At 39.0% G+C, this 144,179-nt stretch overlaps 2 protein-coding genes, 1 long non-coding RNA gene and 2 pseudogenes across 3 annotated transcripts; 2 read left to right on the forward strand and 3 right to left on the reverse strand.

The window, feature by feature from the left end:
- Positions 1-37,823: 37,823 nt before the first annotated feature.
- On the reverse strand, positions 37,824-67,801 carry LOC131824491 (uncharacterized). The gene is made up of 3 exons (XR_009350878.1): positions 67,375-67,801; positions 64,134-64,228; positions 37,824-38,513 (listed from the first exon to the last, which is right to left on the reverse strand). It is a non-coding gene; the product is annotated as an uncharacterized LOC131824491 (long non-coding RNA).
- LOC131824485 (small ribosomal subunit protein eS4-like) lies at positions 60,861-61,720 on the forward strand. Its single transcript, XM_059162487.1, has one exon. The coding sequence runs from the start codon at positions 60,879-60,881 to the stop codon at positions 61,668-61,670; it is 792 nt and encodes a 263-aa protein (XP_059018470.1). The 5' UTR covers positions 60,861-60,878; the 3' UTR covers positions 61,671-61,720.
- A 2,969-nt stretch (positions 67,802-70,770) lies between the features above and the next one.
- Positions 70,771-100,157, reverse strand: NR1D2 (nuclear receptor subfamily 1 group D member 2). The gene is made up of 8 exons (XM_059162486.1): positions 99,838-100,157; positions 91,057-91,323; positions 90,104-90,192; positions 87,815-87,959; positions 84,750-85,369; positions 82,866-83,051; positions 80,684-80,894; positions 70,771-74,142 (listed from the first exon to the last, which is right to left on the reverse strand). Exons 1-8 carry the CDS (start codon positions 99,851-99,853, stop codon positions 73,946-73,948), a joined length of 1,731 nt encoding a protein of 576 aa, XP_059018469.1. The 5' UTR covers positions 99,854-100,157; the 3' UTR covers positions 70,771-73,945.
- An 8,111-nt stretch (positions 100,158-108,268) lies between these two features.
- Positions 108,269-108,576, reverse strand: LOC131825556 (small nuclear ribonucleoprotein E-like; annotated as a pseudogene).
- A 6,490-nt stretch (positions 108,577-115,066) lies between these two features.
- Positions 115,067-115,141, forward strand: LOC131826093 (U4 spliceosomal RNA; annotated as a pseudogene).
- The last annotated feature ends 29,038 nt before the right edge of the window (positions 115,142-144,179 follow it).

Here is a 144,179-nt window from a genome sequence, read left to right on the forward strand (position 1 = left end):
CTCAGGTTTATACTCTACAAATGCTGTTCATTCAACACATCAGTTAACAAACTGGGATGTAAGGGGAAGTAGATGGTTTGGTGGCAAAAAAAGAAAAATGATGGTAAACATGGGTTGGCATCTCAGAAACAAGACTGAGGCCAATAACAAATTTAAGGGTAATCTGCTTAGAAGTACTAGTTGATGCTGCAGAGTCATAGGCACTGGAGAGAGAATGTTGAAAAAGGTCAAGACAAAGTTTTAAATGATAACTGGAAAAATCAGAAAAAGTTTGTAAAAGCCACTGGGGATAATGCAACATGACATCAAGAAGATGTTACAGCAAGCTCCCCTAAGCACAGAAAGTAAACACTTATGGCGCAACCCATCTGTATGTCTCATACCTTTTTCCAGCAAAGCCAGCAATGGAGGGACCCAGAACTGGGCACTGCGTCATCAGTGAAATGGCTGACTTGGTATGGTGGTAGGAAAGATAATGGTCTAATAAAGCAGGGAAGATCCGAAGATAAAGAAATGACAATAAGGATGCAAACAAAAGCCAGTAGAAGTGAAGGAAGTGAAAAGTAAACCATGGCTAAGAAAAAAATGTCAAGTTTTAGATCCTAGGAGTGAATCCATTTCAAGTGATGATGAGATTGGCCTTCAGAGTATAGGGATAGAGGTCATAGATTTGAGGCTTCATGGTAAAAATGGTCATCAAAAAGAATACCCAAATCACCAAAGTTTACGTCAAGAAGTTGGGCAAGGAGAAAGATTATTTTTGGTTCATAAACTGACGCCTGTATTCAGAAAGCAAGGAGAGACAAAACAAAGAGGCAAGCCAATTCACCTTGGTAGGTGGCAGATTTAATAAGCAAGGAAAGTTACATAAAATACTTGTCTTGGGCAGCTGTAAGATAAGTAGATCTCCACACCTACTTGCTAGAATCTTAAACGTTTACACTGAAGCCGTAACTGGTTTTCGTCATGTATATTATTTAGATGGTCTCAATAACACCTTACTCTCTCAAGACTGCATCCTTGAAACAGCTCCCACTGTGGGAATGGTGGGTAGAATGTACGTTCCCAGGATGGGGCGGGGGACAAGGAACCTCTCATAGTCTAGATCCAGCTCACAAATGGTCACATCCTCTTGGTGACCTCCCCAAACAAGCATGAACTTCTTTGATCTAAAGTCAACCAATTTGCCTGATACTTCATTCATTCTGCTTAAGAAAGCATATTTTTTTAAGATTTTTATTTCTTTAAAGTGTATACATTTCAATCAGAGGCATTAAAAGGATTAAGCTTCCATCATCTGCTAAACTAATGTTTCCTCCACTTCCTGGATGATATTGGATAATATAAGCATTACTGGAAATTTAACCCATTTTTTGAAAATCATCTGAATTTACAGATGATCTCATAAAATATGAACAAATCAAAACTCTAAGCATCTCCCTTTGGTGAGTGCTGTGAAGTGTGTAAACCTGGTGATTCACAGACCTGTACCCCTGGGGATAAAAATATATGTTTATAAAAAATAAAAAATTATATTAAAAAAAAAAACTCTAAGCATCTCTGATCATGACAAATTAAAACCACTGAAAGCACAACCTGATCCTATATTGGCTTCACATTTCAGATGATCTTTAGTGATCTGTAATGGCTCATCCCAGAGGCTAAAATTGTTTATTGAGGTCTTACTATGTGCCAGGAATTGTGGATATAAACAAGAGTAATCCTTAAGAAGAAAGAGTTTAGCTACTCAGGTCCCACAGGGATTTAAGTCTAGGCTGAGGTTGCCAGGGTTAGCAAATAAAAATACAGGATGCCCAGTTAAATTTGAACTCAGATAAACAAAGAAAAAATTTTTAGTATACGTATGTCCCAAATATTGCATGGAACATTTATACTACAAAAAGTATTCATTGTTTGTCTGAAATTTAAATTTAACTGGCCATCCTGTATTTTATCTGGCAACCCTAATTCCAGTTTTTCATTTCATTTTTCTTTTCTTTTTTTTTTTTTTTTTTTTTGGTCTCTAAGAAAAGGGCTTTAGCAAGAGGACATCTTTAAGGCAAACAGGAAAAGAAATAATTACAAACTATGCTCTGCTTATTCTGCTGACTCTTTTTATTTGTTTCCATTAGAGAACAGAAACTGCTCATCCTAACTAACCCTTAATCTAGTAGCCTTCTTTGTTATATGCTTATATAGCACACTATACTTTTTTTTAATTAATTTTATTTTTTAGAGCAGTTTTAGGTTCACACCAAAATTGAACAGAAGTTAGAAGGATTTCCCATATATCTTCTGCTCCCACATATATTATCTCTTTTACTATCAACATTCTCCCCCAAAGTTGTACCTTTGTTATAACTGATCAACCTATATTGACATTATCATTATCACCCAGAGTTTATAGTATACATTATGGTTCATTCTTGGTGTTATAACTACTCTTGATTTAAACAAATGTCTAATGATATATATCTATCATTATAGTATCTTACAAAATAGTTTCACTGCCCTTAAAATCCACCATCTACTTATTCCCCCACTTATCTCTTTGCTCTCGCCACAGTTTTGCCTTTTCCAGCATGTCTTATAGGTGGAATGTTACCTATTGGTATGATTCAATCATAGGCTTTTCAGATTGGCTCCTTTCACTTAGTAATATGCATTTAAATTTCCTTCATGTCTTTTCATGGCTTGATAACTCATTTCTTTTTAGCACTGAAGACTATTCCGTTGTCTGAATATGCCATGATTTATCTACTTACCTACTAAAGGACATCTTGGTTGCTTCCAAGTTTTGGCAATTATGTATAAAGCTGCTATAAACATCTGTAGGCAGGTTTGCGTGTGGACATAAGTTTTCAGCTCCTTTGCATAAATACCAAACATGGTTGCTGGATCATATGGTAAAAAGTATATTTAGTTTTATAAGAAACCACCAAATTATCTTCCAAAGAGGTTGTACCATTTTTTATTCCCACCAGCAATGAATAGGAATTCCTATTGCACAAAATTCTCACCAGCATTTGGTGTTGTCAGTGTTCTGGGCTTTGGCCATTCTAATAGATGTATAGTGGTATCTCACTGTTGTTTCACACTATACTTTGTCATATGAGTACTGCTGTATTAGCTTAGGGTAAAAGTTTATCTGTCATAATAACAATAGAGGGGAAAAAACTGGCAAGGTTATCCTTTAGGGATAACTTCCATCTCTAAGTCCAAGGTACTACTCAGATTGTTACCATTCACCTGCCAGTGGGCCAACAGAAGGAGGGGAAGAAAGGTATAGGGTAACAAAATTTCATTTCAAGGATGAGACATGGAAGTGACATCCATCATTTTTATTAACATGAACTGACATCCAGTTCTTGCTTCGCCACTCGTAACTGCAAGGGAGGATGGGAAATGTAGTTTATAGCACCATGCATGCTTCCACTCCAGGAGACTCCGTTACTAAAAAGAAGAGGAGAATAGATGGGGAGGGGACAATTAGAAATCTCTGCCAAAACTTATTCTATGGTAATTAGGTAATTATTTGTCTAATTATTAATTTAATGGCTCTGCCTCACCCATCTAGTCTGTAAGCTTCATGAGGGCAAAGATGTCCAGCTAGTTCATCACTCTTATCTCTGGAGTCTAGGACACCATATCAAGTATTCCATAATAGAAGAGACTGAAGAAGAATGGAGAGTTACTCCCCCAAGGTCTCTGCCCTCCAGCCTCCGTGTTTCTTCCCCTAACCAAATGCTCTGTGGGGCCCTCCTCACTCATGTCCACTGACTGTCCTCCTCTGAGGATCTGGCTCTCCTCTCCTTTCTTCTCTGCCTGGGCCCATCTATCTCTGAGTTCTGCAGAACAGCATCTGCCCTCAGCCATGTAGCCCCCAGAAATATCTTCTGTGGTTCCATCTGTCCACTTGGCATATCTGTTCATCTGTTCACATGGGTACTTGGCATAGCTCAAACTAAACAGGCCAACGACCAGTCTACACCTTTGCTATAGGGTCCTCCTCCTAAAATGATCACATCTTTATCACATTTGCTCACATAGAGGAGTCACAATAACTCCCACCCTCCTCCCAGTACCATACAAGATTCTAATTTTGTCTTGGGCTATCTGAGTAATAAAGTTCAGATTCCCATCTCCAGATAAGGGACTGAACCCTCGCCAAAGAACACTGCCCTACCTGAGGACAAAGGATCATATCCTCAAATGAATGCTTCTTGTTTTAAAGAGATTGACCATATACCTAAAGTGACACTTCACGTGCTAACATTCCAGAATGGGTAGAACTATCCAGTTGCCTAGAACATCTGCAATGGTTGAGATTTGAAGTAAAGTTTGACTTTAAAACACTGTGCAACTTACCAGAGACACAAGACACTTAGAGACAGACAGTTTAGGTTCACATCCCATCTCAGACACTTACTAGCTGTGTGATCTAGGGCAAATGACTTACCTCCCTGAACCTAGATTTCCATACCTGTAAAACATGAATAATAATAGTACCTACTTCATAGGGGTTTTGTAAGGATTACAATATATATTTAATGTCTCGTATTTTTGTAAGTGTGTTGGGTTGTTATTTCTTTGTTAATGGCTACAAATTCCTTCCGACTACTCCTACCAAGAATTGAAATACGTGTCCTCGTCCACTGAGTTTGGGTGGACTTGTGACTGCTTTGACCAATAGAGTTCGGTGGACTAGATCTCCACGGCTAAGCCAGGAAAAGCCATATATGTGTTGCCTGGTTCTCTTGGGGTATTTGCTCTGGGAAAGGTTAGCTCCCATGTAAGAAGTCTGACTAGCCTAAGTTCATCATGATGGAGAGGTAGCAGCATCAGCTGAGCTCCCCCTGGACAGCTAACAAACTGCTAACCACATGAGTGAGCCAGCAAGGACATCTAGCCCAGTAAAACCTCCAGATAAAGAACATTTGACTTTAACCTACACAAGAGCCACCAGCTGAGCCCTTTCCAGATTCCTGACCCACAAAACCAAGAGCAAAATAAAAGTTTATACTATGACATATTCGGGTTGTTTGTTATACAACAATCATAACCAGAACAAAGAACAATAGTAAATGGTAGCAGATATTAATATTAATGCTGCTTCTCAGTACATAAGCCCTAGAACAGGGCCTCTGGTTTCCAACGTGTGAATACCAAGGGGTTTCACAGCTCAGACTCCTTCTGCCTACACTTAGAGTTCCCTCTCTTCAGAGCTTGGTTTCTTTCCATTTTCTGCTAGGTTTCTGTCTAACTTCTAGATCAAGAAAGTCTGGATAAACTTCGGATAAACACTTTAAAATTATTTCCTGGAAACTCACCAAACTGAACATGTGAATCCTCCCCAGTCTGCACAACTGAAAACAAGTTATATAATTTCTGTTTCTCGGGGCGGAAAGGGCTGTGCAAGACAGAGAACACTGGGACTGTTGCCTGTCGTCTGGAATCACATTTTAAATAAATAGACAAAGTGAACTGCACAGAAATGATGAATAATGAAATGGTAGAAATAGAAATTAGAGAGCAGTGGGGACTACAGAAGCTATTTCTGTCTCTCACTGAGAATTCCTAATGGCTTAGGTTAGGTGTTTATTTCTAAGGGAGTAGATTATTTTTAATGTCTTTGAACATCACGCCTCCATGACATCCATTATTTTCAAATGACTGCAATGTACTTCTCACATGTAAACATCACCAAAGGATTGAGGAACAGCTTGAGGTTTATACTGAATGTGTATCTTTTTCCTTCAGCTATTGAAAATGTTCCATTGGTTATCTCAATTATTTATGAAATTCATTCTCTGATTAGGAAGTGATTTTCTGTAGAGACTGGAATTATTTTAAGTGAATGTTTTACTCCTTTCTGCTTTTTTCACTGGTCAACACTCTCCAGTCCATCCATTTAGGATGGTATCATCTGGGATAGCATTAGAATCTTCCTGAAGATGGAAAATAAGTGGAGATCAGATTTGAACTGTATAGATACTACATTCATGGCCGCATCTTCTCCCCCTACTCCATACTTTCAGGATGTCCTGTGGCATGTTTTAGAAACAAATGCAAATGTGCAACTATTTTTAAAACATTCAGGATTCTGGAATCATTATGGCAATCATTATTTTTCTAAAATTCATGTAAACATCTAAAAGATTTCAATTATATTGTTGGTGCCAGGGTGTTTTGTTCCCCCAAACTTGCCTGATCATCAAAACCACCAAGGGATTTTGTAAAAATGCAGATTACTGGATTTTGCCTCAGAAAAAAATCGGAGTCAGAGTCTCTTTAAAAAGGGACTCAAGAAATCATGTGTATATAATAATCTTTCTGGTGATTTGATGGGCTGCCAGCTTTGATAGTCTCAGCCCAACTGTATCCACACCCCACTAGAAAGCATCAATAGAAAGGAACTTTAAGCAAGCAGGTAACACGTGAGCAATAGGAGGAAGCTTCATCCAGAAACTTCCCAGGCCAGGAGAGGACAAAGAAAACTCCCTTCCAGTTTCTCAATTAACAAGTAAACATCTTTTAAGGATCAAGTATGAATAAATGATGAGATGGAAGGAAACTGAAGAATATCACTTATTCTCTATCATCAAGAAACTCAGAACTATTCATTCTTTCATTCATTTATTCAACAAATATTTATTGAGCACCGGCCATGTGATAGGTAATATTCCAAACACTGGTGATACATTGCCAAACAGACATAGTTCCTGTCTTCATGAATATGGTATTGAACATTACATTACTTTTTTAGGAAGGTAAGCAAGTAACATATGAACTTGGCTCTGACAATTGCATCAGGCAGTTCACTAGGCAGCAGTAGTAAAACACTTATCAAACCCCAGAATCTCTTTACATTCTGCACCCCAGATACTCCATTTGCCTCACTCTAGTCCCAATCATGAGGTTCCGAGGTATTCTAGATGGGTTCAGTGTATGTGTAAAGGCAAGAAAATGCCAAAGATTATTCATAAAATGATGAATAATCTAGTGTGGCTTAAGTACAGAATACACAGGTAGGGAGAAGGGTTGGAGATTTTCTGTGGATGAGATAAGACTTCCCACCTGCTATCAACAAACAATTTAGAAGTTCCATGAATGCCAAATGTTTCTACTCTGTATGTATAAAAATCATATTCTCCATTTTATTTTTTTGAAAGTTCACTCTGATGGTAGGATAAAAATAAAAAGGGGGAAAAGTCTTGGAGACCAAGAAACAAAGTCGCTATTATAGTATTGCCAGAAAAAGGTAATAAATATTTGAATTGAAGCAATGGTCTAAGTGGAAAGGAAGTTTTGGTAGTCAGGGCTATAGGGAAGTAGACACGAGAGGAAAATTCTAGGGCCACCCAAGCTGAAGAGTCTAACTATGCACTTCAGAGGAAGAGTAAATGAAACATAAACAAAAAGAAGAAAGTAAACTTGCCTCTTCCATCCTTAGCACTGCCCAAAAGGGCAAGGTATTTGTTTTGTTTTGTTTTTAATTTTTTAAATCCACTACCACAGAACAGCTCTCACATAGGTTTGTGGTCCAAATTCATGACAACTACATGATAAATACACATACACACACACCCTCAAGTATAGAATTTAATTTAAAGCTAGGCTTGGGTTAGAAATATGCCAAGGTAAATGGCAGAAGCAAACAAAAATCCTCATTGGAGTAATACCATCATCCGAGGCCTCAGAAAATTTTCATAGATAAAGTTCCAAGGGCAACAAACTGTTCACAGTATAAAAGTACAAAACACAGAGAATCAATGTATGCTGAGTGAGAGCCAGGAAAACAATCCCACAAAGACTTCAGATACTGGAACTGTACAATACAAAATGAAAAATAGCCATGTTCTATGTGTTTAAAGGAAAAGACAACTTTGAAAATATGACCCAGAATGTATCCCAGAGAGGCAAAGAAACAGAAAATAGAAGTTTGAAGGCATAGAGAATAATTTAAGAGAGTCCAAGTTGTGTCCAAATGGAATTTAGAAGGAAACAATAAAGGAAGGAGGAAGAGGCACTCTTCAAAAAAACCATGGCTGATAATTTCCCACAATTGGTGAAAGATAGCAATCTTCATATCAAGACGATTTCCTTAAGAAATTCTCCCTAAGACCAATTAGGAAACTCAGAACACAAAAGAAAAAGAGAAAATCATGAAAAGGGAGAAACAAGATCATCTTCATAGAAATGACAATTACAGCTGAAATCAAAGAAGCAAAAATGAGAGTCAAAAGACTGAGGCAATATCTATAATGTTCATAAAGAAAATAACTGTCATCTTAGATGTGTATATCCAAAGAAACTTCTTTCAAGAACAATGAATAATTAAAGTCAATTTCTTGAAAGAATTAAAAAAATTGAACGAATTTTCCACCAATAAAACTCTGATAAAGTAAATTCTAAAGGATATACTTCAGAAATAAAGGAAAATAACCAGGATAAAAGGTCTAGATTCAAGAAAGGTAGGGGTCAAAGATATTAGTAAATATATGAGGAAATCTAAGCAAATATCAACTGTTTAAAACAATAATTAGTGGTTTAAGAGTCCAAGATGGTGGAGGAGTAGGAAACTTTTGTTTCATCTGGTCCCAGGAATTCACCTAGAGAGCTATCAAATCATTCTGAACACCTGTGAACACAACCAGAGATCAAAGAAAAGAATAGCTGCAACTCTACAAATAGAAAAGTGACCACTTTCTGCAACGTAGGCAGTGCAGAGAAGTGAATCTGAAGAAATAAAAAGGGAAGATAAGCCACGGGGGAGCCTCCTTAAGCTGGCTACAGATAAGTAATATAGCAGTGGAGTGCAGAATAGGAACTTTAGGAAGTCTGCTCTGGTGAGGCACCAGCCAACCTGAAAGGCACTCCGGTTGCTAAGTGGGGGCAGAACTCTAGGTGGGACAGGGTGGTCTCAGGATCCCCGGGGTTACAGGAAGACAGGGGGTGCCTGAGTGTGGCAGAGCTCCCAGGCATCAACCCCGGGGAAGCCAGCTACGAACAGTGTATCCAGGAATGAGCGCTCATCTAGGGACAGCCAGAAACTGTGAACCACAGCACAGTCAGGTAACTGCTCTATGAGCAGGAGCCCAACAAGTGGAAGAACCAGAAGACTCACTCCTCCAGGGTTTTGAGACTCCAAATGGGAGCTCAGTCACAGGCCAGGCCAGGTGAGCGCAGAGTCTGACTGGACACCAGAGAGACAGAGTGATTGACTGTTTTTCCCTGAGGACACACTGAGGAGTTGGGGGGTGAGAGCTTTCAGGTTCCCGGCTGGATATTGGGAGGCCACCATTTTGATTCTCATCCTCTAAAGCTGTGCCTTCAGGAAACAAAAGCTACAAAGAGCAAACCAGAGCAGAAGACTTAGCCTAGCCCCCTGGCAAGGGCAGTGCAATTCTGCCTGGAGCAAAGACACTTGAGAATCAATGCAATATGCCCCTCCCCCAGAAGATCAGCAAGAACATCCAGCCAAGACCAAGTTTATCCATCAAAGAGAACTACAAAACTCCAGCACTTAGGAAATACAGCATGTAGAATTCATGGCTTTTTCCCCATGATTCTTTAGTCTTTCAACTTTAAAATTTTTAATTTTTTTCTTTCCTTTTTCAACCAACTTATTTTATCAACTCTTTTCTTAAATCAGTTTTTTAAAAGATTTTATTTATTTATTTGACAGAGATATAGAGAACACAAATAGGCAGAGCAGCAGGCAAAGGGAGACAATAGCAGGCTCTCAGCTGAGGAGAGAGCCCAATGCTGGGCTTGATCTCAGGACCCTGGAGTCATGACCTGAGCCAAAGGCAGCTGCTTAATCAACTGAACCACCCAGGCACCCTATTTTAAATCATTTTTCATTTTCATTTTTACAGTTACATTCTACTCCCCTTCTTGTATTTAATTTCATTTTTGTATATATATCTATATATAGATCTATATATATATTTCTTTACAATTTTGGGTCTTCTAAAAGACCAAAATACACCCAAAACTTAGTGTATGGCTGTGTGATCATAGTCTTTTTTTGTTTTTTTCTTTTTTTAGTCTTCCTTTTTTTTGGGGGGGGGGGGTTGCTTTGTTTTGTTAAAGTCTTCTTTAATTTTCATCTTTACACTTATATTATCCTTTCAATGTATTTAATTTTATTTTTTGTATTTATAAATTTTTCTTTCTTTACAATTTTGAGATGTATTTTCACAAACTGAGCAAAATACACTCAGGAGATAGTGTATTGCTCTGTTCTGATCACCTGTCTGTTCATATGCCTTCCTATCTGGTTGTTGTTTTTTCCTCTTTTGTTTTTTCTTGTCTTCTAATTTTCATTTTTACAGTCACATTCTATCCTTCCACTGTATTTAATTTTATTTTTGTATATATAGAAGTTTTTGCTTTCTTTACAGTTTTGGGATCCAATTTTCTAAAAAACAGACCAAAATACACACAGAATCCCATGTATTGCTCTGTTTTGTTCACCTGTCTGATTATATTATTTTTTTACTTTTTTTAACTTTTTTTCATTTTCAGGTCTCTTTTAATTTAAGTGTCTATTTCTCTAGGTTCATTACTGCCATATTAGTATTTTGTTCTCTCATTCATCTATTCTTCTCTGGACAGAATGACAAGATGGAAAAACTCAAAAAAGAGAACAAGAGGTAGTACAGACTGCCACAAACCTAATCAGTATGGGTATAAGTAAGATGTTGGAACTAGAGTTCAGAATAATGATTATAAAGCACTGGCTGGGCTTGAAAAAGCATTGAAGACACTAGAGAATCCCCTTCTGGAGAAATAAAAGAACAAAAATCAAAACAATTGAAATCAAAAAGGCTATGAATGAGATGCAATAAAAAATGGAGGCTCTAGAGCACATATGGAACCTTCTTCAGAATAGAATACACACTGGTTCACAAATCAAGTCTCAACTGGTACCAAAAAATTGGGATCGTTCCCTGCATATTTTCAGACCACAGTGCTTTGAAACTATAACTCAACCACAAGAGGAAATTTGGAAAGAACTAAAACACATGGAGGCTAAAGAGCATCCTATTAAAGAATGAATGGATCAACAAGAAAATTGATGAAGAATTTAAAAAATTCATGAAAACACAACTATTCAAAATCTTTGAGATGTAGCAAAGGTGGTCCTAAGAAGAAAGTATATACCAATACAAGCCTTTCTCAAGAAACCAGAAAGTTCTCAAATATACAACCTAATCTTATACCTAAAGGAACTGGAGAAATAACAGCAAACAAATCCTAAACCAGCAGGAGAAGAGAACTGATAAAGATTAGAGATAAATGAAATAGAAACCAAAAGAATAGTACAACAGATCAATGAAACTAGAAGCCAGTTCTTTGAAAGAATTAATAAGATTGATAAACCCCCAGCCAGACTTATCAAAAAGAAAAGAAAAAGGACCTATATTAATACAATCATGAATGAAAGAGGAGAGATCACAACCAACACCAAAAAAATACAACTATAAGAACATATTATGAGCAACTATATGCCAACAAATTAGCCAATCTAGAAGAAATGGATGCATTCCTAGAGACATATCAACTACCAAAACTGAAACAGGAAGAAATAAAAAACCTGAACAGACCCATAACCAGCAAGGAAATTGAAGCAGTCATCAAAAAATCGTCCAAAAAACAAGAGTCTAGGGCTGGATGGCTTCCCATGGTAATTCTACCAAACATTTAAAGAATTAATACCTATTTTTCTGAAGCTTTTTCAAAAAAATAGAAATGGAAGGAAAACTTCCAAACTCATTCTATGAGGCAAGCATTACCTTGATCCCAAAACCAGACAAAGACCCCATCAAAAAGGAGAATTACAGACCAATATCCCTAAAGAACATTTTCACCATAATACTAGCCAATAGGGGGCGCCTGGGTGGCTCAGTGGGTTAAGCCGCTGCCTTCGGCTCAGGTCATGATCTCAGGGTCCTGGGATCGAGTCCCGCGTCGGGCTCTCTGCTCAGCAGGGAGCCTGCTTCCCTATCTCTCTCTCTCTGCCTGCCTCTCCATCTACTTGTAATTTCTCTCTGTCAAATTAATAAATAAAATCTTTAAAAAAAAAAAAAAAATACTAGCCAATAGGACCCAACAGTACCTTAAAAGGATTATTCACCATGACCAAGTGGGATTTATTCCTGGGCTTCAAAGGTGGTCCAACATCCACAAATTAATCAATGTGATACACAACATTAATAAAAGGAAGGACAAGAACCATATGATCCTCTCATTCAATACAGAATAAAAACATTTGACAAAGTACAGCATCCTTTCTTGTTCAAAAATCTTCACACTGTAGGGATAGAAGGAACATACCTCAATATCATAAAAGCCATATACAAAAAGCCCACAATGATTATCATTCTCACTGGTGAAAAACTAAGAACTTTTCCCCTAAGGTCAGGAACATGGCAGGAATGTCCACTATCATCACTGTTGTTCAACATAGTACTAGAAGTCCCAGCTTCAGCAATCAGACAACAAAAAGAAATAAAATGCATCCGAATTGGCAAAGAAGTAGTCAAACTCTCACTCTTTGCTGATGATATGATTCTCTATGTGGAAAACCCAAAAGACTTTACCCCAAAATTTCTAGAACTCCTGCAGGTATTCAGCAATATGGCAGGATATAAAATCAATGCACAAAAATCAGTTGCATTTCTACATACTAAAAATAGAAGAAAGAGAAATTAAGAAGTTGATCCCATTTATAATGTACCAAAACCAGAAGATCCCTAGGGAAAAAACCTAACCAAAGAGGAAAGGATCTGTACTCAGAAAACTATAGAATATTTATGAAAGAAATTGAGGAAGACACAAAGAAATGGAAAAAAGTTCCATGCTCATGGATTAGAAGAACAAATATTGTAAAAATGTCTATGCTATGTGAAACAATCTACACATACAATGCAATCCCTATCAAGATCCCATCAACTTTTTTCATAAAGCAAGAACAAATAATCCCAAAATTTGTATGGAATCAGAAAAGATCCTGAAGCCAAAAAAATGTTAAAAAAGAAAATCAGAACTAGTAGCATCACAATTCCATACTTCAAGCTCTATTACAAAGCTGTAATCATCAAATCAGCATGGTACTGACACAAAAACAGACACACAGATCAATGGAACAGAATAGAGAACCCACAAAGGGACCTTCAACTCTATGGTCAACTACTCTTCGACAAAGCAGGAAAGAATATCCGATGGAAAAAACAGTCTCTTCAACAAATGATGTTGGGAAAATTGGACAGCCACATGCAGAAGAATGAAACTGGACTTTTTCCTTGCACCATACACAAAAATAGACTCAAAATGGATCAAAGACATCAAAATCCTGGAAGGGGATATAGGCAGCAACCTCTGTGACCTCGGCCACAGAAACTTCCTGCTATACAATTCTCCAAAAGCAAGGGAAATATACAACCTAACCTTTTACCTAAAGGAACTGGAGAAATAACAGCAAACAAATCCTAAACCAACAGGAGAAGAGAACTGACAAAGATTAGAGATAAATGAAATAGAAACCAAAAGAATAGTACAACAGATCAATGAAACTAGAAGCCGGTTCTTTGAAAGAATTAATAAGATTGATAAAGGCAAAAATGAACTATTGGGACTTTATCAAGATAAAAAGCTTTTGCACAGCAAAAGAAACAAAACTGAAAGATAACTGACAGAATGGGAGAAGATATTGACAAATGACTTATCAGATAAAGGACTAATACCCAAAATCTATAAAGAACTTATCAACTCAACATCCAAAGAACAAATAATCCAATCAAGAAATGGGCAAAAGAGAGGCACCTGGGGGGCTCAGTGGGCTAAAGCCTCTGCCTCTCAGCTCAGGTCATGATCCCAGTGTCCTGGGATCGAGCCCCACATCGGGCTCTCTGCTCAGGGAGCCTGCTTCCTCCTCTCTCTCTCTCTGCCTGCCTCTCTGCCTACTTGTGATCTCTGTCTGTCAAGTAAGTAAATTTAAAAAAGAAAATCTTAAAAAAAAAAGTTAAAAAAAAATGAAATGGGCAGAAGACATAAACAGACATTTCTCCAAAGACATCCAAATGGCCAAAAGAAACATGAAAAAATGCTCCACATCATTTGGCATCCTAGAACTACAAATCAAAACCACAATGAGGGACCACCTCACATAAGTCAGAATGGCTAAAATTAACAAGCCAGGAAACGACAGATGTTGGCAAGGATACAGAGAAAGGGGAACCCTCCTATACTATTGGTGGGAATTTCAGCTGGAGCAGCCACTCTGGAAAACAGTATGGAGGTTCCTCAAAAAGTTGAAAAATAGAGCCATCTTACAGCCCAGCAATTGCACTACTGGGTATTTACCCCAAAAATACAACTGTAGTGATCCAAAGGGACACCATCTGCACCCCAATGTTTATAGCAGCAGTGTCCACAATAGCCAATGATGGAAAGAGCCCAGATGTCCATCAACAAAGTAATGGATAAAGAACATGTAATACACACACACACACACACTGGAATATTAAAAAGCCATCAAAAAAATGAACTCTTGTCATTTACAATGACATGGATGGAAGTACAGTATTATGCCAAGTGAAATAACTCAAACAGAGAAATAATTATCATAGGATCACACTATATGTAAAATTTAAGAAACAAAACAGGATCATAGTGGACAAGAAGAAAAATAAAATAAGACAAAACTAGAGAGGGAGACAAACCATAAGAGACTCTTGTTTTTTTAAGATTTTATTTATTTATTTGACAGAGAGAAAGATAGAGAGAAAGTGAGAGAGGGAATACAAGCAGGAAGAGTGGGAGAGGGAGAAACAGGCCCTCCCACTGAGCAGGGAGTCTGATGCAGGGCTCAATCCCAGAACCCTGGGACCATGACCCAAGCCAAAGACAGATGCTTAACAACTGAGCCAACCAGCCACCAGAGACTCTTAATCATAGGAGACAAACTAAGGGTTGCTGGAGGAGTGGAGGTGAGGGGATGGGGTAAATGGATGATGGACATTAAGGAGGGCATGTGATGGTGTGAACACTCGGTATTCTATAAGACTGATGAATCACTGATCTTTACCTCTGAAATCAATAATACATTGTATGCTAATTAATTAAATTTAAATGTTAAATAATATAAAAAACAAAAAAGAAAGAAAGGAAGGAAGAAGAAAACAATAATAAGTAATGGGAGGAAAGTCAGGATAGAACTAAAATACAAAAAAACAGTAACATAAAATAAGAGAGGACGGTCAGAAGTATAATAGTCTATGGTCAAAGTACTGTTATGAAGGAAGCCGAACATATGTATAAACTTTAGACTTTGTTAAACAGACATGTTAAAATATAAATGAGAGCCACCAAAATAACAGATATAAAATACAGGACCTCTAAACAGAGGGTAGGTTAGTTTTGATAAGAGCTAGAAACCCTAGAAGATTCCCCCAATAAACCTATTTTTTTTAATTTCCTATTAAGAAAATATCAGACAAATTCTTATATTTTAAGGAACAGGTCACTGAAATCTTAGGTAAACTATTGAAGAAAGGAGAAAAAGAGGAAGTTCTCCACAACCCATTTTTCAGAGACATGTATATCCTTGATACAGAAATCTGATAAGGACCAAAAAAAAGAAAAAAACTGTTGAAATAGATACTAAAATCGTACATGAAATATTAATAATTTAAATTCAACAGGGTACAAGAAAGATAATTTACAATGACTGAATTGAATATATCCCAGGATGCAAAGTTGGTTTAACATTAGAAAATCAAATTAAGGGGCCCCTGGGTGGCTCAGTCATTAAGCATCTGCCTTGGGCTCAGGTCCTGATCCCGGGGTCCTCAGATGGAGCCCCGCATGGGCTTCTCCAAGGGAAGCCTGCTTCTCCCTCTCCCACTCCCCCTGCTTGTGTTCCTCCCTAGCGAGCTCTTTCTTTGTCAAATAAAGAAATAAAATCTTTTAAAAAAAGAAAATCAAATTAACAGAACTTGCCATGCTACAATATAAAAGAAGAAAAACTACATGCTTATCTCAATAGAGGCATAAAAAATATACGAATAAATGAAACAAGATGGGATTGGGAGGGAGACAAACCATAAGTGACTCTTAATCTCACAAAACAAACTGAGGGTTGCCGGGGGGAGGGGGTTGGGGAGAAGGGGGTGGGATTATGGACATTGGGGAGGGTATGTGATTTGGTGAGTGCTGTGAAGTGTGTAAACCTGGTGATTCACAGACCTGGGGATAAAAATATATGTTTATAAAAAATATATGTTTATAAAAAATAAAAAATTAAAAAAAAAAAATATATACGAAATCATCCAGTGAAATTTGACTTCCATCTACTTCTAAACTGTTCAAATTATAATAGCAAATAGGCATTACCTAAAGTCAGTGTAATAGAAAATGTGTATGGTTTTTATCCCTGGAAGGAAGGGATACAGAAGGAAGACTACAAATAGACACATGCAGGTCAGTGGATAAAGAATGAATTATTCTAGTTCCATCCATGTTGTCGCAAATGGCAAGATTTCGTTTCTTTTGATGGCTGCATAGTATTCTAATAAATGTTGCTGGAAATAAATTCAAATAAACAAAGTGAAATCCGGTTACTAACTCACAATGTACATAAAAATCAATTCTAGTTCAATTAAAGACTTTAGTGATAAAAACAACACTATAAAACATAAAGAAGACGCATGGAAAAATAAGCTTACAACTTCAGATACAGAAAGATATCTTAAATAAGACACAAAATCTGCTAACTGTACTGGATAAATTTTATAAATTTGACTATAAAAATTAAGAATTTCTGTGTTTAGGATTTGCACTGATTTTCTCCAAAACCTCCACAGCACTAAAGATGTGTGTCGACACATCTCGACACACAACACATGTCTACTGCTTTCCAAAACTGACTCTTCCAGCAGCCTACCAGATTCCATTCCCTAAGTTACCTCGCTCCAATTCCTACCTTCAGGCTCTCTTTCCAATGGCTTCTTTCCAATGTTGAGTCATTTCCCCTCTGTTACAAGATAACCTTCCCTTAACCTTGGGACCCTCAGCTACTGATTTGTTTCTCTTGAAAAAGTAATTTAGGATTACAGTCTCCATCCATGTCCACTGCTGAACTCCCTGAAGCCCGGCTTCTGTAAAAATTAATAATAAAATAAACCCTTGCATACCCAAAACTCAGCTTAAAAAAATAAAATATTAAGGATATTCTGTGTGTACTACCCTGATTCAATGACCCTCCCTCCTGCTCCATACCTCCCCTGATTAGGGTCTACCAGTTAGGGCCTACCATTCAGAATTTCTTTGTTTCTCCTATTTTTACCACTTATGTATTCCTAAACAAAGCATCCTTGTTTCTTAGCTTCACAAGTCCACAGATAGAGAAGGGAACAAAATTGCCACTGACCAAGCATCTAATATGTAGGTACTACCATAAGGAAAAAGGGACTGGGAAGGGGTAAGAAAAGGAACTCTGAATTTACCACCTTTACATCTGAAATGTCAGAGAAATCACTTCAGTGTTTGAGAAAAGAAAAACTGGTGAATCTCAAGTTTGGTGAGACAGACGCTCAAAGTTGAGATAAAATTGAGTTTTTTTTAAATGTTGCTTATTTTCACTTTCCTGAGTACATGGCTAAATATTTGTTAACTGCTAAAACTATATCATTAATTTCCTTACATGTCAATAAATATAGATTTGCAATAATTATGTGATTTATTATTTTTTATTATGTTACATAAGTATTTCATTTGTTTTTGAAATAGTGTTCCAAGATTCGTTGCTTATGTTAAGACCCAGTGCTCCCTGCAATACGTCTCCTCCTTAATACCCATCTCTGGGCCAACCCATCCTCCCACCCTCTCCCCTCTCAAACCCTCAGTTTGTTTCTTGGAGTCCCCAGTCTCTCATGGTTCATCTTCTCCTCTGATTTCCACCCCCTCATCTTTCCCTTCCTTCTCTTAATGTCCTCCATGCTATTCCTTAGGTTCCACAAGTAAGTAAAACCATATGATAACTGACTTTCTCTGCCTGACTTATTTCACTCAGCATAATCTCCTCCAGTCCCATTCATGTTGATGTAAAAGTTGGGGTTTCATCATTTCTGATGGCTGAGTAATATTCCATTATTTATATAGACCACATCTTCTTTATCCATTTGTCTGTTGAAGGGCATCTTGGCTCTTTCCACAGTTTGGCTATTGTGGACATTGCTTCTATGAACATTGGGGTACATATGGCCCTTCTTTTGACTACATCTGTATCTTTGGGGTAAATACCCAGTAGTGCAATTGGCAGGTCATAGAGTAGCTCTATTTTTAATTTTTTGAGGAAACTTAACATTGTTTTCCAAAGTGACTGCACCACCTTGTATTCCCACCAACAGTATAAAAGTGTTTCCCTTTCTCCACATCCTCTCCATCATATTATTATTATGTTGTTTCTTGCCTTGTTAATTTTTGCCATTCTAACCGGTATAAATGTGGTTTTGATTCGACACAGGTAGAAGCAGTTATCCTGGGACAGTTTACTCTATTTGAAAAGCATTTTTGAGAAGCAGATGGAACTACAGTTTAAAACAAAAGCTGTATTCTACAAATACAGTAAAAATTCACAATTTGCACATCTGAAGCAACTTTTGGGACCCAAGGCTGATTCAATAACCTTGCTGCTATATTGGTTTTATATGGGTTTATCTCCAAAATCACACATTGGAAAACAGCTGTTTCAACAAAAATAAATATATATATTAAAAGAAAAGTGAGATTTTTTAAAAAATAAGTGAGGAAAGCTCCGAAAAGAGTAATAAGGTATGATTTGAATTTCCCTGATGGCTAATGATGATGAACACTTTTTCATGTGTCTGTTAGCCACTTATATGTCTTCTTTGGAGAAGTGTCTGTTCATGTCTTCTGCCCATTTTTTGACTTAATTCTTTGGTTTTGGTGCCTTGAGTTTCAGAAGTTCTTTCTAGATCTTGGATATCAGCCCTTTCTCTATAGTGTTATCTGCAAATATATTTTCCCATTCCATAGGTTGTTTCTTTGTTTTGTTGACTGTTTCCTTTGCTATGCAGAAGCTTTTTATCTTGATGAAGTCCCAAAAGTTCATTTTCGCTTTTGTTTCCTTTGCCTTTGGAGACGTGTCTTGAAAGAAGTCGGTGTGGCCGATGTGGAAGAAGTTACTGCCTATGTTCTCCTCTAGGATTTTAATGGATTCCTGTCTCTCATTGAGGTCTTTCATTCATTTTAGTTTATCTTTGTGTATAGTATAAAAGAATGGTCGAATTTCATTCTTCTGTATATAGCTGTCCAGTTTTCCCAGGACGATTTATTGAAGAGACTGTCTTTTTTCCATTGGATATTTTTTCCTACTTTGTCAAAGATTATTTGACCACAGAGTTGAGGGTCCATATCTTGGCTCTCTACTCTGTTCCATTGGTCTATGTGTCTGTTTTTGTGCCAGTACCATGCTGTCTTGGTGATCACAACTTTGTACTAAAGCATGAAATCAGACAACATGATGCCTCTAGCTTTTTCTTTTTCAACATTTCCTTGGTGATTCAGGATCTTTTCTGGTTCCATACAAATTTTAGGATTGTTTGTTCCAGCACTTTGAAAAATGCCAGTAGTATTTTGATTGGAATGGCATTAAAAGTAAAGATTGCTCTGTGCAGCATAGACATTTTAACAATGTTTATTCTTATGATCCATGAGCATGAGTATGAGCATGAGTATAGATCCTTTATGTCTTTGGTTAGGCTTATGCAATAACATTTAAATGTTGTCCCGTACCCTATTATAATGAGACAAGTATAATATATTGAAGTAATCTTAGCTTGTTAAAAATTTAGTTTGTTCCCATTCTTCTATCATTGTAAACATACATATGTACTTACATATATCTTTGTATCTTTTTGCACTTATTTAAATACTTAGGAGAAATTTCTAAAGGTGGAATACTGGACTAAAAGGGATGTACATATTAATACAAAGCTGAGCTCCAGAAAGTGTTATCATGAAGTACATTTCTATATGCAGGGTATTAAAGAGTCTATTTCTCCACATCTTCACCAATGCTGTTCTCATTATTTTTTTTATTTCAAACCATCATCTCATAACAGACACTCAGTTCAAGATTCTATTCCCCTCATGAATCCTGTTCACTAATCAGAAGTAGAAGAGCTTCTGGGACCTCCACCTGGTCTTTCCCAGCTGCCTCCTCAGTTCATGGTCAGGAATAGAATCAGAAGCCACAGAGAACAGTGTCCAGGAGGAGTCACTCTTCTAAAAGAGTTCCCCATCTGACCATGACTGCCCTACCTTCTCTCACATAAACACCTGCAGACAGACTTGTTGCTTCCATAAACAGAGATACACACAACATTTTCACTCCCAAAAGCAGTATGATTTGATCATAACTGGTAATTCATAGACTCTTAAAATTTAACATTGGATGGGATGTCTGAAATCACCTGAGAGTGGAAGGGACTCACCTAACCTAACTCAACAGTTTTCATTCTAGGCCAAATGTGTACCCAGACTCTGGTACCTACAGTAGTTTTTTTCCCCTTTTAGAGACATAACATATTGAAAAAAACACTGAAAAATTTTTTAAAATACCACCTCACGCCTGTCAGAATGGCTAAAATTAACACACAGGAAACAACAGACATTGGTGACAATGCAAAGAAAGGGGGACCCTCTTACACTGTTGGTGGGAATGCAAACTGGTACAGCCACTCTGGAAAATAGTATGGAGTTTCCACAAAAAGGTTTAAATAGAACTGTCCTACAACTCAACAGTTGCACTACTTAGGTATTTACCCAAAGGATACAAAAATATAGATTTGAAGGGCCACGTGTACCCCAACATTTATAACAGCATCATCAACAATAGTCAAATTATGTAAAGAGCCTAAATGCCCTTCAACTGATGAATGGATAAACAAGATGTGGCACATATATACAATGGAATATTACTCACCCATCAAAAAATGAAATCTTGCTATTTGCTACAACGTGGATGCAACTAGAGGGTGTTATGCTATGCAAAGTAAGTCAGTCAAAGAAAGATAAATACCATATGATTTCACTCATATGTGTAATTTTGGAAACAAAACAGAACATTTGGGAAGCAGGGAAAAAAGAGAGTGAAACAAACCATAAGAGATTCTTAATGATAGAAAACTGAGGGTTGATGGAGGTAGAAGGATAGGGGATGGGCTAAATGAGTGGAGGATTTTAAGAAGGGCACCTGTTATGATGAGCACTAGATGCTATATAAGTGATTAATCACTAAATTCTACTCCCAAAACCAATATAATGCTATGTATTGGCTAACTAAAATTTAAATAAAAATTTGAAATAAAGGAAAAAATTTTGAAAAAAATAGTACAGAAATAGAAAAATAAAGGCAATCCTAATGACTTCTACCATATATTTAGTGCAAACTCTGCTCCAGGCATCATACAAGGAGCTTGACTTCCATTAATTCTAATCTTTAAAAAAGACTTCAAGCTTAACCAAATAGGTAAAAGATCCATACTCTGAAAACTATAAGACAAAGTGTAGGGATAGAGGGCACATACCTCAATATCATCAAAGCCATCTATGAAAAACCCACCGCAAATATCATTCTCAATGGAGGAAAAACTGAAAGCTTTTCCGCTAAGGTCAGGAACACGGCAGGGATGTCCATTATCACCACTGCTTTTCAACATCGTACTAGAGGTCCTAGCCTCAGCAATCAGACAACAAAAGGAAATTAAAGGCATCCAAATCGGCAAAGAAGAAGTCAAATTATCACTCTTCGCAGATGATATGATACTATATGTGGAAAACCCAAAAGACTCCACTCCAAAACTGCTAGAACTTATACAGGAATTCAGTAAAGTGTCAGGATATAAAATCAATGCACAGAAATCAGTTGCATTTCTCTACACCAACAGCAAGACAGAAGAAAGAGATATTAAGGAGTCAATCCCATTTACAATTGCATCCAAAACCATAAGATACCTAGGAATAAACCTAACCAAAGAGACACAGAATCTATACTCAGAAAACTATAAAGTACTCAGGAAAGAAATTGAGGAAGACACCAAGAAATGGAAAAATGTTCCATGCTCCTGGATTGGAAGAATAAATATTGTGAAAATGTCTATGCTACCTAAAGCAATCTACACATTTAATGCAATTCCTATCAAAGTACCATCCATCTTTTTCAAAGAAATGGAACAAATAATGCTAAAATTTATATGGAACCAGAAAAGACCTCGAATAGCCAAAGGGATATTGAAAAAGAAAGCCAACGTTGGTGGCATCACAATTCCGGACTTCAGGCTCTATTACAAAGCTGTCATCATCAAGACAGCATGGTACTGGCACAAAAACAGACACATAGATCAATGGAACAGAATAGAGAGCCCAGAAATAGACCCTCAAATCTATGGTCAACTAATCTTCGACAAAGCAGGAAAGAATGTCCAATGGAAAAAAGACAGCCTTTTCAATAAATGGTGCTGGGAAAATTGGACAGCCACATGCAGAAAAATGAAATTGGACCATTCCCTTACACCACACACAAAAATAGACTCAAAATGGATGAAGGACCTCAATGTACGAAAGGAATCCATCAAAATCCTTGAGGAGAACACGGGCAGCAACCTCTTCGACCTCTGCCGCAGCAACATCTTCCTAGGAACAACGCAAAAGGCAAGGGAAGCAAGGGAAAAAATGAACTACTGGGATTTCATCAAGATCAAAAGCTTTTGCACAGCAAAGGAAACAGTTAACAAAATCAAAAGACAACTGACAGAATGGGAGAAGATATTTGCAAACGACATATCAGATAAAGGACTAGTGTCCAGAATCTATAAAGAACTTAGCAAACTCAACACCCAAAGAACAAATAATCCAATCAAGAAATGGGCAGAGGACATGAACAGACATTTCTGCAAAGAAGACATCCAGATGGCGAACAGACACATGAAAAAGTGCTCCATATCACTCGGCATTAGGGAAATACAAATCAAAACCACAATGAGATATCACCTCACACCAGTCAGAATGGCTAAAATCAACAAGTCAGGAAATGACAGATGCTGGCGAGGATGCGGAGAAAGGGGAACCCTCCTACACTGTTGGTGGGAATGCAAGCTGGTGCAGCCACTCTGGAAAACAGCATGGAGGTTCCTCAAAATGTTGAAAATAGAACTGCCCTATGACCCAGCAATTGCACTATTGGGTATTTACCCTAAATATACAAATGTAGTGATCCAAAGGGGCACATGCACCCGAATGTTTATAGCAGCAATGTCCACAATAGCCAAACTATGGAAAGAACCTAGATGCCCATCAACAGATGAATGGATCAAGAAGATGTGGTATATATACACAATGGAATACTATGCAGCCATCAAAAGAAATGAAATCTTGCCATTTGCAACAACATGGATGGAACTAGAGCGTATCATGCTTAGCGAAATAAGTCAAGCGGAGAAAGACAACTATCATATGATCTCCCTGATATGAGGAAGTGGTGATACAACATGGAGGCTTAAGTGGGTAGAAGAAGAATAAATGAAACAAGATGGGATTGGGAGGGAGACAAACCATAAGTGACTCTTAATCTCACAAAACAAACTGAGGGTTGCCGGGGGGAGGGGGTTTGGGAGAAGGGGGTGGGATTATGGACATTGGGGAGGGTATGTGATTTGGTGAGTGCTGTGAAGTGTGTAAACCTGGTGATTCACAGACCTGTACCCCTGGGGATAAAAATATATGTTTATAAAAAATAAAAAATTAAAAAAAAAAAATTAAGATGACACAAAGGAATAGAAAGATATTCCATGCCCATGAATAGGAAGAACAAATATTGCTAAAATGTCTATACTACCCAAAGCAATCTACACATTTAATGCAATCCCTATCAAAATATAAGCAACACTTTTCACAGAACTGGAACAAACAATCTTAAAATTTGTATGGAACCATAACAGACGCCAAATAGCCAAAAACTATCCTGGAAAAAAAAAAAAAAACAGAAGTATCACAACTGCAGACTTCAAGTTATATTACAGAGCTCTAGTAATTAAAATACTATGGTACTGGCACAAAAATAGACACATAGATCAACAGAACAGAATAGAAAGTCCAGAAATAAACCCACAGTTATATGCTCAATTAATATTCAACAATGGAGTCAAGAACATGCAAGGGGGGAAAAACAGTCTTTCCAAGAAACTGTGTTGGAAAAACTAGACAGCTACATACAAAAGAATGTATTCTTTCTTACACCATACACAAAAATAAATTCAAAAAGGATTCAGGGCCTAAATATGAGAACCGAAATTATAAAAATCCTAAAAGAGAGCATAGGGAGAAATTTTTCTGGTATCAGCCATAACAACATCTTTCTAGATATGTCTCCTGAGGTAAGAAAAACAAAAGCAAAAATAAACTATTGAAACTACATCAAAATAAAAAGCTTCTTCGCAGAAAAGGAAATAGTCAACAAAACCAAAAGATGAGCTATTGAATGGGAGTAGATATTTGCAAATGACATAGCCAGTAAAGGCTTAGTATCCAAAATATATAAAGAATATATACAACCCAACACCCAAAAACCAAATAATCCAATATAAAAATGGACAGAAAATATTAACAGACTTTTCACAAATGTACAGATGGCCAGTAACACATGAAAAGATGCTCAACATCATTCATATCAGAGAAATGCTAATCAAAACCACAATGAGATATCACCTCATTATCTGTCAGAATAGTTAAAATCAAAAACACAGGAAACAAGTGTTGCCAAGGATATGGAAAAACTGGAACCTTTAGTACTGTTGGTGAGAATGCAAACTGATACAGCCACTGTGGAAAGTCCCTCAATAAATTAAAAATAAATCTACTAGGGGTGCCTGGGTGGTTCAGTGGATTAAAACCTCTGCCTTCAGCTCAGGTCATGATCCCAGGGTCCTGGGATTGAGCGCTGCATCGGGCTCTCTGCTCAGCAGAAAGCCTGCTTCCCCCCCTCCCCCCGCCACTCTGTCTGCCTCTTTGCCTACTTGTGATCTCTGTCTGTCAAATAAATAAATAAAATCTTTTTAAAAATAGATTTACTGTATGATCTAATAACTGCACTACTGGGTATTTACCTAAAGAATACAAAAATTCTAATTCAAAGAAATACATGCACCCCTATGTTTACTGCAGCATTATTTATAATAGCCAAATTATGGAAGCAACCCAAGCATCCATTGATTGATGAATGAGTAAAGAAGATATGCATATATAAACAATGGACTATTACTCAGCCATAGAAAAGAATGAAATCTTTCCATCTGCAACAACATGAATGGAGCTAGGGAGTATTATGCTAAGTAAAATAAGTCAGTCAAAGACAAAATACCGTATGATTTCACTCATATGTGGCATTTAAGAAACAAAACACATGAGCAAAGGGAAAGAAAAGAGACAAACCAAAAGCAGATTCTTTACTATAGAGAACAAACAGACAGTTACAAGATGGGAGGTGGGTGGTGGGGATGGGTGAAATAGGTGAAGATTAAGAGTACACTTAACCACGATGAGCACTGAATAAGACACGGACTTATTGAATCACCTGAAATGAATATAACATTGTATGTTAACTATACTGAAACTAAATTTACACACACACACACACACACACACAATTATTTATTTATTTATTTATTTATTCTTTATATATATAATTTTTTAAAAAATTTTAAATAAAACAAGGCTCCAAGGTTGCCATTATTATCATCTTATTGTAAAAGAGTAAACCAAAGCTCAAGGAGGTTAAGTAAACCTCTTAGGATCACACAGCTACTAAATATCAGAAACAGCATTTAAAGCCAAGTGTGTTAATTCCAAAGTCCACACATGGGCCACTATACTTTGAGCTCAAAGCAAATCATGAAAAATGTGACTGCAGGCTGGAGATGCTTTGAGTGTTAAGAAATGGGTGGACTCAGTACAGCCTAGGACTTCTGGGGAAATTTTCAAAGGGCCAAGGGAGACTTCCTCATCTCTAAATGCTGCCTGGTTTATTAAAAGCTCATTAAGTACAATACTCCTAATGTAAAAGCTACTGGAGATTCCAGCATGACAGATTCTGAGGTCAATATTAAGGCAATGGGTCCAAACTAAAGTCTTACACAAAAGAGCATTAATGCTAATTCCTACACAAATAAAAAGGCTTTGCTCTAAGGACAAAACACTTTGTAAATATTTTCCATCAATTCCCACAGGTACCTTTATCAGTTGTAAAAATGTGCTTCAGACAAAGTTTAAAACAGCAAAAATCAGCTTCTTAAACATCAACTGTCCAAACAATACTTAGTTTAAATTTCCTTGATTCGAAATACATCATTCAATCTACCCATTAGCTTCTAGGAAATAAAACTGAATAAAATAATCACTACAAAAACAACATTAGGGGCACCTGGGTGGCTCAAGTGTCTGCCTTTGGCTCAGGTCATGATCCCAGCGTCCTGAGATGGAGCCCCATATCGGGCTCTCTGTGCAGCGGGGACCCTACTTCTCCCTCTCCAGCTCCCCTGTGTTTGTGTTCTCTCTCTCCCTATCTTTCTGTGTCATCAATAAATAAAATCTTTAAAAAAAATAAAAATTCCAACCAGAAATGAACATATGCAAGATTCAAAATGTGTTTTTTCTATCCCTACATATAAGGAAAATTGAAATCAATTTCCTCTCCTCTCCTTTGTCTTCTTCTTTTATCATCTAATCATCATCTCTCCTAAACTAGTGATGAATAGTCTTCTGAGTATATTTCACCAACTTTTTACAATATCATTCTGGCTTGAAATAACAAGCTAGAAATGGGACAGTCTGTGGCAGCTTAATTCACATGGATAAAATAGTGCAATCATGAAATCCAAATCAGGCATGTCACCTCATATAAATACAGTACCTAGAAAAAAGCAGAAACCAATGAATGACAGCAAGATTAACAGGTACACTCACTACCATGGACAGGTGTCTTATTAATTTGGTTTCTGGCAGACATGCTTTTGAGTCTTGGAAGGTGGGGCAGGGATAGAGGTTGTAGATTATATGTAGGGATTGAAAAGGAGGAGAGAAAACCTATATATCATCCACTCCTAGTAACAGAGAAATGCCCTAGCTAGTGTATAACAGTGTGGAAAAAAAAAATTGGGAAAATAGAGAAGGAGGATGTCCCCATTTTCCAACACTTGAAGATTACTGCTTTGAATAATGTGGGAAACATAAGGTATTTCTGATTTTGATGACACTAGATGATAATATCACAGTACCTGGCCGTAGTAAACAAGTGGAAACCAAGTGCTTTCCATTTATCATCTCACTTGAACCATCCTGCAAAGTGAGTATTAACATGCCATCATCATATCCCTGTCATCTCGTGAGTGGAGATGCAGCCTGCTAGGTAGCAGGTTAACTTTTTTGTGCCATGGCCCATTTTGGCACTCTTGTGAAGCCTACAAATACCTTCTTAGAATTATGTTTTTTAAATGCATAAAATAAAGGAAATCAATTGTCCTAAATCACACTTCTACCCATGGATTCCACTGAACATGTAAAGAATTCCTTGGTAGAGACTGAGCTGGTTCCACACAGAACAGGTGCTGGAGATGGAAAGGCCATTTACTATATAGTCACCCTGGCCCTGCTGGGCTACGTTGGGGGAAATGGCTGTATGTGAGAGAGAAACAGAGAAAGAGAACTCCACAAGTTGAGTAACTATAGTAGGACCAAGTCTGCATCATTAATGCTCACTTGACATCCAAGGGCCAAAGACCAACACAGATAAAATGCCTACAGTTAGTCTTGTCCCTAAGTGGCATTTGTGTTCTCCCACCTGTGGCTAAAGTCCTATGTGGAGGTGACCACACCACAGGCAATGACTAGACTCACAGCAGGCTCTAAGTGAGCAGGAACTAGAAGGGGATTAGATGCAATTCTGAATAGATCAACAGGGAGTAAACTAAAAGGAAGGCACAGGCCACCAGCCTTCCCCTGTTTCAGCAGCAATACCCACCCAATGGCAGCAACAGCAGCCAAAACTGGCTCATTGAGCAAGCAATACCAAGCAGGACTGACATCCAGAATTGAGAATGTATTCCTAAGGGGCTTAGGGAACTGCAGGGAGACAGCCTTGTGTTGGCCAGTCCCCTAGCAGAAAGCTAACAGCCCCTCAAATGGGATAACTGAGGAGAGCTTAATAAAGGCTCTAGTTATAAAGATGGAGGTAGGTTTAAGGGAAACCAAGAAAAGTCTGGAAGCCTAGATTAGCTGGAGACATTTACCTTCACCACCCCTAAAGAAACAAGGGAAGAAAGCGGTTACCAGAATCCAGAGAGAAGAGCAGAATAAATATCCTGACCTCACTCCATTCCACCTTGCAAATCTCCCTGATGCTTCCCATTGGCTGAATGTAACCGAAGCCCCAAGTTCCTAAATTCCTTCAGGGTCAGTCCTATAGCACAGAGCAGGGAGGAGGTGAATGAAGAGTCCACCTAGAAAGGCAAATAGGAACTATCCGAGAAACGTTTCACAAGGAGGGGGAAAGGTGTTAAAAGCCATTTGATCTGTGAAATTATTTTTACCTCATGATAAAACATAGATCAACAAAACCAACAGGAGGTATCAGTCACATCCCTTTTTGAGCCTTGGGAGGAAAAATGACTTCGTAAAGACTAATAAAAAAATAATTAGCAAAAATGAGATTCAAACTCAAGTCTTCTTAACAAGAGCCCACACTTTTAGCCACTCTGATACAATGCCTCCAAGAGTTATATTTTAAAACTTGAATTCTCAGACTGCAACAGGACTTGGACATAACCCATTCTCATCTCACTGTTCAAAATATTTTTTTTTCTAAAACTATAACATATGGGCATTTTCATGTAAAACCATCTTCTATGAGAGAATTATAAACTCTTTATATGAGGACAAGCAGTACAGAAAGTGGTCTATGTTTGGAAATAGTCAACCCAAAATAAGAAATAAATTATTGTTTGAAAGAGTAGGTTTGCTTGTCTCAGTCTGGGCAAAGCTTCAGTTTTCAAAAATCCATAAAGATTAAAATGAGGTCTCAGAAGAAGCCAACATTACTGATTGTATGAAAGTTTAGAAATCAAGGCTGATTAGGCAAAATTCCATTCTGCAGACTTTATACTCAGTGAGCAAAAGAGAGGGTTCTTGTCTTTCCTTAGTAACTTTTTTTAAAAGGAATGCATTCAGTAGCTACCTGATACCAAGGAAACGGTCTAGTTCCAAAAGCATAACCACTTCTTCTGTTTTACCAGATTAACAACAGTATATTCTCTTCTCAAGTATTTTCCTGTTCTCCTAATCCAGTAAAGGTTAATTAACATCCAATTCCTTTTCACACTCATAGCCAAGAATCTCCATACATTTCTACATTCATTCTATATGTATATATTTCTAGGCAAGTTCAGGTCTTTTTAGAGTCTGTAATAGGGAGGATTCTAGAAAGATGTTTAGCAGACCACCAGGTCAGACACCACAGCCTGAAAAAGAAGCACCTCAGCTCAACAGAATCAAACAGAAAAAGAGGATAACCTCTTCTCCACCATCTTGGTGTAGACAGATGGAAGCCAAGAACAGCAATCATGCCAGAAATAAGGAAAAGAGAAAAAATGTAAAGCAAAAAAGAAGACCAGGGTCTCCTGGATGGCTCAGCCTCTGCCTTCGGCTCAGATCATGATCTCAGGGTCCTGGGAATCGAGCCCCATATCAGGCTCCCTGCTCAGCGGGAAGCCTCCTTCCTCCTCTCTCTCAGCCTGCCTCTCTGCTTACTTGTGATCACTCTCTCCGTCAAATAAATAAATAAAATCTTAAAAAAAAAAAAAAAGTAAGACCAGAAATCCAAAGTCACTTGCCACTTATTTTCTTAGACTAAGTTTCAAAGTTAACTTCTTTAAAAAAAAAAAAAAAAAAAAAAAAAGGCTCTGTAACATTTAAGAGATCCTGTTGCATCATTGAACATGTCTTCAAAGCCCGTAGAAACAGATCAGGTTCTAATCCAGGCCCTAATACTTAGTCCCAGTTGTGTGTCCAGTTTGGCAAATTTAGTCTCTCTGGAGCCTCAATTGTCCAACTATATAAAGGAGGAGTCACAATGCCCAAATCGCAGGGCTACTGTGAGAGTTGCATGAGATTTCCTGCCTCTTTTTTAACAAACCTAAAAGCTTTATGAATAAAATCTAATTTTCTCTAAGTTCAACTTTGCCTAAGACAGGCTCTAGAAATACTGAAAATTTACTTGAGGGAGTCTAAGAACACCTATGGGAAAAATTAAGATACCAGCACTAAAATACAGACCCTCCATTGTATTACAAATATTTGCTTCCAGTTGATGATGGAAACAAAATTAGTCTATTTGTTCTACATAGGCTTCCAGAATACATCTCACCAATCATATCACATTTCTCTGTCTAGTTTCCTCTTAGACTGCACATATCTAGAGGCAAGCACTTTATCTTTTACTTCTACAATCCCAACACACAGTGTAAGAGTTGGCACATCCAGTATGCCCAATAAGTATTTATTGAATGGATAGACAGATGGATGGACACATGAATTATTGCCCTCCAGCCTGTCACAGGAATGTTTTAGAAAGCAAAGGAAATATGTATGTGGAAGTACTTTGGATATTAAAAAGGATTTCAAAAGAGTTCAGTGAGCTGTCTTGGTTTTCTCAGTCCATAAGAAGAAGATGGCAAGTGTTTTTCAAGGCAGGAAAGAAGATGACTTACACACTAACGTTAAGGGAAAGAGGTAAAATTGAACTGCAATGCTGCTGCTCATCAATGTGCAACCCTGGCCATGTTTCTAAGTCATTCACAAAAGTAAAGTTATAAATTTGTCAGTCATGATTTTGTTCAGGAAACCAGAAATCATTTGAGGCATTCTGAACAAGAAGGGATTTAATACTAGAAATTAGAACCTTACAAAACACTGGAGGGACTGAGGGAATAAAGGTAAGGGAGAGCTGCCACTACAATTCAGGAAATTAGGAAGTGCAGAAATTGCAGAAAAGTACTGTCCGTGATCTCAACTGCAAAAGAAAGGAAAGGAAAGGGAAAGAAAAAGAGTTATGTACACAAGCTTCTCCTTCAGAGGGCAAGCCAGTGCACTTTATGTATATAAATTCCCCTATACTTTTTAGCAAGTTGTTGCCTCTCAGAACCAAATTTACTATTCTTGTCTGCTCTATGAAAATGAATCTGGGCCTTTAAATATTTTTCCTTAGCCTACTGACTAGATGTTAAGTTTTGTCAGTAGGGGCACTGGAGAGATTGCAGGAAGAAGTTTGCACCCTGGTTTGGTATATTCTCTTGCCAGATCCAGCACCCAGTTCCTCCTGCAGGAGCAGCTTTTCCAGCATTAAAAATCTAGCTTTTATAGTATAAATGATTTCCTCAACTCCCAGCTCCCATAGTGTAGATTACCTACAGCACCAGCATCCAGCTTCCCCTGGTACCCCCTAGGCAGTTTTGTAGCTGTGCACCTTCTGTGAGACTCCTCTCCATGAACAGATTTCCCTGAAACCCTAGAGGGCATATTTCCTGCAAATTTGACCAGATGGGTCCCATAGCAACCTCTCAATTATTCGGCAACCCATGGCCACACCTTCTCCAACAAGGATCTGGAGCTCAGTGTTGAAAGGGATGAGCTCATCCTCAGGCACCAGACCTCAACCACAGGGGTGGTGACTCATTTGTATATTATTTAGAGATCGCTCTACTTCTTACCAATTCTTCATTACACAATCCTCTGTTATAGTTAATAATTCTTTATATTAAACTTTCCCTATACAAATTGCTATATGATTTCTTTCCCTTTTTTGAATCAGACCATTTTATCCTTCAATAATGTTTTAGTATATCAGTATGTAAAATAATTCATTATATGCAATGACTCACTTCCCTCTCTATCCTCACCACTCTTATCATTACTATTTAACATAGTACTAGAAGTCTTAGCCTCAGATCAGACAACAAAAGGGAATAAAAGGCATCCAAATTGGCAAGGAAGTCAAACTTACACAATTTGCAGATGACATAATTCTCTATGGAGAAAACCCAAGAGACTTCAACAAAAAATTTACAACTCATACATGAATTCAGCAAAGTTACAGGACATTAAGTCAATGTGAAGAAATCATTTGCATTTCTATATACCAATAATAAAGCATCAGAACAAGAAATCAAGGAATCCATCCCATTTGCAATTGCACCAAAATCAATAAAATACCTAGAAATAAACCTAACTAAAGAGGTAGAAGATCTGTACTCTAGAAACTATAGAACACTTAAGGAAAAAATTGAAGAGGGCGCAAAGAAATGGAAAAGCATTCTATGCTCATGGATTAGAAGAACAAACATTGTTAAAATGTCTATACTACCTAAAGCAATTTTCACATTTAATGCAATGCCTATCACAATACCACCAGCACTTTTCAGAGTTAGAACAAACAATCCTAAAATTTGTATGGAACCACAAAAGACCCCAAATAGCCAAAGCAATCTTGAAAAAGAAAAAACTAGAGGCATCACAATTCTGGATCTCAAGCTATTATTACAAAACTGTGATCATCAAGGCAGTATGGTACTGGCACAGAAACAGACACAGACACAGACACATAGATCAATGGAACAGGATAGAAAACCCAGATTTGGACGCGCAACTGTATGGTCAGCTAATCTTTGACAATACTGGAAAGAATAGCCAATGGAAAAAAGATGGTCTCTTCAACAAATGGTGTTAGGAAAACTGGATAGCCACACGCAGAAGGAAACTGGACCACTTTCTTATACCATACGCAAAAATAAATTCCAAATGGATGAAAGACCCGGGGCACGTGGGCAGCTAAATCAGTTAAGCAGCCAACTCTTGATTTTGGTTCAAGTCATGATCTCAGGGTGGTGTGCAGAATATGCCTAAGATTCTGTCTCTTCCTCTCCCTCTGCCCCTTCCGACCCCAACTCATGCCCTCTCTCTTAAAAAAAAAAAAAATGATGAAAGATCTAAAAGTGAGACAGGAAACCTCCAAAATCCCAGAGGAAAACATAGGGAGAAACCTCTTTGACCTCAGCCACAGCAACTTCTTGCTAGACAAGTTGCCAGAAGGAGGCAGGGGAAACAAAAGCAAAAAATGAACGACTGGGACTTAGATATGCAAACATATCTGATAAAGTGTTAGTACCAAAATCTATAAAGAACCTAACAAACACAACACCCAAAAACCAAATAATCCAGTTAAGAAATGGACAGAAGACATGAACAGACACTTTCCCAAAGAAGATATCCAGATGGCTAACAGACACATGAAAAGATGCACAACGTCACTCATCATCAGGGAAATCAAAACCACAATATTACCTCACACCTGTAGGAGTAGCTAAAATCAGCCACACAAGAAACAAGTGTTGACAAGGATGTGAAGAAAGAGGAATGAACCCTCTTACACTGTTGGTGGGAACGTAAACTGGTGCAGCCACTCTGGAGAACAGTATGGAGGTTCCTCAAAAAGTTAAAAACAGAACCCTATGATCCATTAATTACACTACTAGTTATGGACCCAAAGGATACAAAAATAAGATTTGAAGGGGCATATGCACCTCAACATTGATAGCAGCATTATCAACAATAGCCAAACTATGGAAAGAGCCCAAGTGATGAGTGGATAAAGAAGATGTTGGGGGGGGGGGGTATGGAATACTACTCAGCCATGAAAAACAATGGAATCCTGGGATGCCTAGGCAGCTCAGTCATTTAAGTACCCAACTCTTGGTTTCATTTCAGGTCATGAGCTCAGGGTTGTGACATTGCCCTCCACACTCAGTGCAGAGTCTGCTTGTCCCTCTCCTCCCCCTCTCCCCTCCCCCTACTCATGCTCACTCTCTCACACTCCCTCTCTCTCTCTAAAATAAATACAATCTTGTTTTAAAAAGAATAAAATCTTGCCCTTTGCAATGATGTGGATGGAACTAGTGTGTATTACGTTAAGTGAAGTAAGTTAGTCACAGAAAGACTAATGTCATATGATCTTGCTCATGTGGAATTTAAGAAAAAAAACAGATGAACATATGGGAAAGGGGGAAAATGGAGAGAAGGAAACAAACCATAAGACTCTTAGAGAACAAACCGAGGGTTGATGAAGGGAGGTGAGGGATGGGCTAGATGGGTGATGTATATTGAAGAGGGCACTTGTTATGAGTACTGGGTATTATATATAAGTGATGAATCACTGAATTCTACTCCAAAAACCAATATTGCATTGTATGTTAACTATTTAAAATTTAGATTAAAATAAAGAAGTACAACCAGTTCATTGAATAGTATGAATCAAACAGAGTGCAAGATAACATGGTTTTCTTTTTTTCCAAATACTCTCTCCATTTGTGTTATATTGTATCATTCTTTCCCATCACAACTTCTCAGGCATATCCTGTAGCTTTCTATCACTTTTAGCTATTAAAATTCCATTTTTAAACTTTGGAATAAATTTTACTGTTACCTCTTCTCCTCTAGGTCAGGCTATATCATGAGTAGAAGAGTACAGTAGTATGGTCTGCTTCTGGAGTACCTTTAATCTCTCTCCCTCCTGTGTGCAGGGATGGGGGGGATGAAGAAAGAGAAAAATATTGCTTATAACTGATGTTCAATGACTCATAAATCACATGGGGCACATCCTTTAGGAGCCCTGAAAGGGCCTCTACGTTGGAGGGTTCCTGACAGGAGGTCCAGCCCTACTCAACTTCTTTCAGATGCCCCCTTAGCTCTTGCTCCCGATTGTGCTCCCACAGCAGCTTCCTGCTGGAGTCCCACTGTCCATCAGGCACTCCTTTTGCCCTGGATATCAGCAAGCTGCTTTAAGTCACACCATCATCTCTCTCTAGTTTTCCTTTGCCCTGCCCAGGTAGGCCCAGTGTCCACCACCAAATCCTAATCCACTGCCTTAGCACTCCTCCATCTGAGGAATGGGATGCCCAACTCCCATTCTTGCAGATGCCTCCAATTCCTGAATTTAAATCTTTTCTAGTTGCACCTTCACTTGGCTTAGGGAAAAAAGAGAGCAAACATGGGAGAGCCACAGCATTCCCTACCAGGCCGACAACCTACAATTCCAAAAATGAACCCCTTCTACTCTTCCAAGTCATTTAGTCCCTAGAGCCATGTGTTTGGGGATAACATTTCCAAGTCAACTCTTCCTCAGAAGGTCCTGGAGTAGCTATTAGGCCCAACTGTTGGCAGCTCTTCTTTTAAAAAAGAGAGAGGGGGGCACCTAGGTGGCTCAGTGGATTAGGGCCTCTGCCTTTGGCTCAGGTCATGATCCAGGGTCCTGGGATCGAGCCCCACAATGGGATCTCTGCTTGGTGGGGAGCCTTCCTCCTCTGTCTCTCTCTCTCTCTGTCTGCCTCTCAGTCTACTTGTGATCTCTGTCTGGTCAAATAAATGTCAAATAAAATCTTTTAAAAATAAATAAAAATAAATAAAAATTTAAAAGAGAGATTTTATTTATTTGAGAGAGAGATAGCAAGAGAGAGGGGGAGAGGGAGAAGCAGGTTCCACATTGAGTAGGGAGCCTGACATAGGGCTCCATCCCAGGATTCTGGGATCATGACCTGAGCCAAAGGCAGATGCTTAACTGATTGAGCCACCTAGGTGCCCCGGCATTTCTTATACTGTGAAAGACTTACCATCACTTTCAACCCCAAATGGATCCTATTGATAATTCTAGAGAGGAAGTCCCTGTCAACCTCCTGATACTCAAGGAAATGCCAATTAAAATACAGCATCACATTTTTTAAAGGTTTTATTTATTTATTTATTTGTCAGAGAGAGACGGAGAGTGCATAAGAGGGGGAGTGGCAGGCAGAGATAGACGCAGGCTCCTGCTGAGCAAGGAGCCCAATATGGGACTCAATCCCAGGACCCTGAGATCATGACCTGAGCCAAAGCCAGATGCTTAGCTGATGCTTAGCGGATCCAGGTGTTCCTAGAATACAGCATGATTAGCACCACAGTAGCAATGCTCTATGGGTACCTAACTCAGGCTTGAGACAGTTTTTACGGAGTAGGTAATATCCAAGTTGAGTCCTACAAGCCGTGTAGGTTTATCTAAACACCAAGTATGGGGAGAAGGTACCCAAAAGAGAGAAGAACTCATATGGAAGTCTGGAGGATAGAGAGGCTTTCCCCCCAGGAATTGCAAGTTTTTCCTGCAACAAGTATTACCAGCATCTACAGTGTACCAGGTATTGTGCTGAGCGATGGAGTAGTATAGTAGAAAGCAAAACACCACAAAAATCCTGACCTTATAATGCTTATTATACTGGTGGAAGGGAGAGGGCAAGATAGGGAGCAGAGATAAATGAAGTTTCAGGGGAAAGGGGGAGAGATACAAAGGGCCTTAAAGCCTAGTCAAGAAATTTTGGCTTATCTGAGAGCATGGGAATACCACTGATTTTAAGCAGAGGAGAAATGTGATAGGTTTGCATTATATCACTCTGTTTCAGAGTATTTTCCTTTGTATTTCCCATAAAAATTCTCACATTCATTTTTCTTTTTTTTTTTAATAAGACTTTATTTATTTATTTATTTGTTTGTTTGTTTATTTATTTGACAGACAGAGACCACAAGTAGGCAGAGAGGCAGGCAAAGAGAGAGGGGAAGCAGGCTTCCTGCCGAGCAGAGAGCCCAATTCAGGGCTCGATCCCAGGACCCCGGGATCATGACCCTAGCTGAAGGCAGAGGCCCCAACCCACTGAGCCACCCAGGCGCCCTCTACATTCATATTTCAAGACTAGCACAATCCTCTTGGTATACCTGATAAAAGTAACATAGGAAAGAATCTCAATTACAAATGCAGGCACAAAAATCCTAATGACACTGCAGCAGTTAGTTATAAATTCAGCAAAGAATACAGATAGGAGCTCATATTATAGATAAGTAAAAATAAATTTCAAGTCAATAAGAAGTCTCAATAATAATGAACTATAAAAACACTGGAAGGAAATATAGAAGGATATTTTATAATCCTAAAGGGGGAAGACTTTTTAAAAGATTTTATTTATTTATTTGACAGACAGAGACCACAAGTAGGCAGAGAGGCAGGCAGAGAGAGAGGAGGAGGAAGCAGGCTCCCCGCTAAGCAGAGAGCCCGATAGAGGGCTCAATCCCAGGACCCTGGGATCAGGACCCGAGCCAAAAGCAGAGGCCTTAACCCACTGAGCCACCCGGGCGCCCCAAGGGGGAAGACATTTTTAAAATGTAACACAAATATTGATTTGATTACTATTCAAATCATTAAGCATGTAAGAGGCAAAATTTTACATGAAATTTGGTATCACAACTAGGAAAATAATTACGATGTATGTGACTACAAATGGGCAATTACATATAAAGCTCTCACAAATCAACATAAAAAAGTTTAATTTCACTCTCAATAAAATAAGGGCAGTGTAAGGGCCTGGTTAGCCAGAGGAACTTAGTTGTAAACCCCGGATATAGGGGCGGGCCAGGCCTGATGAAGACATCCAATCAGTGGGGCACGCATATATTTACTGTGGTGAGTTGAAATCCCATTGGCCACCTGTGTGCGGCCAGGCTCAACCACCTACATAAAGGTTAGTCTGTGAGGCTGAGTAGGAGGAGTTAGAATAGCCGTTGGAATAGCCCTTAGGGTGATCTTCAGGAGAGTCGGAGCATTGTGGTCATCATGGTCGTCCTGGTCATCGTAGTCATAGGCAGCAACGCCCCGGCCAACAGCCTCACCACCAGCAGCCTTGCCACCAGCAGCCTCACTGGAGCGGCACCATTCTGGGGAGCGGCCCCATCCAGGGAGTGGCCTTGTCGGAGCAACCTCATTCCCGGGAGCGGCCCTGTCTGGGGAGCGGCCTCGTAGGCAGCGGCCTCATCTGGAGCGGCCTCGTCAGGAGCAGCATCATGGGGAGTAGAGTCTGAGTCATCAGGGCTATCGTCCTCGTTGTCGTCGTCTCTGCGTCATCAGGGTTGTCGTCCTCGTCATCGTTGCCTTTTCGTCGTTGGGGGTGGCCTCATCCAGAGCAGCCTCATCAGCGAGCGGCCTCATCCAGAGTGGCCTTGTTGGGGTCGTCGTCACCTTTTCGAGTGGCCTCGTCTGGGGAGCTGCCTCGTTGGCCAGCGGCCTTGTCCTGGGAGCAGCCTTGTCCTGGGAGCAGCCTCGTCCAGAGTGGCCTCATCTGCAGAGTGGCCTCGTCCTGAGCAGCCTCATCCAGAGCGGCCTTCTTGGGAGTGGCCTTGTCGGGGTCATCGTCTTCGTCTCTTCGTAAGAGATGGCCCCTACCAGTCAGTTTGATTTTCGATGCTTGGCGCAAAATAAAGCTTTGTTTGATTTTCGCTTTGTGTCAGTCTGGTTCCTTTGACCACGGACCCTAACAGGCAGAAGATATAAACAAACATTCTTAGTGAAAGAAATATAAATCAATATTATGAAAGACTTATAAAAGATGTTTCACATTTAAAAGTAAAACCTAAAATTGCATTACAATCTTTTTTTTTTTTTTTTCAGCTTTATCGAGATATAGTTTTCTCGGGTTTTTTGCTTCACTGTTGCTGAAATTTCTTAAGGGGCCACTTGATCTCTCCCAGAACTGTATTTGTTCACAGATAGCTGTCTAATTGTTGATCTTTTGGGGGGACAGAGGCAGGGGTCTTCTACCTCACCATCTTAGGATGTCTTACACTGTCTTTTTTAGTAATCACATTTACAGACTTATATCACACCCTTTAATGTTTGTCATGAACCAAATGCTCTAGGACTTTTTTTTTCACAAATTAATACCAAACTGGGTTTTCCTCCATTCTATGCTGGTGTGTTTGCTCTTTTGAAGCTAAATTCCAGGTCTTTATTTCAATTACACTCAAATTTCAAAATGATCTTAATAGGTCTGAATTCTGGGCTAAATTGAACAATCATAATTTCCTATCTGTCATGCCAGTTCTCAATTCCAGGTTATTTTGTATTCCGAGTCATTTTTCTTAAAGATGATTATCTCAGGAACAAAGATAGAAAACAGATACATTTAGATCAAAGGAGGAAACCACAGCACAATCTGTGGATGGGAGAGGGCTTCTGTGAAGGTGGGAACTGCCCCCAAGAGAGGCCCAAGCTTTGAGATGGCCAAAAAGGGTACACAAAGGAAAGGCAATCAACCACATGCCAGGTGACATTAACAGGTAATACCCCAGGTGGTTCATCCCACACCACCTATGCCAAGCAGAATGGAGCAGATGGATGGCAGCTTGGGTAAAAGAGGCCATACATTGTCTGGGGTGGCAGGAGAAACCTAGAACACCATCAGATAAGTGAATCCTAGAATCCTACCAACATCACATCTTAACTCTCTCTCCATTAGAGGCAATAAGATATACAACAGGAAATCTCAACTATCCAGGTGAGTACAGAATCAATAATATTCTAATATTTATAGGAAGCTGACAGCAGGAAAAGGAGATATTAAACTCAACAAACAGAACTAACACCCAAAGAGAAAAAGTTAATGGAAAGCCAGGCAGAAACATTAAAAGAATTATTGGGGAAAGAACCAATTAGAGATCTTTGGAAATAATAAAAATAAATAGCAATTATTATCTATAAAATAGATGTAGCTGAGGAGCAATTAATAAGCCAAGAAATTCAGAATGCAGCCCAATTTTTCAAGGGAATTAAAAATATGAAATAAAAGTCAGTGTCATTGGGGCGCCTGGGTGGCTCAGTGGTTTGGGCTGCTGCCTTCGGCTCGGGTCGTGATCTCGGGGTCCTGGGATCGAGCCCCGCGTCGGGCTCCCTGCTCCGCGGGAAGCCTGCTTCCCTCTCTCTCTCTCTCTCTGCCTGCCTCTCTGCCTACTTGTGATCTCTGTCTTTCAAATAAATAAATAAAATCTTTAAAAAAAAAAAAAAAGTCAGTGTCATTTATGCTGCATTCTCTTGATAAGAAATGAATCTCAGGTTGGTTAACCAGCCCAGATTCAAGGGGAGGGGACCACACAAAACTGGAAGGGATGACTCATTGGGAGCATCATTGTGACAACCATTCCCCAAGCTTTCCCATAACTCTGTGTCTCTATTATCACCTGTCATGTGATGTTACAATTCAGTTGTCAGCCTCCCCATTAGACTATGAACGTCATAAGGGAAGAACCATCTCACTCATCTTTCATAGCCACAGTAGCTGCCTCAAGTCCTAGCACATAGCCGGTGCTTACTAAAGGTTTGTGGAATTAAATTATTCCGTTGCAATCGTCCAGAGTACATAGAGTCAGAGTACCTAGTTCTAAAGATAGTTCTGGACCATGTGGGCTGTATCTCTAAAGAAAGTAAATTAAATCAATTACTGTCGATGTAAAGGTAACCAACAGAAGAACTAAAGGAGAACGTGTAATTTCCAAGACATTACAGGGAAGGGGGAAACAGAAAACGTAATCAATTTAACAAAAGCCTTTTACATATCTCACTCAGAAATTTACATATAGACAAAACATGGTAATATAACATGGTTATATTATTTATATCTGCCATCAGACTTGAACTGAAGATATAAAAAGAGAACTTTGCAGTCAACAATTTGTGAGCAAACACATGTCATTTTTACAAAAACTATGTATCAGGCCACACCAAAAAAACCCTGAAAATTTTCAAAATGCAAACATCATCTAGATCATATTATAACATAATTTAAAATTCATAAAACAAAACAATTGATAGTCACTTCCCACCCACTCCTCAACCAAAGAATCTAACATAAAATGTGAAATCTTAAAAAATGTCTGGGTACACGTGAAAAGATGCACATCACTCATCATCAAGGAATAGAAATCAAAACCACAATAATATATCACCTCAACCTGTCAGAATGTCTAAAGTTAACAACACAAGAAATAAGAGGTGTTGGCAAGGTTGCAGAGAAAGGGGAACCCTCTTTCATTCTTGGTAGGAATGCAAACTGGCACAGTCACTGGAGAACAGTATGGAGGTTCCTCAAAAAGTTAAAAATAGAGCTATCCTACAATTTACCCAAAGGATACAAAAATACAGATTCAAGGGATACATGTACCCCAATGTATATAGCAGCATTATCAACAATAGCCAAATTATGGAGAGAGTGCAAATGTCCATTGACTAATGAATGGATAAAGAAGATGTGGGGTGTGTGTGTGTGTATACAGAGAGAGAGAGAGAGAGAGAGAGAGAGAGAGAGAATGGAATATTACTCAGCCATCAAAAATGAAATTTTGCCATTTGCAAGGATGTGCATGGAGCTAGTGTATATTATGCTAAGTGAAATACATCAGTCAGAGAAAGATAAATACCATATGATTTCACTCATGTGATTTTGTGAAACAAAATAATGTGGATTATGTGGATTTGGGAAACAAAACAGATGAAAGTGTGAGAAGGGGGAGAAAAAAGAGAGGAAAGAAGGGGAGGCAAACCATAAAAGACTCTTAATGATAAACAACAATCAGAGGGTTGATGGAGGGAGGTCAGTGGGGAGCAGGCTAGATGGATGATGAGTATGAAAGAGGACACTTGTTATGATGAACACTGTGTGTTGTATGTAAGTGATGAATCACTGAATTCTGCTCCAGAAACCAATATTGCACTGTATGTTAACTACCTAAAATATAAATAAAAAATAAAGTTCAGTAAAAAAATTTTTTAATGTCAGTAAAAGAAGAAATAAATTAGAAATTAGAAACCTAAGTAGAACACTAACCATAAAAAATATAAATTAAAAAATCTAATTGTATCGGGTCCATTTGATTTTATAGGTGTTCTGTCAAGCTTTCAAGGTCATAATTTCCAAGCTACATAAACAATTCCAGATCACAGATAAGGGTGAAAAGATTTTTAATTAGTATTATGAAGTTAGCATAATGCTGATATCAAAACCAGAAAAAGAGGGGCACCTGGGTGGCTCAGTCAGTTAAGAGTACAACTCTTAATCTCAGCCCAGGTCTCAATCTCCAAGTCATGAGTTCAAGCTCTGCACTGGGCTCCATGCTGGGTGTGGAGCCTACTTTAAAAACACACAGAGGGGCACCTAGGTGGCTCAGTGGGTTAAGGCCTCTGCCTTCGGCTCAGGTCGTGATCCCAGTGTCCTGGGATCAAGCCCCACATCTGGCTCTCTGCTCTGAAGCAAGCCTGCTTCCTCCTCTTTCTGTCTACTTGTGATCTTTGTCTGTCAAATAAAAAAATAAAATCTTTAAAAAATAAAAATAAAAACATACAGAAAAAGAATACACATGTATGAATATATAGGCAGAATGTTTACATAAGAGAATATATAAATATATATATATTTATAAATATATAAATATAAATATATATATATATATATAAATATATAAATAATGGAAAATTACTACTGATTCCAAGAAGTCAATGTTAGGTCACATTTTTAAAATTTTACATACTGAATGACATTAATAGATCAAAAAAGAAAACACACATAAACATTTCAAAAGATGATAGAGGGGCACCTGGGTGGCTCAGTTGGTTAAATAGTCTGCCCTCAGCTCAGGTTGTGATCTCCAAATGATGAGATCTGCTCATCAGGAAGTCTGCTTCTCTCTCTCTCTCTCTCTCTCTCTCTCTCTCTCCCCCTCTATTTCTACACCCCCAAAACAAAATTTTTTTAAAGTGGTGAATTTAGTAAAATTCTGTCTCTTGAATGGTGAGAGTTCTTCCCAGTTCTCTTTCCCAGCCAAACTCCCAGAACTCCCATAATAATGGAGAAACCTCCAAAGCACAGGACAGACAGATTCGTCTCAGGAGAAATCGCACAGGCCCAGAGAAAGGACATCCAGTTACTAAAATCTCAGGATCTCCCAGGGAAAAAGCCAGCTCACCACTCAATCACCATATGATGGAGTCCAGCAATGAACGAGCCTGACCCCCACCCAACACACACACAGGTCTGCCAGTTTTCAGCACCTCATTCTTCATTCTTACAGACCCATGTCTCAGTAATACTTGACATTTAAAGGAAGCCTTGAACATAAAACAGAGGGCAAAACAAATAAATAGGAAAAGGAACTGGAAGAAACTGAGCTATGCACAACATTAAAAAAAACAATTTGTAGAAAAACACTTAAAATGAATAGACACAGAGTCATAGGAGACATTGTCACATCCACAAACCAAATACAGGCTGCTATTTTTAAAAAGCAAGAACAAGAAAGAGAAAGAGCCCTTGGAAACTACAACTGTGATAGTGACAATTGAAATTTAATAGGAAGTTCAGAAAAGTCAACAAAAGAGATACCCCAGATGATAAATAAAAGGAAAGGACATAAAATAATCAAAAAGCAGAGAAGAGAGTAAGAGAATTAGAGGTTCAATCTGTGAGATTCACTATCCAAATACAAGGAGTTCCAGATATAAGGATGGGACTGGAGGGGAGGAAAGTGGGTAATGGGAAAAAGAACTATACAAAATAAAAGAAGAAAACCTTCAGAATTGGAACATGTGACTCTCTGGATAGAAACAGCCATGTATTGGCTAAAACTAACATTCAAGAAACAACAGATGTTCACAAGGATTTGGGAAAAGGGGAATCCTCTCACACTGCTGGTGGGAACACAAACTGCTGCAGCCACTCTGGAGAGCAGTATGGAGGTTCCTCAAAAAGTTAAAAATGGAGCTACCCTATGACCAAGGGATTGCACTACTAGGTATTTATCCAAAGGATACAGATTCGAAGGGGCACATGCACCACAACAGTTATAGCAGCATTATGAACAACAGCCAAACTATACAAAGAGCCCAAAGTGTTCAACTGGTGGATAAAGAAGATGTGGCACACATATACAATGGAATACCACTCAGCCATCAAAAAGAATGAAATCTTGCCATTTTCAAAGATATGGTTGGAGCCAGACTGTATTATGTTAAGTGAAGTCAGTCAGTCAAAGACAAATACCATATGATTTCACTCATATGTGGAATTTAAGAAAGAAAATAGAGAAACATATAGGAAGGGAAGGAAAAATAAAATAAGATAAAAACAGAGAGGGAGGCAAACCATAAGAGGCTCTTAAATATAGAGAATAAACTGAGGGTTGCTGGAGGGGTGTGGGTGGCGGATAGGCTAGACGGGCGATGGGCATTAAGGAGGGCACTCATCGTTGAGTACCAAGTGTTACCTGAAATTGATGAATAACTAAATTCTACTTCTGAAACCAATACTACCCCACATGTTAACTAACTTGAATTTAAATAAAATCTCAGAAGAAAAAAAAAAGAAAGAAAGAAAACAGCCATTTATAAAATTTAAAAGACCACCACAATAAAATTTAAAAGACACACGCCACAATAAATAGATCATTGTGGAATTTCAGAACACCAGGAATAGCTTCCAGAGAGAAATGGAGGAAAATATTCAAAGCAGAGGAATGCACAGAATCCAGGAAACAGAGAACCCAAAAGAAAAGAGAGGAGGAAAGACTTCTAGGAGGATAAGTAGTCCCAGGAGGACAGCAAGCCCAGGAGCACAGAGTCCAGATTTGGGCAGAAAAGTGGACTCCAGGAAGGAGGTCTTGAGAGGTAAGGGAGTAGGATTAGTAAATTATCTGCTGGAGGGTGTGGAATAGATTCACAATAGGTACAAAGAAAACTAAGCAAAATAAATGGATGCAATTAACAACTCTGAGAGAAGTAAAACTAGAAGGAACTATGATCTTAGTGCAGTACTTGGTTCCAAATGAACAATCTGTACATGTAAACAACATCCATACAGGTGCTGAAATGGGGCAAATGCAACAGGACACACTGGATGAGGTATGTCTGATCCTGGGTTCTTGTCTCCCCCAATTGCTACCATCCTCTAGTTGTCATATTAGTCCAGGTTTTGTAGGAATTCACAAGTAGCTGATTTGTTGACTGTGTAAATATAATATGTTAGTCTTCTCCATGTTCTTTTGGGGTTTTATTGTTTACAAACTTCTTTTTGTATTGAGAAAAGGAACCAGAACATCACTGACCAAAGTTCTTGCACCAGGCAAAAGAATCTGGAGCATAGCTCAGTGAGCCCTCTTCTTGAAGTGTGAGGGTCTTAAACCATCCTTTCTTCTCTGTTCCCCTTTCCCTGTTTTCTGTATTGGGCCAGATCTAATGCCCTAAAAACTTGACTCTCATCCTATTCCCACTTCTCTCTCCCCCCAAAAAAGCTCCCACACATACATATTTAATTTGTGGGTATTGTCCACAACTCTTAAATGATTTGTGCAAAAGTCTTGAAGAAGCTAAGAACACTCCATCCCCGTTTCTCAATCTCGTGTCAAGACCATTCTTTGATGAGATTCATACTAATACAGTTGCATTTGGAAGGATCAAACCTACTTTTATCTCTAATCCTAGAGTAAAGAGAAGCAAAAGCAGTGATGGGGGCCTTCCATGTAGAAAGCAGGGTCGGGAGACACCTGCGTGGCCCAGTTGGTTAAGCATCTGCCTTTGGCTCAGGTCATGATCCTGGGGTCCTGGAATTGAGCCCCACATTAAGCTCCCTGCTCAGAAGAAAGCCTGGTTTTCACTCTCCCTCTGCTGCTCTCCCCACCTCCACCCCATCTTTAGTTCTCTCTCACTCTCTCTCTCAAATAATAAATAAAACCAAGAAAGAAAGAAAGAAGAAAAGAAAGAAAGGAAGGAAACGAAATGAAGCAGGTTCAGAAGACCAAGAAAGGGAAGACAAATGTATATCCAAGTCACTCAGGAACTTTTATACAGGTATAAGAAACATGTCAAAGGGGGCCACAAGATTGTTTAATAAGAAATGGACAAATGTAGCTCCATGCATGTTTACTAATAGAAACCAAAGCTTCTGGTGAAATCTTGAATTTATGGGGTGGAGGGGTCTGGAAAGGAAGGTAGACAAGTATGGACCTCTCTCTTCTTTCCCTGACCCCTTCCCCTCATTTCTGAACTGAGCCCTCTTGGACTTCTGTGACCCCTCATAGGGGAATGTTTAGGTACTTCCTTTCCCATTTTGCTAACATTTTGTAACACACATACAGACCTTTTTCCCTTCTCTTTACCCTAGAAAAATACAGTGAATAAATAAAAACTTACTGGTACTGAAAAAAAAATTCTATTCACTATAGCAACAAAAATTATAAAATGCCTAAGAACACACTTGAAAATAAATGTACAGGGGAGCCTGGATGGCTCAGAGGGTTAAGTGTCTGCCTTCAGCTCAGGTCATGATCTCCAGGTCCTGGGACTGAGCCGCGCTCGTACATGCTAGTGCGTGCACGTGCGCTCGCTCTCTCTCTCTCTCAAATGAATAAAATCTTTAAAAAAAAGAAATATATAAAACTTATATGAATAAAATTATAAAAATATTCTCCAGATGATAAAATGTGATTTGAGTAAAGGGAGAGAGAGATAGTCCATGCCCTTGGGTATGAAAGACTCATTATTGTAAAACTCATTATTTCCTTCCTACATTAACCCATAAATTCTCAATGCAAACACACCAAATTCCAATATGATTCCTTAGTGAAATTTGACAAACTAATTATAAGTACCCTCTGAATGAGGAAATATTCAAGACTAGTCAAGCAATGCTTTAAAAATAAGAACCAAATATCAAAAGATTTTTAAGGTGTTATTGGTGCAATAACAGACAAAGAGAGAGATGAAAAAGAATAAGAAATTGTAAAAGAGACTCATTACAGATCAGAATACATTTAGATAAAAATAGTATTTAAAACCAGTAGGGAGAGGCACCCAGTGGTACAGTCTGTTAAGCATCTGATTCTTGGTTTACGCTCAGATTGTGACCTCAGAGTTGTGGGATCCAGCCCCACATGCAGCTCCACACTCAGTGCACAGCCTTCTTGTGACTTTCTCCCTCTTCCTCTGTCCCTTCCCCTGCCCCAAAAATAAATAAATAAATAAATCTTAAAAAAAAAAAATAGTAGGGAAAGAAAGGATTATTTAAGAAATGTTTTAGGGGGGGTGCCTGGGTGGCTCGGCTGGTTAAGTGTCTGCCTTTGGCTCAGGTCATGATTCCTAGGTCCTGGGATCAACATCGGACTGAGCTTCCTGCTCAGTGAGGAGCCTGCTTCTCCCTCTCCCTCTCCCACCAACCTCACTCATGTTCTCACTCGCTCTGCTCTCTTTCAAATAAATACATTAAAAATCTTGAAGGAAGGAAGGAAGGAAGGAAGGAAGGAAGGAAGGAAGGAAGGAAGGAAAGAAAGAAAAAGAAAGAAAGAAAGAAAGAAAGAAAGAAAGAAAGAAAGAAAGAAAGAAAGAAAGAAAGGGAAAGAAATGTTTTAGGGACAACTGGACACTCATTTAGAAAATATTTAAGTTGGATCCCTACCTGACAACAAATACTTATTTAAGATCTAGTCATAAGAACAAAAAGAAATATTTTCTGTTGCTGTAGAGCTAACAGGTAAAAAATATATATATTAAATCAAAGAACCATGCAAATGAATAAAAATTACTATTGTTGCAAGGGCTACAAAAAAAAAAAAGTGCTACTACCTGTTATGAAAACTCAAAAGAGTAGGAATTAGATTAGGAAAGTCAAGATATGCTTCCCTGAAAAGGAAGTGACTGAACTTAGTTCTGAGATCTGAAGAAAGAACAAGGATCTGCTCAGCTAAGAGTTGGAAGGCAATACCCAGGGAAGGACACAGCTGCACAAAGTCTTGTGGAGAATATATAGAACATTCAAAGAAGTGGAGGAGGGCCAGTAGACCTAAAATTCAGAAAAGAGAAGGGAGCACGAGGCCAGATCCTGGCAGGGCTTTGGAGGTCACATTAAAGATTCTGATCCCTATCGTAAGAGCAATGGAATCCCTTGACAGTGACAAAAGGAGATTTTGAAAAGATCACCTCTGGCTGAGAAAAGTAGAAAAATGGGTTGGCCAAGAGACTATATTGGGTCAGGGGATAAACAGAATATAGGCAGCAGCAGCAGTCCATACAAAAGATATTAACTAGAGGAGAGCGGTAGCAATGAAAATAAAAGAGGTGGGCTGGTTAAAGATGTATTTAAAAGGTGAGATGTACATGAGCTGATGGTGGATTGGATACTGAAGAAAGGTGTCAAGAATGGGTAGATGGTTATACCACTCACTGAAATAAAGGGCACAGGACCAGTTTGATTGCTAGGGAAATCACAAATTCAGGCTTGGACATGCAGAGTTTGAGGCATCTTGAGATATGTCACAGAAGCTACCAAGCAGGCAGGGTAGAACCTCAGGGAAAACATTCCCATGTCATTCTTTCAAGAGAACATGAAATAGAACAATATTAACTGCTGTAGCAAACCAACCCCACAGACCAACTGACTCACCACAGCTGAAGTTCCTTGCTCACTCACAAAGCAGTCCAAAGCAGGATGTGAGCAGCTCCCCTTCATATGCAATGCAGGGACAACCATTTCACCCCAACTTGTGCCCTGCTCCTCCCCTCAGGCACCCAAAGCCTCTGCATTCAGGCAGAAGGGGAGAGTGGAAAACACACACTTTAACCACCTGGCAGTGACACACACCAGGCATTACCTCACATCGCACTATGGTCCACTGGTGAGAATAGAGCCCCCAACTGAGCAGCTACTTCCCAGCGCAGTGCTGCCAGATAAAATACAGGATGCATAGTTATTTGAATTTTTGGAGGAAAAAAAGAACCATTTTTAATATGTCCAAAATATTGAACCTGAAATTCAAATTTAACTAGGTGTCTTGCTTTTCGCAGTTGCTTGCTTGTCTGCTTGTTAAATACAGCAGTCCTATCCCAGGGACAATCCTATCTATGACAGAGGATCACACATTTTGATGAAGAGTTAGTCATTTCTGCCATAGGCTACAAATGACATGAAGGAGATTCCCCATATTTTGGGCAAGCCATGGGTGGTTTATAGCAACTTGTTCTTGAGTGTGAAAGACCAGGGAAGGGACGCCTGGGTGGTTCAATCACTTAAGCATCTGCCTTCAGATCAGGTCATGATCCCAGGGCACTGGGAGATGGAGCTCCAGGTTGGGATCCCTGCTCAGCAGGGAGCCTGCTTCTCCCTCTCCTTCTGCCTGCCACTACCCCTGCTTGTGCTTGTACTTGCTCTCTCTCTCTCTCTCTGACAAATAAAAAAAATCTTTTAAAAAATTAAATTTAAATTATGTTTTTTAAAAAATAAATAAAAGACAGACCAGGGAAGAGGAGCCTTTGAAACAGGGGATGAATGAGGAACACTCTTAGTAAACCTTAAAGTCAAAAAATACAAATCAATGTAATATACCCATTTAGCCAGTGAGCATTTATTAAGCACTTACTATATTCTAAGTGCCGCGGTAGTGGCTAAAAATAATTTATAATCCATGCCCTAAAAAGCTCACAGCCTTGAAAGAGTTGGGAGTGGGGGACATAAATAAGCAGAAGAAAGTGCAGCACTTAAGTCAAACTGGTAAGAATCCAAAAGGTTTCCCAAGGGAGATGGTGGCTGACCCAAGCCTTAGAAATATGACAAATAGGAATCCACCAAAAGAAGGTGTGCAGATTGTTACATCTACCCATGAAGTAATAAGTGGTATAAGACATACCCTCACACTGTAAACAACTAGAAAACTGGACAAAATACATGAAACGGTTGACATCAACCACAACAAGACTGTAATCTCTGAGAGAAAGTAAATAAACAAGGTGAACCCCCCCCCACAATTGACCTGGTTTTCTCTCTGGAGGCACTTTCTGGACTTTGGCACAGGGAAGAGAACCCAGACAGAACCTGGCAGACTCACTGGAGTTAAGGATATAAATATAGGCCCCTGGGGAGGCTAAAATATTTGGAATTTATATGCAGAAAAAGTTTTCAAGAAATCTGCAGAGGGGTCTCCTCAAATCTTCAACTGAATACTAGTCTGTAAATACTTCGATAAAGCTCCACAAAGCCAAAATCAGGACAACGGCCAGGTAGCTCTCAGTTGAATAATTCCCACAGTCCATTTAGGGCAAGGAGATTTTTGATCCACCACCACCCCACCCCACCCCCCAGCAAGAGCAGAGAGGTATCACTGAATACAAGGGCATTCAAAGCAACTCCAAAAGTGTCATGCCTTAGTAGCAGAATAAATGGTACTCTAGACCCATCCTAACAAAGCTTAAAAACAAGCATAGAAAGGATCATCTGAGGGCACCTGAGTGGCTCAGTTGGGTAAGCATTCGACTCTTGATTTCAGCTCAGGTCATGATCTCTGGGACGTGCAATCAAGCCCTGTGTTGGGGTCTGTGCTCAGCACAGAGTCAGCTTGAGATTCATTCTCTCTCTCTCTCTCTCTCCTCCTTCTGCTCCTCTCCCCTGCTCATGCTCATGCATGCTCCATCTCTCTAAATAAATAAATAAAATCTTTTTTTTTAAAAGAGGATAAACTGATCTGCAAGTAAGCTGACTGCCTACCAAAACAAATACTGACATTCTATTTAAACAACAAATCTGAACATCAAAAAAAGTATCATTTATAATGCCAACATCTAAAAAATTACTAGACATGGAAAGAAGCAGGAAAAAATGGCCCACATCCAGGAGAAAGAGTAGTCGAAAGAAACAGACCCCAAAATAACAAGGATAATGGAATTATCAAGGGAAGGTATGCGGGTAAGGGATGGAATTCCAAACCAAGAGAGTAGTTAGATACACAGAGCTTCTGGACAATTCACCTGGAGAATGTCTAGTTCTTTTTGGTTCCACATGAGAACAGATTATTTGTGACAGACCCCCACTATGTTTAGAGGAACTGGGTGACCTGAAGCAAATGTAGAGCTAGGCTCCACCTGGAGAAATCTAGAAGATCCATGTCAGTCTTGCCTACTGTCAAACAGAATTGCTGTCTTCCCTCCCCACTAAGGCATTCCAAATTAAGTTCCCAGGGACAAGCTGGAATCTGAGTGTCTCTATTCTAGTCATAGTTTTCTCACTCAAAGATGAACTTGGATTAAATACCTGCATCTTTAAAGAAAGGAAAGGGAGTTCAGCTTAAAAGAGCACTTACTATGTGCCAGATACTATATTAGGCCCTCCAATATATATTATTTCACTTAATCCTTATATTAGCCTGTGAGACAGATACTTATCTCCTTAGAAATTGAAACACTTAGGTCCAGAAATTAAGAAGTTTGCTTGTGGTCAATTATGTAAAGGCCAGTTTGAACTGAAATCTGCGAAAATTCAATAAATCAAACATCAATGAATGCTTTGAAGTCCTCTTGTGTAATAAAGTCTTTGTAGTCAAGCACAACCTGAGTCCAAATTCCAGTTCTGCCACTTGCTAGCTGGCTGCCTTCAGAAAGTTCCCCAGCTCTTCAAGACTCAGGTTCTACGTTATGTTAACTGGGAAGAGCAAATCATACTTTTTGTGATCATAGGGAAGATTAAGTGAGAAGATTAAAAATGAAAAGAACTCAGAATAGAGCCAGGTACATAGTAGGTATTCAACAAACAGCTACACAGTCTATCCTCTCCTGTTAATTAAATATCTGATCTGCGCTTATAGCATGTTGGGGGGATGGGGGACCAAAGTTAAGATGTTAACCAAAGTTAACAAGATCAAATTTAAAAACTTTCAGCAAATGTATAAGACAGTGGTTCTCAAAATGAGGTCCCTTGACCAGGAGGATCAATATCACCTGGAATTTGTTAGAAATTCCCATTTTCTAACCCCACTCCAGCCCTAATACTAAATCAGAAATTCCAAGTAGGGCTCCTTAAAATACAGACAGATAGTGGGACCTACTCACCAGAGTTTCTGATTCAGTATTAGGGCTGGAGTGGGGTTAGAAAATGGGAATTTCTAACAAATTCCAGGTGATATTGATCCTCCTGGTCAAGGGACCTGTCTGTATTTTAAGGAGCCCTCAGGTGATGTGGATGCACACTGAAGTTTCAGAACGACGTGTGTTAGAGTTTTGCCATGGCATTAATTTAACTCAAATATTGCAAAGACTGTGGTTAGATCCTAATAATCTGACGATCACTGTCCTTTAGTTTTTATGCATTTTTTTTCAGATTACTCTAATGTACTGTGCTGATTAAACCTTGCTACAGGAAAGAGTAAGCCAAGTGAGGGGCCCCTGGGTGGCTCAGATGGTTGGTCGTCTGCCTTCATCTCAGATCATGTTCTCCAGGTCCTTGAATCAAGCCCCATGTCAGGCTCCCAGTTCAGCAGGGAGTCTGCTTCTCTCTCTCTATGCCTCTCCCACTGCTTGTGCCCTCTGTCTCTCTCTCAAATGAATAAATAAAATCTTTACCAAAAAAAAAAAAAAAAAAAGTAAACCAAGTGAAATGATGTTGCATTAAACACCTTACAAGAAGGAATTCAATATAAAAAGATAAATGTCGAGAAGTTCTTAAGAAAAGTCATTTAAATGGCCAAATGGAAGATGGGAAGACTAAATTGGGAGCGTCTTTCCTAATCTTAGGAAGAGGTAAGCGCAGATGACACCTCAGAAATCCAACCAATTTCACAGTGAATTATTTTCCTGTTCAATTAAGCTATTCCTTCCCCAATCCCTTTCACAAAAACTGGGTTCCAAACTCACCTATTATGTTTTCACAACTTGAAAATCTGGAAAACAACAAAGCAATATCAATCCAGAAATCACATACTTGTCATTAGGTGCAAAAGTTTATGTGCTTGAAGACCTCAAAACATTGAATGCTACAGAACAAGAACGGGCTGTGAGCTGTGGGCTGGGCAGCTGAAACCAATTATGCAGGAAATTTGGCATCTAAAGTAAATGGTACATCTGAATACTTAGAATGACTCTCAATTATATTAAAGTAGTTTTAATTTTTTCCAATTGCTACACTACGCCGCCACATCCCTCTCCCAAGGCTCTACTCTTCCATGCTTGCTTGCAGCTGATTTCAATTGTTTTCTATTTTCTTAATCTTCCCTATTATCTCCGCTGGTTTCTTTCCCTTCATCATCATGATTTTTTTTTTCTTACAAGGCACTCACGCAGCATCTGATGCTTCTACAAACGAAGAGATTTTTCTTCCTATCCTTGAAGCGACAGCTTGTCTTTCCCCTGAAGTGTCTTTGTCGCAATGCTTGATAAACTGTTTATTTTTCCTAACAGCTTTCCTTTTTTGTCTGAAAAACAAACATTAACCAAAAAAGTCCTTGTTTCCCTAAATTGATACTTTTTATGCAATCCCTGGTGCTAGAGCGCCGCCTACTGAGAAAATGGGGATTAGCAGATCACACGGCTTTTGGTTTTGTAGAGGATAAAATAATTTGAGTTGCCATTTTCTCATCCTAGGTACAGATTCTTCAGGAACAAGTGTAATATTCTTAAGAATCCTTCCACTCACTATCCAGCAGAAGTCAATAGACATTACCCCTAACAGAACTTCACCACAGTATAATAAAACTATTTTTTACCACCATCTACCAAAGACTTAACAAAATACCCTGTGTAGAAGAGAATTGCCAGCCAGTGAGGTAGGGCCTTTCTCTGAATCAGCTAACGATAGAACTGGTGACCTCATATGGCAGGCTATTCTGCCCACTACAGAGAGCCCAAATTATTGCAGAGGCCTTATACTAAACTGAAGTCAGCTTTCTATAATCCTCATAGCTTTTATCTGCAATTCCCAAATCTTCTGAGACACTACAAAATTTAATCACTTTTCTGCAAGTGAGCCCTTTAATATTGGAAATATGCTACCATATCCCCCCCTAAACATTCAAAATACCGCTCACTCCCCAAAAACTATAACCCAGAAAAATCTGATTTTGTGTGCAACTTGTTATGGACTAATGTTTGTGTCCCTCAAAATTCATATGTTGAAATCATGGCTCCCAAGGTGATATTTCAAGGTGGGGACTTTGGGAGGTAATTGGGTTTAGATGAGGCCATAAGGAGGGGGTCCTCACAATGGGATTAGTGCCCTTATAAGAAGCAGTAAGAGAGCTTTCTCTTCACTCCTTCCTACCTTTCTCTCAATCTTGCCCACTCCCCAGCAAGAAGGCAGAATCTGCAAGCCAGGAAGAGAGCCCTCACCACAACTCAACCATGCTACACCCTGACCTCAGATTTAACAGCCTCTAGACTGTGAGAAATAAACTTCTGTTGGTCAAACAACCCAGTCAATGGCATTTTGTTATGAAGTGATCCCACTCTACACACATACCACGGTTATACCTTGCAATAATCCATAGTATATTCTATACCCTATAGATTTTATATTCAAGGAGTTACATTTTCAAGTGAGCTAACTGGATGTCCCTATTCTACAACTGAGACACTGAAGCAAAATTTTATACACACACACACACACACAAATGTGTTCACATATACACATATATGCCACAGCAAGTTTTTGCCACAATCAGTTTTGTAAAAAGATCCTCACCAACTGCTAACCTGCCATCTCAGCTGAACTCAGAATTCTAATTTTCAGGGCTTCTCTCTTACTCCAAAACATTCATAGTGCCTGGTTTCTCAGAAACTTACATTTTCAACAGTCACCTGAGAAATTTTCTTGCTAGTTGGCCCATTCGCGAAAAATACAAATCCAGTGTGGTAGATTGAAAAAATGACCACAAATTCTTTTCCTCCTTCTACCTATGCCCTAGCAATGTTAGAGTCTTTTTCTCCACTTCTGGTCTGGCCCTGAGATTTTCTCTAATAGAAATGATATTGTATGAGCTCAAACCCTATGTCTCAAGAGGCTTTGTATGTTCCTAATTTCACTCTTGGAACCCTGAGTTGCCATATGAATGAACCTAAAATAGCATGCTGAAAGATAATACATGGAGAAAGGTCTCAGTCATATGAGCCATCCAAGCTGAATCCACTATAGGCCTAACTCAGAGATAGTGCAGGTTTGGTTCCAGACCACCACAACAAAGCAGATAGTACAATAAAGCAAATCAAACTGATTTTTTTGTGTCCCAGTGCATATAAAAGTTATGTTTACACTGCACTATATTCTATTAAGTCCACAGTAACACTATGTCTAAAACAAAATATTTGTACATTAATTTAAAAATACTTTATTGCTAAAAAAATGGTAACTATCATCTGAGCTCTCAGCAAGTCATAATTTTTCTGCTGACAGAGAGTCATGCCTCAGTGTTGATGGTTGCTGACTGATCAGGGTGACGGTTGCCAAAAATTAGGCAATTTCTTAAAACACAACAAAAATGAAATTTGTCACATCAACTGACTCTTCTTTTCACTTGAAACTTAGATGTCATTGTAGGGTTATTAAGTGGCCTAACTTCAACATTGTTGTGTCTCAGGGAATAGGGAGGCCAGAGGAGAGGGAGAAAGATAATATTAATCTATTAGGTTCATCCTTATTATACGGGTGCAGTTCGTGGAACCCCAAAACAATTACAAAATAACACCAAAGATCACTGATCACAGATCACCAACACATAATGCTGAAAAAGTATAAAATATTTCAAGAATTCCCAAAATGGGACATAGAGACACAGAGTGACCAAATCCTGTTAGAAAAATGGCACTAATTGGGGCACCTGGGTGGCTTAGAGGGTTAAAGCCTCTGCCTTCGGCTCAGGTCATGGTCCCAGGGTCCTGGGATTGAGCCCCACATCGGGCTCTCTGCTCAGCAGGGAGCCTGCTTCCCCCTCTTCTCTCTGCCTGCCTCTCTGCCTACTTGTGATCTCCGTCTGTCAAAGAAAGAAAGATGCACTAAACAGCATTTGCTTGACCCAGATTGGCACAGACCTCCAATCTGTAAAAAATGCAATATTTGCAAAGCACAATAAAATGAGGTGTATCTGTATAAGCCAATCAAACCAGTCAAACCACCAACTGACCAGCTACCTGAGTAAATCCAGCCAAGATCAACCAAGCCTAGCCTAAACTAAACCTTCCCAGCTGAGCCCAGCCTATACTGAAGAATGACCTTCAGAATTACAAGCTAAAAAGCTATGAAGCTATATGAAACTGCAACATCACCTATAGTGCATTGTAGCCATAAATAATTAACTCGCATCTAATCAAGTCTTTAGTTGTAATTTCTAGTTCATAGAACTACACAGGATAAAGGAACAAGCTAACTTCTATTTGACAATGAGGCAAGTATATATAAATAAGCACACACGTATGCACACTCTACTTACAATCAATTTACAATATTTAGTTTTTTAAGTTAGAGAATGCCCTGAAAACTTTGCAAGCACATTTCTCCAGCAGTTCTCCTTACTGTGCCTAAAACCTAAATTAGTCCCAACACTGATTACAGTGTTCTGTAAACAGAAGATATAAGGCTGCATCTCAGGGATCCTAAGGAAAGTTGAGGTCCGGTAGCTTTAGAACCTATGACAAAGATTTATCTATATGCAGTCTCTGAATTGATCACTTCTCAGTTAAATTTTTTTGGGACCATTTTAATAGTCAGTCTCTGAAACCCAGCCACACAATCTCTATGACTCACACAGAGTCAGGGAAAACCATCAGACTGACCTTTTTTTTTTTTTTTTTTTTTTAGATTTTATTTGTTTATTTGACAGACAGAGACCACAAGTAGGCAGAAAGGCAGGCAGAGAGAGGAGGAAGCAGGCTCCCTGCTGAGCAGAGAGCCCGACTCGGGGCTCGATCCCAGGCCCCTGGGATCATGACCCAAGCCGAAGGCAGAGGCCCCAACCCACCGAGCCACCCAGGCGCCCCAGACCAACCATTTTTTATCTCAAAATTTTTATTCTCCTTGACAAAAAGAAGGACTATTATCAACTTCAGGTTGATTATTATCAACAGCAAGTAATAAAGCAGTCTAGGTGTTTGAACTACAAATGGATAAATATGATAGGAGTTTGGGTTCATCTGGTGTAAGGAACAGTTTAGAGTTTTGAAATTCTTTTTAACTAATATTACATATTTAAAAAAACAGAATTATATTTTCTTTAACCCACTGAGCCACCCAGGTGCCCCTTCAGAATCATATTTTCTTAAGGCTTTTCTCCTTCATTTCTAAATCCAAGTATATTATCGAGGAAACTGGAATCCATGTGCTGTGGAATGTATTTACACTCCATTCATTACAGTGTATTATACTGTACAACACTGACATTCTCTTTTATAGGAGTTATTTCAAGGTTCATATGATTCTAAGGCTAAAATTTCAGAGGACTTTCTTCTCCCAGGCCCTCAAAGAGTCCCAAAATTTGTAAACCATACTCTTGACTGGAACATCAAGTTCTTTTTTCTTTTTTTCAGATTGTATTTATTTATTTGAGAAAGAGAGCATGCACAGGCAAAGGGAGAAGGAGAAAGAGAGCACGCACAGGCAGAGGGAAAAGGAGAAGCAGGCTTCCTGCTGAGGAGGGAGCCTAATGTGGGGCCTAATCCCAGGACCCTGGGATCATAACCTGAGCCAAAGGCAAATGCTTAACCAACTGAGCCATCCAGGCGCCCCTGACATATCAAGTTCTTAAGACATTTTGTCCAAATTTAGTATTCACAAGATGGAAAGATTTCCAGATTAGTTAGACAAATCATTCCCCTTCTTTCCTTTGTCCTTGATTCTAACTGCTTTGGATAAAGAGAATGAAAGTCTTGTCTATGAAGCAACAGTTAGTACAATCTTGCAACTGAATAGAATAGGGTAACACTGGAGAATTCCAAAGTAAGGAAAGAGAAGGCACAGTATGGGTGCAAGTTACTAACAGACTCTTCACAAAGCCCTTTCCGAATACTATCTCCCAGTGCTGCAGCATCCCCAGACAGCAGATGGGGAACTGCTAACAGCACAGCTGGGGGGAAATATGCTAATGTGAGCTCAGGTGGATATTTTTACCTCCCTGAGCTTCCAGTGACTTCTCTGAAAAACAGCAAAAGGTGTTATGTGAGAATTTCCTCGATACCTCCAGTTTCCTGGTAAGTGCTCTAGTTACTATTATTGCATAACAAAGTAGTTCAAATGTGAAAGTGTAAAACAATCATTTTCTTTTCCTCATAGATTCTGTGAATTAGGAATTCAGAAAGCGCTTGACTGGACAGTTCTCCCTGGGGGGTTGCAGTCAGATAGTGGCCGAGGCTGCAGATATCTGAAGTTTCAACTAAGCTAGACATCCTAGATGGTTCACTCACGTGGCTGGTAACTGATTGGAAGCCATTGCCTGGGAACTCAGCTGGGGCTGCTGACAACACATGGCCTCTGCACCATGGCAATCTCACATAGCAGATCAAAGCTCCAAATGCAAGTCCCAGCAACAAAGGTGGAATCCGCATGGCTTTTTATGACCTAACCTTCGAAGTCACATAGATCATTTTTATCATATCCTGTTGGTCAAAGCACTCCCAAGCCTACCTATATTCAAGAGAAAAAAGCAATAGATTCCCATCTCTGAATGGGAAGTGTGTCAAGAATTTGTAGATGAGATTTTAAAACCACCATAATTACCATGGATACTCACAAAAAGTAAGACTGACACTACTGCTGCCCTGGCCCATGTCTGAAGTCACCTACAACTGCAGATAACATTTCCTGTGATTGTTGACAGTGGCAACTGCAGGGGACCCGGTCTTTGTTTCTCAGCCCAAGAGCTTTTTCTCTGTGTAAGAAGGAGCTAAGCCCTCAGAGGTAACCCTCAACCAATAACAGAGTCAGTGGATAAATACTCAACTTCCTTATCCCTTGGCAGGCCAGTTCTGAGGTAAAGTCAGGTGACTTTTTTGACAGAGAGCCACTTGGCCTAAGCAGCCTCCAGCTCATTAATACCCTCTGTACTGGCTTTCCTCCCTTCTCCCTCCAGCACTCCCTCCCTCATCTTTGCTTTCTGGCATCAATTCCAGCACCTGACTTCCTGTCCTCCAGTCTGCTTTTGGAGACCCAAACTAAAACACCCATTACGTGTGTCCTGATTAGAGAAGTCTGGGAACTGTTGCAACCGGTGACCTCCCCAGTTTAAATTCCTGCAATCATTATAAACCATAACAGAAATGCGGTTAACTGGGAAGGTCTGGGATTACCCTGGGTGCTCAAAGAAGTCCTAGGGTAAAGCCAAAACTGCTCCAGTACCTGGGTGGGTAACTGTTTCATTAATGGATCCCACTTTCCCCATGAAATAAAGTACTTTCTACAGCAAAAAAAGGAGATTCCTCCTTGGTCCCTTAAAAGGAGTCATAAAAGGGCACTTGGGTGGGTCAGTCAGTGAAGTGTTCAACTCTTGATTTTGGTTCAGGTCAGGATCTCAAGGTTGTGAAACTGAGCCCCACACTGGGCTCTGTGCTGGGCATGGAGCCTGCTTAAGATATTCTCTCCCCTTCTTCCTCTGCCTCTCTCCTCTTTCTCTCTTTCTCTCTCCCTCTCTCTCTCTCCCCAACCCTGCCAAAAAATAATTAATTTTTTTTAAAAATTTTTTTAAAAGGTAGCCATAAAAAATCAGCATCACACTGAATAATGGCCTACAGCCTGAAAAGAAATTAAGCAAGATTGAAAATAAATACATCTGAGTAAAATCTAAACTTTCAGAGCCAGCAAACTTCTGCCAAGTGGAAGGTTTTTTTTATTCTTTAACTTCTCAATCATGCCTACTGGAAGTACTACAACCCAAGCTCAAGGTATGCTCTCAAATTAGCTTATCAGATGAATCAGCCTTCCCCTGGCTCTCAAGATCTTTTATAATTAGCTTTGTAACATAATGCACATGGGCAAAGCTCAGAGGAACGAGAAAATTCATTTAGAGAAGTTGCCAGAGTTCCAGTGTTTTCTCAAGCTTAGCCAGTTAATTCTACTTCTGGGCATAACCAAGAATGGGTCCCAGGGTCTGCCAGGCTTTTCTGGCTTCCTTTAAGTTGGAAATGTCTGGACAACCAGTCTTCAGTTTCTTTGGAGTGTTCTTTTGATATCCCACCTGAATGAACGAAGTGCAGTTGCAGAAATGACAGACGTCCATCATTCATCAAACCTTGTACTGAAGTGGGAATTTAACTACATATATGCCAAACCTCCTTAACCCATAATTTGTTACTAACAAAGGTAACAAAACTGCATAGGACACAGCAACGTGGTTGTTTTCTTGAAAGAACTCCAGAGACCAAATTATACAATTTCTAACACTGGGCTATTCAGGGGCCTGGTAAACACAGAAACCACAAGAGGGGAGGGAAGGGAAAGAAGTGGGGGCAGGATGTCTGCTCTAATTCCTCATTCACTCTGCTTTGCTCTGTTTCATAACAATGTCAGCTCTATGGAATAAAACCAAATGTGGTTTCTGTGTCTTTAAGGCCCAAGCAACTTGGGCAATGGATAGGTTGTCATGGCAACTTGTAATTCTACTGTCTACTAAATTGAAAAGCAACAATAGAAAATCCTTAGCAAATAAAGTCGGATACCTCTTAACGACAATTATCTGTTTATCATAGTCTGGTTTTGAGTTCTTCAAATACAAATACCTAGAATCCTTTGCTCTGTTTGATTAAAGAAGGGCTAATTTTTTTCCTTTTTTTTTTCTTTTCAAAAGCTCTCAAGCAGGAAAGAAGAAAACAAACAAACAAGTTTCTGAGGGAGTTTAGATGTCAAGCGTCTTCTATGGCCCCAGAAGAATGCTCCCACTATAGACACACACAAAAGGAGGAAGCGGGATTAAGCAACTCAAAAATCTATAGCAACATGAGGTAGAAAAACCTCAGTCAGTGTCTCACATCAGATAGCCTTGAAAAAGGCCTGAGACCATAAGCTTTGAGACATGTGCTTTTCACATATACATACAAAAAAGTGTTTTAAGCTCTTTTTGTTCCTAGCGCAGCTATGGCTCGTGGTCCCAAGAAACATCTGAAGCATGTAGCAGCTCCAAAGCATTGGATGCTGGATAAACTGACTGGTGTGTTCGCTCCTCGCCCATCTACTGGTCCCCATAAGCTGAGAGAGTGTCTCCCTCTCATCATTTTCTTAAGGAACAGACTTAAGTATGCCCTAACAGGAGATGAAGTAAAGAAGATCTGTATGCAGCATTTTATTAAGATTGATGGCAAGGTCCGAAATGATATAACATACCCTGCTGGTTTTATGGATGTCATCAGCATTGACAAGACCGGAAAGAATTTCCATCTGATCTATGATACCAAGGGTTGCTTTGCTGTTCATCGGATTACACTCAAGGAGGCCAAGTACAAGTTGTGCAAAGTGATAAAGATCTTTGTGCAGACAAAAGGAATCCCCCACCCGGTGACTCAAGATGCTCGCACCATCTGCTATCCTGATCCCCTCATCAAGGTCAATGACACCATTCAGATTGATTTGGAAACCGGAAAGATTACTGATTTCATCAAGTTTGACACTGGTAATCTATGTATGGTGACTAGGGGTGCTAACCTGGGAAGAATTGGTGTGATCACCAACACAGAGACACACGCTGGTTCGTTTGATGTGGTTCACCTGAAAGATGCCAATGGCAACAGCTTTGCCACCCGACTCTCCAACATTTTTGTTATTGGCAAAGGCAACAAATCATGGATTTCTCTTCCCCGTGGAAAGGGTATCCACTTCACCATTGCTGAAGAGAGAGACAAGAGACTGGCGGCCAAACAGAGCAGTGGGTAGAATGGTCCCTAGGTGACGTGATTGGAATTCTTTATACCTAATTAAAGGTCATACAGCACGAAAAAAAAAAAGTGTTTTAAGATTATAACCCCAATAAAACATCAAAAACTTCTACCATCCACTGTCTATTTAAATGTATTAAAAAACCACTAGGCATCTTGTAAGAAACTGGAGCTAAAAAAAAAAAAAAAAAACAAGGAAGACCCAGTCTCTGACATCTAAGAAGCTCATAGTGGCACATAAGTTTTTTTAAAGATTTTATTTATTTATTTGACAGAGAGAGAGAGAGATCACAAGTAGGCAGAGAGGCAGGCAGAGGGAGAAGCAGGATCCCGCTGAGCAGAGAGCCCAATGTGGGACTCGATCCCAGAACCCTGAGATCATGACCTGAGCCAAAGGCAGAGGCTTAACCCACTCAGCCACCCAGGCACCCTGGCACATAAATTATATGACTGGTTTTCCCAAGTATTATGGTTTGAATTGCATCCTCCAAAGAATCTGTATGTTTTAGTCCTAACACACAGTACCTCAGAATGTAACCATATTTGGAGATAGGGTCTATAAAGAGGTCATTAAATTAAAGCAAGGTCATTAGGGTCAGCACTAATTAAATCAGAATACTGTCCTTATAAGAGGAAATTTGGACACAGACATGCACAAAGGGAAGATGATGTGAAGACACAGGAAGAACACAAGCATCTACAACCAAGGAGAGAGAAGCCTTCTCCTGTGGCCATCAGAAAGACCGAACCCTGCCAATACTTTGATCTCAGACTCCCAGCCTCCAAAAGGGTGAGAAGTAAATTTCTGTTGTTTGCCACCCGGCCTGTGGCTCTCTGTTATAACAGCCCTAGCAAATGAGTATGCTGAAGCTATATTCTAGAGTAGTGGTTCTCAATCTTTTGGCTGCATCAGACTTCCCTGGAGGACTTATTAAGACACTGTTGGACCCATGCCCAGAGTTTTCTGATCCAGGAGATCTGGGGAGTGACCACAGAATCTACATTTCTAGTAAGTTCTCAAGTAATGCTAATGCTGCTACTCTAAGCACTTCCTGTTGAGAACTACTGTTCTAAGAGATACAAATTATATCAAATCCTAACAGATTCAAGTCAAGAGGCCTCTTTCTCCCTCCTTCCTGAATCTAAAATGGAAAGGATTCTTACCGATTCTGACCTGAGCTTCACACCCAGGTACAGTCACAGGTGAGCTTGCCCCATATACTGCAATCATGAAAGCTACATCTTGCAGAGATCCTAAACTTTAAGACACAATAACCCTGTCCACTACTAAAACATAGCCCATGAATGGATTCTGATAAATTAGACCAGCAATTCTCCCTTCATCAAGAAATTAGGCAGGTATATGAGGGAAGGAAGGGTTTTCTTCCATTTAGTCAAAGGCGGAAGATGGGGGAAAGTGGACAAAACTATTTCCCTCTCTTGCCCACACTACAACCCAGGCTACTGGCCCCCTGCCCTGGAGTCACATTTAAGAAGTTCCAAGTCTAAAGCTATGCCCCTCTCCTCAGGCCAAGTATGCCCAGAATCCATACCCCACTCCAGATGATGCTCCAGTACCTGAATTCCCTACCCAAATGACTCTAGGCCTGCTTTCAAGGCCTGAAGAAGGTTCCTTCCTTGACTTCCCACAGTCAGACCACATTGCCAATATGCACAAAACTCGGCCCAAGGGACAGATGATAAAAGAGAGGGCATGAATAGAGCTTGGACCAGGGAGCTGGAGTGTCCATGAACTTGTGTGAAAGGCTCAGCAGCACATTGGTACTTGGGGTGGAAAGAGTCCTAATATGTAGTATTTACCAATTTCCATAGTATGAATATTCCCACTGGTAGCCAATTTCAAGATACCAATATGAAGTCAACTGGCTCACAAAAATTCCTGGAAAAAACAAACAAACAAACAACAACCAAAAAAAACAGTCCTTCACACTAGGGGACAAAGGCAGGAGTGGGGAAAAAAAACAAGGGCAAGCTGGTGATCTTCATTTGTATTTTTTTTAAGATTTTATTTATTTATTTGACAGAGATCAAAAGTAGGCAGAGAGGCAGGCCAAGAGAGAGGGGGGGAAGCAGGCTTTCTGCTGAGCAGAGAGCCCGATGTGGGGCTCAATCCCAGGACCCTGGGATCATGACCTGAGCCAAAGGCAGAGGCTTTAACCTACTAAGCCACCCAGGCACCCCTCTTCATTTGTATTCTCGCCCTAACGCTGCCTATATTAAAGGTAAGCCAAGGGCATCATCCCTGTATCAACCAAGATTTGCTCTGGTCATCATTTATAGTGGCCAAAAATGCTGAGCTAACAAAGAAGGACCCTTCCTCCCTAACAGTAGTCCATTCAAGATAACATCGTTGGTTTGTTCCCCAAAAGCCATTCCCAAACCCCTTGTTCTCTCCAGAAGAGTCTGATGCTCTCTACAGAGGTCGAAAAATGGTACATACTTGCTTTCCAAGCTCTCTTGTAGCAAGATACACATTCTGGCCAACAGGAGCTGAGAGGGGGAAGTCTGCTTGGGCCTCCTGAGAAAAGTTTCTCCCTAAAAAACAAGAGGAATGGCCTCTCTTATTCTCTGGACATACTCCTTCTGCTGTGATGCCTGACAGTGGCACCCACCATCTTGTAATCATGAGAGAAAACATTACAAATATGCACAAGATGACAAAGAAGGATCAGAAGCTACTGGGTTTTTTTATTTTAATTAATTATAGTAAAATACATATAACATGGAAATTTACCACCTTAACAATTTTTAAGTGTACAGTTTTGTAGTGTTTAAATACATCACACTATTGTGCAACAAATCTCCAAAACTCTTTCATCTTGCAAAACTGAAACTCTGAAACATTCCTCCCCTCCCCCACCAGCCCTAAGCAACTACCACTCTCTCCACTCTATTTTCTACGAATGTGACTACTCTAGGTACTTCATATAAGTGGAATCACATCGTATTTTTCTTTTTGTGACTGGCATATTTCACTTAGCATAAGGTTTATCTATGTTGTAGCATGTGTCAGAATTTCCTTTCTTTTTAAGTTTGAATAATATGTCACTGTGTACATACCACATGCTGCGTATCCATCAGTGGACACCTGGGTTGCTTCCATCATTTGGCCATTATGAATAATGCTGCTATAATGTGGATATACAAATTTCTCTTCAAGAACCTACTTTCAATTCCTTTGGGTATATATATCTGGAAGTGGAATTGCTGGATCATATGGTGATTCCATTTTAAATTTTCTTTTCTATTTTTAATTGTTTAAAGAAGCACCATACTGTTCTCCACAAAACTGCACCACTTCACATTCCCAACAAGAGTGCACAATTGTTTGAATTTTTCCACACCCTCACCAACACCTGTTATTTTCCTTTGTTTTGTTTTTTGTTTGTTCACTTGATAATGGCCAATCTAATGTATATGAGGTGAGCTCCTGGATTCTTCAATGGCATCTGGAGCTATTGAACCAGGCTGGAATTGCCCTGCCTCCAGAAGTCTTAGGCAGGAAATAAGTAATAAATATCCTTACTGCTGAACTCCCTTTTAGATAGGCTTTAAGCATTTTCTAACTGATGAGCTGTTTTTGTCTATAAGAACTCTAAGCAGAAAGAACTAAATTTAATGCTCTGTTTTTCATGCTTTCCACTATATGCTGTTTCTTGTACTCACAGAACTAACAAATTCTACCCCAAGGTCAAGTCATGATATACTATAACACCAAATACAATGGAGTATTCATAATTGTTTTATCCATAATAAACAAAAACTGGAAATAACCCAGGTATCCACTGACAGGATAAACAAACTATGGTATATCCATATGAAGGAATACCGTTTAGCAATAAAAATAATAAAATTATGATGGATAAATCTCAAAAACACTATGCTGAGTGAAGAAGTCTTATACAAGAGAGTATATATGGCAATGATACCATTTATATAAGTTATAGAACAGGTTAATCTAATCTATAGTGGAAAAAAATCAGAACAATAGCTATGACCTCTGAGGGGTGGGGATTGCCTAGAAAGGGGCATGAGAAAACTTTCTACGATCATGGTAATGGTCTATATCTCAACTGGTTTTTGGGTTACACAGTGAGAATGCATTTGTGAAAATAAAGTGGCAGATATACCCTAAAGACTTGTACATTTCATTATCTATAAACTGTATATCAAAAGAACAGAGTATAAATTAGTATTTAACTCTTGTAAATTATATGCAAGACAAAAAATTTAAGGGGCAGTTTATTGAGGACTGCAATTTACTTTAAAATACACTTTTAAAAATGCCAAGATAAGGACTGATAGATGGAAGGACAGATAGCTGTGTAATTCACAAGTATAATAAAATGTTAATGGTGGAGGGGTCAGGATGTTCAAAATGAAATTCTTTTGATTTTGCTAGCTAAGAGCGCTGGAAAGTAACAATAGGTACAAGTTTTGGTTTTATATGGTAAAAGTTTTCCTGACTACCTTGAGGGTTGGAATAAAATTAAAAAGACTTAGGAAAAAGACAAGAGAATCATCAACTACAAAAAAATTTTACACTTTTTCACTTCAACTACAAAATTTTATATTTTTGTAACGATCAAAAACTGGGAAGTGCTGCCATGCAGGAAAGGGCTCAGCTTGAACAGTGAGTGCTGCCACAGGTCTTAGGGCTTCCTAATGTTCCTTCCTTGTGCTTTCTGCATCCAGCTTCAGTTGCCCCTTCCATTAGGCATTGGGAACCTTGGGGGACATGAAATTCCTAGAGTGACCCCTCTTCCCCCAGCATACTTCCTGTCCCTGACCTTAACAGCTGACTTTGAGCTAAAGGTATTGTGAACACTTAGCAGTGAGGCAGGCACGAGGGAGCAGGGAGTCACACCACAAGGAGAGGGGACAGATGGCCAGCAGGGTGCAATGTCACACCAGGGTAAGGCAAGTATGATCAATCAACCTTTAGCTGCAGGAACCACATTTCTTTGTCTCCCCTCACCGCACCTCCAACAAAACAAATTTTTCACCCTTTTTTTTTTCTTTTTTAAAAGCCACTCTCTAGTTCTTTTTTTGTGTTTGTTTAGTTTGGGGGGGGGGGGGTGTTTGTTTGTTTGTTTTACAGACTATCATATCACAAATGTTAGCCCTGGAAGAGATGAGGGAGGGCTTACAGTTAAATTCCTTCATTTTACAGAAGGGAGCTGAACCCAATGATAAAGGGATCTTCTCAAGATCACTGAAGAGCAGAATCACAACTAGAAAGGTATCCTCAATCCTCCATAAATGGTGAGAACATCCAAAACTCAGACATGAAAGTTCTTCCTACCCTTCCAAGGGTATTTTTATTATTTTTCCTAGGAAGGAACACTGAGCCCATTATCCCTGCCCCTTGTGACGGATGTACACCTTGAACAATAATAGCATCCCGTGGAATACTAATGACCTTCCTCATACATAGCCGTGTCCCCCTGGCTGCAGGGGGATACATTCCAAGACCCCCAGTGGATGCCTGATTCCCGGAAGTACCGAAGCCTAGATACATGATTTCTTTTCCTATACATACAAACCTATGATGAAGCTTAACTTCTAAATTAGGCGCAGTACGAGATTAACAATAATAAAAAAAGAATGACGTAACAATATACTGTGATAGAAGTTATGTAAATGGCCGCTCTCAAAACACCTTAAGGCGCTGTACTCACCCTTCTCCGTGTGAGGACGGCAGAAAGAAAATGCCTACGTGGGATGAGGTAAGGCGAACGTCGCCACGCTCTGACGCAGCGTGGGGCTCTTGCTTCCGGGCGCAATCAAGGCTGAGGGTAGGTCATTGGAACTCCAAAAAGCCCATCTGCGGGACAGGGGAACTACTGTATTCTGGTCTGAGGGCTTGGGAATGGGAGGCGGACCGGGTCATCTTTTGTCACTTAGCTAGCTTCTCCTGGAGACGTTACTGGAAATCAGAAGTATCCGAAGGTTGCGGTCATCACAGTCAACTGTCAGAGCAGTTCCCCGCTGAAAACGCCTAAATGGGGAACTGCCAGCTCACTTCAGCCCCGACGTGCCTGTGAGAGGCCAAGCCACACAGGCCAGCCCAGGGAGAGCCTCCTCAGAGGCCCTGCGCCCACTCCTCCCGCCCCCCACCCCCAGACTCTCCTTTCTCTTCCTCTTTATGTCATTTCCTAAGGAAAGACAATTACCTCATGTCTGTAGAGGACATTGCTGCAGAGTTTTTAAATACTTCTCATTTAGTCTTGTAATCACTCGAAGTAGCTTACACTTCCTACAGATAAGAGAAAAAGTTATGTGGGGGTTGGAGGATAACATTAAACTCATATTATGTACTGAATCCTGACTAAAGAGCTTCCTCTTACCCGTCACCAAACAATTCCACATGTATGAACTCTACATACGTATAAATCAGAGTACACCTTTAATTTGTATTATTAACAATGTCTCCATCACTTCCTTAAAGCTAGATGACCAGCAAAATAAATCAAGCCTGAATCATAGCATTTGCGGCTTTGCATAGTATAAATAATCCTACTGCCGCCAATTTTGAGCTACCAGTGGGCCATCACTTAGGGAGTTGAGAAGAGATGTGCAGGAACACCATGACAAAGTATTGCTACCATACCCATAAAAATAAAGGTACTGAGCCTCAAAAGCATAAATAAGAGTAAAATGTAATTAGGAAGTGAGGAGTTTTAAGTATCTTCTCAAATATAATTCAAATGTAAGCTTATGTAATTTAACTTTTAATAATGGCTGTTTTAATAACCAGCTCCATAAATTTCCGGAAGTGTAACAGTGAGACCTCAAGAGACCTTACAAGCTGCTCCAGCACACCACAGCTAGAACAGCATTTACTGGCAATTAATGCTTAAGATGCTGTGAATGGTGGCCATTTGCTTCATGTGCACACAACTTCCACAACACTGTCTGGATTAGTGCCCTGGATTTTCAAGGAAACTCATTTGCATTTGGATAAAAAGAGAAATTCTTGAGCCATACATGTATGTTCAATAAATATGTAATGAGTAACTAAAGCATCAGTTTATTCCTCCAAAGCCCTTTAGATAAAACAGCTTAGAACGAGAGCAGCCTATGGGGCACCTGGGTGGCTCAGTGGGTTAAGCCTCTGCTTTCGGCTCAGGTCATGATCTCAGGGTCCTGGGATCAAACCGTGCATTAGGCTCTCTGCTCAGCAGGGAGCCTGCTTCCCCCCCCCCTCTCTCTCTCTGCCTGCCTCTCTGCCTACCTGTGATCTTTCTGTCAAATAAATAAATAAAATCTTAAAGAAAAGAAAAAGAGCAGCCTAACTGTAGGGAGCAAGATGATCAAGAGAGAATGAAAGTGTAGGTGCTTTCCACTTTGGAAATTACCCTACTTGCATTTTACTGCAGAACCTGAACAGGAAATGAAATGGCTGTTGGGGGGGGGGGGGGGAATAGATGAAAATTTACAAGCAAAGCAACAAAGTATTGGGGAGGGGGGTGGGTGGAGGGAACTGCTGGGGTTATGGATAAGGAGAATTCAGAGAAAAATGAACCTATAGAACAGAAAAAACACAGAACTTACCTTAGAGACTTCTCAGAAGATCATTCTCAATTCTGTGGTTACCAGTAGGAAAACAGAGGGGGAAAAAACATTTGAAAACATCACTTTCATCCCAGGTATTTGAGTCTTCTTTAAAACACTGGTCTCACCCTCTTTAGTAATTTTTATTGCAATGTAGGAGAAATGCTAATTTCGAGACCATGTTTCTGTTCTTGCGACCGTGCCCCCATAGAAAGCATTCTGGAGAGGTTGAGTTCCTCCAAGATTGTCCTTATAATTCGTCCACCAATTTTGGCATTGTGAAGAGCAACTCTAACGTGGCTACTAGAATACAGGCCATAATTGGTGCTAAACCTTTAGATAGACCAAGAATTAAGAAAAGCAAATGTGACAGATTTTAAGAGGCCCAAATGAGTTTTTGTAAAACTAAAACCAGATCCATGAATTGACTGTATTTATTCACATGCAGCACTTCCAAAATTCAAAAGGAATTTAATCTACTTTTTCATTAACTATTTATTCAGAGCTTAATATTTATTATACCGTGCAAAAAAGGGACAAAATACAAATTTATAGAGTAATCCACAGAATATGATCAGTATCCTGACCAACAACCAAAGTGGGTTAACATGTTTTTCTCCTGAAATCACACCTTCCAAGGAGTCCCAACAAGTGCTCAACACAGAAAAAAAGGAGAAGGGGGCGCTACGTGGCAGAAGAAGTTTGAAAAAGACTATGTCCTACTGAAAACTTCCTTAAAGAATTCACAATACACACTTGCTCATTAGAGAATGGGACTCACATAAAGACATCTCAGTAACCTTGTTAACCCAGCATTTCCAAGCTATTTGATCAAGGAGCCCATTTCTCCTACCCAACATCAATTATCATCCACAGAAAAGTAGCGGGTATGGGATGCCTGGGTGGCTCAGTCAGTTAAGCAGCTGCCTTCCGCTCAGGTCATGATTCCAGGGTCCTAGAATCAAGTCCCACATCAGGCTCCTTGCTCAGCAGGGAGCCTGCTTCTCTCTGCCTCTGCCTGCTTGTGCCCTCTCCCTCTCTCTTTCTCTGATAAATAAATAAATTCTTTAAAAAAAAAAAAAGTAATGGGTATCACTGATCTAGGTAACAACTGTAGTGAGTGTAGATTGAAGTAATGGCTTCAACTTTGCTGGCATGGTACAGCCCCTAGAAAAGGCGAAAGGAGGTGGTGGTCTTGCTGAGGCATCTTATGCCGTTTATAGCCAGGCTCAGTCTTGGCTAGATCAAGCACCCCGTTCTTCTCTCACCATCCCCCTCTAAGACAGATTACAAGATACAGCGAGTCTCTGAATCTCTGATTCAGCTGTCATTCCAGAAAACATCAAAGGCCTTTGCTGGACTCTCTAAACAAACTAAAATCAAAAGAGTCCTTCATATATACATTCCACCACGCTGAATCAGAGATTTAGGTTAAGATGTATTGCTATGCTCAGGGGAAAGTAGGAAGTTAAATTAGAGTCTTACAAAAACATCGAGATAAAAAGATACCAAAACCACACTTGGTTAGAAATAATATTTATTATCCCCTCCCCCCATGTACACATTACTTTTCAGAAACATGAAGATATTGTCCATGTCCTCATCAATAAGTTTGTAGAAAATAAACTTAATTCATATCTTGACAATATATTTCTATCACTTTTTTAAAACAATAGCCATTTTATTTTTCCACATTAGTTCAAGAATAGCTTCAAGTTTTATGTTTTGAATCAAATCAAGACAATCTTTGTTTATAGGCAATTTCCTGACAGATCCCATCCCCCCCAACCCCTAAAAAAAAATCTATATCCTAAGTGATAAACTCTTCTTGTACATTCAGCAAACTTTATATTGGAAAAGAAAAAGAATAATTGAGATAGGTACTTACTCTCGTGCACAGTAATAAATCTAGCTGAGCTTCTACACCTTGCTTTGCAATGATGTTTACATAAAATAAATCATTTCTTATCAAGTTACAATGGTAATTTCTTGAAATGTAGGTACAAAAGCTATACACTTAATCCACTGAAATTGCCTTCTAATTTTTTTTAATCTGTAATTAATCCACTGCCCTAAGGAAAAGCTTCAACTCAAGAAGATGCTTCCCCTTTCCCTCAGCTATATCTGTCTAAAGCTTGAATCCTCTCTCAGATCATGTAGAGATACATTAAAAGCACAGGAAAAAAATGTTTTAGCTTGCTGACATAATGCCCTTAAGTTTGCTGACATAATGCCCATATTTTAACTTAAAATGTAAAATCAGAGTTAAAGCATCACTTAATTCATACAGTACATTATCAATTAATCAACAGTGTCCCACTGACCCAGAAGTTTCCCAAACTGGTTGTCTTCTCCACATTTAGTAAGTTTATACCCAATGACTCAATCAAAGAATGTGCTTATAATAGGCTGCTGGTTTAATTTTAGTAGTTTTAATATTGGGCTATTTTCAAATATAGAGATGCTACAAGTGGCATATGAACTATTAATTTTGTTTCCCATTACCTACAGGAAGAATTGTTCAAATAAAATTTTACAAGACAAAATGCAACCCTACATATCTATATATAGATGTATACATGTATATATTGAACCTAACTAAAGTTGTATAAGCAATACTAACATAGTTTTGGTTACACACTAAGACAGTAACTGTTTTAAAGATAACATATTATAAAGAGGCTTAGGCAAAAGGCAAAAATTAAGAACAAACATGATCTTTGAGGTTTTCAGGATTACTTCAAAAAGCCATTTCTATCCCCCATAGAAGAAAACTATGCATTTATCTTAGGAAAAAAAATTATAAAAAGTTAATGCTATCATGTAAAGAATTCACAAAAACTATACTGTATATCCCATAAAAGTCTTACCTATGTAAGGTAAATCACAATTATGGTTTATAATGTATTACAGACATCACCATCACCTTTCCTCTTTAATAATGAGAGGATTTAACTTCTTTTTTTCACTTACTTAACAAGTGCCACAGAAATTCAAGTCCCAGTAGCAACAAGTTAAACAAGATTACAAAATAAGGCATTCTGCTCATGTATCATTAAAGTAACAGGCTGAGTATAGTAAAGCAGGCTCTTTCCATTCTTACAGTTTTATATAATCCAAAAATTATACAGAAGGCAATCTTTTCAAAAAAAATTCCAATTAATTGCTGTTTTTCCAGGGAAACAGAAAAACATACATAAAATCCTCAACTTTGGTTATTTCTCCCAGTGCCATAAATAGAGGCTGATTTTCTCTATTTAATAAAGCCCAATATTAGATATGTGGAGGAAATGTCTCTGTACCACTTCTAAGCCTGTAGGTCACACACACTAAATGATTTTTCAAATTATAGAGTAAATCTAATTGGACAAAATCCCTGTAGTGTTATCTAGGAAAAAAAAAGTGGACTCAAAACACACTTGCACACAAACGCATACACACACATGCACACATATGCACATGGGGCCAACACATTAAACAGTTTTCTTAAAACATTGATTGGTTCTCCAAAAAGAATCAAAATATTTATCATTGGGCTGCAGCATGTGTATAAGGGGCAGCAATGTAACCTTTCTCAGTACAAGGTAAGAAATCTAGTACCCTGAACCAAAGATTTAAACAAAGATGAACTCAAAATACATATTTTTTGAAATCTGGACTCAACTGCCTGTTGTACTTTTACATTTAGTGCTGCTTAAATAAAAATAGAGCCTAAGTTCAATAACATACTATCTAAACATTTAAAGCAATGGTTATATCAATAGGTAAAATGCACCTAATTTGAGTCTTTGACACCACTTGTTTTAAGTTTATTGTATGATAAAAGTTCTTCACAGTTTAAAATATTGTGAAGAAATGTGTTTATGTATAACTATATTCACACAGATATTATGTACACATACTTTGTATTTGATGTACCCATAAACTTTGAATATATGTGTGCCAGGAGGATACCCCACACATATGCAGGAACCCTGAATAATAGGTTGGTGTGGACTGTGAAATGAATTCTCAGAAATAAGGAAAGAATATTATTATGAATAATTATAGTAACAAAAAGTTTATCTTATTTACATAGTGCCTATCTCCCAAGAGGTAAATATGCTTTATAGACATTTTTTAGTATCTGTGAGGTGGGGCATTAAGAACACTATCAATTTTCATTTTCCACAACCAACTAACCTGCCCAGGATCGTACAGTTTAATAAGTGGCAGAACAAAATACAGACATCAAGATCTTCTAATTTGCAATGTCTCCAATTACCAGATCAAATGGTCTTGTGGTGAAATCAAGTCTTCATCAGACAACAGCATTTCTACCACGAAGGATTAATTTTTAAGTCTTCACGTACTTGTGATTGTGCGTTATATTTATACCACAGGGAGATCAAAATGATTTTTGGTTTTGGCAGATGAAAAAGTCTAACATTCAGTGTGACTATAATTCAGTGTAACTTCTCCAGTTTAAGTGCGACACAGCTGATTGGTCTATAGGGGAAATGCGGTCAATGTCTAACCATGGCTGAAGAAACCTCAATCCAAACAGCTACTGCATAATTACAGAGATAGCCTACAATCTTGTATTGTCTTAAAGGTCTTTTCTATCTCCACATATGGTATACACATATAAATAAGCATTTTAGCACAAAATGTACAGTTAGCATGAATCAGTTCGTGTTTAAATAAACAAAGGCCTTAGGGGTGAACTTTAAAGGCCAAAAGCTCCTCAGAGTGCATGTTGTTTAAAGATCGAAGATCTGGCAACTTTAGAAGAAGTTTTGTAAAAATAGAGGCCTCATTTGGATGGTTTTTCATTATTAAGGTCCTTAGTGCGCGGATGAGAGTTTCCTGCAAAGCCTCCACAGAGTTGACGTTTTCTATTCCAGATCGATCTAACAGAGAGTAAGGAATAGACAGATAGGAATAAGAGGACGTTATAAACATTAAATATAAATACCAATTAAGAGAAAACATTAAATAGAAATTAAATTCTTTTTCATCAATCTCATTAATGGGTCTACAACAAGGTTTTATATATTGGAATAAAGGCAAAAGACAGTTGTCAACATTTAAATCCCAATGGCAAATTTCTGTACCTATTTATTATATTATAAAAAGACACATTACACAGTATACTTGATAAATCAAGATTTGGTATTTAGTATTTTGTTCACAAAACTAGAGGTTCTAATTTTTAAAATTAGATGCCATCTACTAATTTCAACTCTCCTGTCAAAATAAAATAGTGTAGTTTACAAATATATTTTTTTTCTTCATACAGAATATATCCACAGTTGTATGTTACCATGTATGGCAGGCAACCTCTAAAATGGCCCCCTCACCCTGGTATCCACACCCTTGTGTATCCCTTTCCCCTTCAGTATGCTAGACTTACTGACTCACTACTGATGAATAAAATACTACCAAAAAAAAAAAAGGCTTCCATCTTCAGCAAACTCATACTCACCTCCTCTGAGTAAAGCCAGATGCCAAGTGCCATGTTGTGAGCTGCCTATGAAGTAGCCCTTATGCTAAGGAACTGACGGTGGTCTCTGACCAGCATCCAGCAAAGAACTGAGGTACTCAGCCCAACATCTTGCAAGGAAAGGACTCCTACCACAACCATATGAATAATCCTCGAAGCAGATCCTTCCCTAGTTGAGCCTTCATAGCCAACCACAGCCCTACTCACAGTCTGACTACAGTCTCCCAAGAAACCTCAAGCCAGAAGCACCTATCTAAGCCATACCCATATTCCTAATCCTCAGAAACTGTGAGATAATAAATGTATATCTTTTCAAGCCACTAAGTTTTAAGGTAATTTGTTACGCAGTAAACAGGTAACTAATACACTGTGTACCTTTATTACCTAGTTACATTAACCTGCATTCACTTCCATTTAGCATACTGTGTTTATTAAGCTCATCATACAAAATGTTAATAAACTAATGATTTAGTATAATCCAACAATAAAGCAAAGTATCTTAAAATTAGCAAAATCTATACTGTTTACCCATGGACTTTTTTTTTTTAGTCATCATCAACGACTATTTCTTCCCTTTACAATAGGAGGCAGTAGAGCCTAAGAAATACTCAATGGCTCCCAGTATAGGGAATTTTAATTAATAAGAAAGATACTGCCAAGGAAGCAAAAATCTCTGGCCATTCACACCCTTTTTAATTCATTGTTCACAAGGGTATTTACGCTCTGCATTGTAGCTGGTAGCTAAAAAGGCCACTTGCAATGCAAAGACTAAAATTTCATAGTCAAGGGGGAAGTCTGATTAACTCTAAATGCAGAAAAAAATGATGAAAACAGGTTTATCTTACATTTAATAAAGTGTGGATTATTACTGAACTATGTGCTAATTATTATGGAAAAAGAAACAATTTGAATGCTGACTACTGGATTGGGAGAGTCATATGTTTTCAGATAAAACTGTTATATGGAGAAAAGATCTCTTAACATACAACTTTGATCATACAATCATAATGGCCATATAAAACTACGTAAAGCCTTCAATGATGCTTCCAAGTGTCTCTCCTGCCTTTAATATTCAAGTAACTGTTTTCTTCAATATCCTTGCAACTTAGTAATTCCCTCACCAAGCACTTACTGAATGTATATGGCTACTGGATAGGTGCTTAGGGAATTAGCAGTCAACGTAACAAACCAAAATTCCTTCCCTGAGAGACCTCTTAGAGCAGAAAAAAATACCTAGTTTGCATCACATCAGTAATTTACAATACCAACAACTGGGAAAAGAATGACTGTGAGCCCTACAAACAAAATAATCTAGATAGGCAGAGAAGGATACTTGAGTTAGAACAACTAATATTATGAGTCTTTCAGTGAATACTCTGTTGGAAAGACTTATGCTTCCTCCTTACAACTCAGAACTTCAGGAAAATGGATTCCTACACCTAAAAATGTGAACTGCATTAAATCTTTCTAAAATTGCATTTCTAAAACCATGATTTCATGATTTCAAGGCCAAATAACCTACCTAAAAATCTAGCTGGATCATAAACAATAATCCTCTAGAAATTAAAACAATACAATGCACAGACTGAAATAAAAATTGATTTTCTAAATGATGTACTAAATGCTACACTACCTACCTCATAGTTTACAGTATAGTTTAATTCACGATATACCTGTCCTCTACTTCCTTAAACTCAGAGAGGTTCTTCATCGCTCAACACCAAATCTCACCAAAATCTTCTGTGGATAATCACTTCCTACAAGATGAAAGTCAAATTCCTTCCACAAAAACCTCCATAGGACAACTAAAATCCACATTCAGATTGTTCTCACACCTATATGCCCATCCCTCATCTTCAACTGCAATGACTGCTGCCATTTCACACAATCTCAAGAACAATCTACCTTCCAGGTATAATTCCCTTTTTCTCCATGGCATCAAGAGTCTTCTAAGAGGATAGGCAAATATCGTGTTTTAGATTTCTCTCTCTCTTAGCAGCTAGAATTATTCTGTTAACAAGCAGTGTAACAGAAAGGCTTTGAAGCTAGGCCAACAGTAGTCCAAATGCATGCTCAGCCAATTTTTTAAAATTCATGACCTTGGACAATTTAACCCTTCTGTTCCTCAAAGTTCTTGCCTATATTTGAAAATAACATATCCTAGCTCACATCAGAGGTCTGCTGTATGGATAAAATTATATAATGAGGTCTAGAAACTAGCACTTTATCTGACAACAACCAAAACAAAACCCAGATGGCAACTGTAGATTCCAAGAAAAACAAAAAGCTATTTTAAATATAAAGCAAATTCTAAGCAATTAATAGAGAATATAAATGATCCATTTGTTATTTGATACTTGGAACATTCCCCCCTTGGGAGGCACAGGTTTAGGGCAAGATTTATATTGCCTCCAGAAGCCTTGATGGCTCAGTCAGTTAGGTGTTTGACTTCAGCATTGTAAGGCTCCTCACTCAGCAGGAAGTCTGCTTGTCCCTCTCACTCTCCCTCTGCCACTCCCCATGTTCATGCTTCTCTCTCTCAAATAAATAAAATCTTAAAATCTGTATTGCCTCATCTACCAATTCAACCCCGCTATGTGAACACTATAGGTACTATTTACATAATCCTAATACTCTAAATGTAGATTTTTTTACTTTTCAATATTTATTCAATATTAGAAAATATCATATTTTCAATATTTACTTTTCAATATTTAGAAAATATTCAATATTTAATATTCAATATTTCAAATATTTTTTACTTTTCAATATTTTTTTACTTTTCAATATTTTTTACTTTTCAATATTTACTTTTCAATATTTAAAAAATGTAGTATTTTTTTACTTTTCAATATTTACTTTTCAATATTTACTATTCAATATTTCAATATTCAATATTTTTTACTTTTCAATATTTTTTACTTTTGAATATTTAGAAAATGTAGATTTTTTTACTTTTCAATATTTACTTTTCAATATTTAGTAAAAAAATATTTTTTACTTTTCAATATTTTCAGTATCTTTTTCCATCAAATAAAGCATGGAATCTAATCACACCTATAGAACAAAATATAAATATTTTCATTCTTGATAATGTAAAATAAAAAAAAAAAAAGGTATAGCAAAAGAAGCCAGGATATGGAAGGACGATGATACTGTCTTCCTAAGGAGAAGATTCTTTCTCTATTCTATCTGAGAGATTATGTAAAAGTGAATGGTCAAAGAATGTGAGCATATTCTAATTATATATAAAACAAAGTAACTGTAAAAATAAAAGTTATAAAGAGAAGACACTTTTGTCAGTTGTATCTACTCAATTTAAAAAAAGCTATAAGCATAATATTTAGAATTGAGTGGGCAACTCCCAGAACAATTAAGAAAGATAGATAGAATTCTAGTTCTCTGGAGAGTAGGCTGGGAGAAGGAAGGAGAGACTTATCTTCTGTAGTTTCTGAATTTTATTTTCTTGTATAGATACTGCTTTAAAAATAATAATAGTCTTTTCTTCGTGGTAAAGATTTAAGTTAGACATCAACACTATCATATGTTTAAGTGAAAGCAAATTATTTTAAAATGCAAGAAATTGTGTCTGTGTATGTGTTGCTTATGTACCTTCATTTAGACAGAACAAAAATAAGAATGCACTACATTCTTTTTTTATAAGTCTTTTCCACTCGGTATGTCACATATTTTTTTATGTACCATAATAATCAAGCAAATGGTACATGGATGGACAGGTGAACAGACAGAGAAAGATTCCCTAATGTTGACAGTGATCTTTTTTGGTAGCAATATTATCATCTTTATGTTCATCTTAGTATTTTCTACTTTTGCAAAGGACCCATATTATTGTTATGACCAGTAAACAAAACAAGGCTTTTTCAAAAGGAGATTAAAACAAAATAAAAATTATGTTCACTTGGTAGAAAATGTAAGTAAATGGCATATTTCCTGGTAGAGAGCTCCCGTTATCCCCTGCCACTGTTTCTTCCTTTCCACCATCTCTGAGACAGTCCCTCCTGCTTCACCTCCTCTACTACACCTATCTCAGGAAAGTTCACTCCACTGCCTCCTACCTGAAGTTATTTCAACAGCCTCTCAACCTGACCCTCCAGCTCCAATGACTCACTTTTCTAACCTACCCAAGATAAACATGCAGAACTATGTCAAACCATGACTCTGTCCATGCCTCATCATTCTCCTACACTGACTTTCCACTGCCCCATTTTTTCAGTTAAAACTTCTCTGCTTAGTTCTCCTTGTGGTCATTCCATAATCCAGTGTCCCTTTAACTCCCAAGCCTTCCATCCCTTTCCTCCTTGATGTACACATAGGGCTTTGGCCACCTGCCCCTGCCTTACCTCATGTTCTCCAAAGCCGCTTCATCACTGTTTTGATGGGAAAATCTACTAACCCATCCTTCAAATTCAAAGCTTTCCCCACAAAGCTTTCTCAGGTAACTTCATCTTCCTTCCTAGACCCCTACTTTCTCAGTCAGAACCACACAGCTTAATACCATAAAGCTTTTTGTGTTAGTTCTCTCTCTCAAATAACACATAGATGCTTGGAGAGTAAGCGTGTATCTTAATGCTTGTTCTGTCTCCCCTGTCCACATACTGATTAGATAAAGAAATTACAAAGTATGGATTACCTTTAGTTTCACAATACATTAATCAGATGTCAACTCAAACCATTAATAATTACTTATCAAGAGACTGCAGGATGGTAGGTGAAGTGCAAGAAGCATTAACTACAAGGTTACTTGTAAGAAAATAAGTTATCTCTTATTAACCTGTTACTGTAATACTATTCCATATCATAAGTGCATTTTTTAGCCACCTAGGTAGAGCTGATCAGAATAGGTAGCTAAATTATGCTTCCAAATGACATAACTCTTTATTTACACTCTTATTTACATATAGAGCTATTTACCTAACTCTTATTTACACCACTAATGTACACACCCTTTAAGATATACCAAGAACCTCCTCATTAGGAGTTACTGATTAACAGTTTACCACATAAGCAGGGGCTATAACTTACACTTTATAACCCCCACAGCACCTGGTACAATGGCTTTTACACAGTAAGAAGCAAATACAAAACTTGAAGTAAGTCATATCAAAATACTGTACAATTCTCAATGTTTTAAAATAAAGTTAGTGATACCTAAAAATGGCTGGTACTTACTTATATATCCCCAGGAAAGTCAGTGTTTCAATTTCCCATTTGCTATTATCTTAATAGCTATTATCTAAATTGAAATACTTTGCTCAGAAATAATATAATTTAAATGCAAGGTGGCAGGGAAACTGGAAAACATCATCAGTGACTCATATAAATAAACATTAAGTGTGAGGACTCAAAAATCTTGGTCACTCATTCAAACAGAAACGAAGTACCTATTCTGTGCCAGACCCCAGGTTGGCTCACATGGTACAATCCTTTCCTTCCACAAGGAAACTGAGACCCAAAAGAATAGAATTATTTATGCAAATCACACAGAAAATTCAGTGGCAAAGCTAGGTAAAAGCCTACTCGTAATTCACCAAGTTTTGGAACAGACCTCACTAATGTACCTTGATAATTTTAACATTCTCAAGTAATACACACTTTAATTAAAACTTAAATTCGTATCAGAACCACCTATGTTCCCAAAGTTAAATCCACAAAAGCAACAATTTAGAGTTGTAAAAATTACAGGCAAAAGTTAAAGACTAAGACTTGTGGTCAATTTGAGGCCTATATCTAAACATCATTTTATTATCATACAGCACTTTTGAATTTTTGCTATCTGATTTCTCAAAAACAACAGATTATTCATGCACTTTAGCATCTGCCTCAGGCTCTCTTGCCATATAGACAGCTTGCTGGAACATAGTTCCATCTTCTTTCCACTTGGTTACTTATATTCTGGATGTAGCACAATTTTGCACCAGCCTGCTTACCTGCAGATACCAGGACAACAGCTGTAAACAAACTCATCTCTTCATCACTAAGTTGGAGGGCATTTAGCTTCTCACTAAATTCAAACATAGAGTTTAGCAGATCCCCTGCTCCCATTGAGTGTAAATCATCAACACTGTATTTCTTCCCACTTAAAAAGGTGACCGTACGCTCCTTTGCATCAAACAATGATGCAAACCGTACCATTAAAACCTGGAAAAAGAAAAATGTATTTGAAGGAGTTCAGTACTAATACTAAGAAATAATTCAGTATTCAAGCCAGTTAAGAAACATCCTACATATAAAAGAAAGTTGTAAAAGAAAAATTGAGTTTATTTTTACCCAGAACCATTTCCTTAAGGCAAATTCTCTACCAAAGCAATAAATATCTGTGGAGTGAACATCAGAAAAATTCCAGCCACTAGTGGCAAAAATACTTGAGTCCTATGATATTCTGCAACTCTATTAATAAAGATTCTGAAATGCAAATATAAAATTAAAGCAGGCATTAATGCCAAGAAATATGAAACTAGGCCTTGGCCAAAGGCATTAAAGAAACTCTTTAAGCTACCAAGTATATCACATGGTCTCTAAATCCTAAGTAAAAAGAGCAGTATTTCAATGCAACAACACTTAGAGACATCAAAACACCAAATAAAGCCAAGACAAATGCATGGATAAACCTAAATTAGACTATTTTAAGAAACCATAACCCAAAGAGACAATACACAAAGAAAACTATTACAGCAGAAGTGTTCCAGACACCGAGTTGTAATTCAAATCCAAACCAAATCAGCAACTACTTATCTATGGCACTCCCTCCCCTATAGTAAAGGGTAACACCTATGTCACATATTTCTTTCATAACCAAAGGAATACTGAACAAATAGCTCCCCTTTGCAATTTTCCCAAAGACTTGTTTTACTCAAGACAATCCAAAATAGTGTATTCTATGGCACTAACTAGAACACAGCAATCCCAAGTCATATCACAAGGGGGAAAGAACACAAGTCCTGGAGTCTGGGATTTGTGTTATGGTGCTGTGTTAGAAATGTATTGGTAATTTCAGAAAAATCTCTCCACCTCTGTGGGCCACAATTACTTAACCTCAAAAAATGAATGAACTGAACTTTGAACTTGATCACTGACACCCCTTTAAGATTCAGGTTTAAATCTTAACTCTAATGTTTTCCTTTACATTGAAAATCCTAACCTAACAGTTTTACTTCTAAATTATACCACAGCTATTTTGTTTATGAACATGGCTCCTTTTCCATTCTGGGCCAGGTCTCCTAAAAACAGAACATAAGGCCAAAGTTTACACGGAATGTGTACTACCATACATGAAAACAGGTTTGAGGAAAAAGGAAATGAGATGACAGGGATGACAGCAATTATCAGCAAATACCAGAGGATGCATTAATGAGCAGGCCGCCACTCAGTATCATTCACAACTGAGAGCTCAGTCTGTGGGACCAGCAGGGGAAAATGAAAATATATTCCCCAGATCCCGTCCCCCATGGATCAAAGAAGTGGACCACCAGACACCAACTTTCCACCCACCACCCTGCATTTCAGAATAATATTTAAGTGAGCTCTGAGCAAGTCCTGAGGCTCCTCACACTTCAGCAGCACTTAGAAGCCATAGGTGGGAGGCACCTAACATAGCACTTGTCCCACTCAAGTTGGCAAAAGCAGCTGTCCCCTAAGTCCAGGCAGAATACATCACAGCAAGGGAAGCCAGAGAAGAAAAGGTAGCAAGGATTCTGGATGAGATGAGGCCAAGAAAGTCCACGGTAACACAGAAGACACATCTCACATAACCCTGAAACATTCTACAATTTCCTAAAAGAGAAAACCACATTCTATTTACCCTTTGTACTCTATACTAGAACACCAATATAGAATTTCAGTGGGTGTCAAATGCTCTGCAGACCCTGCCTGAAGCCCATCCCTGGAAGTAAATACTACAACCTGGAGGAAATCTATATGCTGAGGATACAGAGAAGTTGTATTTCAAGCCTTAAGAAACTCTGGATTTGTCACATCTCTTGCCAAGATTCTGATATGGTTATTCTTTTGCTGGTAATTTTAGCCTCCGGACTATAAGCACTCATTTAGAAAAGAATGAAAATAAAATACTACACACACTGTGCATCGATATTCTAGATAAATAAAACCTACCTCAAAAGTCCCAGCCTTCAAAAGGTTGACCTGGTCATGCTGAGAGAGATCTCTGAATCCAGGAATACGCTTTGCAAATTCCACCACTTCTTTCACTGCTGGAGTGAAGCTCATTGAAAATTCTTCCCAGATTTCATGCCCAGATTTATGAGGATCCACATATGGAGACTTACTCATTGGACAAACCTAGCATGCACAAAACAGAAAAACTATTAAATTATGAGAGATGGTAAAGAAACTTCGAGAGTAGCATCTCAAATCATTGGAAACCCCAATGTGAAAATAACTCTCACACACAGGTAAAATCTACTAATAATAATACTTTCTCTTCTTCTACTTGCCTCGTGTTAGAAAGCCTCGTGGCAACCTACTCTGACAGCAATTCGTGCATCACAAAAGAGGCGGCCTAAGCTATTTCAAAAACCTGGGTTTAAGAGTTTATTTTTTAGTACTGCTGCCACCTTATGCTGGTTTTATGATTTTCAAACAAATTCATACAAACTTTATTAGCAGTCCTATTCATTAGTCACGGTAGATATTATAATTACTATTTCTTAGAGGAAATGAGATTCTAAGAAGTTTAGTTAATTTCTCTAAATATAGCTAGAGTCACAGGCCTAGAACCCAATATTTAGTTAATATTTCAAAACTCACTTTTTTCCAAAAGGCACAATTACAGTATTATAATTTCAAGGAAGGAAAGATAGTGAGATGCCTCACTTTTCTAAAAAGGTCATTGACCATTTATTTCATAAACAGTGCTCTGACCACTGGCTTCCACTTGTTCAATTAGAGAATAATGATGGGAGATACAAGGGCACCTTCTGTATAAGGATTGGTGGGGAAAAAGTAGGAAGCCAAACAAGGTATAAGAACACTAGAAAGATGATGAACATTCACTGTATACTCTGTTAGTAAAATCAGCCTTTAAATTTTCACTAAATCCATAGGAGATGCAGGAATGGGATGATTCTATAACCATGGAGAATATCACAAAATGAGAATCTAAATGCTTGTAAATTTTTCCCTCCTTAAGGTAGCCATTAAGTCTAATATGATATAAGATCACCTTTCTGACCCATGCAATCGAATACTTGCAAGTGACAAGAAAAATCTAACAAAAAGAATTGGAGTAGTCTCAGCTATTTTGAAAATGAAAAAAAGAAGACTTTAATTACCTGGCTGTAGAAAATACCAAGCACTATCAAAGGACCTCATGGTTTATACTGGAAATGATGTGGTACTGCTGTTTTTTGATGAAAATTTGGCTGAATATAAACACTGTACTTTCATGTAGATTGTTGCAGTTGATTAAAAAAAAAACTTGAATAATATGAATAACATTAACTCATCTCATAAGACAAAGTCTGAGAAAATCCTTAGAAACTAGTGTATTAAATTATTTCTAAAATTCTCAAACAGTAAAATACCTAACCATGTTCTACATTCAAGGACCTTTTTGTACTATAATGGTTAAAGAACCCTCTCCATAGAAATTAAAGGATTACTAACTGTAGCAAGCTAAATGATCAGCCCTTTGAGAAAATCCCAAAGCTAGTAAGACAGTGATTAATCAGAATGCTTAAATTTTGAAAGGGATTTCAAAGAATCAATTCTACATGATCCATATTTTATTTAAAATCTTAATCCCAATCATAGTATCAATCAAATCACATGCTGTACCTAGTTCTGTGTGAAATTGGGTCAATCAACAAATGATGTTATCAGTATTTGACCTAAAATATCACACAATACTGATTCTGTAAGTCTCATGTTTTCTGATACCACCCCTGCCCCTGAAGTGTGTATACTCCCCACAAAGAAAAAAAACCTTCAAAAGCTTTCCTTGATGCAAGTTGAGTAAAAAAATTGATTTCACTATACCAGATGCATTCTCCCTCCAGTGTTGCACAGGTAACTATTCTTGTTCTCATTCTGAGAAAATCCATCTATCGAAACTCTATCACATACTCGTTGAGTATAAGCATTGGAGAAGTTCATACAATGTCCATTTGCAATACAAATGGCATGCCCATTTGGGTAATGCATTATGTTCCTCCCTTTGTACTGTCCATTGAGGTGCTGCTGGCTCTCACTACATGGAAAATGGCTGCTAAGCCCACTGCCACAATGGTCATGATTTAAATTATACTGCTCCATGCCCTTGGGAATCCGTTCTCTCTGAGGCTGCATGGTCTCTGCTGAGTTTTCTCGCTGCTCCTGATTATACAGAAAAGTATCCTTGTGCGCCCTGGTCACCATGCCAATCACTTCATCCTTTGCAAAATCAGAAGAGGGAGAAGAGCTTTTGATGTTTTCTTGTTCCAGCTGGGGCTTGGGTCGCAGCTGTTCCTGGGCTGGTAAGGCTGTCTGTTCATGATGTTCCAAAGTGTCATTCTGCAAATGACCACTGAACTGGCTGTTCATCATAGTCTTCATTGCACTCTGCATTTCAATTAGCATCCTCTGTTTTTCACGCTTAGGAATACGACCAAACCGCACAGCTATTAAAGAAAAAAATATTTAACGTCTATATTCTAAATTAGATCTGTTCATACAAACGACTAACACCAAATTACCTGTTAGCTATGGCCTCTAGTGATACAAATAAAAAATATCTGCATGTTTCTGACCCAAATTATTCTAAATTTGCTGGTTATATTTTTAATGTTACCAGAGGAAGTGGAAAGGAAAAAAATTTTTCATTTTTCTTCCAAAAAAGAACTAAGAGAAGATCTATGTCTTGGGTTTTTAGGAGCAAAACTTTAAAAATTTGAAATTAACTAATAAAAATCACAGTTTGAAGCAGATCGGCATTACTACGCAGCACCTATTAACAAGGCTGAAGGCTGTGTTCTTAAGAAGGCAAATGGGATTCAGCTACCCCCAGCCATTAATGTTAATGGAACCTAGTAGGTACAAGTAGTCCCTGAACATCTAACCTTTGTCAATTCATTTTTATAACCCTATTCTCAAACCCAACTATTAAATATCTGCTCTTGGGGTACCTGAGTGGCACAGTCATTAAGCATCTGCCTTCAGCTCAAGTCGTGATCCCAGAGTTCTGGGATCCCCACATCAGGATTCCCATATCAGGCTCCCTGCTCAGCGGGAGGCCTGCTTCTCCTCCCACTCCCCCTGCTTGGGTTCCCTCTCTCACTAGCTCGCTCTCTCTCCCCCCCCCCCAAATAAATAAATAATCTTTAAAAAAAAAAAAAAAAAAAAAGATTTGCTCTCTTCTTTTCCAGCTTTTTTAAAAGAGAAACTGTTTTTAAAAATTTTTTTTAATTAAAAAAAAAAAAATAGCCACTAGAAATGCAATTTTTGGAAAATTTGCTGGATTTTAAATAAAATCAATGGAACAAAAATTAAATCATTCATCTTCCCCTTTTTGGGGGTCACGTTTTAGAATGTGTTCTGTCTCCAACATTCTTATCCCTGAGGGACAGAAAAGAAAAGCTTTCTAATCTAATATTCATATGGAGATAATAAATACCCACCCAGCAAGAACTCCTTACTAATCTAATTGTAGCCTGTGACATTATTGCTATCATGGACAATTTTATCATGTTTCACTCTACCTCTACTCCCTCCTTCATAAATGACTGCCATTTCTGTTCTTTTGGGGAAATCACAATATCACCAACTTTGGATCAGTATTTCCAGTAATATTAAAAAAAAAATGTTCAGGCAAATGAAATCTAAAACATCAACTGCTGAAATCCATTACTCAAGAAGCTCTATTACAAACAGTATTTGTGTAATATATTTAGAGTAACTTAAGGGACTGATTAAGTGATGCTTCCCTAGATAAATATCAGGTTCATTCTTAGCAATTTTTAATTAATCCTACTAAACTAATCCCTCTGAAAACCTCATACTCTTCTGTAATGTTACTTAGAACTGAATGAGACCATCCAAAAGTGATTTTCGTAAGCATAATAGAAGAGTCAAATGTTCCAGTGATGTCATCCACAGAAAACACTAATAGTCCCACAAATTAACTTTTATTTTTTATGGGAATGGATCATGCCAGAATTTAGCAATCACCTCCACTCCAGACCCTACTGTTCCTTTCAGTTTTGTATCTTCTTTCAGTGTATTCAGAACCTATGCCCTAAAAGCACATTACTGTCTCAGTGCTAACAAAGTCACAGAGGTAATTCACATAGGAGAAATGGATTCCTCAGAAATGCTAAGAAATCAAGGAGAAAGAGCCAAGGATTCCTATATTTAAAAAAAAAAAAAAAAAGAGGGGTGCCTGGGTGGTTCAGTTAAGCCTCCAACTCTTGATTTCAGCTCAGGTCGTGATCTGCAGGTCGTGGGATCAAGCTCTGTGTTGGGCTCCACACTGGGCATGGAGCCTGCTTGAGATTCTCTTTCTCTCTCTCTCTCTCTCTCTCTCTCTCAAAAAAAAAAAAAAAAAAAAAAAAGAGAGAGAGAGAGAGAGAGAAAATGAATTCTGTTTTTAGGAAATAAAGTATTTATCATTATTAAAGGGGGGGAGGTTACAAGAAGTCCCAAAGAGAGCCAAAAGCTGTTTTTCCAGGGTGATAACACTAAAATTTAACTTTAAAGAATTTAGCATCCTACAAGGCATCAAAATGTGTTTTCTAGGGCGCCTGGGTGGCTCAGTGGGTTAAGCCGCTGCCTTCGGCTCAGGTCATGATCTCAGGGTCCTGGGATCGAGTCCCGCATCGGGCTCTCTGCTCAGCAGGGAGCCTGCTTCCTCCTCTCTCTCTCTCTGCCTGCCTCTCTGCCTACTCATGATCTGTCTGTCAAATAAATAAATAAAATCTTTAAAAAAAAAAAATGTGTTTTCTAAAATACATTTCACTCTAAGCACAAGAAGGCCACTGGTAAGTTGCCTATAGGTCTGGTTTATGCTAAGGAATAAAAGCCTAGTTCCATATGTTTTAAGAAGAGTACTCGTTAAAGTGGGAACATACCATCTCTCGACATTCCAACAGACAGACACTTTTTGAAGCGACACTGCTGACATCTGTTTCTATTCATTCTCATTATAGAACAGTTTTCATTCTTCAGGCACTTCTTGTACTGAATGTTTTGCTGAATGCTTCTCCGAAAGAAACCCTAAGAACAAAGGAAGCCATTTAAAAACATCCAGATGAAATCCTTGTAAGCACTCCCCCCACAACTATCGAGTATTTTACTAGCTACCTAGAAGTAATTCTGGCTTAGAATACAGGGATACATAACACTGACAAACAGAATTTAACTGGATTCTTACTGTTATTAGTAAGCACCTATGCCTACTAGCCAACCAAAACTCTCCTTCCCCTTCTTCCCTTTGGAGAATCTTGGAGCTTGCCAAGCACCTCTTCACCACATTTTACCCTATTACTGGCCTCTGCCTGAAGCCACATTTTCCAGTCCAAACTTTAATCACACACAAATTCTAAAACTCTTGAAATATGAATGATTTTTAAAGAGCTGACAGAGAAATGTATTCCATAGCTGTAATTCCCTCACTAGAACCAGGACTCCATCAGAAGAGCTTGGTCTTTCCCAGATCATTACCTGCTAATACCAGCAAGGTCTACTTGCATGTGCCAGATGTTCCTGGCTACTTGTAAGCAACAGGTACATGTGACACCACACACCCACAGAGCTGCTAGTGATCCCAGCCTGATGGCTACAAATAACTGCCTTTACTACACTAACAATTTAAGAATATGTTCTGGGGGCACCTGGGTAGCTCAGTGGGTTAAGCCTCTGCCTTTGGCTCAGGTCATGATCTCAGGGTCCTGGGATCAAGCCCCACACCAGGCTCTCTCCTCAGCAGGGAGCCTGAGCTTCTCACTCTCTCTCTGACTGCCTCTCTGCCTACTTGTGGTGTCTCTCTCTCTCTCTCTCTCTGTCAAATAAGTAAATAAAATCCTTAAAAAAAAAAAAAAGTATGTTCTGTGATGGGTCTTCAAAGAGCTCCAGCTCCATGGTCTCAGGAAGAACACAGAAATCAAGAACACAGCTACCAAACTTTCAAGTTGCAGTTTCCTTTAATATCATAACTAACCACACATTTCAAGAATCTGTATAATTTTGAAATACAACATTTTAAAATTTTATTATTGCAACGTTATATGTGGACACTAAAATATCTGAACTAGACTCCTCTCTAAGAGGCTATAGAACAATTAGGTGTATATATCAAGGACACACAATTAGAATCCTTTGCTTGTGCTTTTTTTTGTTTGTTTCTTTAGCAATACAGTGAAAATGACGCCTGCTCTACAGTTACTTCACATTTTTATTTAAAAAAAAAAAAGAAAAGAAAAGAAAGACTAAACAGTATATAGAGAATTTTTTTAAACAGTGGAAAAGTACTAGTTCTGTATTGAATACTGACTAGTCTTGTGAAGTGACCCAGCCATTAAGAGCTACAAAATTCACAATTTATTCAGGCCTACCACAAAATTCACAATTTATTCAGGGCTACCCTAGAAAATATTTCTTCTTCCATCACGTATATTCTTCATCTTGCTCACCCATCTTATCTTGCCAAACTGGCTTTCAGTCAGAAAACAGCAAGAGCGAATGTCTTGATGATATTAATTTCTGATGCTCAGTACAAACAGTTGTGTCAGATTTTTAAAAAAGAGACAGAGATTCCCTGGATGTAAGTAGGAGGTATAGACTATCTCACTTGGAATTAGCTGACCCCCCACCTAAGAAACAGTCAACAAACCTTAAAAATAAAATGAGGTTTCTCAAGTGTTCAATTTATATTCAAGATTCTTTTACTCATTTGGCATTACTTCTGAAGATCTACATTTTTACAAGTATGTGGGAATTATTCCCAGCTCCTAATACCTGATATATCAGAATGTCAACATATCCGAGGAGACCTATTCAAAGTTTGGTTTAAACTAAGCCAACAAGGCAGCAGTGCCTTGTCTGTTTTGCTCCCTGCTATTTCCCCACTACCTGGAATAGTGCCTAATGCATTAATGAATAAGCATCTGTGCACTTGGTTTCATACCATAATTAAGTTTGAGCAAGATAGCAAATTGATTTTGATCAAAATCTTAAAAGAAAAAAAAATACTTTAACTGTATTAAAAATACATTTTTCAAAACAAGTTACCTTTATATACTACATAAAATATTTAAAACTTTAAGAGTAGCTGTTAACTTCTCTCATCCTCCCAGGTAATCAATTATGGAAACTGGCCAAGGCTAACTCCAATTTCTTTAATCCCAGAACCAGTAGCTTACCTTACAGCCTTCACAAGCATGAACTCCATAGTGGAATCCTGACGCCACATCCCCACAGACTTTACACAGTAGAACCATGCCACTAAATTCTAAGACACAAACAGACATAAAAGTATAAAGCTGGAAGAAAAACTTCAACTGTTTGTTTTCTTTCCAACTAATTCCAATTTATTTTATTCAACTTGTAAGTACTTTCGAAAGATATCAATCTACTTTAACAATGCAAAGAAAAATCTTTACACCAAATTAACAAATCCAAAGAAATCTTAATTTTCTTTTAAACACAGTTTATGGGACTGCCAAATACATCTCTGAGAGCCTGATGATTTTAAACATACACTGAAATTCTATGACTCTAGAGTTACTTTACACCATATATATGCAACCAGAATTAAAAACAGTTCTCCTCAGACAGAAGAGTCAATTGACAGAGGTGTGAACACGTCTCCACAGGCTGCTGCTATACAATACACAATTCAATTCACCTAACAGGCACCATTCCTCCCCTGTATCAGCCCATCTTACCTCCACATTCACTTAGGGGTCCAAATTCCACCACTCATTTAGTTAACCCAACGCTGCTTTATTTTCTAATCCCCAATGTTCCTAGCTCCAACTTCATGAAAGCAAACCCCTTCCCATAACAAGTACTCTGTTCTAGAAACCAGATTCAGTACGCAGAGTTCAGAAGAAAGGCAACTGTGAAAATGTGGTAGCAGGGGATACCCTAGAGGAAACACGGTCAGGCACAGTGCAGGTCACATTTCTTGCTTTGTGGCAAGAACCAATCTGACAACCCCCAGGCTGTAACTTTTAAAATCATCGCTGTTTCTTACCTAACTACTAAACTATGATTACCCAAAATGGGGTGAAATGACACCCAAATGAAAAACTGATAAAATAAACCCCACCTGCATTAATGGCACCAACCTTTGAAAATTAAAGTAACTTACTCGTCACTCCACTATGACTCTTTGTCATCCCAGGTGCACTCGATTTGCTTGTTTTCATAGAACAATCTATTCGATCATTCTTCAGGATGCCTTCAATATTGGAGAGATCACCATTTTTGGGATTACCATTGTTATCAGAATTTGAGCTATTTGGAGAAGATGGAACAGAGGAGGAGGAGGACTGGAAACTGTTCTCAGAACCCTCACTGTGACAAGAGGCAGGGCTAGAGGCTGAGCTTGAAGAACTGATATAGGCGATCACACCTCCTAGAAAAAGGAAGAATTCACATAATTAGATACATGCCAATATATGTTTTCTATTTTTCCAAATCTTAACAGTAAAGTCACTAACTTTAGAAACAGGTTGCTGACTAATTATCCACTTACCCTAAAAGAAGAAAATAACTTACTTCCTTATTTCCTATTTTTCCTGCTTCCACAAGGCTCGAAGCACAGATCATTTCCATGGATTCAAAAAATAAGAAGGTTCTCACTGGCTTAATTATTCTGAGCATACAAAGATCCAAACCTAAAGCTTTTCCTTCCCTGGGTTTTTTTGGGGGTTTTTTGTTTGTTTGTTTGTTTTTACCTAAAAGGAATGAGAAACTTTCCTGACTGACTACAGAGCTTAGAGTAAGCAAACTGTTTTTGCCATGAAGAAGTCTGCTTCTGGTCCTCTCTCTGCCTCCTTCATTACAGTGACACAATCCTAGAAACAAAGAGTTTGTTTGCCTCCACCAGCACTTGGCTAAAACATAGGTTAACCAGGAACAGATGTAACATTTGGAACTCCAGATAATTTATGTCAAAATGGGGAATCTTTCATAGCAGCTGCTCCCCGAATCTTTCCTGAAAGATCCCTGAAAACTTCTGTGACTACCCACTAATCACCAGTTCTACGATCCCCCTTCTCCACCCACTTCCGCCACTGGCCTTGCAGACACACTTACCCGTAAACAGCTCTTAAAGAATCCAGACTCACCACCTGTTTTCTGACTTGCTATTTACAGTAAATTGTTAAAAGAGGCTGAAAGAATGCATGCTCTAAGAGAATAACATTAAGGCTGACACTAGTTCTTTCTCCATAGAGCTACTCTTAAAACACTACTCAGGACCTCACCAATATAACCTCCACAACCCTACTAAAAACTGGTCTTGGCCTCTTTAAGAGACTATAAACCTCCCAGGTTAAGAAATAGTATTTAAAAGAATATAATTTCAAACATCTTCCCTCGAAGACATAAAATGCTGCAAGAGTTATCCCATAGCCAAATACATTATTTTTCCAAATACAGGCCAAACAACTAACTCTCAACTTTTCTGCCAAGATCTACTGTGGTTTCTTTTCCTCTTTCTTCTATCATCAACAAACATTTACAGGCCTTTTCAATGTGATACAAAGGTAAAATTATCTCTCTCACTGTCCTGAGTTCTTGTTTAAATCTACAATTTACCTGTTTCCATCTCTTTCTCACTAGACAATAAGCACCTAAGTGCACAGTGTCTCCTAATTTTCTATACATGCTTTACAAGTAATAAGCCTGCCATAAATATTTTTAAGACCTACTTCCCTGCCTTTGTGAAGCCCACATTTAATTACACAAACACATCCCAAATATCATAAAACATTGCTAGGAAGTCACAAAACAGGGCATTTCTGAAAACAATGTGGGTAACTATACAGAGTAGTAAGTGAAGAGTTCTCCACATTCCCTAAGTGATAACTGCAATTTAAGCATTCACTCTGAAATAAACTTCTCTGCTATTGAGAAATGATTCCCCAATCTTTTTTTAGATAAAAGCCACACTTCCCACACTTTATAAGTCAACACACATGCACACGCATGCACGTACACACACACACACACACACACACACACACACACAGCAAAATGCTAAGGCCAAAACAATTCCAAAGAACAGAAAGACACTTACACAGAAGAAAAAAAATGGGCAGAGGAATTTTAGGTCACTTTTAGTCTGTTGTGTTGAAATAAGGTACCAGACACGCATTTAAGTACCAACTATACAAATGAAGGATGGGAAATTCCTGAGAAGTAAAGTGAAACCATAACTCTCAGGGATTTTTGGTCACAACCTAAAATCGAAGTTAAAACAGCACTACCATGTCAAGAAAAATACAACAGTATTCATCATACACAAATATGCATAAATGCAACTAAATGTACCTGAATTCTGAAGACAAAAAATACAATGTGGAGAATTCCATCCACTTTTCCATTCATTAAGCATACACCTGTTATTAGCATCGAAGTTGGAGGTGTGACTCTGTCTTTCTAGACTAACCCACTTCCCAAATGTTCTCTTGGCATGTGCTTATCATCTTCCCAAAGCAAAACCAGAGCTTCATGATTAATATTAGACCTGTGTGCTCCCCACCTATAAACCAGTCATTCTCAAAGTGTGGTCCCTAGATCAAGAGCTTCAGCATCACCTGCAAATCTGTTAAAAATCTAAATTCTCAAGCCCCACTCCAGATCTACTGAATCAGAAACTTTTATCAACCTCTTGGTGAAACTGATACACAATAAAGTAGTTACACAGTAAAACCGGGACTGTCACAAGCCAATGTCTTTATCTGTGTTCAATGGAAGAAAATGTGACCAAGGGTAATTTTTTTAAGATTTTAATTATCTATTTGAGAGAGACAGAAACAGAGAGAGCATTGCGGGGGTGGGTGGGGAGAGGGAGGGAGGGAGGTGACCAGAGGGAGAGGTGACCAGAGGCTCCTTCCCTCTGAGAAGGGAGCCAGATGCTGGGCTTGATCACAGGACTCTGGGATCATGACCTGAGCCGAGGGTAGATAGATGCTCAACCGATGGAGCCACCCAGGCACCCCAGTGACCAAGGGTAATTTTGATAATAGGAATGTCATCTACTGCTGATTTTGAAAGCTCCTAAAACTCCAAACACAAGGAGGAAAAATTTCCTAAGTCTGAGTTTATTCTCATCATCCAGAGAAATTATGTAAAATATGTATCATAAGAACCACCTGGTACTTTTTGAAAGTACATGTTTTCAAGGCTCTACCCAGACTAGAGAAGGCCCCTTAGGAATGATCTTTTTTTTTTTTTAAGATTTTATTTATTTATTTGTCAGAGAGAGAGCGAGCGAGAGCGAGCACAGGCAGACAGAGTGGAAGGCAGAGTCAGAGGGAGAAGCAGGCTCCCTGCGGAGCAAGGAGCCCGATGTGGGACTCGATCCCAGGACACTGGGATCATGACCTGAGCCAAAGGCAGCTGCTTAACCAACTGAGCCACCCAGGCGTCCCAGGAATGATCATTTTTAATTTTTAACAAGTTCCCCAGGCAATTCTTTGCACACTGAAGTTTAAGAATAGCTACAATCACTGAATTAAAGCACAAACTGGTTCATAATTTTAAAAGTTGATGTTTTCATTGACATAACTGCCTGAATACCCTTAATATACTGTGAATCCAAAGATAAACAATTTAATTTGAAAGGCCAGCAAATGTCATGTTACCAGCTAAAACCACTGTGCCATCTGTTTTCATAAAATTTTAGAGATCTGAAGTTCACATTAGAAATTCCAGGTGTTAGCAAACTGCTACTTTTTTCACATGTCTACACACTCAGAATAGAATGCAAAGGAAAGTATTATCCTTTGTCTTCAATAAACTCCGAAAGGAACATCTCACAGCTATTTATCTTACCTAAAGTACTACCACGTTAGGTGGTAAATTCACTTCCTTACATCTCAAAATAGTAAAAGATGAGAAGTGATGGTTTTCCTTAAAAGTATGGTTTTCTTAGGGCCAGCGTTTGAGAGAGCCATTTGTGTTTACAAGGTCTTCTGACTACCTCACCTTAGAAATAAACTTGCAGAAATCAGAGCTATCCCAATGGCTTAATAACTGTTTTAAAACACAACTGGCCAATGGAAGGTATTGTTATTAACTACCCAAAAGCACCTTCCTTTCAAAACCTCCAAAATCAAACCAAAGAAAAATTACTGAGCTACTATCAATCCAGTTAATATCCAATTCCTACCTTTACAGAGCTTAACAAACCTTTTCGGCAAGCATTTGTGCCAAGAACCATGGTATCAAAGATGACCCACCTAGAAGCAGCTACATTCTCCTAGCAAGACCTTCAACACTGATTTAGTTGTCTTAGCAGCCACTCTTGCTACCAGACACCAATCTACTGACCTGATGGTTAGTGACCCAAACGGTTACATTTTAATTTCCTAGAAAGTTAAGAAGTACATCTAATAGTTCCTCAACCCACTGAAGAAAGGGAAGTGAAAACTAGAAGTCCTCAATTACCTACTGAATACCAAGAACAAAGTGACACAACTCCATATCACATTTTGACCTCACAAGCATTTACTTCCATTATCCCTTTTTTCACAGGAGGAACTCAGAGCTCAGAGAGGTTTAAGTGGCAGGTCCAGGGTTGAAGGCCAAGGCCAGAGTATAGACTATTATCTCTTACTGTGAAGACCTGGGCAAGCAAGTCACTTTCAATCTCTCTAAAACTGAGTCACCTTCTATAAAACAGGACTATCTGCCAGAGTTATCATAAGATTAAAATGAAGTGGTGTTCATAAAAGGGGATTATTAAAGTGTTTTTTACATACATGGTTTTCAATGATAAAGCAAGAAAGGTGAAATTCCTGAACCAGCAAGTCCCAACACTTCCAGAAACAGGCAGAATGTACTTCTTAGATGTCTCAAGCTAAAATTAGCTGAAGCAGTCTTCTCTATTTTTAGTTGGAAAAAAAAAAATCCCTGGAGCTGGGCCAGGTTCCCAGGCGAGGGCTTACCCAGTGGTCAACTTCAGACAAGCCAGAAGTCAATATCTAATTTTATACTGCTGGGAAGCACTTACTGTTCACCATATATTGAGTTTTCTTACCCCAACTCTAGACTTGCCCATCACCAAAACCTTCTCATTCCCACTGCCCACCATCCTGGAAAGTATGCTTGATTTCAACTCATGACTGTGCCTTGTGACTTAGAATGAAACAGATTTACCATCAAGAAGCTTTAGTCTTCTCATTTTAAAAGTAGGTTACTAATAATCTCTACTCACAGCATAGTAGATAGATGTAACCTTCCAACTGTGTCCTGAATGTCAGGGCTCTAGAGAACATGGTCCTTTCCCTAAAAAGCCTTATAGACCAAATGAGGAAACAGCTGTGTTAACCATTCACTCCCCTGCATTATGAGCACTGTTTCATACAAATTACTGTGAACTGCTGAGGATGACACAAGAGCACTCTGGAGGGCAAAAATCAAAAGGGGCAAACACAGCCAAGATGACGGTAAATGGGGTCTTGAAGAACATACAAATTATTTAGTGATATACCACATAAGAGACTTAAGAAAACAAATAAAAAATGGGATGACAAAATAAACCGGTCTTATTTTGTAAAACAGTGTTTTTTGTAAATTACTAGGGGAAGTAGGAGATCGGGAACACACAAGTGTAATCTAACATCTGGGGGAGAAAGTTTGACTAGCAACAAGACTAAAAGAGAGGAATGACAAGATTAGGAGGCTTTACTGACACCCACCCTTTTCCATCAACTATACCACTATACCAGCTATACCCTATACCACTGCAAATCAAGTGGATGCACATAGTTATTTCCTTTACCCCCAAGAAGACAAGACCACCCAGATGTGCACATGCTATCAGATGTTATGTGGGCTTAGACCTAATACAGCATAGTAGCTTATGATCCCCAAGTGGACTTTGTGGATTCAAAATCGGGCTCCAAAACTTGCCTGAATAAGTTACTTAACCTCAATCTACTTAGCTCTTCATCTTCAAATGGTAACAGTACCCACCTTCACAGAATTAAGCTGTGGTATCAAAGTAGTGACACATGTGAAGAGCCCGGCACATAGTAAGTACTCAGCCAATATGGGTGATTATTATTTTACCATCATACTTAAGAGTTCAATTAGAAGAGTTCAAACAAAATTAATCCCCCTTATCCTTTCTTCTTTCCTTTAATTTTGAGTGTGTAATATGGACCCAGTGGTTTCCCTGGAGGTTATTTCCATACCATCTTCTGAGTATCTTAACTCCCTTCACTAGTCAAGCAACTTGCTACTTCACTTCTAAGTCCTCCCATGATCTTGCTGTTTCTCTCTTCTCTCTACAACTGACTTCTTTATAGTTACTGCTCTCTGACATTTTTTTTTTTCAAGTTAGAAATACAGGTTTGTAAAAACAAGAATGAACTATGTGGGAATGTTTTTCCGATTTTTAAAAATGTGAATTACAGCTATGGTTATGAAGTTTGTGCCGTGAGTTATCACTTACTTTAAAGAACCTGGTATATTCACCCAAAATCTGCGACAGAAACGTATACAGTCGATTTCTACCACTTCACTATTTCACATCTGCATTAGTCATGGATAAAGACACAATATGTCATGACAGAGGAAATGGTCATTGGCTGAATGTGCTGTACTGATACAATGGTATCAACCAAAGGGATGGGTCAGAGGTGTGCCACACAGACTGAATATGGCCCCACCCTAAGGGCCAATTTGAAGGAAATTACAGGTAATGCTTACCAACACTCCCTCTAACAGATATATGGCAGAAACTGTCAAATGTACTGGATAACAGCTTAGAACAAGTTGAAAATGGAGCCAAAAGGAACAAGACAAAATTTAAGAAAACTGCTAATTCCTACACTTTACAGCAAACAATTATCTGCACAATGGATGAAACCTAGCTTCAAAATAGTTCACATAAAAAGTCCTAGTTGATTGCAAGGTTACTATGAGTCAGCAAAGCCAATAAGCCACAAAAGCACAGCCTGCCAGAGAATTCATTTGCAGCAGAATCCAAAACTTGGAACTTGGTAACTGTCCAACCAGTTCCACAGGAGCTTGTTCACCTCTGGGGGCTACAGCCCAAAGGGCAACATGGACGATGATCAAAACACTGCAAAGACCAAGTAATAAGAACTGAAAATGGAAGAACTGGGGTGATGTGTTCAACAGTTATCCAAAGGAAGTTTTATTATCTATAGCTCCAAAAGGCAAGATTAAAATCAGTGATACTGTTCCAGGAAGGTTCAAACCAGACAAAAACTTTCTTGCCTCCTGAGCTAGCCCACCTTACAAGGCTACAAATCTGGAAGAATTCATTCATCCTGAAAGCTGGGTTAAAGAGGCTGAACCTAATAATCTCTAAATCCTTATCAAGAAAAAGTTTAATTCCCTGACAGATTACCCAATTTTTTAAAAAACACCCTCAAAGGCTAAACAGACACAGAAGCAATTAAAACACAAAAAGCTGTCTTTATTTCTACTATTGGTGAAAAACTCACACTTGTTTTCAAGGTATGGTTTTTTAAAAGTGTGTATACATATAAAAATATTTACTTAAAACTTAGAAAATATAAACTGGCTTTTTTTAATTCAAATTCAATTAGCCAATATACAGCACATCATTAGTTTAAGATGTAGTGTTCAATAATTTATCACTTGCGTGTAACACCCAGAGCTCATCACAAACTGGCTTCCTCTTTAACTTCACTGGCCTCAGGTGTAAAGACCATCAATGAGGGCAGACAAAAGGCGAGAAGGGAGTACAGTATTGTTCTGTGACGCTGTAACAGGAAATGTAACTAGAAAAATATTGATAAAGCCAAATTCTGTTGATCAGGTTCAAGAAAGGTCGGCAACCAATGGGTTTTTTTAAATCAACTTAAATAAACAATGACCAGTCCGTCCTAAAGTTCCGGGGTCACTTAGGATCACCTGAGTCATCTCGACATTACGTGAGATGAATGATTAGCTATCTGTATGACCTATAGGCTCCCAGCCCAAGGAGATTTTAGAGCCTTTTTTATGACTGAAGGTGTGTAAGGTAGGTCACGTCCTAGAGCAACCATTTTTCCAGGAAATACTGAAGCAGCATCATAACAAAGGCGGGTGCCGTCCTAGCTACCAGACATTGCAAACGATCTAAGCACCTCAGAACTCCGAGGGGTCTCGCTTTGGGGAAGCACCGAGTCTTCTCCCCAAAGAAACCTCTCTCCGCCTGTGGCGCGTTCTGGCCCCACACTTCTTGCTCAGTATCCCCAAAATCTGCCGCCAGTGCAGTCTGCCTAGCCCAGTCTCCTGACGCTGGGGTGGCAGCGGGTGCACTGCGGCGCCCGCGCCCGCCACGGGACCGCCCGGGCGCGGGATTCACCGCACGCGCACGCGCGGCCTCCTCCGCAGTGTGCAACCCCGCGGGGGAGGAGGGAATCGCGGCCACGTCACAGCCCGGAGGGTTCCAAAGGGGCGGGGCCTCCCGGAAGGCTGCGGCGCTCCCCGCCGGCGCGCGCGCGCACCCGCCCCCACGTGTCCCTGCGGCCCCGGGGAATGTGGGTCACCGAGCCGAGCGGCCTCACGTGTCCCTGCCCGCCACCGCCGCCTCAGCGCCCATTATGTAATGCCGCGTCACGAGCCCGCCCAGCCAACCGGCGCCCGCGCGCCGCCGAACGTAAACACAGCGCGCACGTGGCTCGCGCGGCCGAGCCATGTGAGGGGGGGGCCGGGCCGGCGCCACCGGGCCGCGCTGCGGCGTTGCAGGGAGCCGGGAGGGCGGCCGTGGAGCGGCCCGGGGGTAGACGCGGGGACCGAGCCCGAGTCGATACGCACCGCACGGCAGCCCACCCCACCAGCCCTAGGGTTAGCTCCGCCGCCGCCCGCCGAAGTGCCCCAGCGGGATCCGAGCGCCCCTCCGCCGTGCCCCCACCCTCCGCAGTCCGGCTCTTACCCGCATTCACCTCCATGGTGCCCTCCGGGAGGGAACCGAGGCTGCCCGCTTCCCGCAGAGGTGGCAGCGCCGCCTCCGCCTCAGCGCCGCGCCGCCCCGGGCTGGAGGCAGCGGTGGTCGCGGGGCCCGCTCATGGGCAGGGCGGGCAGGGCGCCCGGGACCCGGGCCCCGCGGCCAGAGAGCCGGCTGCACTGAAAGAGGGCGGCGGTAGCCGGCGAGCGGCGCTCCTCGCGGAGTCCCTGACAACAAAAGCGGCGGCGCGGCGGCTTCCTGCAGCCAGCGCACCGCGGCGGCGAGGGCGGCTGACGGGGAGGGCAGCTGCGACCATGTGACCCGCGCACACACCCCCTCCCTCCGCCCGCCCCTCCGCCGGCCGCTGCGGCGACTCCGCCCCCTCACCGCCGCCACCTCTCTCTTTCCCTCGGCTTCTGCGTTCTCGCCTTCGTTCCTTTGGCCCCCTTCCCCATTCCCTCCTCCCCAGATCTCTTTTCCTCTTTCCCCTGCTCCCTCCCCTCCAGGCCGACCTCCGGTCTCGGGCTGGAAGTCCCTTCCATGTCCCCCTCCTCATTCCCCCCTTCCCGTGACACCTCAGGTCACCTCAGTGGTTACCAAGGACCGCCCAGAGGCGCCAAACAGACCGACCTTTCGAGACCCCGGACTGGGCCAACCCCACCTCCCCACAGGTCGCGCGCTCCCCCCACGTCCTTCCCCGCCCCCAACAGACCGTTAAACGCTGGACACTTTGCGGGTAGAACCCATTTCGCTTCAGTCTACACCCTTTGGGTTATTTCATCCAATCCCATAGCTTAAATAGACCTGTGTTCGGAGCCTTGCCAGATTTGAATTTCAAACCGAGACTTCTCTGAGCTCTAGATTCCCACTCTTGACATCCCGTTTGATTATGCCCCCTTGATGTCCCTTAAAGATCTTAAAGGTGTAGTCAGGGGTGTACATGTGTTAACACTCAGTGAATGCACACGTAAGATTTGTGCGCTTCACCTTGTGTATAAATTTTACATCAAAAGAAAAAAGCTGGAAATAAATGACATGTATGCTGAAGTATGCAGAGGGAAGCCCATTGATGTCTGCAACTGAAACGTATTACAAAAGTAAAATGAGCTGATGGCATGGATAAATGGATAGAAGTATATTAAAATGGTAGTTGTAGATGTTGTAAATGGGTATTCATAAAATTATTTTCGAATAGAAGTATATTAAAATGGTAGTTGTAGATGTTGTAAATGGGTATTCATAAAATTATTTTCCAGTTTGCTCTTCGAATATGTTCAGTATAAAATGCTGGAGGATATGTAATGTGTAAAACATTTTTACATGTGCCACACTCCTTCTTCTGTGCCCACAATCCATTACATACACACACGTTTGTTCCTTCTCCATCTCAGTCTTTATGGCAAATCTGCAAGTTCTTGAAACCAGCAAATTGGATTTCTTCTGTCCTTGTGTGTGTGTGTGTGTGTCTCACACTGCCTTCTATATCCTATTTAATAAATCAACAAATTTGAGCTATTCTACCTTCATATATCTTCAATTTCTATGCTTCTCTCCATCAACATTACTATTACTCTAAACCAAACAATCATCATCTCTTGCCCCAGCTACTGTAATAGCTTCCTAACTGGGGAGAGGGACTGTTCCTCACATCCACCTACAGTCATTTCTCCCTCTCAGTGTCATTTTTTAAATGTAAATGAGATCGGGTTACTCTACTCAAAACCCTCCAAATAGTTTCCGATTGCACTTTAAGGAAACTCCAAAGCCTTAGCCTGACCTACAAAGCCCACACAGACTGTAGGCCCTGATTCTCTTTCTAAGGCTTGCCTACCACCGCCTAAACACTGTTCTCTAACCACAGCGCTCTCTTTTCTTCCCTACCTCAGGGCTTTATCACTCTAATGTGATGCTGATGCAAGAGTTCCCCAGGCTATACTTTGTAGCTTACTTTTTCATTTTATTTATCAACCACCATCTGTTTCTGAGGCCAGTATGAGCAGTCTAGAAGAAAGAAAAGAAATCATAAAAGAGGATACCTCTCTGAAAAGGCTATATACTGTATGATTCCAACTATATAACATTCTGGAAAAGGCAAAGCTATGAAGAAAGTAAAAATATCATTGATTGTCAGGGGTTGGGGAGGCAGAGGGATGAAAAGGCAGAGCACAGACGATTTTTTAGGGCAGTAAAACTGTTCTGTACGATACTATGATGGTGGATTCATGTCCAATGTACAAACAAGAGTAAATGCTGATATAAACTAAAGACTTTGGATAATTATGATGTCAATATAGGTTCATCAGTGGTAACAAATGTACCCCTGTTGTTTGGGCTATTTCTAGTGGGGGAGGCTGTGTGCGCTCATGGGGACAGAATGTATACAGGAACTCTCTGTACTTTGTTTGATTTTGCTGTAGATATAAAATTGCTCTCAAAAGGGAAGCCTATTTTAAGAGAGAAAGAGGATACCACCATTTAAATTTGAAAAAGAGAAGAGTGGAGTTGAAAATAAGCCATTGCAAAGGAATGTCCCTTAAGCATCTTAAATTCAAATAAATGAAAAAAAAAAAAATCTGTGTCCATGAGCCTTGTGTTTTCAAAAGGCCACCTCTACCTGAGAGACATTGTGGATAATTATCAGAGGCTATAAAACTAGAATCCAGGTCAGTGACCAGCCACCCCACTAGCCACTGGAAACATTAGGTTTATCAGGGCAAGGAGGATGCAGAGTAGCATCCGAGTTGGACAGTCCCCAGGGTACTGTCGCTGCAGTGGAAATTGCCTTTTGCTGCTGTCATTCCAGGAAACTTAAGTATTAACTCTGTAGAGTCCATGGCTCAGTCTGTAGGATTCTCAGACTATTCATGGTGAATTTCTACCTACTCCACCTTCCTCATTCCTCTGACCAAAATAACTCTGCTGAATGAAGACTGTGTCTTCAAAAATCATCCATTTAAAAAATGCAAATTAAGGGGCACCTGGCTGTCTCAGTTGGTGTAGCATTTGACTTTTGATCTCGGGGTTGTAGGCCCGAGCCCCATGTTGGGTGGAGAGATTGCTTATAAAATCTTTTTCAAAAAGGCAAATGAGTTCCTGTGAAAGCTTCCTCATTAGTTCTTATATTCCACTAATATTCCACCAGGGCCCTGGGAAACTGAACACAGGATAGACCGATCTGGATGTGGATAAAGAAGAGAAGAGCCTAAATATTAGAGTCCTCTCGTCCCAAGATCCAGTAAAATAGATCAACTGAGGTATTGCAGTATGAGGGCCTTGATGAAAGAGAAGTATTGGGAAAGAAGATGGATTTTTTTTTTAAGTTAAAGCCAGTTAAAAATGTCCAAAGTCATTCCTCATTTTAAAATGTTCCAATGAATAATGCTAGTTCCCAACACCATAACAACATTCTACTTTGTCTTCTCTATGTCCTGGTCCAGGAGTTTTCAAACTCTATATTCTTATAATGATTAAAGACATCAAAAGGCTTTTTTGGGGATGTATTCATCCAGAGTTACCTATTATAAATGAAAACAGAAATGTTTAATACACAAGAATACACACACACACACACATATATGTACATATATATATATATTCAGAAAAAAATATCAATAAGATCAGTGATGTGTTTATGTGCACATAAACACACATCCTACACACACTATAATATGATAATATCTCACAAGATGTAATAAAGTGAAATATAGTCCTAGCAAAAGAGTCAACTTTGTTTAACAGAAATATTTTTACACTGTCCCAGTTTTTAAATTTAAATTTGAATTATTTAAAATTAGATAAAATTTTGGGATGCCTGGGTAGCTCAGTTGATTAAGCTCTGCCTTCAGCTCAGGTCATGATCCCAGGGTCCTGCATCTGGCTCCTTGCTCAGTGGGGAGCCTGCTTCTCTCTCTCTCTGCCTCTGCCTATAACTCTGCCTGCTTATGCGCTCTCTCTCGCTCTCTCTCTCTCTGACAAAATCTTTTTTAAAAAATAGATAATTTTTTTTAAATTAGATAAAATTGAGGCAGCTGGTAGCTCAGTCAGTTGAGTAGTCAACTTGTGATTTCAGCTCAGGTCATGATTTTTTTTTTTTAATTTTTAAATTTAATTTTTAAAGATTTTTTTTAAAGATTTTTATTTATTTATTTGAGAGAGAGACAGTGAGAGAAAGCATGAGCGAGGAGAAGGTCAGAGAGAGAAGCAGACTCCCCATGGAGCTGGGAGCCCAATGTGGGACTTGATCCCGGGACTCCAGGATCATGACCTGAGCCGAAGGCAGTCGTCTAACCAACTGAGCCACCCAGGCATCCCAAGATTTTTTTTTTAATGTGACAGACAGAGATCACAAGTAGGTGGGAGTGGGGGGTGGCAGTGGGGAGGGTAGGGCAAGGAGCAGGCTCCCTGATGAGCAGAAAGCCCCATGTGGGGCTCCATCCCAGGACCCTGAGACCCAAGGAAGAGGCTTAACCCACTGAGCCACCTAGGCATCCCAACTCAGGTTATGATTGCAGAGTCATGGGATTAAATCCTGAGTTGGGCTCCACACTCAGCATGGAGTCTGCTTGTCCCTTTCCCTTTGCTCCTCCCTGCCACTCATGCTCTCTCATTCTCAAATAAAATCTTTTTTTAAAAATAGATAAAATATAAATTTAACCCCTTGGTTACACTAGCCATGTCTCAAGTGTCAAAAGTCACATGTACCATACTAGTCATTACAGATTTATAGAGCCTTTCTTCCTCTTTCTGGGTCAGTATGACAAATTATCCACGTTGTATAAGTTTTCAAGTTTATTGAAACAAAATTCTTCATATTCTCTTGTTATCTCTTTAATCTCCATCAATTCTAACTTCTCATTCTTAATTTTGTTTGCACTGTTTTTTTTCTTTGCTCGGTCCTCAAAGATTTAATTTTCAACTTCACGAATTTTTGCTCTTTATCTTGATCTCCCTTCTTCCATTCACCTTTTCTTTCTAAGATTTTATTTATTTATTTTACACAGAGAGAGAAAGATCACAAGTAGGCAGAGAGGCAGGCAGAGAGTGTGGGAAGCAGGCTCCCTGCTAAGCAGAGAGACTGATGTGGGGCTCAATCCCAGGACCCTGGGATCATAACCTGAGCAGAAGGTACATAAGCCTAACCCTCTGAGCCACCCAGATGCCCTTCCATTCACTTTTAATGTGATTTTTCTAGCTTCATAATTTGGACATCTATCTCATCAATGTTGCTTCAGTTGACCAGAGTCAGTTTCTCTTATAACGAAAGAAACCTCATTGGTAAAATTACTTTAATCATTGTCACCTATTACAGAGATTATTTCGCTTACTACTGCAGTGTAATAAATTACCCCAAAATGTAGTGATTTAAAATAGCAGCAATCATGGGGTGCCTGGCAGGCTCAGTCAGTGAAGCATCTGACTCTTGATCTCGGGGTTGTGAGTTTGAGCTGCACATTGGGTGTAGAGATTATTAAAAATAAAATCTGTAAAAAATAAAATAAAAGTAAAATAGCAGCAATCATGTTATCCTCTCTGCTGACTTCTATGAGTCAGAAATTTGGGGAGCCCCTGGTTGGACATTTATGGCTCAGAGTCTCAACACTGACAATCAGACAGTAGGCAGAGCCAGAACAGCAGGGAGCTGGAGCAGCTAAGGGCTGGACCAACCTTTCTCTCTCTAGTAACTGCAGAGCTTCTCTACACTGTCTCTATATATGGGCTACTCTGGAGTCCCTCACAGCTTGTTGGCCTCAGGGCAGACAGGCTACCTACAACATAGTAGGCCAGGGCTCCTGTGCAAGCATTCCAGGGAATTAGGCAGAAGTTGTCTCACTTTTTCCTGACCAAGCTTCTGAAGTCAGGCAACATCAATTTCACTGCATTATTGGTTTGTAGCAAGGGAGTTAAAAGCATACCCAGACTGGAAGATAGGGCACATAGATCTCAATCTCTTCTGAAGAGGAACATCAAGGTCATATTTTGGATAGCATGTGAGATGGAATATATTGTTGCAGCTACCATTGTTAAAATAGGGTACAATTTTAAAGAATAACACACGTACACAGTCCATCTTGATCTGAATACCACATTGCAGCATCAAAAACTTAAGATATACTTCTCTGAGTAAGCATTTTCATCCCCTCTACCTGGCCACATTTTCTAAGTATTGATGTAAGGGGAAAGATTGCGCCAGAGAAAGGAATGAGATAACAAGTGGGTAGGGAAAGGCCCCCACTCCACAGGATTATTCCAGTCCATTGTTTCATTCTCTGTGCAGCTGAATGTCACTAGAATAACATTCCAAATACAGACCCAGCCTCTTGTCTATTCTAAGTCCTTTATTGTCCACCATCAATAGTATTTTATAGCTTTGGAATGGGACTACTCCCTCAGGGGAGAATCTAATAGGAGAAAGGGTTATGTCTACATGTAATGAATGCAACCTATACAACTTGACATGGAAAGCCTGGTTGAATTTAAGTCCTCCACTGATTTAATAACATACTAAACAGAAATTTGGAGGAAAAATAAGAATGGAAATAAGGGGAAAAAAGTTGCATGGCTGTTCAACAAACTAAATTGCTATAAGAAATGTTTGAGTATTGAATATTAATTATCTTTAATACTCTTTATTACAGTTTGAAAAAGAAACCCAAAGCATCAAATACAAAGAGCTAGCCCTAACAATAGGGCATGCTATCCCACTAAAAGAACAACACATCTTGCTGACTTTCTCACTCATCTTCCCATCTGATCTTCCTACTTCTGAAAACTTGTCTAACTGAGAATCCCTCCCAGCAGTGGAATCTGTCCTAATGTGACCCCCATTAACTGAACAGTCTCCTAAGTTCTCTATCTCAATTTATCAACAGCATTCAGAGGGCACTGAGAGACTTGGGTGTCTCCCTTTCATCTAGACCAGTGGTTCTCAAAGTGTATGGTCACTGATCACCGCAGCAATACCACCTAGGAACTTGTTTGAATGTAATTTCTTGAGCTCCACCCAGGTCTAATGAATCAGAAACTCTGCAGGTGACGCCAGCAATTTCTGTTTTAACAAACCATCCAGGTGATGCTGATGCACTCGAGTTTGAAAACACTGCTTATGGAGCCAGTAGCATCCATCAACAGAGAATTGATCAGTCCTGTATTTCAGGGCTGTAGGGCCATGGGACTAAGTGTATAAGGCCAATAGCTGCCTCTTTTCAGATTCTTTGCACCATGCTCCCAAGTGAGCAGGATTTGTGCCCTGTAATGTGTATATAATATGACAGGATGTAATACAGCTGGGTAGGATTCTATATGCAAAACCCACATTGCATGCACTTTTGATTTCAGTTCTTCCTACAGACCTGGATGACTTTCTGTCCACAGACTCTAGGAGTAAACTGCTAGTCTCATGAATTGGTATGCTTACTACTAGCAAGTCTTTACTAATTACCTACAGATTTATTTATTTATATTCTAGAAAGTAAATTTATTCCTAAGGCTTAGACACTTCTTTCTGACTGTGCAGGAAAAACAAAATGTCTTAATAGTGGTAACAATAGGATTGTTATTTAAACCATAGTCAATATACAGGACCATCTCCTACCTTCTAAATCCATATAAAAACTCATTCCTCCTCCTTATGATGCAGTTCTATAAAAGAAAATTGGAAAAAGTATACCTTACCATTTGCATCATAACCAAGAGACTGCATACTGATTTTTCATATGTCTGGATTCTGTTGTTTTAAAGCAATATGTTGGGATATCCAAAGACTTTACAATTTGTGACTAACATATTCAGCTTTGGTCTAGTAATGACTGTTTTTATTTTTTTTTAATAAAAACAATCACAGAGCATTTATTGTCCTCTGGTAAAAACATAAAGGTAACCAAAACAATATGAACAGGGGCACCTGGGTGGCTCAGTGGATTAAGCCTCTGCCTTTGGCTTAGGTCACTGTCTTGGTGTTCTGGAGTATAGCCCCACATCGTGCTCTCTGCTCAATGGGGAGCTTGCTTCCCCCTCTCTCTATGCCTGCCACTCTGCCAACTTATGATCTCTCTCTCTCTCTCTCTCTGTGTCAAATAAATAAATAATCTTTTTTAAAAATGCAAACAGGGCACCTGGGTGGCTCAGTGGGTTAAGCTGCTGCCTTCGGCTCAGGTCATGATCTCAGGGTCCTGGGATAGAGTCCCACATCAGGCTCTCTGCTCAGCAGGGAGCCTGCTTCCTCCTCCCTCTCTCTCTACCTGCCTCTCTGCCTACTTGTGATCTCTCTCTGTCAAATAAATAAATAAAATCTTTTTAAAATAAATAAATAAATAAATAATGCAAGCAAATATTTTAGAACTACACTCCCAACAAAGGATATCTAAAAAAAAACAAAACAAAAAAAAAAAAAAAAAAAACAACAAAAAACTACATGGCCTTCTCAAGAATTTCTCACTTTATTGATCATTTCTAGCTGGAGACACTTTGTGAGCAGGGTAATATTAACTCCTTTTAGAATGATCTGACCCAGTTGTTTTCTTGACTTTGTTTCAGAATGAATCTCTTCAACATCATCTAACATGAGGTTCATGTAATCATCAAGACCAGTGATACAGCCCTCTATCCACATGTTCACTTGCTCATAAAGCCACACCTGAATTCGATATCTATTCTGCAAGTCTCTGAAGATAAGGTTGATGGGCTAAATGATCACCTTCTGCACTTTTGGCTCTGGCCACGGTACACCATGATGGAAGCCGACTTTGTAAAGATCTTTTAGGTATGGATCTTCTCTCGGTCTTGGAAGAGAGACCAAATGTAATTTTAGATTAAGCCAGGAGGCACATTGGTTTTTTTACTACCTCACTATTCAAAGTGTAGTCCTAGACCAGAAGCATTAGGATTACCTGGGAGCCAGAATTTCATATCCCACCCTAGAGTTACTGAAGCAGAATCTGCCTGCTATCAAAAGCTCCAGGTGACCTATCTGCACAAAAAAGTTCAAGAAGCCCAGCAATGCTATACCAGGAGACAGAGGCTTTGCAGCAGGAGTGTTCTCTGCAAGGAAGTGGTAGGCAGCCTTCTCAAGATGTCCCCCAGTGACCCTCGCCTCCTGTTACTCACTCCCTTGTGTAATCCCCTCCACTTGAGTGTGAACTGGACCTATGAATTGCTTCTAAAAATAGACTATGGCAGGGACCCCTGGGTGGCTCAGTCAGTTAAGCCTCTACCTTCAACTCACATCATGACCCCAGGGTCCTGGAATCAAGTCCCTCATGGGGCTCCCTGCTCAGCAGGGAGACTGCTTCTCCCTCTCCCACTCCCCCTGCCTGTGTTCTTTCTCTCTGGCAAATAAATAAATAAAACCGCGTTTGAGATGATGTTATAAAAGACTGAGACATATCTTGCTCACACTCTCTCCCTGGCTCTCCTTGCCTGCTTACCCTGATCAAGCAAGCTGCAGGGCTGTGACCTGCCCTGGAGAGATTCATGGGATAAAGAAGTGAGGGTGGCCTTTGGCCAGCAGCCAGCAAGGAACAGTATCCTGCCAACAAGCACGTGCGTGAACCTGGAAGTAGATCTCTCCCCAGTTGAACCTTCAGACAACTTCAGCCACACCTAACACCTTGATTGTGAGGTATTAAAGCAGAGAACCCAGCTAAACTGCATGCAGATTTCTCACCCACAGAGCTGTGAGATAACAAATGTTGTTTTAAGCCTTTAGGTTTTAGGGTAATTTGTTATTCAGCAATGGATGACTAATAATGAGCAGGAACCAGTAGATCAGAGATATTAAAAATTCAGATATAATCCAGACTCCCCAGAAGTCACAGGGACCTAACAGACCGTTAGATAAACAAACACCTATAGGCAGAGTGAACACCTAAAGAAGATTATCACTGAATCCAAGATGAGTAGTGAGACTGAAAACTGGGATTGATTTCAACTTCACATACGTGAAGCAGCAGGGCCCATCCAGCACTCTACAATGAAGCTTTAAAGTAAATGGGGCTCCCCAGAGCTTCCCAAGATACACACACAAACACATGTGCACGCACACACAGAATATCTAATCAGCTTTTAATTTTTTTTAAAGATTTTGTTTATTTGTTAGAAAGAGAGAAAGCGCAAGCAGTGGGAGCGGCAGACAGAAGAAGAAGGCTCCACACTGAGCAAGGAGCCTGATGTGGGACTCAGTCCCAGGACTCTGGGATTGTGACCTGAGCCAAAGGCAGACACTTAACAGCTGAGCCACCCAGGCATCCCTCTAATCAGCCTTTAATGCTTCATACAAATATAAACAAATAACAATGGATCACTAAACTTTTAAGGGAAGATTCTACCATGATGGTAAGAAAACAGAAACTATGAAATAATACACGAAACAATTGTCTTTATTATTGGAGAGATAAGAGAAGACAGAGCATCCATGAGATGGATGACAGTGGGATGCTACAAAAAAGCAACACAAAATATGTAAGAGTTCTTGAAAATTAAAGGCAACTTACAAAATAGAAGAAGTATTAGAAAAGTTAGAAATTGGGGGCCTGGGTGGCTCAGTCGTTGAGCGTCTGCCTTCCGCTTGGGTCATAATCCCAGGTTCCTGGGATCCAGTCCTGCATCAGGCTCCCTGCTTGGCAGGAAGCCTGGTTCTCCCTCTCCCACTCCCCCTGCTTGTGTTCCCTCTCTCACTGTAACTCTTTCTGTCAAATAAATAAAATATTTTTTTTAAAGTTAGAAATCGAGGAAATCACCATCAAGCAGAACATAAAGACAAAAGATGGACATTAGAAAGTATTATTTACTTATTTTAAAATATTTTTAAAGTTTTATTTATTTAAGTAATCTCTACATCCCACGTAGAGCCTGAACTCATGACTCTGAAATCAAGAGATGCAGGTCCACTGACTGAGTCAGCCAGGTGTCCCTGAAGTGATTATTTTTTAAACTTAAAGATTAATCCAAGAGAGGAGTTCCAGAATGAAAAGTATCAAGGAAATAATTGAAAAGAGTTCCCTGGAATGAAATGAAAGGGTTTCCAAATTAGAATACACACATATTATCCTGTGCAACTACTGAGGAAAAAAAAAAAAAAAAAACTTCAAGGCATGTCAAGATGAAATGTCAAAACATCAGGGATAAAGAGAAGATCATAAAAATATCCAGAAAGAAAGATCAGATCACATACAAAACAATAGAAATCTAAATGTCATCAGAATTCTTAACAGTATCACTGAATGCCTCAGGAATGCCTTCCAAATTTTGAGATAAAAATACTTTATCTCAAAACTCAATCAAACCATTAGTCAAATTCAAAGGTAGGATAAAGATATTTTCAGACAAGTAAGTGTTCAAAAAACTCCCCTTCTATATACCTTTTCTTAGAAGGTCACTAAAGCGATATAACATAGACTGGGAGAATAGAGGGAAGAGAAATGTGCATGTTTATGTGTGTGTGAGTGCAGAAGCATGTGGGTGGGCTAACACACCTACACATATGAGAGGTACTGGAAAAAGGGATGTGTGTGACAAGGAAGTGTTACTTAAATTCCCGTCTTCCATAATAGCAAGTCAATACTAATACCTAAAACTTAAGAATAAAAAAATAGCATTTTTAAGGATCTCATGAAGGAGGGGGCAGGAAACCACTGTTACTCATCATAAGACTTATGGTACCATTTGACTTCTTAAATTGTGTGAATTTATGAGTTTGATGAAAATAAAGATTACTTTGAAAACAAAAACTGGGGGCACCTCGGTGGCTCAGTCTGTTGAGCATCTGCCTTCAGCTCAGGTCATGATCTCAGGTCCTGGGATCAAGCCTCATACCCAGCTCCACACTCAGCTGGGAGTCTGCTTCTCCCTCTGCCTCTGCCCCTCCCCACCATTCATGCTGTCTCTCTCATTCTCTCTCAAATGAATAAATAAAATCTAAAAAATTAAAAGCAAAAACCAGGGTGCCTTGTAGCTCAGTCAGCTAAGCAACTGACTCTCAATTTCAGCTCAGGTCATGATCTCCCAGTCCTGAAATTTGGGATCCACACTGGGCAAGCATCTGCTTGAGTTTCTCTCTCTCCCTCTCCCTCTGTCTTTCCCTTCCCCCTCCACCCCTGCTTCAAGGAGAGTACACACTCATGCACACATGTGTGCTCTCTCGCTCTCTCTCTAAAAAAAAAAAAAAAGGTGAAAACTGTCCAAGCCCCCTTAAATACCACAATCTAAAAAATAATAGAAAATGTCTACAGCTGCAATACAGCTGCTTTTAGGTGTCTGACCTGCTTTCTCACTGGTCCCATGTCTGGTCAGGATATTACTAATAAAACTGTCTTTCTCTCTCTTCCAAATTAAAAGAAAGAAGAATATTTTGAACCTATAATTGCATTTCTAGGACTCTCTGCTAAGAAAATAATCCTAAATATACAAAAATCTTTATGTGAAACAATATATAGCACTATTTATATACTATTACAAAATTGGCAAAATTAACCCAACCAAAAGGAAATTCCCCTTGGCCTTTAAAAAAGAATATTTATGAAGATGAGGCCAGAATGTGAAAATGTTGATTATCTAACATTAAGTGAAAAAATCAGTATGAAAAACTGCATATGAAGTAATACTAACAATTAAAAATTAATGATTTTTTAATTTTAATTTGCATTAAGAAAAGATTGGAAGAATACACCAAATTGTTAAAAAATGGTTTTGTTTTGATGATGATAGTATAGATGATATTTTTTCCTTTTATTTTGTGTATTATGAAAAAATTTTAAAATTTTTGTATAATTTTATAATGAAAATACTTGAAAAATGAATTAAAATTAATATTTCTGTTAAAAATGTCTTTGGAGTTTACCATGTTGATGCTGTTAACTTGACCTTAATGTTTTTATCCAGTGAATTTTTTTAATGGCAATCATTTCAAACTTACAGATTGTTGCCTCTTTGACAAATGGATACAAACATTTAACCACAATTACCCCAATACTGATAAATTTTCAGCAAGAAAGTATTAACTAGAGAAATCCATCACGCCAACATGACTTGAATGATTTATTATTAAACAAATCAATAAATGATCAGTTTTTTATATTATGAAGTTAAACTATTTCAAATAGTCTCCATTTTGATTTTGGTTTGGAATTATTTCATAAACATCAAGCTTTTTCCTAAAATTTTTATTAAAAAAAAGAGCTGATTCATTGATCAATTTTTCTTCTTTCTTCTTTTATTTTTCCTTCCTTTTTGGTCAATCAAAGCTTCAACCATTAAGCTTTCTTTTCTTTTTTTTAGATTTTTATTTATTTATTTGACAGAGAGGAAGAGAGCACAAGCAGAGGGAGCTGCAGAGGGAGAGGGAGAAGCAGACTCCCTGCTCATCACCATGGGATCACAGGACCCTGAGATCATGACGTGAGCCAAAGGCAGATGCTTAACTGACCAAGCCATTCAGGCTCCTCACATTAAGCTTTCTTTCAAGAACTTATTTCTTCCACGTCCATTTGCCTTATCAAATTTTGCAGATTTTCAATTTGCCAGGATTTAATTCTGTTATTTTTGAGTCAACAACAAATCTTACCATGTTCAATTTTAGCCATTTTAAGTTTTATTTTTACTATAATATTCATTATGAATTTGATTTTTTAAAGCCTGTTGTTTTCTGTTTTAAAAAAAAAAAATCTAACTCAGGAAAATATGTGATAAATTCTCCTCACATATTTCAGGATTTGTACAAGGTTCACAACTGGGCTACTCCACTGTTGAACAAATGTCCCAATCATTTTTCCCATTTTGAACCGAGTCTCCAAGCTGCTGATCAAGAAAAAGATAAAGGCCTAGTCAAAATATCTTACTCCATAAATAACTAGAAATGACAGGATAATATTTATCATTAGCACTTTTAGATGCCCACTTTATATCAGGCACTATAGTAAGTCCTCAGGATGAAAAGATACTAGTCTCTACTCAGACAACTCTAGGGCCTCTAATGAAGGAGAAGAACTATTACAGTCTTCATAATATGTTCATTAAATTGCGTATACTTTAAAAAAAAATTTTTAGATTTATTTATTTATTTTAGAGAGGAAGAGAGGACGGAGAGGGGAAGAGAGAGAATCTCCAGCAGACTCCCCACTGAGTATGCGAGCTCCATGTGGGGCTTGATCTCACAACTTCCAAACCATGACCTGAGCTGAAATCAAGAGTCTGATGTGCAACCAACTGAACTACCCAGATGCCCCTAAATTCGATATACTTAATGCATTGGTTAAATTGGATGTATTTAATCGTTTGCCACAGTTGATATTTAAGACTTTGCCAGTAAGCAGATAACTACAACGCTGCATCATCTCTAACTACTTCCCTGGTCCACCTGGTTTTTCTCTGTCCTGACATCAAGGCTCTAACCTAGCCCTCACCCACAATATTCCCTTCTGAGTGATTTTTTTTAATCTAAAACTATGTTGCCTCCCTGCATAAAGCCCTCCAATACTGCTCATTTCATATAGAATAAAACCAAGGTTCCCATGACTTAGAAGATCTAACCCGACCCAGCCCCTGCCTCTGTCTCCAGCCTCATCTCCCACTACCCTCTCCCTGACTATCCTTGCATTCCTGCTTCATTGTCCTCCTATCTTTTCCTCTATCCTCCCAGCTCAGAGCCTTTACATTTGCTTCCTTCTTGCTTGGGATGATTTTCCCTCAGATCATCACATGGAGCCACATTTTATCCACACTTTATCTCTATTTCCTTCTGGAGACTTCCTTGATCCCCATTTAATGTCTTTTGCTCCTTGTTCCGCAGTTCTTGTCACTATCTGAAATTGTTTTATTCATTTACTTTATTGTCACCTCTACTAAAATATGGGATACATGGAAGCAGGGACCCTGTCCATCATGGTCACTGGTGAATTCCATTTGCCTGACACGTGGCTATTCCAAAATAAATATTTGTGAATTGAATGAATAAATGATGTGTAGGAAGAGCTGAAATAGAGGAATGAGACACATGTCATGGAAGAGTCCGAAATGTCATCACTAAAGAGATGGATTTTGTTTGGATAATGAGTAGAAATTCATACGGTAGAGGGCAGGCAGTTGAGAAGGGGGCCTCGTGGAAGGATGGAGAAGAAATGAAGCTACGAAAGATCCCAGAAGATAAGTCTGTGTGGAGATGACCAAAGCAGAAAGAAGGAGCAGGTGTACTGAGGAAGGAGATCAATATGGTTGAAACCTGAGTTGTAGCTTTGCGCAGTGGTAGTATCGTAGCCAATGAGGTTTATCCGAGGCGCGATTATTGCTAATTGAAACCTGAGTTGTTTCATTCCTGTCTGACAAAGACACTGCTCAGCAGAATAATGGTCCCCCAAATATGTCCATATTCTGTAACGAGATTCCCCAGAATCTGTGATTATCTTATGCTAAATTATGAGGGAGTATTAAGGTGCAGATGGAATAAGGCCGGCTGACCCTAAACTAAAGAGATTAGCCTGGGGGGCCCAATGTAATCACGGACATGCTCTTTAAATGGAAAAGAGCAGGACAGAAAGTCAGTGTCCATGTGATGCAGGCTGAGAAAGACCACAGAGGCCATTGCTGACTTTGAAGATGGAAGGGCAGCCACAAAACAAGGAATTTGGGCAACCTCTAGAAGCTGGGAAAGGATTTTTCCCTAGAGCCTCCGGAAAAGAATACAACTCTACAGATGCCTGGATGTTAGCCCAGAGAACTCCATTGTGGACTTCTAGCCTCCAGACCTATAAATTAATACATTTGGGTTGCGATTTGATGCTAAATTTGTGGTACCTTCTTATAGAAGCAATAGAGAACAAATACAGACACCACAAAGTCACTCAGGTAGAATGAGGAAAGGAAAAACAAAGCTCCCAGCTAGTTTTGAGTGTACAGACTGGTAAAAGTTTTGGTAAGCAGTAGAAAGGCTGCATTCTACTCTTGGAATGCTGACTACACACAGTTCATCTTTGCCCAAAATGTGAAAACCTGAAGAACTGAGAAATCTTTAACAGGGAAAGAATGGGTAAACGAGATGGGAAAGGAGCCCGCTGTGTGATCCCCACCATTTCCCTCGTCATCCTTTCAAGATTAAGAGATAATTGATTACATGAATCTCTTAAACACTCTTAGAAATTCTATAAAAATCTATTAGGTACCAAGTCTTCTGATGTTCTCTGGATTTTTTTTTTTTTTTTTTTTTAACTAGAGAGGAAATGGATGCATTCATTTAAAAGAGGGGGGAAAATCTCTGAAGAATGTTTTATTTTCTCAGGAAGTTGGGCAAGCTGTGAATAATCACCCTTGTGGTTAGCATTCATTCTTACAGAGTCGATCCTTGCAGGTCAACCAAATCCCTTTCTTTTGCTTTATAAATTGAGCTGAAATAGTTGTTGCTGACCTGAGAGTGCTGGCTGCCTGCCGGAAAGTGCTGCCCCGCAGGCCCTGCGTAATGAGACAATCCACAGGGCTGATCTCAGCATAAATAAAAGTTCAAGCTGGGACTTAAATTTTTAACACATTTGCAGTATGAAAGCAAAATAGCCAGAGGAACCACAATGGAATGACATCATTCAAATCACTGAATAAGCGTTTAATCATTCAAAGAACCAATATCATAAAAGACTTGTCATTATGACAGCATGGCCCATAGCTGCCTAGGATGGATATATCCTTCTTACTTTATACCCAGGACAAAACATAAGGATACCATTACATTTGGTGTTTAGTTTTGCTTTATTGGAGTGCTTTGTTTGGGGGCGAAGAAAGGTGAGAAGATGTTTGGTTTTCCTTTGTGGAAAAAGTTTTTTGCATGTAAAAGATGGAAGGAAGGAGCAAATGATAAACACCCACACGCGCACACACACACCCTCCCCATTTCTTCTGGATTAATATCAAAGTCAGGTCATTACCTCGCCACTCTTTGATGAGCTAGATTTAGAAATGTCTCATAGCATTGTTAATATTTGTAATATGAATACATAAACTTCAAAAGGCAAAAAATTTAGTCTCATAAAATATTTATTAGGTTGCTGGTGTGTACACCTAACTAACCCTTTGGAAGCATTGTTTAACAAAAGTGAAAAAGTATTACATGGTGTGAAACTAAACGTATTCTATTTTAGAGTTTTTATTATTTGTGGTTATATATTCATGACTGTGTCACACTATTAGATTTTCCTTCTTAAAATTAATGACCTGTCCTAGGAAAAATGAAGGAATAAGTAAGCCAGGGCAAAACATCTTAAACCAGATGTTAGCAGGTTGAGCAATAATTTTGTACTTCATCTTAAGTATATTTTTAAAAATACACAAGCATGCAAATTTTAAAAGGACTTTACTGGATTGCAAAAACATTTGTTCATTAACACTCTTTGTTAACCGCCACAACTGTTCTAACACCTTATGAGTACATTCCCCTTAAATCTAGCAGAAAAGGTCAGAAGAGTGTGCCTGGGTGGCTTTTTACTTTAAAATTAAAAAGTATTTTTTAAAAAGGAGTACTTAAAAAAATGGGCGAAATGAAGTACTAAAGAACAGGAGTTTTTCGGGTGAGGCTGAGTTTTGAAGGGCCACAAACTATTGTAATATCTGTATTTTTGCTCCTTAAAAAACGATTTTCACTTCCGGGGTTGGGGGGAATTGCCCCTCTGAGACTTCATCATGTAAAGAATGCAAAACCAAAAAAAGTAAGGGCTGGAGTGTCCAGAGAGGGGTAGACGGGAAGAAAGAAGCAGTGGGGAAAGGAGGATACAAAAACTCTTTGAATGTGGGCAGTTGTCCCTCTGACCCCATATATTATATAAGCCAATATGTACGCACAGCAGATTTTCCCCAAGAGTGGCGCTATTGACATTTTGGTCTAGATAATCCTGTTGTAGAGGGCTGTCCTGTGTGTTATAGGGTTTTATCCCTGGCTTTTACCCACTAGATGCCAATACCAAACCTCCCAGTCCCCAGTTGTGACAACCAAAACAGTCTCCAGACATTGACGAATGTCCCCTTGGGGGTGGGAAGAGAGAGCAAAATTGCCCTACTGAGAACCACTAGTGATTCACAAACTGACAGCAGAAAGGAGAACTAGAGCTCTGGGGGTTTGGAGTAGGAGAGAGAGTAACTGCTGTGGGGGACGTTAAATGACAAACGGAGACAGCAGAACAGTACTGTATTAGTTTCTTATTGTTGCTGTAACAAATTACCACAAACTTAGTGCTTTAACACAATGCATATTTATTATCTTACAGATCTGTAAGTCAGAAGTCCAACAAAGGTCTCACTGCACTAAAATCTAAATATTAGCAGGGCTACATTCCTCTCTGGAGGATCTTGGGTAGAATCTGTTTTCTTGCCTTTCCTGAAAGCTCTAGGAGGCTGTCCACATTCTTTAGATTGTCCCCCTCTTCCCTCTTCAAATTTTGAATTTGTTAAGTCAAATCCTTCTTATGTGCCCATCTCTCTGACCCTCACGCTCTTCTGCATCCCTGTCATATTTAAAGGACTCTTGTGATTACATTGAGCCCACCAGATAATCTCCCCATTTCAAGGTTGGCTGCTTAGCAAACTTAATTCCACCTGGAACCTTAGTTCCCCTTTGCTTTGTAACTTACTATATAAATATCACAGGATTCAGGTATAAATATCACAGGATTCGGGACATGGACACCTTCAGAGGGGCCATTGTTCTGCCTACCACAAACACATATGGGACAATCCCATTAATTTTCATATTACTGACTTTTGCCATAGGAACAAAACAAAACAAAACCCTGCTTTGGAGGAAGAAGCAAGAATGGAACACACTATTAGTTCCTTCCGTTTCCAATGAGAGGCACCTGCAATATTCTTCATTTCTTTCTAAAACATCGGAGGTTATTTTGTGGAAGGTAATAATATATAGTCCTTAGGTGAACTTGTTTTGTTTAAGATGTACGCTTCAGCTCATGAAATTGCAAGGGAAGACAGGAGCTTCCAGATATCATTTGGTATAGCAGTTGATACAAATGACTGGAATTTCACTGTGTGATTTCTTTGTTTATTAAACCCCTGTTTATTTAGTCCTATTTTATAGGCACTTTCACAATAGCTATTATTAAAACCTGCCTCCTGTGACTAACTCACAACATCCCTTGAAAAGTCTTCTATATCCATAATAACGTCTGATGTTTCCATTTAGTTGTGAGTTTTCAGGTCCATAAATGCACCACATTATAAGGAGATCAAGGGCTCTAAGCCATGTTCCTTTACAACCATTTGTAGTCTATTGGCTTTGGGTTAATATGGCTTGTAGAGGTTCTCACCAACTCTCAACTCAAAATTAACCTCTCCATTTACAGCAACTTTAAGAAACAGGAATAGACTCCACTGACTAATCCACTGACTAATAACTAGTATTGCAGTGCCAGATAAACAAGGGATCAGAAACTCTGTCTCTGCCCAGTTTCCAAAAGGAGGAAATATGAGACAGTCTTTGGCGCAAGGAAGCAACAGCCAATGCATTTCTGAACCCGCTAGATAGTTGAGGGTGAGAAGACAGATCTGGGTCTCATACCCCTTCACGACTTTTTGGAAGCCCACTTCCCTCCCTCACTCTCTCCCTCTCTTTCCTTTCCCTTTTTTTTTTTTTTTTTTTTTTTTTTTTTTTTTTTGCCTTTCCTCCCCTTCCACTGATATTTATTGAACACCGCAATAGACAAAACAGACAAGAAAACTAACTGCACTAGACTTATGACTTCTGGCGGTGAAGGTGGTCAGATAAAGAGTAAATAAATAAGTGAAACATGGGGACTGGCAGATGGTGCTCTTATGGGGATAAAATAAATGGAGAAAGGAAGAAGAGGGAATGCCAAGGGCAAGGATGGGGGAATTTTAAATTTTAAATAAAGGGTCTAGGAAGGTCCCACTGAGAAGGTGACATTTGAGCAAAGACTCAATGGAGGTGAGGGAGCGAGTCATGTCTTTGGAGGAAGATCATTCCAGGCAGAGAGAATAGCCACTGCAAAGAGCCTAAAGCTGGAGCACGGGTAATTGTATTCCAAGACAGCAAGGAGGTCAATGTAGCTGCAAAGGCAGGAAGAAGGAAAAACAGTGGGAAATGAACTCGGGGAGGTAACTATGCCCCTCAGTTCCTGGTAAGAGTGAGACTCAAAGGCAGTGAAGGTGTTCCTCTGTCTTGCGGGACCATTTTGAAAATTGTGGGGTGTTATTGATTGTCACAATGATGGCAGGGGTGCTACCTGTATTTCATGACTACCTGCATTTCAAGACTGCCAGAAATCCTGCAACTATGTGGGACAGTCCGACTCAGTGGGGAATTGTCCTGTGTTTAACACAACTTCCAAATGTATCGTCACAGTGAAAGGAGGAAAGAATGTTTTATTATATGAGCCTAGAACCACATTTCACATATAAACACAAACTACTTTTGGTATGATTTTAATATATACCATATTCTCTAGGAGTGTGACTACTTTGCAAATGAAGGTAAGGTTGTTTATCTAGTTTGGAACTTTGCTAAGATTTTTTAAACCGTTCAGAAATCAGATCATTGGTGTGCTGGGTGGCTCAGTCAATAAGCCTCTGCCTTCGGCTCAGGTCATTATCCCTGGACCTGGAATGGAGCCCCGCATCAGGCTCCCTGCTCAGCAGGAAGCCTGCTTCTCTCTCTCCCACTCCGCCTGCTTGTGTTCCCTTTCTCACTGTGTCTCTTTAACTTATAAATAAATAAACGAATAAATAAATAAATAAATACATAAATTTTAAAATCTTAAAAAAAAAAGAAATCATATCATCGATGGCAACACCATTTATGATATTCGAGTTGCTGATAACATACACACCTGTATCAGGCTGTATTTACAGTTATTCTGCAGACAAGTATAAACACTATTTATCACTTCATTAGATCATCTGTACTAGTTATATGCAGAAATTTACATATTTAAATACATATTGTTTTGTTATAGATTACTTTTATATTTCCTTTATATTACAGTTTGGGCATTATATTGATTTTTCTGAAATTATATTTGTAGATTAGTTGTTATATATACATTTATTATGAAAGTAAAGAGGGCATTATAAATTTTTATTATAAAAAGAGGGTGTTGGGAGCGCCTGGGTGGCTCAGTTGGTTAGGTGTCAGACTCTTGATTTTGGCTCAGGTCATGACCTCAGAGTCATGAGATTGAGCCCTGTGCTCAATTGCACTGGGCTCCACACCAGGTGTGGAGCCTATCTGAGATTCTCTCTCTCAATCTTCCCCTCCCTACTCGCATACATGTGTTTGCCTTCTCTCTCAAAAAAAAAAAAAAAAAAAAAAAAAAATTTAAAAAAGAGGGTGTTGACCCCAAAAACAAATAATCTAATTAAAAATGGGCAGAGGGGGTGCCTGGGTGGTTCAGTCATTAAGCATCTGCCTTTGGCTTAGGTCAAGATCCCAAGGCCCTGGGATGGAGCTCCGCATTAGGCTCCCTGCTCAGTGGGAAGCCTGCTTCTCCCTCTCCCACTCCCCCTGCTTGTGTTCCCTCTCTCGCTGTGTCTCTCTTGTCAAATAAATAAATAAAATCTTTTTTTAAAAAATGGGCAGAGAACATGAATAGACATTTTTCCAAAGAAGACATACAGATAGCAAACAGACACATGAGAAGATGCTCAACATCACTTATCATCAAGGAAATGCAAATCAAAGCTACAAGGAGATGTCACCTCAACACCTGTCAGGATGGCTGATATGAACAACACAAGAAAGAGGTGTTGGAAAGGATGTGGAGAAAGGGGAACGCTCTTACATTGTTGGTGGGAATGCATACTGGTGTGGCCACTCTGGGAAACAGTATGGAGGCTCCTCAAAAAGTTAAAAATAGAACTACCCTATGATCTAGCAATTGCACTACTTGGTATTTACCCAAAGAATACAAAAATGTTAATTCAAAGGGAAACATGCACTCCTGTGTTTACAGCAACATTAGTTACAATAGCCAAATTATGGAAACAATCCAAGTGTCCATTGACTGATTAATAGAGAAAGATGATGTGTTTTATGTATATGGAGATATACAGAGAGATATATGTATATATCCATCTATATATATATAATGGAATATATTACTCATCCATAAAAAAGAATGAAATTTGCAATGACATGGATGGAGCTAGAGAGTATTATGCTGAGTTAAGTAAGTCATCAGAGGGGTACCTGGGTGGCTCAGTGGGTTAAAGCCCCTGCCTTCAGCTCAGGTCATGATCCCAGTGTCCTGGGATCAAAACCCGCATCCAGCTTTCTGCTCAGTGGGGAGCCTGCTTCCTCCTCTCTCTCTGCCTGCCTCTCTGCCTACTTGTGATCTCTGTCTGTCAAATAAATAAAATCTTTAAAAAAAATAAGTCATCAGAGAAAAACAAATAACATATGATTTCACTCATATGTGGAATTTAAGAAACAAAACAAATGAGCAAAGGTGAAAAAAAGAAAGAGAGAGAGAGAGGCAAACCAAGAAACAAACTTAACTATGGAGAACAAACCGATGGTTCCGGGGGCAGGAGGGGTGGGTGAAATAGGTGGTGGGGATTAAGGAGTGCAGTCGTGATGAGCACTGGGTGTTGTATGGAAGTGATGAATCACTACAGTGTACACCTGAAACTAATATTACACTGTATGTTAACTAACTGGATTTTAAATTTTAAAAAGAAAGGATTGGGTCCTTTGAACCTCAAGATAGGGTGTAAGCTGCTAGTGTAGGAGTCTTGTAGGCCTTTTGTCCTTTTTTTTTTTTTTTTTTTTTTCCTTATTTTATCCTTTACTCTGAGGTTGAAAGACACCGGGGAGTTTTAAGCAGGAGTACCATGATCTAACAAATTTTAGAAGTGTCACTCTTGCTACTTTGTAGGGAATAGATTTTAGGAAATCCCAAACCAAAGTGTAGAAGGTTTATCAGGACTGTCCTTCTACACTACTTGGTGGATCCCTACATTTTTATCACTATAGCCCACCAAGGCTATCAGAGTGCTGCTCTGCCTCTCTACATCTCGGCTACCCCTTCCTACATACCCCTTCCTGAATGCCACACACCTTCTCCAGACTCCTCATGTTCTCCTGGATCTGGGTTCTCTAAGTTTTCACTGCTTTTAGCTCCAAAGCCTGCATATACATGAATATAGATAAAGTATATATATACTTTATATACTTACATTACATACTTATATGTGTGTGGATATATACTTTATTCACTTTATATATGTGTGTGTATATAATTATATATAAAATTTATTCTACTTTTCTAGTTGTCCTCAGAGAGAGAACTTGTCCAGATTACCTATTCCACCGATTATAGATCCCACCGTTATTAAAGGTGGAATTTCTATGACTTTTATGATTAAAAAAAAAAATCTCAAAGAAAAGAAACCAAATGATAACATGGTTTTAAGTGGTAGAATTCAGGTAATTTTAAAATTATTTTTTGTATTTTCAAATTTCCTCTAATTAAAAAAAAAAAAAAAAAAGGCTTCTTGCTTCTTAGCCTTATGTTCAAGAAGTTTGAAAGTCTGGGTGCCTCAGTGGCTCAGTGCATTGAGCACCTGACTCTTGATTTCAGCTCGGGTTGTGATCTCAGAGCCATGATCTCAGGGTCATGGGATTGAGCCCCTCTTTGGGCTCCGTATTCAATGGGGATTCTGCTTAAGATTCTTTCTCTCCCTCTCCCTGTAACTTTTCCATCCCCCAATCCCCCACTTGCTCTCTCTCTCTCTCTTTCTCTCTAAAATAAATAAATAAAAATCTTAAAAAAGAAGAAGAAGAAGAAGAAGTTTGAAAGTCTAAAGGCACTTGGCTGGCTAAGTCAGTAGAGCCTGTGACTCTTAGTCTCAGGTCATGAGTTTGAGCTTCACCCATGTTAGGTGAAGAGATTACACTAAAAAAAAAAAAAAAAGTCCCATACATTCTAAGCATATTTAGAAATAGAAATAATTTGTACAGGGAGTCTAGACTGTGGTTTTTATAGTCAATTTTAATGTACATTTTATTTTTTTTAAGATTTTATTTATTTATTTGACAGAGATCACAACTAGGTAGAAGGGTAGGCAGAGTGTGGGGGGAAGCAGGCTACCCACTGTGCAGAGAGTCCCATGTGGGGCTCAATCCCAGGACCCTGGGATCATGACCTGAGCCGAAGGCAGAGGCTTTAACCCACTGAGCCACCCAGGCACCCCTAATGTACATTTTAAACATTCTTTTTAAATGATGTGAAAAACTTAAAGTAACTTAGTATTCCTTGGAGTACTCTGAACACTTGATTAGCCAAGAAGTCGAATATATGTTTACTACTTATTTAAAATTAAAAGTGATTTAATGTAAGCTTGTTAAGAACACTGTCATTTATTTTAAGATATATGAGATTTTGGAAACATACTTCACCTAGAAATTACAATTTAATTGACTATTAAAAAAATCACTGGGGGCGCCTAGCTGGCTCAGTTGGAAGAGCACGAGACTCAATCTCAGAATCATGAGTTTGGGCCCCATTTTCGTTGAAGAGATTGCTTAAATAAGTAAAACTTTTAAAAAAAGAAAATTATTGTATATAGAAGAGACTACATGTAATTAAATAATTATATTTCCACTACAGACTCGAATGTGTTTTGAAAAATCACATTTAAATATTTATCTAAAACTGGTTCAGTTTTAAGAACAGTTCCAAAACACTGAAGACTAAGTAAGTCATGTAAAACTGTTCCTTGATTCTATTAGCCTTGAAATGTTGGCCAAAGAAATTATTGATAATGAAAATGCTTTCAAGAAAAAAATGGAGAGAAGATAATGGAGATCAAGCACTGTAATTTTCTGAGACAGACACTGTTGGTGCTCAGCCAGAATACTGAAGATTTTTTTTTTTTTGAGATTTTATTTATTTATTTGACAGACAGAGATCACAAGTTGGCAGAGAGGCAGGCAGAGAGAGGGGGTGGCAGGCTCCCTGCTGAGCAGAGAGCCCGATGTGGGGCTCAATCCCAGGACCCTGGGATCATGACCTGAGCCGAAGGCAGAGGCTTAACCCACTGAGCCACCCAGGCACCCTGAAGATTTTTTTTTTTTACTGATCCTATGTTGCCCTCCTCAGCTTCTGTGTGCTTTTGTTTCTAAGGGCCCGCACCTGTATCCTAGAGTTACAGGTGCCACTTGCCTGCTAGGTGACATTCTAGTGCCTGGGAGTTTACACTCTCCCCAGGTGACCCCAAGCCCATGAGAGACTGGTGCAGGAATGTGTAAAAATCCAGTTTCTTTGCCATGTGTTAGGACAAACTCTGAGGCATAACTTGCACACCAGTATTCCCCAAGAGGATTTCCGTGATAACCACGAACACCAGAATCCCTGATGTGGGATCAGTTTCTATAGATGTCATTATTTCAAATGACAACTTTTCTAGGCAAAAAAATATTAGTGTAATTTTTTTTCTAGATCATGTCAAAATGCAACAGGATTTACTTTTAGTCACAAATCAAATATGGCATACTTTAAAATTAAATAGTCTTGTTATATTCAGAAATGTTATTAATTTACTAAGGAATTACTGGGGACTGGGGGGGTAAATGAGCACAAATAGTATACACTTAGGACCATTTTTATATGATGATATATAAACTGAAATTCCAGACCTAGGGTCTGCAGAAAAAAAGCCCAGGTGGAGAACCAAATTATTGATTAAGTGGTTGCTCAGGGGAAATGTAGAATTAGAGGGCCAGAAATTGGCTCTTTTTAAAAAAAAAAAAAAAACATGTGATGTATCATTTGCTTCAGGTCCGTAAATCATCAGTCTTAAACAATTCACAGCACTCACCAGAGCACATACTATCCCCAATGTCACCAGCCACCCTATCCCTCCCCACCCCTACCCTGCAACCCTCAGTTTGTTTCCTGAGATTGAGTCTCTTATGGTTTGTTTCCCTCTCCAGTCCCATCTTGTTTCATTTTTTTTCCCTCCCCTCCCCCTACAACCCCCCACCCTGCCTCTCAAATTCCTCATATCAGAGAGATTATATGATAATTATCTTTCTCTGATTGACTTGTTTCACTTAGCATAATACCCTCTAGCTCCATTCACATCTTTGCAAATGGCAAGATTTCAGGTTTTTTTGATGACTGCTGAGTATTCCGTTATATATATATATATATATATATATGCACATATATATATATATGCACATACTCCATCATCTTTATCTATTCATCTATTGATGGAGATCAAGGTTCCTTCTATAGTTTGGCTATTATGGACATTGCTGCTATAAACATTCTGGTACACATGCCCCTTTGGATTACTACATTTATATCTTTAGGGTAAATACCCAGTAGTGTGATTGCTGGGTCAGAGGGTAGCTCTATTTTCAACTTTTTGAGAAACCTCCATACTGTTTTCCAGAGTGGCTGCACCAGCTTACATTCCCACCAACAGGGTAGGAGAGTTCCCCTTTTGCCACCTCCTCACCAACATCTGTCATTTTCTGACTTGTTAATTTTAGCCATTCTGACTGGTGTGTGATGTATCTCACTGTGGTTTTGATTTGGATTTCCCTGATGTTGAGTGATGTGGAGCAATTTTTCGTGTGTCTGTTGGCCATTTGGATGTCGCCTTTGCAGAAATGTCTGTTCTCGTCTTCTGCCCATTTCTTGATTGGATTATTTGTTCTTTGGGTGTTGAGTTTGATAAGTTCCTTGCTAAGGAGAGAAGGCCTCCTCTGTGTGTCTTGCATGAACCCTGGGGACTTTATGGATCCTCCTTTATGCCTTAATTGTACCTGCTCCTACATATTACTTCTTGCCTTAGTATTGGAAAACACTCTGGGGACTAATAAGTCTCATTTCTTGGGGTGCCTGGATGGCTCATGGGTTAAGCCTCTGCCTTCGGCTCGGGTCATGATCTCAGGGTCCTGGAATCAGGCCCCACATAGGGCTCTCTGTGGATTTTGGATACTAGCCCTTTATCTGATATGTCATTTGTGAATATCCTCTCCCATTCTGTCGTTGTCTTTTGGTTTTATTGACTATTTCCTTTGCTGTGCAAAAGCTTTTGATTTTGTTGAAGTCCCAATAGTTCATTTTTTTTTTAAGATTTTATTTATTTATTTGACAGAGAGAAATCACAAGTAGATGGAGAGGCAGGCAGAGAGAGAGAGAGAAGGAAGCAGGCTCCCTGCCAAGAAGAGAGCCCGATGCGGGACTCGATCCCAGGACCCTGAGATCATGACCTGAGCCGAAGGCAGCAGCTTAACCCACTGAGCCACCCAGGCGCCCCCCCAATAGTTCATTTTTGCCCTTGCTTCCCTTGCATTTGACTATGTTCCTAGGAAGAAATTACTGCAGCTGAGGTCAAAGAGGTTGCTGCCTGTGTTCTCCTCAACTATATTGATGGATTCCTCTCTCACATTGAGGTCTTTCATCCATTTTGAGTCTATTTTTGTGTGTGGTATAAGGAAATGGTCCGTTTCATTCTTCTGCATGTGGCTGTCCAATTTTTCCAACACCATTTGTTGAAGAGACTGTCTTTTTTCCATTGGACATTCTTTCCTGCTTTGTTGAAGATTAGTTGACCACAGAGTTGAGGGTCCATTTCTGGGCTCTCTATTCTGTTCCATTGATCTATGTGTCTGTTTTTGTGCCAGTGCCATACTGTCTTGATGATGACAGCTTTGTAACGGAGCTTGAAGTCTGGAATTGTGATCCTACTGCCTTTGGTTTTCTTTTCCAACATTCCTCTGGCTATTCAGGATCTTTTCTGGTTCCATGTAAATTTTAGGATTATTTGTTCTAGTTATTTGGAAAAAAAAAAAAGGATAATATTTTGATAGGGATTGCATTAAACGTATAGATTGCATTAGGTAACATAGACATTTTCACAATATTTGTTCTCTTCCAATCCATGAACATGGAACGTTTTTCCATTCCTTTGTGTCTTCCTCAATTTCTTTCATGAGTACTTTATAGTTTTCTGAGCATAGATTCTTTGCCTCTTTGGTTAGCTTTGTTCCTAGGTATCTTATGGTTTTGGGTAAAATTGCAAATGGGATTGACTCCTTTATTTCTCTTTCTTCTGTCCTGTTGTTGGTGTAAAGAAATGCAACTGATTGCTGTGCATTGATTTTATATCCTGACACTTTACTGAATTCCTGTACAAGTTCTAGCAGATTTGGAGTGGAGTCCTTTGGGTTTTCCACATATATTTTCATATCATCTGCAAAGAGTGATAGTTTGACTTCTTTGCCAATTTGGATGCCTTTAATTTCTTTTTGTTTTCTGATGGCTGAGGCTAGGACTTCTAGTACTATGTTGAATAGCAGTGGTGATAATGGACATCCCTGCTGTGTTCCCGACCTTAGGGGAAAAGCTCTCAGTTTTTCTCCATTGAGAAAGCAGTGGGCTTTTCATAGATGTCTTTGATGATATTGAGGTATGTACCCTCTAGCCCTACACTTTGAAGAGTTTTTATCAGGAAAGGATACTGTACTTTGTCAAATGCTTTTTCAGCATCTATTGAGAGTATCATATGGTTCTTGTACTTTCTTTTATTAATGTATTGTATCACACTGATTGATTTGTGGATGTTGAACCAACATTGCAGCCCTGGAATAAATCACACTTGGTCATGGTGAATAATCCTTTTAATGTACTGTTGGATCCTATTGGCTAGTATTTTAGTAAGAATTTTCACATCTATGTTCATCAAGGATATTGGTCTGTAATTCTCTTTTTTGATGGGATCCTTGTCTGGTTTTGGGATCAAGGTGATGCTGGCCTCATAAAATGAGTTTGGAAGTTTTCCTTCTGTTTCTATTTTTTGGAACAGTTTCAGGAGAATAAGAATTAATTCCTTTTTAAATGTTTTGTAGACTTCCCCTGGGAAGCTGCCTGGCCCTGGGCTCTTGTCTGTTGGGAGATTTTTGATGACTGCTTCAATCTCTTTACTGCTTATGGGTCTGTTCAGGTTTTCTATTTCTTTCTGGTTCCGTTGTGGTGGTTTATATGTCTCTAGGAATGCATCCATTTCGTCCAGATTGTCAAATTTGTTGGCATAGAGTTGCTCATAATATGGTCTTATAATTGTTTGTATTTCTTTGGTGTCAGCTGTGATCTCTCCTCTTTCATTCATGATTTTATTTATTTGGGTCCTTTCTCTTTTCTGTTTGATAAGTCTGGCCAGGGGTTTATCAATCTTATTAATTCTTTCAAAGAACCTGCTCGTAGTTGATTTGTTCTGTTGGGTTTTTTGTTTCTATTTCATTGATGTCTGCTCTGATCTTTATTATTTCTCTTCTCCTGCTGGGTTTAGGCTTTCTTTGCTATTCTTTCTCCAGCTCCTTTAGGTGTAGGGTTAGGTTCTGTACTTGAGACCTTTCTTGTTTTTTGAAAAAGGCTTGTATTGCTGTATACTTTCCTCTCAGGACCGCTTTTGCTGTGTCCAAAGATTTTGAACAGTTGTGTTTTCATTTTCATTTGTTTCCATAATTTTTTAAATTCTTCTTTAATTTCCTGGTTGACCCATTCATTCTTTGGTAGGATGCTCTTTAGTCTCCATGTATTTGAGTTCTTTCCAACTTTACTGTTGTGGTTTTGAGTTCTAGTTTCAAAGCATTGTGGTCTGTAAATATGCAGAGAATGATCCCAATCTTTTGGTACTGGTTAAGACCTGATTTGTGATCCAGGATGTGATCTATTCTGGAGCATGTTCCATGTGCACTACAGAAAAATGTGTATTCTGTTGCTTTGGGATGGAATGTTCTGAATATATCTATGATGTCTTCTAGTCCAGTGTGTCCTTTAAAGCCTTTGTTTCCTTATTGATCTTTCTCTTAGATTATCTGTCCATTTCAGTGAGGAGGGGTGTTAAAGTCTTCTATTATTATTGCATTATTGTCCATGTTTTTTTTTTATTTTATTAATTGGTTTATATAATTGGCTGCTCCCATGTTAGGGGCATAGATATTTAAAATTGTTAGATCTTCTTGTTGGACAGACCCTTTACATATGATAGAGTGTCCTTCCTCATCTCTTGTTATAGTCTTGGCTTAAAATCTGATTTATCTGATATAAGGATTGCCACACCAGCTTTCTATTGATGTCCATTAAAATGGCAAATTATTTTTCACCCCCTCCCTTTAAATCTAGATGTACCTTTAGGTCTAAAATTAGTTTCTTGCAGACAGTATATTGATGGGTCTTGTTTTATTTTGTTTTGTTTTGTTTTTATCCATCCTAATACTTTGTGCCTTTTGATTGGGGTGTTTAGCCCATTTACATTCATGGTAACGATTGAAAGATATGAATTTAGTGCCATTGTATTGCCTGTAAGGTGACTCTTACTGTATATTGTCTCTGTTCCTTTCTGGTCTACTACTTTTAGGCTCTCTCTTTGCTTAGAGGACCCTTTTTAATTTTCCTGTAGAGCTGGTTTGTTGTTTGCAAATTCTTTTACTTTTTGTTTGTCCTGGAGGATTTTATCTCTCCATTATCAATGACAGCCTAGCTGGATATAGTATTCTTGGCTGCCTGTTTTCCTCATTTAGTGCTCTGAATATATCATGCCAGTCCTTTATGGTCGGCCAGGTCTCTGTAGATAGGTCTGTTGTCAATCTAATATTTATACCATTGTATGTTACAGACCTCTTGTCCTGAGCTGTTTTCAGGATTTTCTCTTTGTCACTGAGACTTCTAAGTTTTACTATTAGATGACAGGGTATTGACCTATTTTTATTGATGTTGAGAAGGGTTCTCTGTGCTTCCTGGACTTTGATGCTTGTTCCTTTTGCTAAATTAGGGAAATTCTCTGTTATAATTTGCTCCAATATACTTTTTGCCTCTCTCCCTCTTTCTTCTCCTTCTTCTGGGATCCCAATTATTTTAATATTGTGTCATCTTATGGTATCACTTGCATCTCGAATTCTCCCCTCATGGTCCAGTAGTTGTTTATCTCTCTTTTTCTCAGCTTCTTTACTCTCCAATATTTGGTCTTCTATATCACTAATTCTCTCTTCTGCCTCATTTATCCTAGCAGTAAGAGCCTCCATTTTTTATTGCACCTCATTAATACCTTTTTTAAATTTCAACTTGCATAGATTTTAGTTTATCTATTTCTCCAGAATGGGATTTTATTTCTCCAGAAAGGGATTCTCTAGTACCTTCCATGCTTTTTTCGAGCCCAGCTAGCACCTTGATTATTGTCATTCTGAACTCTAGTCTGACATCTTACTAATGTCCATATTGATTAGGTCCCTAGCCCAAGAGGTACTCTAAGAGGTACTTAGAGGTACTTCCTCTTCTTCTTTTTTTTCAAGCTGAGTTTTTCCACCTTGTCATTTTATCCAGATAAGAATAGATGAATGAGATAATAAAATACTAAAAGGGTAGCAACAACCCCAGAAAAAAATACACTAACCAAATCGGAAGAAACCTAAAACCAGGGGTAGAAAAAAGGTGGAAAAAAATTATATATATATATATATGTATGTGTGTGTATACACACATATATAATATTAGACTGGTGAACAGAAGAGAGCCACACACTTGATTTTGGGTGTATTTTGCTCTGTTAGAAGAAAATGCTCCCAAAATTATAAGGAAAGAAAAACTTGTGTGTGTGTGTGTGTGTGTGTGTGTGTGTACACACACACACACATTTTTATATATATAATATATATATATATATACACAAAAAATAATAAGGATAAATATGATGAAGAGATGGAATATGACTGTAAAAATGAAAATTTTAAAAGATTCTAAAAAAGAAATTGATAAGATAAGAAGTTGGTTGAGAAAGAAAAAAAAAGAGGAAAGAATGTGATTGAGCTGGAGATCAGAACAAAGCCATGTCCTAGATTTAGGTTATAGTTTGATCTGTTAGAAGAAACTGTATCCCAAAATTTTAAAGAAAGAAAAACCTATATGTATACAAAAAATAAAGTTAAAGACAATGAAAGGTTAGAATATGACTATAACAATGAAAATTTTAAAAGATTTTTTAAAAAGGTATCAATAAGAAAGAGTGGTTTAAATGGTTAAAATAAGAAGGAGGAAAAATTTTAAAAATAGAATGAGAAAAAAATAAAATTTAAAAAATTTAACTTTGGGGCGCCTGGGTGGCTCAGTGGGTTAAGCCGCTGCCTTCGGTTCAGGTCATGATCTCAGGGTCCTGGGATTGAGTCCCGCATCGGGCTCTCTATTCAGCAGGGAGCCTGCTTCCTCCTCTCTCTGCCTGCCTCTCTGCCTACTTGTGATCTCTCTCTGTCAAATAAATAAATAAAATCTTTAAAAAAAAAAATTTAACTTTGAAAGACAAAAGAATCATGGGGTGGGGGGGGACGTGAATTCTGTGTGTTGCTTTCCCCTAGCTCTGGAGTTCCACAGTTCTCATTGCTAAGTGAAATTGGTCTTGGCTGGTTTTCTTGCTAATCTTCTGGGAGAGGGGCCTGTTGCAGTAATTCTCAAATGTCTTTGCCTGAGGTAGAATCTCACTGCCATTGCCAGAGGCCAGGCAAAGCAATCTGCTCATGTTTGCTGTTGGGAGCTTTTTTTCCCTGAATGCTTTCTGTACAGCTTTGGAGGACAGGCATGAAAATGGCGGCCTCCCAATCTCTGGCCTGTAGGAGCTGAAGGCTCAGGGCCTCATTCCTCAGTGTGCCCTGAGAGAAAAGCAGTTAATCCCTCCCATCTCCCTGGTTTCTGGCCACACTCTATGCTCACCCAGCCTGTGGCCAAACATTTCTATCTCTGGTGCATGGCGCCATTTAGAGTCTCCAAACACAGCAGATTCTTGCAGCACATTCCCATGCCACTCCTCCTAGAGGAGGAAGGTGAGTCTTCCCAGATCTACCACCCATGGGGTTCCTGCTTGAAGAGCAGTGTCCTGATGGTGCCTCAGATCATGGTTTAAGGTAAACCTGAGTTGAGAGCATCTTGTTGCCTCTGTTTCTGCCACCGACTTCCCTGCTCCAATACCTGGGAGCACTGCCACCCCTGGTCAGATCCCCCTGGTCTTTTTGTGACCCTATGGGTCCTAAGACCACACTGTCCCTGTCCCCACCCCCCACTTAGCCTCTGGAGTGATGTCCCTCAGTGGAACAGACTTCTAGAAGTTCTGATTTTGTGCTCTGCTGCTCTGCCACTTGCCAGGAGCCGGCCCCTCCTCCCCACCGTCTATCTTCCCATATATCACCTCATATTCACTTCTCCACACGTCCTACCTTCCAGAAACTGGTTGCTTTTCTGTTCCTAGAATTGCTGCTATTCTTCTCTTTGATCTCCTGTTGAGTTTGTACGTGTTAAGAATGGTTTGATAACTATCTAGCTGAACTTCTGGGACCTGATGATATTTAGGTCTCCACTCCCCCACCATCTTGCCCCAGAATCTTGAAAATTGACTCTTGAGAGAAATCTCAGGCAGCTATCATGACCTAAGTAGATCCCTTTGTCCCACTACAGAAATACTTCTCTCTAAGAGATCTGACCTAGGGGTGCCTGGGTGGCTCAGTCATTAAGGATCTGCCTTAGGCTCAAGGTCATTATCCCAGGGTTCCTGGGATCAAGCCCTGCATTGGAAACCCTGCTCAGCAGGAAGCCTGCTTCTCCCTCTCCCACTCCCCCAGCTTGTGTTCCCTCTCTTGCTGTGTCTCTCTCTGTCAAATAAATAAATAAAAGCTTCGAAAAAATTAAAAAAATATATGACCTAGACATCCAGACTCTCAGAATACTCTTTCTTCCAGGTGGAATTGGAAAATTACTGACAAACCTCAAGTTATTGTTTTATCCACTTTACCCAAGAACTTGAAGCCATGTGCCCAAGATGATTCCAGCCAGGAATTGGGAGTACAGGAGTTTGAATTCCAGTGATCTGACTCCAGCCTCCTTGTCTTTAACTATCACCCTACTAACACACAGCACTCTCTTTCATGTTCATAATGGGAGATAGAAACACAAGAGAGACTAAGAAGCTTGCCTGAGGCATCACAGTGAGTCCCAAATGGTAAAAGTAGATTATCTTTTTTAAAAATCGCATTTTTTAAAGTTTATTTATTTATTTATTTACTTATTTTTAGTGATCTTTATATCCAATATGGGGGTTGAACTCATAGCCTTGAGATCAAGAGTCACATGTTCAGGGTGCCTGGGTGGCTGACTTGGTTAAGTATCTGCTTTTGGGTTATGTCATGATCCCAGGATCTTGGGATTGAATCGGGTTCCTGGCTCAGGGAGGAGTCTCCTTGTCCCCCTGTTATGCTCTCTCTCAAATATATAAATAAAATCTTTTTTTTTTAAAGATTTTGAACTGATCCAGCCAAATTCCCCCAAACTAGATTACCTAGTTGGATATGTATGTGGGTCTTTCCTTCCTGTTAACCTCTTGATTCTTCTAAAATTCTCTTCGAATAGTTTCTCCTGTTCCCAGCTACACTACAGAGTAGCAAGGAGGTCAGCATGGTGACAGAGATGACCACAAAGAGCTCTAGAAGATAAAGGGGATCTTGAATAGTCTGGCCACCCAATCCCACTTGGAGACCATTCTCAATCTACAAGCCCTGGAGATTAAAGTTTTATTTTATTTTAAAAAGGAAGTGACTTTTGTTTTGTTTTTTAGTACTAGCAACTATACTGTATATGAATATGATTCTAGGCAACATATAGTATTATGCCCAGGATTGGAATTTCTGTATCATATGATAATTCTATTTTTAATTTTTTGAGAAAACTCCATACTGTTTTCCACAGTGACTACAACAGTTTCATTCCCACCACCAGTGCATGAGGACTCCTTTTTCTCCACACTCTCTTGAATGAGGCTTATTTCCTGTGTGTGTGTGTGTGTGTGTGTGTGTGTGTGTGCATGTGTGTGTGTTTAGCTATTCTGATAAATATGAGGTGATATCTCATTGTGGTTTTGACTTGCATTTACTTGATGACGAGTGATGTTGAGCTTCTTTTCATGTGTCCACTGGCCAATTGTGTGTTTTCTTTGGAAAAATGTTTGTTCATGTGTTCTGCCCATTTGTAATGGCATTATTTGGGGTTTTGGTGTTGAGTTGTATCTCTTTGGATATTTTGGAATTTAACCCTTTATCATATATGTCATTTACAAATATCTCCTCCCATTTCACAGATTGTCTTTTAGATTTCTTGATTGTTTCCTTTGCTGTGCAGAAGTTTTTTTTTCTTTTTTCTTTTAAGATTTTATTTATTTATTTGACAGAGAGAGATTACAAGTAGGCAGAGAGGCAGGCAGAGAGAGAGAGAGGAGGAAGCAGGCTCCCGCCGAGCAGAGAGCCCAATGTGGGAATTGATCCCAGGACGCTGAGATCATGACCTGAGCTGAAGGCAGTGGCTTAACCCATTGACCCACCCAGGCACCCAACAGAAGTTTTTATTTTGATATAGTTCCAGTAGTTTATCTTTGCTTTTATTTCCCTTGCCTGAGGAGACATATCTAGAGAAATGCTGCTATGGCTGACATCAGAGAAATTACTGCCTATGCTCTCTTCTAGTATTTTCATGGTTTCAGGTGTCAAATTTAGGTCCTTAATCCATTTCGAGTTCATTTTTGTGTATATTGTAAGAATGTGGTCCACTTTCATTCTTTGGGGTATTGCTGTCCAGTTTTCCCAACACCATTTGATGAAGAGACTGTCTTTTTCCCATTGCATGTTCTTGCCTCCTTTGTCATAGATTAATTAACCACATAATCATGAGTTTATTTCTGAGTTCTCTATTCTGTTCTATTAATCTATGTGTCTGTTTTTGTGTTGGTACCATGCTGTTTTGATTACTATAGCTTTGTAGTATATCTTGAAATCTGGGATTGTGATACGTCCAGTTTTGTTCTTCTTTTTCAAGATTGCTTTGGCTATTCAGGATCTTTTGTTCCATACAAATTTTAGGATTATCTGTTCTAGTTCTGTGAAAAAATGTTATTGATATTTTGATAGGGACTGCATTAATTCTGTAGATTACTTTGGGTAGTATGGACACTTTAACAATATTTATTCTTCCAATCTATGATCATAGCATATCTTTCCCTTTGTTTGTGTCATCTCTAGTTTCTTTCATTTCTGTCTTATAGTTTTCAGAATATGGGTCTTTTACCTTCTTAAGTTTATTCCTAGGTATTTTATTATTTTTGGTACAATTATAAATGGAATTGTTTCCTAAAATTTTTTTCCTACTATTCCATTATTAGCATATAGACATGCAACAGATTTGTGTATATTGGTTTTATATACTGCAACTTTATTTAATTCATTTATCAGTTCTAAGAGCTTTTTGGTAGAATCTTTAGGATTTTCTGTATATAGTATCATGTCACTTATAAATAGTGAAATGTTTACTTCTTCCTTACCAATTTGGATACCTTTATTTCTTTTTCTTGTCTGATTGCTGTGGCTAGGACTTGCAGTACTATGTCAAATAAAGGTAGTGAGAATGGATATCCTTGTTTTATTCCTGATCTTAGGGGAAAAGCTCTTATTTTGCACCATTGAATATAATGTTAGCAGTGGATTTTTCATTTATGCCTTTTATTATGTATGTTCCCTCTAAACCTACTTGGTTGAGGTTTTTTTTTTTTTTAATCATGAATGGATGTTGTACTTTATCAAATGCTTTTCTGCATCTATCAAAATGATCATATAATTTTCATCCTTTCTCTTAATGTGATGTATCACACTGATTTGCAAAATTTTTTAAATAAATTTTTTATTTTATTTTTTAAAGCTTTTTTTTTTTTTTTTTAAGATTTTGTTCATTTATTTGACAGAGAGAGAACACAAGCAGGAAAAGTGGCAGGGAGAGAGAGAAGCAGTTGCCCACTGAGCAGAGAGCCTGACATGGGGCTCAATCCCAGGACTCCAGGATCATGACCTAAGCCAAACACAGACACTTAACCAACTGAGCCACCCAGGTGCCCCTGACTTGCAAATATTAAACTACACTTGCACCCCAGGAATAAATCCCACTTGATAGTGGTGAATGTTTCTTAAAATGTGTTTTTGGATTCTGTTTTGTTGAGGATTTTTGTTTTGTTGAGGATTTTTATTTTGTTGAGGATTTTTACATCGATATTCATGAGAGATATTGGCCTTTGGTTCTCTTTCCTTGTGATGTCTTTATCTGGTTTTGGTATCAGGGTAATGCTAGCATCACAAAATGAATTTGGAACCTTCTCTTCCCTTCTATTTTTTGGAACAGTTAATGAAAAATAGGTGTTCACTCTTCTTTAAATGTCTGGTAGAATTTACCTGTGAAACTGTCTGGTCCTGGACTTTTGTTTGGTGGGAGTTGTTTTTTTTTTTTTTTTTTTTTTTTTAAAGATTTTATTTATTTCTTTGACAGACACAGATCACAAGTAGGCAGAGAGGCAAGCAGAGAGAGAGAGGGGGGAAGCAGGCTCCCTGCCAAGCAGAGAGCCCAATGTGGGGCTCGATCGCAGGACCCTGAGATCATGACCTGAGCCAAAGGCAGAGGCTTTAACCCACTGAGCCACCCAGGCGCCCCTGGTGGGAGTTTTTTTAACACTAATTCAATTTCATTGTTGGTAATTGGTCTATTCAGCTTTTTTATTTCTTCCTGATTTAGTTTTGGGAGGTTATATGTTCCTAGGAATTTATCCACTTTTTCTAGGTTGTCCAATTTTTTGTCATATAATTGTTCATAATATTTTCTTATAATCCTTTGCATTTTTGTGGTGTCAGTTGTTATTTCTCCTCTATCATTTCTGATTTTGTTTATTTGACTTCTCTCTCTCTCTCTCTCTCTCTCTTTCTCTCTCTCTCATGAATCTAGCTAAAGGTTTATCAATTTTGCTGCTCTTTTCAAAGAACCAGCTCCTGGTTTCATTGATTTGTTCTATTGCTTTTTAGTTTCTACTTTGTTTATTTATGCTCTAATCTTTATTACTTCCTTTCTTCTATGGTTTTGGGCTTTCTTTGTTCTTCTTTTTCTAGGTCCTTTAGGTGTAAGGTTAGGCTCTTTATTTGAGAGTTTTCTTTCTTGAGATATAAAGGCAGTAGCTTTTAAAATATAATGACATTTATGAAGAATAATAAGAGGAAGAGCACCATACTGAAACAGCAATAATGCTGTTGCTCAAAGCGTTTTCAAAACTTCAAAAGTATTTTGCATGTCACATAAAACAATCAGTGATATTGTAGCCTTACACATATTTATTTCTACCATTACATTGTAGGATGCATTTCAGTAGGCAAACTTTTCAGTTGGTGGCTAACATCTTCAGTGTGATTTTGATCTTTGAGTTAGGCACTTCTCGAACTTGTTCTTAGGTTTTGTTATTGATCCTATACTGGGGCCTCCAATTCTCTCTTCACTGACTAATTTTAAGAAAGGGAAGAGCCAGGGTATGGTAAGGACATAGAGGATCAAATCTATCAGCAGTCATTATACCAACATATACCATACAAAAATGACCAAGAATGAACAAATTAGAGAACTAAATTGGGAAGGGGTGGAACATTCAGCTATTTTTTATCCTAATCACAATACTAATGTGGGTGTGTTAGCAGCAATAGATTCTAAAAGAATCCAACTACAGGCCAACAGACAGAATTCTTTAATGTGAGTGATCATATTTGGGATTTTCCTTTCTGATAAGTGAAACTTCTAGCTTAGTTAATAATCAGCCTTTGGGAGTGCCTGGCTGGTTCAGTTGGAAGAGCATGCTACTCTTGATCTCCGGGTTGGGAGTTTGAGCCCTATGTTGGGTGTGGAGATTACCAAAAAACCAACCAAACAAACAAACAAAAATCAACCGGGGTGCCTGGGTGGCTCAGTGGGTTAAAGCCTCTGCCTTCGGCTCAGGTCATGATCTCAGGGTCCTGGGATCAAGCCCCACTTTGGGCTCTCTGCTCAGCAGAGAGCCTGCTTCCTCCTCTCTCTCTGCCTGCCTCTCTGCCTACTTGTGATCTCTGTCAAATAAATAAATAAAATCTTTAAAGAAAAAATCAACCTCTGGAACTTAAATGGTCTGTTTACAGTCTCAGAGAAAGAAGTTTAGTGATTAGATGGCTGATAATTATATTACCTATCAATTACTATTTCTAAATCAACTAGGATTGCCAAATAATCAACCTCTTTTTGCTTGCAATGAGAATTGCAAGCAAAAGAGTTCAGATGGTCATGGTATAACAAATTAAATGGTTCAGTCAATTTTAAAGGTGAGTCTTCCTTCACTAAGATTTGAGAGTGAGCTGTGAAGTATGAATTCCAGATGTTTCATTAAATTTGAATGCTTTAATTATGAGTTTTGAAGGTACAAGCTAACCAAGCCACCTTTGCAGAGATTTTTTTTTAAGGTAACCTGATCGGTATTTCCTAATAAAGGCCTCTGTTTTGTTTTTCCTATATAAAAATAGATTAAAAACTATATGTATAATGATGATGTTCACTGCAGCATTAATAACAATAGCTAAAATCTATGAATGAGGTAAATGTTCAAGCAACATTCCCAAGGCTGAACTATAAGATATTGATGGGGCTGTGGGGAGAGGGTTACTGGGCAAAACTGCCAATTTGGGTGAGTCTCTGTGGGGTGGTCAAGATATAATTTGTGGCTGCGTATCACCTCACAACTGGTATCTCAGCCCAGCTTAGCCCTTCTAGGACAAATCCAATGACTGTTTTTATTCCAAATAATGAATATTTATAAACTTATTTTGAGTATCCAGTACTTGAGTTGGGGTGTGTGGGGGGGAGCGGGAAATGCAGGCTACATTGAAGCCTGTGGAAAACTAAAGGTCTTTATCAACCCAAATATTCATTCTTAGTAAAGTTGTAGCAGTTCTTTCTTGTATAGTTAATGCTGATGGGATAAAACTCTTTTTTGTTGTTATTGTTTTTGTTTTTGTTTTTAAAGTAAGCTCTACACCCAATGTGGGGCCTGAACTCACCATCCACAAATCAAGGGGTCGCATGCTCTACTAACTGAGCCAACCCAAATCCCCATGGAACAAAACTCTTGTCTAGAATTTCTATAAACCCAATATCAACCCAGCAAAGGAAATGGAATCATACACACCTTAAAAATCTGTGGCAATAAATATTATTCTGATAAGAAATTTATGCATCAAACAGATTTTGTATGGGAAAACCAGACGTTAGATACCTCATTTTTACCTACTGAGAATTACCACAAAAAAGAAAAGAATGTCAAGGGTCTAAAGCAGCAGACCTGTACAACAGAACTTTCTCTGATGGTTAAAATATTTTCTGTACTTTCCAAAGTGATAAACAGTGTAGCCGTTGAGCACCTGAAACGTGGCTAGTAGGACTGAAGAATTGACATTTTTTTTTTTTTAAGGTAGGCTCCATGCCCAGCATGGAGCCCAATGTGGGGCTTGAACTTATGACCCTGAGATCAAGACCTGAGTTGAGATCAAGAGTTGAATGCTTAGCCAACTGAGCCCTTAGGTGCCCCTGAAGAACTGACTTCTAAAATTATTTAAAAAATTTTTTTAAAGATTGTATTTATTTTTTAGAGAGAGAGAGCACACACATGAGAGAGAATGAGAGCATAAGAGAGCAGGAGCAGGGGCAGGAGTGGGGGCAAAGGGAGAGGGAGAAGCAGGCTCCCAGCTAAGCAGGAAACCATATATGGGGCTAGATCCCAGGACACTGGGATCATGACCTGAGCGGAAGGCGGAAGCTTAACTGACTGAGCCACCCAGGCATCCCCTAAAATTGTATTTAATTTAAATATAGTCACAGCTGACTAGTGGCTACCACATTGGACGGCACAATTCTAAAGTATTTTCCAGTAAATATTTGTGTGGTTTCCAGAAAGAAACCATGTCACATAATAAAGTGGCAGGCAAACTGTTTGCTGAGTTGTATGTAGATAACCTTAATTTGTATTAAAAGAAAAATCAACTCAGTAGGTGGTTGCATTCTCTGTAAAGAGTTTAAAAACAACAAAAGCTGGCTAAATGTCATCACTGTTTTTACTACCTTTACATGCTGACAATTTTAAACAATGTCAGTTACAGAGTACTCCTCTTTGCCAGGGTGGACGGCAGTAGTTTCTGCTCTGCCCCCTTGGTATACCAGCTCTTCTCCACAATACCTCACACATATACAAGGACAAAAGAAAATCAATGGATTAGTGTATGTGATGGCTATTAGAGTTATTCACAAATAAATGGTTCTTCCTCTCCTACCAGACACATGGTAAGATTTCACTTCCTTACCCCTTAATCTCAGACTTGCTTCTGAAAATCTCAGCAGAAGCACTAAAAGCCAGGGCATGCTATACTGTGCTCTCTTGGCCCTTTGCCTTGGGCACATGGCAATGTTCCAGAGAGCAGCTACTCCAATAGCCTGGTTTCTAGAGAGGGGACCATGATGAACCTTCATGATGAACCTAATATGTGCAAGAAATAAACCTATTATTTTAAGCCACTGAGATTTGGGGGAATGCTTTTTACTATAGCTTAATCAAGTCTGCCTTACTGATACCATATACCTACTAATATCCCTTAGCAATTTCAGAATTTAGAGATGAAATCACAGCTCAGAATCAAAAGGATAAAATGAACAGTTGAGTTTCCAGAACTTACTCTATAGAAAGTCACCTTCAAGAATATTTTTATTCCAGGGCACCTGGGTGGCTCAGTTGGTTAAGTTACTGCCTTTGCCTCAGCGCATAATCCTGGAGTCACAGGATCAAGTCCCACATCCAGCTCCCTGCTCGCCAGGGAGTCTGCTTCTCCCACTGACCTCTCTCCTCTCGTGCTCTCTCTCTCTCTCTCTCTTTCTAAAAAATAAATAAGAAAAATATTTTTAAAAAAAGAATATTTTTATTCCAATATAATTAGCATATAGTGTTATATAAGTTTCAGGTATACAATATAGTGATTCAAAAATCCTGTACTCAATTCTCATTACAGAAAGTGTACTTTTAATCCCCTTTACCTATTTACCCCCCCCCCCCATGGTTCTCCCCTCTGGTAAGCACGTTTGTTCTCTGTATTTGAGTTTGATTTTTTTTCTTTTTCTCTTTGTTTATTTGTTTCTTAAATTCCATATATGAGTGAAATCATATAGTATTTGTCTTTCTCTGACTTATTTCACTTAGCATTATATCCTCTAGATCCATCCATGTTATTGCAAATGACAATAATTCATTTTTATGGCTGAATAATATTCCATTGTGTATGTGTATATACAACCTCTTCTTTATTAATTCATCTATCAATGGACACTTGGGTTGCTTCCATATCTTGGCTATGTTAAGTAATGCTACAGTAAACCTAGGGGTGTATATATCTTTTCAAATTAGTGTTTTCATTTTCTTTGTGTAAATACCCAGGGCTGGAATTTCTAGGTCATATGGTAATTCTATTTTTTAATTTTTTGAGGAAACTCCATACTGTTTTCCCTACAGTGGCTACACCAGTTTGCATTCCCAACAACAGTGCATGAGGATTCCTTTTTCTTTCTTTCTTTTTTTAAAAGATTTTATTTATTTATTTGACAGAGAGAGACACAGTGAGAGAGGGAACACAAGCAGGGGTAATCAGAGAACGAGAAGCAGGCTCTCCCTCTTGCCAAGTAGGGAGCCCACTGCAGGGCTTGATCCCAGGACCCTGGGATTATGACCTGAACCAAAAGCAGCAACTTAACAACTGAGCCACCCAGGTGTCCCTGAGGATTCCTTTTTCTCCACAACCCCCCTCCCCCATGTTTCTTGTGTTCCTGTGTTATTTTAGCCATTCTGACACGTGTGAGGTGAAACCTACTGTTGTTTTGATTTGCATTTACTTGATGGTAAGTGATACTGAGCATCTTTTCATCTATCCATTGGCCATCTTTGGAGAAATGTTTGTTCATGTCTTCTGCACATTTTTAATTGCATTATTTGGGGTTTTTTCAGTTTTGAGTTGTACAACTTCTTTATATATTTCAGATATTAATCACTTATCAGATAGAGCATTTGCAAATGGCTTCTTCCACTCTGTAGGTTGTCTTTTAGTTTTCTTGATTGTTTCCTTTGCTATGCAGATTTTTATTTTGATGTAGTTCCAATACTTTATTTTTGCTTTTGTTTCCCTTGCCTGAGGAGACATATCTAGAAGAATGTTGCTAAGGCCAACGTCAAAAATTACTGCCTATTCTCTCTTCTAGGATTTTCATGGTTGCAGGTCTCACATTTAGGTCTTATCAATTTTGAGTTTATTTTTGTGTATGGTGTGGGAAACTGGTCCAGCTCTAAGTTGTTTTGCCTTTTTTAAAGATTTTATTTATTTGACAGAGAGACACAGCGAGAAAGGGAACACAAGCAAGGGGAATGGGAGATGGAGAAGCAGGCTTCCTACCAAAAAGAAAGCTCAAATGTGGGGCTCCATCCTAGGACCCTGGCTGGAATCATGACCTGAGCTGAAGGCAGCTGCTTAACAACTGAGCCACCTAGGCGCCCCCCAGCTATAAGAGCAGAGTAATGATGGTTAGCAATAAGCTAGCAACCACCCTCCATTTAATACAGTATGGATTCTGGTAGAAAAATGGACAAAAGATTATAAAGAAAGGTCACTGTAAAGCAAACCTAAGGCTTTTTTTTTTAAGGCCAACATTTTTCTTTCTTTCTTTCTTTTTTTTAATATTTTATTTATTCATTTGACAAGACGGGGGGGGGGGGGGGAGAAAGAGAGACAGGCAGGCAGAGGGAGAAAGACTCCCTGCTGAGCAGGGAGCCAAATGCAGGACTCCATCCCAGGATCCAGGGATAATGAACCGAAGGCAGAGGCTCAACCAACTGAGCCATCCGGGCGCCCCCAAACACAACTCTTATAAATAAGGCTCAACTTTACTTATTCAATTAGTTAGGGTCAAGCGAGGCTAGTTTGCCATAAGAATGAACACAACTAACACAGCGGCTTAACACAAAATATTCTCACTTGTCCAGTCTGATAGGGATTGAGCAGTTTTCTTCCTCTTGTAGCTATGCTATTTGGATTATTGGCCTCCACTGGTATACCAACCCTTGTCTTGGAAGAAGTAATAAATCATTTGTGTTCATTCCAAGAATGTCATAAAACTCCAACCTAATTGTATAAAGGACCAGGAAAACATAGTTTAGGTATGTGTCCAGAGGGAAAAAACGACTATGATGCGCACATGGCTTTGCCTCTGCCACACTCTTAAGTGCAAAAATGAAACTAGGTAAGAATACCATTTTTCCTATCAGATTGGTAGAGCAGAATCTCTGCCAATAGTTTTTAACTGCCATTCTACTTCTAGGAATTTAACCTACAGATAAGACTGATATATGCAAAAAAAATTTGTAAAAGCAACAGACTGGAAGTAATTTTA

This window comes from Mustela lutreola, chromosome 2, assembly GCF_030435805.1.
Source record: "Mustela lutreola isolate mMusLut2 chromosome 2, mMusLut2.pri, whole genome shotgun sequence".
Taxonomy (NCBI): Eukaryota; Metazoa; Chordata; class Mammalia; order Carnivora; family Mustelidae; genus Mustela; species Mustela lutreola.

What these genes read in the sequence shown, in the direction of transcription:
- LOC131824485 (XM_059162487.1), top strand. Translation starts at nt 60,879, where the DNA reads ATGGCTCGTGGTCCCAAGAAACATCTGAAGCATGTAGCAGCTCCAAAG.
- NR1D2 (XM_059162486.1), bottom strand. An exon ending in ATGCTTGTGAAGGCTGTAAG is followed by an intron (nt 87,960 to 90,103) that starts GTAAGCTACTGG and finishes CTTTGTTCTTAG; the next exon opens with GGTTTCTTTCGGAGAAGCAT. An exon ending in TGTTGTCCTGGTATCTGCAG is followed by an intron (nt 74,143 to 80,683) that starts GTAAGCAGGCTG and finishes ACTCTCTGTTAG; the next exon opens with ATCGATCTGGAATAGAAAAC.